The sequence below is a fragment of the Canis aureus genome, chromosome 19, assembly GCF_053574225.1.
Source record: "Canis aureus isolate CA01 chromosome 19, VMU_Caureus_v.1.0, whole genome shotgun sequence".
Lineage (NCBI taxonomy): Eukaryota > Metazoa > Chordata > Mammalia > Carnivora > Canidae > Canis > Canis aureus.
The window spans coordinates 58351008-58485985 of record NC_135629.1 but is presented as its reverse complement, the minus strand read 5'-3'; the positions used below and the strand labels follow the sequence as shown (position 1 = coordinate 58485985).

Genomic DNA, 134978 nt, shown 5'->3' with positions numbered 1-134978 from the left:
AATCGTCACAAAATCTTGCAGAAAGAGGTTCTTGAGGGGACGCCTGGGTGGCTCAGTGGTTGAGCATCGGCCATCGACTCAGGGCGTGACCCCAGGGTCCCGGGATCGAGTCCTGCATTGGGGTCCCTGCATGGAGCCTGCTTCTCCCTCTGCCTGGGTCTCTGCCTCTCTCGCTGTCTCTCAGGAATAAATAAATAAAATCTTTATAAAAAGGGGGTTCTTGATAATCTCTTCTGCTTTCCCACTGGTGACTTGTAAGCGCCCTGAACAGGGACGCAGTGGCCATGTGGGAGCTGAGAGTGGGACATGAGGTCCACATGGGACCCTGCCCCAAGTGACTGTCCCAACTCTCTGAAGTGCAGGCCTGTGGACGGTGAGTGTCGAATGGGGGCCCTCTGGTGGGGTCAGCCCCCTTCTATGTGTTTTCCAGGAAGCCTTCTGGTCGATGCCTGTTACCGGAAGGGAGTTGGCAACTTCACCAGCGTGTTTTCACGCCCACTGGAGGTGCCAGCCCACGTGATAAGAGAGGATAATGAAATAGTCTGGGTTAATGATGGAGCAGGTGAGCGGATCTCCTGTGGGGGCTGTGAAGTCCGTGGAGGGCACCAGTCCCCCACCCCTCATTGTTTCCAATCATCATTGTTTCCCCTCATTGTTTCCGTCATCCTATCACGGAAACACCAAGAGGGCTCACGAAGAAGAACCAGCAGGCAGCTTATTCGAGGCGGTTACGACGTAAATATACAGCCTCCCCCAGTCTGGCAGCCTCCAGTGAGAACATATGTTGCAAAAAATAATAAAAACAATTCATCCATGACAACAAGGATGAGAACAAAAACTCAAAAAACTCTTCAGAAAAAAAAGAAAAATGGGCACCCCCAGTGGCGCAGCGGTTTAGCGCCACCTTCAGCCTGGGGTGTGATCCTGGGGTCCTGGGATCGAGTCCCACATCGGGCTTCCTGCATGGAGCCTGCTTCTCCCTCTGCCTGTGTCTCTGCCTCTCTCTCTCTCTCTCTGTCTCTGTGATTAAATAAATAAAATCGTTAAAGAAAAAAACCCCACTTAAGGCACATGCAGGCTGTTGAAAAAATATCAGCTCCTGAAGGACACACACAAAAACAGCACGGAATAAACAGAGATGCCCCAGTCGCTGAGCGGAAAGACCCAATAATGCAAAAATGTCGATTTCCTCTAGATTAATCCATACATTTTTATTTCGATACCAATCAAAATCCCAATCAGTTTTCTCCCTCGCCCCCTGCCACGGGGTGAAGGAGAACTGAACAAAATGATTCTAGAGTTCACGTGGCGGAAAACACACTTGGGAGTTGCCAGGATTTTAGGAGCCGTGTAGTGTCGGGGGGACTTGTTTCCGCGGAAAAGAAAAAGCAAGGGGGAAAGGATTGTGAAATTAGAATAATCAAGGAGTTACAATAATCACGAAGCTCCCCTGTCAGTGGCCTGAGAAGCACATGTCTCGCTAGTGTCACGAGGATCGAGGTGTCTTCACTTGCAGTCGGGGGCTGCTGTTGGCCCAGCAGGTAGAGTGAGGGGGCTGCTTCCTTCGTGACTCGTGACTCGGAAGAAAACCCGCTCCCGAGGGCCTGGAATCTCTCCCAACCGCAGAGATCGTTGTAGGATGATCTTTGCAGCATATTCTTTGACTCATTTTTTTTTTCTTTTATTGGAAAGAATATAAATGTCTGCATCAATCAGGGTCTCCACCACAGCAGATTGATCGCAAAACAGGCTCAATCTTCAGACTTTCTTTCGAGAACTCTGCCTCGGCGGGGAGGGCCAGCCCCCCCCCTCCCCCCATGCCAGCTGCGCCGGGAGGGAGGTCGTGAGCCCAGCGGCTGCATCAGCCTTAGCGTCGCGGGGGGACGGTGTCGTCACTGTGCTTGGGTGTGCGAGGAGGCCACCCCCACGCAACGGAGGACAGCGGCATGAGGGCCCCGGACGACCCCCACCGGGGACCTCGCAGTTTCCTGGGTGGGATTCTGGGCCCCGCCAGAGCTGCAGTGGCCTGGTCACCCGGCCGCGCTCCTTCTGCAGCCCAGAGGCTTCCTCCAGGCCCCTGCTTGTTGGCAGGCGCCAGATCCTCACGGCGGGGGCTGCGGGGGCCGTGGGCTTCCTCAAACCAGCAACCGGGACAGGGACAGTCCCAGCCGCAGGACTGGCCATAAGGAACACCCGGCCCCCTTTGCATGAGGGCCCCGGATTAGGTGAGGCCCACCCCGGGTCACCTCCTGGTCACAGGTAACGGGCCAGGTGAGTGTTCAATGGGAGGGGTCTAGACGAGGCTGTGACTCCTGGGGGGGTCACCGCTGGTCTCCGGAGGGCGCTGCACACCCCGAGTCACCCCGGCCATCCCGTCAGCCTCGGCAGCGCAGACAAGACCGGCAAACCCACCGTCCTGACCGAGTCAGCGGCGCGCCGGCCCGTGTGTCGGTGTAAGTGCAGGTGTCGTGCAGCATCTCTGAGACGCCTGGGGACTGATGGACCCGCCGAGGAGCCTGTGCCGGGGAGAGACGGCGCATGCACACGAGGAAACTGAGGCACGTCGCTACCCACCACCGTGGTTCAGTTTTCATGTCTGCTTTTACGGAGGCTGGACGACTTGGGAAGCCACGGGGACGGTGTCTCCCTGCGCGTCTCCTCGCCCCTCCCATCGCCCGCGAGAGCTCCTTGGTGGCCGAGCCCAGATGGGAACCAGGCAGCACAAAGCCCCGGGGGCCGGCCTCCCAGGGCGCCGAGCAGGCTGGCGAAGGGTCCCCGAGCGGGGAGACAGGTTTGTCCAGTGTGACGTCCGTCATACAGCAGTGGCTGCGTCCCCGACAAGGCCTGCACACGCACACGCAGGCATGCGGGACGGTATGGGGCCGCGGAGCCAGATGGCGCTGCCTCCCTACCTACACAGGACGGACGCACCTGCCCAGCATCTCCCGCGAAGGGACGAAGCTGGGGACGTGAGGCGGGCGGTGTGTGTGTGAGGCTCCTGCTTGTGTGAAGTCACACACACCCACATCCTCTCCTTATCTGGGGGGTAGGAGTGAACGTGTACGGACGGACAGCCGGCCTGGGGTCAAAGCCGGGCCCACCGCGGGCCAGCTGTGTGACCTTCAGCAGGTGGCTTGAGCTCTCTGTGCCTCGGCTTCCCGACCGGGATGCTGGCTAGTGAGCCCAGGCCACGGGTTCCTGTGAGGATTGCGCGTCCCTCTGAGTGAGCACTCAGGGCAGCCGCGGCACCGAAGCGAGCACTGCGGGAGCACGGGTCTCCCTCCTACTGAGGGCACTTCTGCGCTGTTTGGGCTCCTTTGTGAGGAGCATGCAAGACCATGAAAGGGGATAGATCCCCATAACTAAGGACAGTACGTCCAGCCACACTGAAGGAGGCGTGGCGATCTGGGGATAATTGAATGTCCATACCTCGGGGGTGGAGGGAGACTTTTACAGCGAGAGACCCCAAGGCAGATGGTATAAGGCAGAAAATGGTAAGTCCTGTGACAGAACATTTAGGCAAAAATGGCAGCAAATGATAAACCTACGAAAGTGTTTAAGAGTGAACGTCAGGGGCGCCTGGCAGGCTCCGTCGGTGAGGCATCTGCCTGCGGGTCAAGTCATGATCTCGGGGTCCTGGGATTGAGTCCCGTGTCAGGATCCCCACTTGGCAGCGAGTCTGCTCCTTCCTGTCCTGCCCCCCCTGCTTGTGCTCTCTCTGTCAAATTAATTTTAAAAAATCTTAAAACTGAATGGCAAAGTTAATGTCCTCAATTTACAAAGAGATTCTCTACATTGTTAAGAAAAAAATGTAGGCTCCCCGAATGAAAAATGGGCAAAACATCAGAACAAGCAACTCACAAAGGCAGTGACAATGGCCAGAACCGGACGAGACGATGAAGATAAGATCAGCAGAACTGAACAGAGTGACAATCCCTACTGTCCCGGTGGAGGTGGGTGTCACCGGCGCTCTGGTGAGAGCGTGGGGCGCACAGCCCTTCACAGGCCCATGTAGCGATCGTGCTCAGAAGACCTCCTCTCACTCGGCGGCACTTCAGTTTGCGAGGCCATCAGAGAAGATGCAGCACAAGGATGCTCATCACGGTATCACAGCGCTGCTCTTAATGAGAGAAAACTGTAGAGGCTCAAATGATAGGTGGCTGAGGAAGTGAACCATAGGGTCACCGTCTGACCCTCCAAGCCCACGCAGAGGTGTAGACCCCAAGAAATTGAAAACAGGTGCCCAAGCATGTATGCGTACACACGGGCCCACAGGAGCAGGACTCACAAGTCGAAAAGTGGAAATGAGCCAAGTTCCCATGCACACCTGGATGGATACACACGATGTGGTCCATGTGCCCACAGGGGTGTCCCTGGGCCACCAACCGGAGTAAGGCCCCCACGTGCCACCCCTGGGGATGGACCCCAAGCCCACGATGGTCGGGGAGGGAACCAGACACAGGAGGCCCCGCAGGGTGTGAGTCCACGTGTGTGACACGTCCAGGACGGGCTCGTCCACACGTAAGGAGGGGGCTGGGGGCCTGGGGGAAGGGAAGGGTGGGAGGTGATTATTGATGGGGATGGGGCTTCTTTCTGGAGTTTGATAGCAGACGTGATTGCATGGCTGTCACTATGATAGAAACCATTTAATCGTACACTTTAAGATGTTTAATTTTATGATATGTGAATTTCACCTCAATCTTTAGAAGAAGGAAAAGGGAGATAAATAAACTCGGTTATATTGGCAGACACGATACAGCTACCGAAAGCTGTGAAAAAGATGTTTATCTACTGGCCGAAAAATGTTCACAATATTACACTAATTGGGAAAAAAAAAAAAAAAAAGAAGTCGCAAAGCAGCGTTTCGATTGCCTATTTATAAGACAGGTGTATTCACATCCCTGAGTATATCTGCGTGAGAAAAGCCCTAATGAACATGGATCAAAACGCGATGTGGAATCCTACACGGGATTCTGAAAAACCTGGCAAAATCCGAGTCAAGTCCGAAAGCTGTAACACGGAGCTCGCTTCTCACTCGTAACACACACACGGTGGGAGTGTAAGATGCTCCCGCGGGGGGAAGCTGGGGCCGCGGGGGCTGTCTTATCTTTGCAACTTCTCTGTGCATCTAAAATTATTGCAAAATATAAATAAAGTTCATTAAAAAAACAGAAAAAAAATCAGAAAAAAATAAAAAAATAAAAAAACAGAACAAACTGAATTTAAATTTTTAAAATGTAAAACTAAAGAAAGAAAAAAGGGAAAAAATAACATAAATTTTAAAAAACAGAAACAGCAGTTCTCAGAAATGAAATTATCAATGATCACGTTTCCTCCATGAAATTTATAGCATTTGCCAATCGTTTGTGACCCTGGTGACATGTTTTTTTTTTTTTTATCAGGAAGAACGGCTAACCTCTTGGTCGCGACGTTTGAAGCCATATTTGTAAACTTCTTTAATATTCAAGTACGATTATTTTTACACAAACACGTATAGGGTTGCGTCTGAGAAGTCTCAAGGTTTCTCCCCGGAATGGCAGCACAGCTCTTTTTTCACGGTGGTGGATGCTTCTCGTCATTTTACTACAATTGTGCCACCGTACACAGGCGGTGTTTATGTAATAAAAACTAATAACGAGATTTATTTTTTTTCTACCCCTGAAACTTCCCCCATGGCCTCGTGGGAATTTGCCCAATGACCTTTCCCGATACCCGCAATAATTGATCCTTAATCAAATATTCAAATGGGTGCTTCGGGGAAAGACACAGTGATTCGGCAACTTTGATGATAAATACTATTTCCCTGCCTTGCTCCCCGCCCCGCCCCCGCCACTCGCTCCCCCAGCCCCCACCCCGAAGTCTGGCCCCAATGTTGCCCCCCGCCCCACTGGAGTCCTGCAAATATCTTTTGGTTTTAAGAGTTCCCCGGGGAAGCCTTGTTCTAAATGAGGTGTAAAAATCTAAGCGGCACAAAAAAAATAGCGCGAGGTTGGAATCAATATTCTCTTCACAGCTCCATCGATTAACAACCATATTCTTCATTTATTAATTATGAAGGGGGTTTCAGAGCCGCTGCCTCCTTCTTTCGCTGTGACATGGCAGCTTTCCCCATCCCTGCTCCCTGCGGCTGCCTCCCCGGCTCCGGGCCGCGGTGCTGGGGGTTCAGCCTCCCCAGGGCCCGGAGGGGCAGGCAGGCACCCGTCCCCAGGGCCCGGCCAGCCACGAGCGGAGGGCTTTGGAATCAGCCTCGCAGCAAATGATTCTGCTTCTTTGCTGGTTTTTGTTCCGTTTTGTTTTGTTTTTTTTTTACTCTGTCTCCCCAAGTAAAACATAAGCTCCATGTGGGGCCTCACCTGCTTCCCCCACCTCCTGTTGTGTTTCAGTAAAGATTTCGGGGCGGGGGGTGCAGGCGGAGAGAGAAGAGGGACAGCAGCTCCGGGTGAGGGCAGCCAGGAGGAGCAGAGTCAGAGAGCGAGCTTCAGCCATGGTCAATTCTTGTGGGGTGGCCACAGAAGTCCCGCTCTGACCGCCACAAAGGCGACAGCTGGCCGCCCCTCTCCCCAACTGTGCAGGTTTCAATTTGCTCTTCTGTACAACAGCACCTCCTTCACATGAGGGGATACCTCACGTCAGCCCTTGTCTGGGCTGGACCTAGTTCTTCGTGCGTGGGTGCCATGTCCTTGGTCTTGGACTCATGGCATAGAACCCGGGCGGACTCACCCTTATCCCCAGACTGCAGCATCAGGATGGCCCAGAAATGACCACAGAAAATGCATGTGGTAGACATGAGGGGACAAGTCGATTGGTAAATCAATGAGTGGGTAGGTGGGTAGATGGGCGAGTGGATAGGCAAGTGGATGGACAGGTGGACAAGAGGGTGCATGAATCATTGGATGTATAAGACGGTGGTTGAATGGGTGGTTGAGTGGAAGGGATGATAAGTAAGTGCGTGTGTAGGTGAGTGGGTACATAGGTAGGTACGTGAATGTGTAGAAGGGTGGATGGATGGGAGAAAGGATGGTGGACGAATGAGTGAATGGTGGATGAATTGGCGAATGCATGGCTCAGTGGGTGAGTGGTTTGGTGGATGGATGGATGCAGGGATGAGCCATTGGGTGTGTTGATGAACATATGGCTTGTTGACTGTGTGGGTAGACGGCTAGAAGGATCACTATACGGATGCATGAATGGACGGATGAGTTGGTGAACGCAAGGGTAGCTAGATGAGTGGTTTGGTGGTGGGTGGGTGGATGGTTGGCTAGACGGCTGAGTGGATCGGCGGATGAATGAACAGGTGCGTGAAGTGTGGAAGACTGGACGTACAAATTGGTGAGCGTGTGGGTGGGTGGACGGATGGATGGCTAAAAGGATAGATAAATGAATGGATGATGGGCAGGAGGATGGATGGGCGAATCGGTGAGTGGGTGAGTGATGGACGGAAGGGCGAGCCGCCGGTACAGTGGTGAGTGTGCGCTTTGTTGGCTTGCGTGGGCGGATGGTGGCTGGTTAAATAGATGCACCTTGGTGAAAAGGCAGGTGCACAGGTGGGCTGGTGAGTGAATCAGTGGGCAGGTGGATGCTCGAACACATGCGTGGGCATGCTGGGAAGGGGGTGGACGAGTGGGCATATAGATGGATGAACAAAGCCGCTTTAGTGGGATTGTTTTGCGCAGGTTACCTGTGCAGCCTCTGTGCTTTGTGGGAATCCCTTGCTAAGTATTAGGTGCCGTGGGAGCAAATCTCATGCTGGCTCAGGAGCGACCAGCGTGGTCTGTGGAGCACGACACCCGGGCCCCGGGGGAAGGGGGGATCTGTAGGGAGCAGCCCAAGAAGCAGACATAGCCACTGAGTTAGGAGCTGGGATCCGGCCTAGGCCCAGGGACAGGCAGCAGGAGATGGCTGGAGTGGAGGAGCCTAGAGCCCCAGCCTCTGCCCTCCCCCCCGCCCGGCCTCCTTCCCGGGGGAGCTTCTAACACCCCGCGGCCACTCCCCCCGCCCCCGCCTTCCAGGGCTCCGGTGGCCTCTCCCCCTGCAGGCTGACACCTCCTCCCCGTGGCCTGTCTGTGCCCCCCACCCCCAGTCCTTCATCCGGGCAGGGTGCTGGGGCGCAGAGCCAGGCAGCAGGAGCTGTCAGCGCCGGATCGTGGGGAGGGGCGCCTCCGCCCGAGGTCGATGGGAGCGGGGGCCCAGGCTGCGGTTTACACTGAATCCACGAAAATCACCGAAGCTTGAAAAGTGCTCAATACGCCATCGATCGCTCTCTGCTGATCGGCGCCGCAGCGAGCTGGGAGGGAGGGCGGGCGGCCCCTGGCAGCCCCACGCGGGACCGCGGCCACGCACCTGCCCCGCACAGCCTGGGCTCCGGCCCCACTGTGCGCCCGCAGAACCCGGCTGGCTCCAGCTCCCGGGGTGGCTGCAGGTGTGCGGACCAGGCCCAGCGCCCCCTCCCGCTGCCCTCAGACCGCTCCCACCCGCGCCCTGGCCGGCCCAGGGAGCTGTGGCCTCGTCACCAAACGCTTCTCTAGGGGTTTTGGGTGACATGGAAGTGACACAGAAAGCCTGACTCCTCCACTGCCTGGCTGTGTGACTTCCAGGGCGTTTCTCGACCTCTCTGGGCCTCAGTGGCGTTCTCTGTAAAATGGGTATTGCGGCACATGCCCCGTGGGGAATTCGGGCTTCCCCAGGGTTGACGGTTCTGCATCTCCCTCATCTTTCCGGGGCGAGCGTCCCCTTTCCCTCCCGTCCCTCTGAGCCGCGGGAAAGGTTTTCAGGCAGAGGCAAAGGGCAGAGGCTGGCAGGCTGGACACGATCTGGGGCCCTCGGGAGACCCAGAGGCCACGGGGCCTGACCTGTCCTGGGAAGGAGGGTGAGTGGGAGCAAGGTTGGTGCAGTGTTGGGTGCAGCTCCGGTTTTCGGTCCCCAGGGTGGGGGTGGGGGTGGGGGGACAGCGAGCCTCGGGATTCTGAGGGACAGGAGCAGGTCAGCATCTTTCCCTCCCAGCTCTGCCCGGTCCAGGCCCGACCTGGCCTCCTCTGCCCCAGCGACAGCGCCCACTGGCCCTTCCTCCTCAGGACTCCCTCCCCGGCTGATGCCACCCTGGCTCCCCAGGGACCTTTCTTTCTCTTTCCCCCCCCGGGACCTTTCGAGTCCAATCTGGACCACCTCTCCGCTGCTGAGTCCTCCCATATCTCCCCATGTCCCACGGCCCATCGAGCTGCACATCTAGCCACCGCCAGCCGCCCGGCTGAGCTCTGCCCATGCTCTAGCACAGCCCAGCTGTTCTCACTGGTGCAGTCACCCCAGCTGGACTTTGTCCTCCTGCCTGATTTCTGTCCCCACCCAACACACCGGAACCCCTCCCAGCCCCCAAGCTTCTGCCCCCCAGGGCCCTCCAGGGCACAGTCTCCCGGAGACTCCAGCGCTGGGGCTCCTTCAGGCTGTGTGGGTGTGTGTCCCCCAGGCCAGGACTGGGGGCTCCCAGGGGCCTGGGCACGTCAGCTGCGGCTGGTGAAGGAGAAGGTAGGAGGTGGAAGAGTGAGACATTGTGGCAGAGACTTGGGGGGGGCACATTCTAGGGGACACAGAGCCAGAGCCTGCCTCCCACGGGTGGGAGATTAAAGCCCAACTTGGGGGTCCTGGCCCCCAGCCCCTCATACCTTGGTGCCCAGCCCTCATCCAGCCTGACCCTGCACCCCCAGCGGCCCCCGAGAGGGAGGGAGAAAAGGGAAATAGGCCAGTGGCTTCCCTCTCCAACTGGCTTCGTCAGGCCCCCTCTCCAGACTCCCAACTCCTGGGACTCCTCCCTCACCCGCCCTGGTGTCTCAGCCCTCGCCCCAGAACCCCCACGGGGCCTCTGCTGGTGCAGGGGCCGCCCCTCCCCACCCCCGTGTCCTTCTCCCCAAAGGTCAGGGAGCTAATTTCATTCCTCTGTATCTCTCACACCTCGATGATTAATAATTGAAGAAAATGTATTTCTTCGGGGGCCCGGGATAAATCAGAAATAACTACAGCATTCGTATGCCGCTGGCAGGCTGGGGATGCCCGGGAGGGGGGAGAGCCGGGAGAGGGGCTGGCGGCTTCTGAGGGGCTGGCAGTCGGAATACCACAGGAGAATCATTTCAAAACCATCATAATAGCCGCAGCAAGAATCATTCGCTGAGGACTTGCTCTGAGTGGCCGAGGCACTGTGCTGAGGCTTTTGTGGTAAAGGATCTCACTGCTTCCATTTTACGGATGAGGAAACTGAGGCCCAGATCAAGGGAACTGATCTGCCCAAGGCCATGGGGCTGGGATTCAGACTCGGGGGGTCCCGCCCCACACCTAGGACTCTGCCCAGGACCCCTCTTGGCATCTTCCCTGTAGTTGGGACCTCCAGGCTCAGTCTTGTGTGGGGTGGGGTGGTGGCCCCGCATGGGACCTGTTCACTGCCCCAGGTCCTGATAAGATCACAAGTCACTGAGGCACATCCATGTTCACAGCGGCAGGCTCCACATGGCTAAGTGGTGAAAACACCCCAAGCGTCCATCAGTGCTTGAAGGATACACACAGGGTGGTCCGTCCACACCCAGATATGACCCAGCCCCAGGAAGGAAGGGACCCTGGCACCTGTCCCCACGTGGACGGACCCCAAGGACACCGGGCTCAGGGAGGGGACCCAGACCCAGAAGGACACCTCCTATAGGTCCCCACTCCCAGGAGGTCCCCAGAGGAGGCCCGTCCACAGAGACAGAGAGGAGGTGGTGGGAGCCGGGGGTGGGGCAGGGAGCGGGGTGTGGGGATATGGAAGGTTCTAGAAACGGTGGTGGGGGTGGGGGTGCTTCATGCCGCTGAGCTGTGTACCTAGAGACAGTCACAATGGTGAATTTTATATATATCTTACCACAATTAAAAAATAAATTCTTTTTTAAAAGATTTTATTTTTAAGTAATCTCCACATTCAGTGTGGGGCTCGAACCCGCAACCCTGAGATCCATCGACTGAGCCAGCCAGGTGCTCCCAAAGGGATGCATTTCTGACACGTGCCACGACGTGGACGAACCATGAAAACACGGACGTTCGGGGAAGGAACCAGGCACACGAGGCCACGTAGCGTGTGATTCCCTGTGTGTGAAATGTCCAGAACCGGCTCCTCCTGGCAGAAAGTGGGGCAGTGATGCCAGAGGCCGGGGCCCAGTGGTGGGGAGCGGCTCGTGCGGGGACAGTGTTCCGTTCTGGGGAGATGGAAACGTTGGGAAGTGGGTAATGAGGGACAGTGGCGCCCTGTGAACGTCCTAAGCCCCTCTGAATGGTACCTTTTAAAATGTCAAATTTTATGTGCTATGTTTTTGCCTGAACTAAAAAAAATAGACAAGGCTGAAGCAGCACATCCTCCTCACGGGGAGCCTGCCTGGTTTGGGGGTGCTGGCTCCCGATGGGGCAACACGCTTCAATTACTTTGGCTCCAGTTCGAGGTGCACAGATGCGGGCTCTCTAGTCCCCACAAGCTCATCCCTAAGTGATGCCATCCTGCTCCACTCCCCAGACACCATTTTGCCGTTTCCCAGAATGAAGCGCTGGGACCAGCCCTGCTGCCCCAGTGGGGGGGTGGGGAGTGACAGGCAGCCACACCTCTTCCGTGGGTGGGATGCTGGGTGCCTATTAAAGGTGATGGGGGAGGAGAAATTTCAAAGACATGAGAATATGCTCACACGATAAAGTGAAAGACCCAGACCACGTGACAGCTGGAGGTCACACGAACCATCTTGTCAAAGCCTCAGGCCTCTGTCCACATCTTCTCAGGGTCCAAGCCCAGAGCCAGTTGTACCCGACAATTCCTGGGACCCTGGAGAAGACCTCTGTGCCCACCTGTAGCGAATTGAATAGTGTCCCCACCCCCCCGAATCACATCCACCCAGAACCTCGGAATATGGATTTCTTTGGAAACATAGTCTGCACGTGTAATCCAGTTAGGATGAGGTCACCCTGCATCACGGTGACCCCTAAGTCCCATGACTGGTGTCATTATAAGAAGAGGAGAGACCTACAAAGACACAGAGACAGTCACGGGATGATAAAGGGATCTGGGCGATGCATCTACAAGCCAAGGGATGCTAAGAGCTGCTAAGGGCCCCCAGAAGCCGGAAGAGGCTGGAAGGACCCTTTCCTGGAGCCTCTGGGGGGAGCACAGCCCCGGGACCCCTTGGTCTCGGAGTTCAGGCTCCAGAACAAGAGACTGTAAATCTGTTGGTTAAGCCACTCCGTTTGCGATACCGCATCGCAGCTGCCCCCCAGAAAACACCACCAGCCTTGGGCAGGGCGGAGGAGGGCAGGGAGGTGCAGGCGGACACCGTGGCCTGCTGGCTGCTGGGTGCGCGGGGCTCTGTTCCCCACGTTCGTGCCTCCCGCGACTCTTCATTCCCACACACCCACTGGCTCTGCTTATAAAGAGGGAGGACAAACGGTGGTTTGGAAGGGACAGGCCAGCAGCTGGAAGCCACACAGCAGGGCTGTGGGCCAGGTTGGAGGGCCCCTGTCATGGGAGGGGACGGCGAGGGGTGGCTCCAGGCGCCCCAGCTGACCCTGTGCTCCTCCCCGGCCGCGGCCCTCACCCGTGTGGGGCTAAGCAGAGGCTGGCCCGGGACTCAAAGACCTTTCTCACGTCAGCACCCAGAGAACCTCTGGGCTTTAAAATCAAAGACCTCAGAGGATGAGGAGGTGAAGGGGTGGGGGGGAGGGGTGCAGTGAGGAGGGAAAGGCGGAGAAGAGGAGACAGTGGAGGAGGACGTGAAAGGAAGGGGACCACAGGGGCCTCGTGTAGGGACGCTCTGGCTTTGCTTTTCCTGTTTCCTCATCTGCTAAGCGGAGACACCTTGTCCAGCGCCCGGGATCTGCCGGTACCGATGCCTTCCACCCGCGAAGCACTTAGCACAGTGCCCGGCTCCCTGCGACGCTCAGTGACTATTATGCAGGAGACGAATCCCAGGCCCCCAGGCCGAGGGGAGGCAGGAGGCTGGGGAGAGGCTGTGCTGTGGCCTCGCCGTGCCTGAGCCGGGGTCTTCCCTCCCCGGGCCTCGGCCTCCCACCTGATGCCCACCGAGAAACAAAAGAAAGCGCTGCAAGTCACAGCTCCCTGAGTCCCCACGCCCCCTCCTCCGCAGGCACCGTCTTTACCCCCAGGTTACAGGTGTGACCCGCTGGAGGGGTGGGGAGCGGGGGCGGGGAACAGGATGCGAGCTCGGGCGGTCCGGCCCAACGCACACCTCCCACCTCCGGGACGAAGCCGGGCGCCGAGCGACCCCTTGACGGGATGCGGGGGGACGCCGGGCGCGGTGGTCCAGCAGGCGGGAGGCGCTGGAGGAGGGCGGGCCGCCCTTGCTGTTGTTGTTATTATTACCGACGGGAGCGGGAGGGCAGGCGGCGGCGGGGGCGGGGGGGGGCTCCCGGGCCCCTCCCTGAAGCCCTTCTCCGAGCTTATTAAGCGCCTCGGGCCGCGGCGATCGATGGCCACTGGGCGCCGGCTGCAGCATCCCTCCCGGCCGCGGGCGGCGCATGCGCGCGGGCGCCCGATTGATCGCGGCCGCCTCGGCTCCCCGGCCGCGCCGGCCCCGCCCCTCCTCCCGCCGCGTTGCCCGGCAACCGCGGCTCGGCGCGCTCCCATTGGCCGGCGGCGCGCGGGGCTCGGGGCCGCGTGGTCAGTCGGTCAGCGCGGCGGGCGCGTGGCCGGGGGCCGGGCTGCGGGCGCGGGTCGATGCCGCCTCCCGTCTGACCTTTCCCGGCGCGCGGAGGGGGCTGCGGGCGGGAAGGGGCCGGGAGGATGCAGCGGCCCGGGCCGCCTCGGAAAAAAGTTTATTGACCCGTTTCTTATCTCGGGGCCGCACGGCTTCCCGCGGTGGGGGCGGCGGCGAGGACCCCGGCCCGGCCCTCCCCGCGCCCCCAGCCCGCCCGGGGCCCGGTCCCCGCCCGCTGCCCGGAGCTGCGAAGAGCCAGACGACCCAGGGGCTCGCCCCGGGTCACCCCGGGTCACGGGGACGAGGGGCCGGAGGTGGCCCAGGGGCTTGGGGGGGCCCCCCGCTCCTCCCCCTCCCCCAGCAAGGAGGCCAACACTGCATCCACTGCTCCCACTGCTCGGGGCTCTGGCCCCCACACCCTCACCGCCCCTCGCCCACCGCCCTGCAAGGAGGCACCGCGGACCTAAAGTGAAATGTGATGTTGCACAGGGCCGGGATGCTGTGTGACCTGGGGCCTGAGCAGCAGCCCCTCTCTCTCACGGAGGGCCAGGGAGGGCCAGGCCCTGGCTCAAGGCTGCAGACCTCACAACAGACACTGGTTATTGGGGGTGGGGGTGGGGGTGGGGGTGTGTGTGCCCTAAACCTTCCAGCGCAGTGAGAAAACAAAATCCCAAAGTCGCCGACAAATAAATAAAATTTAAAAAAATATAAAAGTTTAAAAAAAATGAACAAGTGGATTTGGTCAAAGGAAACTTTATTGTAAAGATAAAGATGCTGTTTATAACATGCTAGGGTTCCCTGGATGGGGGCAAAAAAAAAAATTTCTTCCTTCTTCAGGGGTGAAAAACAAGACTGGATCGCGAGCTGTGAATGGGTGGGTTTTTTCTTAATAATAATAATAAATAAATAATAAAATAATAATAATAAATAAATAAAATTTAAAAAAATATAAAAGTTTAAAAAAATGAACAAGTGGATTTGGTCAAAGGAAACTTTATTGTAAAGATAAAGATGCTGTTTATAACATGCTAGGGTTCCCTGGATGGGGGCAAAAAAAAAAAAATTTCTTCCTTCTTCAGGGGTGAAAAACAAGACTGGATCGCGAGCTGTGAATGGGTGGGTTTTTTCTTAATAATAATAATAAATAAATAATAAAATAATAATAATAAATAAATAAAATTTAAAAAAATATAAAAGTTTAAAAAAATGAACAAGTGGATTTGGTCAAAGGAAACTTTATTGTAAAGATAAAGATGCTGTTTATAACATGCTAGGGTTCCCTGGATGGGGGCAAAAAAAAAAAAAAACATTTCTTCCTTCTTCAGGGGGTGAAAAACAAGACTGGATCGCTAGCTGTGAATGGGTGGGTTTTTTCTTAATTTAGTGTACACAACGGTTTTGATATGCATGGCGTGCCAGGTCCGGTGCTGAGAGGTTTGTTTAAATGATCCCAGTTAACTCCCACCCCCACACCGGCTGTATCAGTGTGGTTTTACCAACGGGGAAACTCTGAATGCATTGCTAGTACCGCTTTGGAGGAAGTGGAAGAGGACAGATCTGTTGGCCACTACCTCGCCCACCTAAAATCAGCTGCGGTCACTTTGCGGGGTGGGGGGCCTGGCTGGTGCCGCTCACAGACATACCGTACAGGGCTGCTGGCTTGATGTTGCCCCCACCTACAGTTTGCATTTATGTTATTTTATTTTTCACATAATGCTGCACCTGAGGAGTGTCCAGCCCCTTCCGCGGCCTTTGCATTTCTAATTCTTAACAGCTGAGGAAGGCTGCATTGACCGGTGGATTGTGTGGGGGTTATTTTTGAAAGCAGATGCTGGAATTCAATTTTTATTTTAACCTGGTTATTGAGTGGGGAGGGGGAGGGAGGCGGCGGTTAGCCAATTCGTGTGCAAGATGAAAAAGCTGGATTTTATCAAAGGATGAGCTGTTTTGAAAATGGCTGCTTGGGTCTATAACACGTGAATGGCTCAACAGCAGCTCTGAACGAGTGTGTGTGAGTGTGTCCGAGTGGGAGTGCGAGTGTGACTCCATGTGCCTTTTAGTGTAGGATCGTGCAAGCAGATGTGCAAGAGTGGGGTTGTGTGTGTGTGCATGCATGAGTGTGAGCAGGTGCCTGTGCATGCCTGTGTCAAGGGGCACGAGTGGGTGTGTGTGCACTGCATGAGGGAGGGCAGGAAGGAAGGGAAGTGAAGCTGTATGCAAACATGTGTGTGCCTGTGTGTGTGTAAGTGTGCACATTCATAAGTGTAAGGGGTGAGTGGGTGCGTGTGTGTGGTGTGGGTGCATGAGTGCATTTGAGTGTATGGGTGCCTACATATGAGTGCATGCCAGTGTATAACTGTGTGAGCGTGTATGCATGTGAGGTGTGGGGGGTTGATTGTAGGTTACTTGTGAGTGTGCATACGCACGTGCCTGTGTACATGCATGTGCATGTGAGGGTGTGTGCAATATGGGAGAACCTGTGTGTGTGTCTGCATGTGTCGGGGGCGTGTGGGAGCACGTAGGTGGTGTGCACGTTGGTGTGTGTGTGTAGGCGTGTGTGAGTGTGCCTTGGCCCTCCCCCCCGCTTTCTGCAGCTGCTCGCCCCTGCCTGGCTCTGCCTTCTCTCCTGCTGTCCCCACCTCAGGGTCTCTGGTCTGTCCCCGCCCTCTGCTCACCTGCTCATCCTCCCTCCTGGGTCCGCCAGCCCCAGGTGCCTTGCCCGGGGAACCTTCCACGGTTCTACTTACGGGCTCATTTGGTAAATGCTGGCGCTCTCTGAGGGCGGGGGCCTGCACTGGAGCCCAGGACGGGCCGGCTGGACAGTCATCGCTGGGCCACGACACTGCCGGCCCCGGCTGTGCGCGCCCAGCACCCGGCACCACCGCCAGGGTGGGGGCCCCCTTGATAGTGGAGAAGCTGAGGCCCAGACAGCAGGTCTCCCACCCCAGGGGGTGCCTCCTGGCCCACCCACATGCCAGGCCTGACGGGTGTCGGCTCCTAGAATGCTGTCCCCGTTGGACATGCCCGGGCGCATGGATTTCCGAAGTCATCTCCCCATCTGGCTGCTTTATTAACCCAATTCGACTGATCGAATGATTGACATGTTTGCTGATTGGCTTCTCCCGCCCCTCCAGGGACCTGGGCCAGGTGCCCCCTACCTCCATCTCCACGAGTCCAGGAGGAGAGGGGAGGGAACCAGGACCCCCTCCCAGCCCTGTGTCACACACACACTCACAATTACGATGATACACGTCTGGTGATTGGGTCAATGTATGTGATCTTTCTGGAAGGCAATGCGCCAACATCTAACAAAATTAAAGGGGCAAATTCAAGGTGCAAGGGTGGTGAGGACAAGAACGTTTATCCATCATGTTCCCTGCTGGGTCCTGTAGGTGCTCCCTAACAGGTAACTGAATTTCCCCGGCCCGCGTGTTCCACTAGAAATTCGTCCCATGGTACAGGCACAGACGTGTGCCAGGATTGACGGAAGGGTATGCCCCCCGCGGCCCTCCCCGTGCCAGCGCCAGTGTGGAGCCGGCAGCAGGTGGCTGGTGGGGAGCAGCACAGGGCGCTCCTCGGCTGCACCCAAAGGACGGTGCTGACTTGGCGAAAGGCCGCCCCGCCCCGGAGGGGTTGGCAGCTCACGTCCACGCAAAAACCTGCACGCGGACGCTCACAGCGGCTTGGTAGTCGCCCAGGCTCGGGCGGACAGGACGCTGCCACGAGGGTGGACACGCAGACCGTGCTCCACACAGATGTGGGAACATCGTTCAGCCCTGAAAGAAGCGAGCCGTGGAGCCAGGCGGAGCGCAGACCAGAAGCCCCACACGCGTGGCTCCAGGTCTACGACCTTCTGGAAACAGCGACGGGATCCGCGGCGGCCGGGGTGGGGGCGCAGGGGGATGAATGCAGCCCGGGGTCCCGAGGGCGGTGAAACCCTCCCTGCGAGGCCCTAACGGCGGGCGCGGTGTCACGTGCAATGAAAACCGTGGGAAAAAAGAAAAGAAAACCGTGGAAAGTACGAGGAGGGGTGGGGACCCTAATGTTCCACGTTAGTTCACGTGCGAGCGTCCTGTGGCGGCCCTAACACAGCCGTGACTTAGGCAACAGACATTTTTTTTTTAATTTTTTAAAAATTTTTATTTATTTATGATAGTCACACAGAGGGAGCGAGAGGCAGAGACACAGGCAGAGGGAGAAGCAGGCTCCATGCACCGGGAGCCCGATGTGGGACTCGATCCCGGGTCTCCAGGATCGCGCCCTGGGCCAAAGGCAGGCGCTAAACTGCTGCGCCAGCCAGGGATCCCCAGACATTTTTTAAAAAGATTTTATTTATTTATTTGACAGAGAGAAGGAGAGGGGGCGAAGCAGACTCTCCACTGAGCAGGGAGCCCGACGCGGGGCTCGATCCCAGGACCCCGGGATCACAACCCTCCCACCGCCGCAACCCCGGGCGCCCCTAAGCAACAGGAAGGTATTGTCCCTGAGCCCCGGAGGCCAGAAGCGCAAGGGGGGCTCCGGCGGTTGGGGGGGATCTGGTGCTTGGAGTCCCTCGGCCTGTGGAAGCCTCGCCCCACCTCCGCCCTCACGTCCACCTGGCTTCTCCCTGTGTCCAAACGTCCCCTTCTGAAACGGACACCCGTCCTGCCGATGAGGACCCACTGCGGGCCCCCTCTCCACCTGCCCGCAGAGCGAGCCCCCGTGGCTTAGTGAGGCCACGTGCACAGGCCCTGGCGGTTAGGACGTCCCCACCTTCTGCGGGGGCCACAATTCAAGCCACGGCCATTCCTAATGATGTGGAATATCGCTTCGTTAATTATGACACGCGCGGCCCGCGGTTGACAGCGGAGGAAAGGGGGTGGGGTGTGAGGCCCCGCACGCGCTGCTCAGCTCTTCTGCAAATCTTTTTTTTTTTTTTTTTCTCTTCTGCAAATCTAAAGCTATTCTGGGGGCGCCTGGGCCGCTCGGTCGGTGAAGCGCCTCGGGCTCAGGTCACGATCCCGGGGTCCTGCGTGGGGCTCCCCGCTCAGCGGGAGCTCTGCTTCTCCATCCGCCCCCCTCCTCAAATGAATAAATAAAATCTTTCTTTAAAAACATTTTTTAAGGGGCGGCCCGGGTGGCACAGCGGTTTAGCACCGCCTTCAGCCCAGGGCGCCATCCTGGAGACCCGGGATCGAGTCCCACGTCGGGCTCCCTGCACGGAGCCTGCTTCTCCCTCTGCCTGGGTCTCTGCTTCTCCCTCTCTCTGTGTCGCTCATGAATAAATAATAAATAAAATCTTAAAATAAAATAAAAACATTTTTTAAGAAAGAAAGAAAGAAAGAAAGAAAGAAAGAAAGAAAGAAAGAAAGAAAGAAGAAAGAAAGAAAGAAAATGTAGCAAAAAAACGTGAAGATCCCTCAGGCCCCTCTGCTCTTCAGGCGACTCTATGGGAGGCTGTCTTGTGCCCTGAGACCCCTGAGACCCCCGAGACCGCCCCTCTGTCCTCCTAGCTCAAGAGCTTTGAGTGGGAAGGGGGCGCAGCGCGTATCTATGACTCCGTTCCTCTTCTATACACGAAGATAACGTCGCCAGCCTAACTGAAAACAGCGCTTATTGTCACTAAGAAAATAATAGTAACTGAACCCCATCCCACCCCGTCTTCAGCCCCTGTCCCGGCAGCCCCTCATTCTCAGGGCAGGGATGCACCCCTCATAACCCCAAGCTCCTCCGACTGCTGGGCCTTAGCATACGCTGTTCCCACCGCCGGGAAGGCTGTTCCCGTTTGTCTTCTGAATTAATGCCCGCTCGGCCTACGGCTCTCAGGGCAAACAGTTCCCTTCTCAAGAAGCCTCCGGGGCCCCTGCCCGGCCCCCTGTCCGGCCCCCAGCCCCTGCCCTCAGCCCCTGTTGTGCTGTAAGATCTGCACGCCCCCCCCCCCCAGGAGCTCCCCAGCTCCCTGCGCGCACAGTAGGTGCAGGAAAGATGCTTCCAGCAATCACAGGCCAGATGAAGCGAAGCAGAGAACCCGTGGCTGCAGGCAGGGCCCTTCACAGCCGTCTGGAGCCCCCTCCCTGAGCCCCCAAGCCCAGGGGAGGGGGAGCAGAGGCCCCTTTAAGGGCCCAGCGCCACCTTCTTTTCTCAGCCCCAGGCACCCACCCACCTGAGCGAGCCTCAAGCAGCCCATTAAGCGATTTTTTTCCTCCACTTACAGCTACCGGCATCGACAGGGATACTCAATATCTGAGGGGCCGCTGGCCTTGGAAGAGAGATCGCAGCCGCCTCGATAAAATATTCTCTCTTGTCAGTGGCTCCCCCACCCCCGCGACGCCGCGTGCCTCATCCCCTCCTCTAATGAGCTCCGCTCTCCCCTCTCTCCCTCCCCGGCCCCTCCTCAGCCCTCCAAGCTCAGCTCCACGCTTGGGGGGTGGCGGTGCGGTGGAAGGAGAATCATTCCCACTTCCTACCTGTCCAGGTCCTGGTGGGACCACTTTCCCCAGGAAGTCCTCCGGGATCGCTGCAGCCCAGGCTCCAATGCCCGCAGCCCTGATGATCTCAGGCTGTGAGGTTGCGGGGGCGGCGGGTACACAGAGTGACTGGGGTCCACGTCGGGTCGCACAGAGGGTCCAGGTGCTGAGATCCTCCCCTGTCCATTGGCCCAAGAGGGAGAGGCAGAGGTGGGCTCCGGGGATTCCCAGCCCTGGGGGGCCAGGGCTGAGCCCAGGCAGAGCCAGGCAGGAGAGGGTGAGGGCGGGGGGGGGGGGGGGGGGGGTGGCGGCCGAGACTGCATGCAGGGGGCAGCAGTGATGACCTGGGGGGGCAGACAGGCCCAGTAATAGGGGTGAGCCATCCACCTGCCAGGGATGGGGAGGGGACCGTGGGGCCTGAGCCCCGGGGCAGTGGGGGACTCAGACGGCAGCCCCTCCCAGGTCCCCCTCCCCAGGCCCGAGCCACCCGTTCAGCTTCAGCACCAAGAACAGCTCCTATACCCCGCCCCACCCCCTGCCCGGAGGGCCCCTCACCGCACGACCCCTAGATGGACCCCACTGCCTCCTGGCCGGTCTGCGGGGCCTCCAGGGACCCCCTTGGGCCTCAGTGTCCTCATTAAAGTCAAAACAGTGCCTCGTCCTCAGGAAGCAGGGAGGATGGGGGCAGCAGGGGTCAGCATTGTTCGCAAACTAGGGTTCCTGGTTGCGGGCCGTGGTTTTCCTCAGCACCTAGAGCACCCAAAAGTCTTCACAGGGAAGGGACTCAGCGCACATGAATGTCTCCAGGATTTCTTTTCTTTTTTTAAGATTTTATTTATTTATTCATGAGACACACAGAGAGGGGCAGAGACCCAGGCAGAGGGAGAACCAGGCTCCATGCAGGGAGCCCAATGCGGGACTCGATCCTGGGTCTCCAGGATCACGCCCTGGGCCGAAGGCAGCGCTAAACCGCTGAGCCACCCGGGCTGCCGGTCTCCAGGATTTCAAATCGGATCCCGACCCCTTGTTTATAAAAGGGGAAACTGAGAGTGCTGAAGGATGGGGCTCAGCCCCTCCTTCCCGGCCAGATCCCAGAATCTTCTCTCCAGGCCTACAGGCCTACTGCGCAGGGGGAGATGGGGAGGGACAGAGGCCTCTGGGGGGTGGGTGGGAGCACCGTCCCCCAAGTACTGATCCAACATGTGGGGCGATGCCAAGGTTCCCGAGGGCCAGCTCCAGCCCTGCTCTCAGGAAGCACGCAGGCCTGGCGGGAGCCAGAGGGAAAGCTCCAGGGTGGGGGGGCTCGGGGGGGGCATGAACCCCGCTGGGGCTGGGGTTCTACCTGGGAAGGGAGCGGAAGGTGGAGAGAGGAGGAGACATTGGAGCTGGGCTCTGCAGGTAGAGTAGGAGTTTCCTAGGGCAAGCAGAGGGACAAGGGAAGAGCACGAGGCTGGGCAGGAAGGTGGGAGGACACGGCCCACTGGGGAGGAGTCGGGGGGAGCTTCCCGCTCCTGGGGAGGACGGAGGTGGACTGAGGGCCGGGCTTGCAGCTGAAGCCTGCAGGGGCTCAGCCTAGAGGAGGAGGAGCTGGGGGGTGGCGGGGGGCGGGGGGCTGGGGTCGAGCTGCACGGAGGGACCCAGGCACCCACGGGGGCTGGGGGTGGGGGGAGACGGGACCAAAGCCTCACTCTCCCGCCATTCACCAGACATCAAACCCAGCGTCTCCCCCTTCCAGGATATTAATTTTTCAGAGAAGAAAATGCTTTTTATATTTTTTTCGAGGCAAAATATTGATAATGGGCTTAATGTGCCTTTCCTGCTTTTGTGTGTTGAGAGGGCTTTTCCGTCCTGGTTGCTACAGAGGCTGCACACCGCGCCCCCCCGCCCCGCCCCAGCCCCCATCCGCAGCCCCTCACTTGGCCGCCCGTGTCGGGGAGGGGGTGTCGATCGCTGCTGAAGGCTGGCGCAGCCGCCTCCCGCCCCGAGCCCCCCACCTCCGCCTCCACAAAGCCAGACACTCGCCGCCCCACGGTGGGTCGATGCGCCCCGCCAGGGGAGCTGGTGTTTCTGGCGGCTCCAGGCTGAGATACATTTCAGGTTGTTTGAAATCGGCCTTCCTTTCTCTCGTGGCCACGGGGAAGCAGGAAGGTGGGGAGGTCCATTCATCCACGCACCCCCTCGGCCATCACCCCTCACCGTGCACCTACTGTGTACCGGCCGGGTGTGGGGCCACAGCCAGCACTTGGGCAGACCCCAGCCCCTGGCTCCCTGGAGGTGGAGTCTGGGAGGGACAGGAGGGCGCTAAGCAAAACATTCCAGGAAAAAAAAAGAAAAAAAAACACTAAATCATAACAAGACCCTTGTAAGAGAGACATGAAGTGTGAGATCATGAAACGGCAAGGGGCTGATTTGAGTTTGGGGCCCGGAGGCCTTTCCTAAGGGGGGGTGACACTAAGTGGGACCTTGAAGAGCAGGAAGAGTGGCCCCTGCTAAGCAGGACGGTGAGGAGCTCAGCCTTCCTCTGCAGGGAGCAGCCTGTGCCAAGGTCCTGAGGCGTGAGATAGCAGAATCTGCTCCCTCAGTGGTTCTCAAGCGTAACCATGCACCAGGATCCCCCGGGAGGCCCCCCGAAGCCCAGCCAGCCAGCCCCCCACACCTGGGGATACCCTACAAGTAATTCAGCAGGTGGGATCCTCAGCCGCTGCACCAGTGGAAGAGCACCAGTAGCTTATGAGACGCAGGCCTCAGCCAAACCCCGGGGTGGGCCAAGGGGGCCCTGGAGCCAAACGACCTCTGTGTGTGTGTGTGCTCTGGGGGGTGCTCACGGAAGCCTCCCGGCCTCCACCTCTCCATCCCCAAAATGAACACCATGAGTACCCCAGTTCCCTGCAACCGGAGGAAGGACGGACCAAGAAGCTTGGTGCAGAGCCCGGCACACAGCATGTGCTCAATTAACGTAAGTGCCAGCAACGAATGTCTGTGTGATTTTTTTTTTTAAGATTTTATTTATTTATTCATGAGAGACACAGAGAGAGAGAGATACAGGCAGAGGGAGAAGCAGGCTCCCTGCGGGGGGCCCGATGCGGGACTTGATCCCGGGACCCCAGGGTCACGCCCCGGGCCGAAGGCGGCACCAAACCGCTGAGCCACTGAGGCTTCCCTGTCTGTGATTGATGACGGAGCAGGAGGCCTTTGCTGAGCCAGGTGCCCGCTCAGGATGCAGGAAGCAAGAGCACGTCACCCACGTACTCGGTAGCCATTGCTGCGTAATAAAGACGCAGGACAAAAAAAAAAAAAAAAAGACGCAGGACCCCCAGCGCCAAGCGAGGCGCATCTATTACGTCTCGGGTTGCAGGCATCACCAGGCTGTGCGTGGCTTAACTGGGCCCACAGGCAACACTCAGAATTCAAGTCCTTGTGGCTGTAGGACTGGCGTCCGTGGTTGCTTCCGGGCTGTTGTCTGGGAGCCGGGCTGCTCTGAGTGACCAGAGTCCGTCTCCCGACACGTGGCTCCCTCTGCGGACCCCAAATAACATGGCAGCTCGTTTCTTCGAGGCCAGCAGGAGAGTGTCTGCTAGCACGGGGTCCTGTATCACATGACACGGTCACGGGAGAGAGATCCATCACCTCTGCCCTATTTCACTGGCTCTAAGCACATCAAGGTAAGGGGTGGGGGCTCTGCAGGAGGCCACACCAGTGGGTGGAGGTGACAGGGACCGAGCCAGCTTGCTGCTCACCGCCCAGGGCCCCGGCCATGCCTCCCGGTGGCCACAAAACTATGAATGGCCATAGATACGGGCCTCCGTGCAAGTGCTTCTCTTTTTGCGTCGCCTGCTGGGGAGCTCAGAGCCAACCCTGAGGCCCGCCAGGGGCAAGAGAACCCCCTGACGCAGGTTTAGTGAATGAATTTGTCTTCCAGCTACAGCTTCTCTCAATGACATGTCTGATCCCCCTACCCCCGGCTGCCTTGGCCGACTGCCACCCCTCCACCTCAACTTTCTGGACCCCGAGCGGACCCCTAAGGACGGCATTTGGGCCCTGATGTCTCAGCTCAGTCATGCAGCCCCCCTCCCTGGTGCAATGCTGCACAGGGCAGTGTGAGAAGCGGCCCGAGAGCCCAGCAAGGAAGTGGGTTAGGGAATTGGGACAGAAGCGGGGTCGGTTCTGGGGCGTCAGGTCTGAGAGCTGGGGCTTCGGGCACCACACGCCTTCAGTCAGAACGTGCACAGAGACGAAGGGACCTCCGGCAGGTTGGAACAACCAGGAGGGTGACGGCTTGGCAGCGACCTCCTGCCCGGGTCCTGCACCCAGGCCTGGGATGGGGGGCGGGGGCTGCCCTCGGCATAATCACGTACCCGCGTGCCTGCACCCACACGTCATGCATCTGCCGGCAGGAGAGTCAGGCCGCCTCAGGGACACATGGCGGCTGGGGACCCACACCAGGCCTGCCCAGGACCCCTCTAGCCACCGAGCCCCCCAGATGGGGGGGGAGGGCCCAGCACCGTGGCGTGTGCTTCCTCACGCTGAGTGTTCAGCTGCCCTCGTGAACTGGACAAGCCCTGACCCCACACTCCGGGTGCAGTAGGGCCGACCCCCCACCCCATGCACATGCTCCTAGTGTGTGCCACATGGCCTGAGCAGGGCCCGGGACACCAGGGCACCCCGGGCTCTCTGCGTGCCTTCCCAGGACTCCCAGGCTGGGGAAAGAGACAACAGGCAACGGGCAGGGGGCCCGGCGGTGCGGGGAGCAGAGGAGATCCCACAGGACAGGGTGGGATCAGCTTAGGGCCCCTGTGAGGTGCTGTCTTCGGAAATCCTTCCCCTCCCCAGCCATCCTCTTCCTTGAGCCACCTGCCTCTTTTCTGCCTGGCCTGGCCCGCCCCCCCCCACCCGAACCCAGGGCCAAGTCTGCATGAGGACCACGGCTAATGCGGGTGAGCGCTTCCCACGCACCAGGGCCTGCTCCGACGCGTACCTAACTTGTATCAACTCACTACAATTCAATGTGATCCCGTTTTCCAGATGCGGAAACCGAGGCACAACACATTGGGCGCCTCACTCAGAGTTCGTGAGCAGGGCCCTGAGTCCGCACCGCAGTTCTGGAACTGTCAGGTAGCCAGAGAGCCGAGGCGTGAAACGGGACCCATCGCCCTGGCCTTGCCCACCTGCCGGGGGCGGGGGGGCACCTAAACTGAGGCTGACGGACTCTCCAATGGTGCCCAGGGATGCTGAATCCAGGACCGCCGCCCCACTCTGAGCGACCCCCAGGACACCCGACTCTGGCCTCTGGCCTGCTTGCCCCACTCTCAGCCCCCTCATCTGCGCCCCAGCGAGAGGAGTCGGACGACGAGGGGGGTTTGTGCACAGAACACACCCGTGAGGCGAAGGCGGGTCAGCCTGAGGCCGCCTGCCCCACTTGCTGCGGCCCTGCTGCTGCCCAGGGGGGTCCCCTGCTGTCCCGTGGGGGTCCCCACGGGCTGTGGCTCGGCCGCACAGACTGGAGGGACAAGGAGCAGCCCCCCTGCCTGCCCAGCCCCTCCCCACCCCCCACCCTCTTCTCCTCCCTCCTCCCAGGCCCAGCTGGAAGCCCAGGCTCGGGCCCTGGTCCTCTGGGTCCCTCTGGCCTCACTGCCCACCTGTTTTCGCTCCCTGAGCCTGGGGCAAGGACACAGCTGGGTGGCCGCACCTGCCACGCGCGGTTTCTGAGCCTCTGCCAGGTGCACTCGAGTTTGCCCTGCGTGTGTGGTTTGTGTCCATTCCACGGCTAAGCCAGCGATGGGGGTGAGGGGGTGCTGGGCTGGCCCCGGATCGTGCGTGGGCACCAGAAGGCCCTCAGTCATGTTCCCCATCATCGCTGGGCACCACGGCACCCACGGGACGATGGCACCCCACACGCTAGGGCTCAGTTGCCCCACAAAGCAGCCAGGGTGGGACTCAGTCTCTCCACGCAGGAAATGGGTGAGTGCAGGAAGCCGCCCCTGGGGGGCTGAATCAGCCACAGCCCCACGTAGCGAGGTGGGGGGCTAGGGGCTGGGCCTACACACACCTGCCTGCACCCCATCTTCCTTTCTGCATCTGGGGTCCTCAGGTCTTTGATCTTCCCAGGCAGCTGAGAGGTACCTGCTCTGGGAGGTGGTCTCACCTGGGACACAAGCAGGGGTGGACCAGGTGACCCTCCATCCTTCTGACCCCTCCCGACAGGGGGCCCTCCCCACCAGCCTGTGCCCTATGGACGCCCCCACTGTCTGTGTCTCCCCAGCTCCAGGCAGGGGTGAGGGGAGGCAGGGGCTCGAGGAAGCTCTGTCCTCCACCAAGTCGCCCAGCCAAGTCCCAGGAGAGGCCCCGAGAGGGGCCGGCCCCAGCCTCCCAGGCGCAGGGACTTCAATAATAGAAATGTGTTGTTTGTTTTTTAAAAAATGAGGGAGGAAGAGAGGGAAGCCCAGCGATTCCTCTCGCAGTCGCAGAAGTGCAGGGATTTATTACGGAGGCAATGACAGAGGGAACGTGGGGATGTGGGGGCTGCTCCAAGGGGCTGGGTGGGGTGCTCGGGAGGGAGGTGGGCTAACCCGCAGTTACAGCGTTAGCGGCGGGTGGGGGGGAGGGGGGAGGACAGAGGAGGGAGGAGGCCTGAGAGGAAGAGAGTGGGGGAGGGGAGGGGCAAGAGCGGGGTGAGAGGAGCCGCAGGACTCCCCTTCCTTACGCGGCGGGGAAACCAAGGTGGCCCTCAGCGCCCCAGGTCCCAGGGCTCTGCTTCTCCGCCGCCTAGGCTTCCCCAAGGGTCAGCTCCTGCGGTCCAGGTGGGGCGGCCGTGTCCTTCTGGGGGGAGCCCGTTGACCCTTCCCCTCTGGGTCCCTCTCATGTTTAACCGGCTGCTGGGCTGCGTGGGAGGGTCCAGGAGCACCCCCACCCTCGTCCAGGCTGTGAGCAGCCCAGCACCCGGCTGCTGGTTCCCAGGCCCCAGATGTGGGCGGTGGGCGGGCTGTCTCTCCCCGTCCCTCCCACGGCCTCCCACAAACCTGCGGTGGGGAGGGGGCATGGGTCCCTGGGATTGTCACATGACTGGTCAGAGGAACGTTCTGTGCACCTGAAACCCCTGCCTCCCAAGGTCACCGGGACACGGCGCTGCCAGCTGGACACACCCACGTGTCCACGCAACACGTGCAGACTGCAAGCCCCTGAGGGCGCGGAGCCAGGCCACCCAGCCCTGCAGGCCCGGAGGTCGCAGGCCGCCAACCTACCTCCCGGTGCCTGTTTCCTCATCTAGAAGGGGGTATAACCAGAGCGGCTGCCCCGCGGTCCCACCTCCAGCAGCTCGCAGGAGGCACGCGGGGGAGGGGCAGGCAGTAGAAGGGGGGCTCTGCTGGGCGTCTGACTCCCCGGGGGAATCTGGGACCCCTCACCCCTGGGCAGGGCGGAGTGACGCAGGGGAACAGCGCCCACCCCCCAGCAGGGACTCACCTGCCAGGCTCAGCTAAAATCTCTGCCCCCCACATGCGTGCCATGGGCTCGGTCCGTCCCCACCACATCCGTCCTGAGCCCCACTCGTGCACACCGAGTCTGGGAACAGTTGTTCTAGAGGCTGCCTGGCCCTCTCCCTCTTGGCATCGGGACTGGCACTCAAGGCTTGGCCCTGACACCGCCCCCACTCGGTCCGCTTTATCTCATTGACTCATTCAACACGTATTTCCTTAATGAAGGCCTGTGAGGAGCCCAGGGACCTGAACGACAATCTCTGGGGCCCTGGCCCTCCCCTGCCCCTGCCCCCGCCCCCCTTCCCCGATCCTAAGGGGTCTTTCATCCCTTGCACCCACCCCATGCAACTCCTACACATCCCACAGGACTCAGCCTCAAGGTCCTCTGCAGGGAAGGCCCCTGCCCTGCCCCTGGTCCTTACCAGGAGGAAGAAGGACCAGAAGGACGGTGTCCATCCCTCCTCCCCCTCATCCCTCCTCCCCCAGCCCAGGAGCCCCGGGGAGGGGCAGAGAGGCCTCAGCTCTGGGGAGGGGCTGCACGGGGAGCTTTGCTCAAATCCAGGGAGCGGCCCAGTCTGGCCCCCCCCACCTGTAGGGCCTGCACCCGGACCCCAGCGCCCCTCCGAGAGGGCCCCCCACACCCAGGGAGGCAGCGAGGGGGTGGGGGCCGTCTGCCCTGCGGGATGGACGCGGAGTCTCTGCCTCCCCCTACTTCCTGGCCGGGCGGAAAGGGTGCCATGTGTTCAGATAAATGGCGCGTTAATGGGGCGCCAGGTCGGGGCGAGGCTGCGCAGCCGGATGCGCCCGGTTACCTGGCGCGGGGCGCCCGACCCTCCCCGAGCAGGAGCGCGGCGTCCTCCGCCCGGCTGGGGCCTCGGGCTCCCGGGCCTGTGCCCCCCGCCTCGGCGCGGCGCCCCAGGGTCCTTGGCCCTGCGCTCGGGGTGTCCCAGCCGGGGGGCCGGGCTCCGCAGGCCAGCGCCGCGCCCCGGGAGAGGCGCCCCGACAGCGCCCAGGGCCGCCGGCCTCCGCAAGGCCCCGCCGCGCCCCCGCGCCCGCTCCGGGGGTGCGCGCCCCTTTCCGCCCGGCGCGGAGCTCCCCGGATTAGATGGAGACGTTTACGTGTTTAATTGTTGCAGGAACCTGCCTTCCGGGAAGGGCGGGGGCGCTCGGGCTGCGCGGGGGCGGGGGTCTCGCTGGGCCGCGGGGGCCGCAGCTCCGCGGGGGGCGGCGGGGGCGCGGGGGCGGCGGGGGCCCCTCCGGAGCCGCGCGCCTGACGCGGGTTTCGCTGCGCCCGGGAACCTCCGCCCTCCGCGCCCGGCCCCCAGCGGCGAGCGGAGCTGGGCAGTGGGGCGGCTCCAGCGGCTCCCGCCCCCTCCCTCAACCCCAGGAGCCCGCGACCCGCGTCCGGCCGACCTGGCCTCAGTTTCCCCGACTGCTCGCCGCTGGGCAGACTCGTAGTGTCCTCTCCAGCTCGCGAAGGAGGAGGGGTGCTCTCGACCAAGCCCAGACGAGACGGTCGGGGCCTGGCGAGGGGGGGACGATCGTGCCCCCGGGCCGCTGGCTGCGCCTCCCCCACCCCACCGGGCCTCACCTTTCACTACCTGGGCGTCGCAGGCTCGCCCCGCCCGGCTCCGGACCGCGCCGCGCTGGCCTGGCGCAGAGGAAGGGGAAGCAGGTGGAGGAGGAGGGAGGAGAGGGAGCCGACCTCGGGCGCCCCGGGGGGTCACTCTCCTGATGGGGAGACTGAGGCAGGGACGGGGGCGGGGGTGTCCGGGCGCCCTCCCCTCCCTCCGGCCTCCACCGCCCTCCCCGGAGGACAGAGGGGCGCGGCGGGGGAGGGATCCCCTCTAACTGCGTCCCTGCCACTCCCGGCCTGCGGGGCCGCGTCGCCAGGAAGGGGACAGCACCCGGGGCCCCAGGGTCACACACAACCCCGCGCCCGCAGACGCCCGGCCCCGGTGCCCCCGCGCAAACAAGAGCCGTGTTTGCCGAGAGCGCGGCGGGCGGCGCGGCCCGGGAGCGATGAGGATTCGATGGAGCCACGCGGCGGGGGCAACGGAGCCCGGGCGGGCGCGGGGATCGATCGGGCGCAGCTGTCGCCGACCCGCCCGCGGGAGCATCCGCCCCAGGCCCAGCGCCCCCGGGCACGGCGGACAGCGGGCGGGCAGCTTCGGTCTCCAGCCCGCCAGGGGCGAAGCCCCAACGTCGTGGCGCCCCAGGTCCGGCCCTCGGGCGGTCCCCCGCCCAGCCTCCGAGGTGGAACCTCTGCGCGCCCAGCCCAGCCCGGCCCGACCAGGATCCCCACGGGGCCTGAAAAGCCTCGCACCCTCCCCCCAAATCTGAATCAAGTCCTCCGACCCCGCCTGAACGAAGGCGCAGAAGTCTGGCGGGAGGCTGAGGGCCTACCGAGCCCCGGCCAGGATTTGGGGGCGTGGGCAGGTTCCGGGGACTGGAAGTGGGCCGGTGCGAGGCCAGGCTGCGGGGCAGCTGGAGGGGGACACCCACCCGCACTATTTATTAAAACCTTCCTCTAATAAAGACCGGGGTGCACAGAGGCTGGTGACTTTCATTTCAGTGGGGAAGAATCGAATCACAAAATCAGCCACGGGGGCGGAGGGACCTGGGGGAGGCCCCAAAGGGAAAACCTGGGGTCTGTCCCCCTACTCTGCTCAGCTGCGCCACCGCAGGGGCCAGAAGCAGACGGGAGGGGCTGGACCGCAGTTGGTTACGGAGAGTTTCCAGCTTGGGAGGGAGACGAGCTTGAAGCCCCGGAGGCGGCTGGGCTCCCGGGGTGGGGAGGAGGCCGGAGCCGGGCACAGAGAGGGTGGGCGGCAGCCCGAGGCAGCCCAGCGCGCACTGACACGGGCCCGGAGTTAAACTCGTTTTCCTGTGGGGGATACTGAGGCTGGAGAGCTTCGGCGAGGTGGCCAAGGTCCCCCTAGGAGGGAGGATGGGGGTTTCCCTGCCCCCATCCAGCCCACCCCCCACTCCCACCCCCCCCACCGCAATTTGCCTAATGACCTAAGATCGATCAGGGCCCGAGCCTCCCGCCTGCCCCGGAGCCGGCTCAATTCTATTTTACTAATTACTAAAAGGCCGCTGGTGGGGGAAGCCGGTTCAGGGGTTCCAGGGGCCTCCTTCCTCGCTGGATGCTGGCAAATTTTTGTTCAACCTCCCAGTGGGAGCGCAGACCCTCTGGGGAGCGAGATCCCTGTTCCCCGAGGGAGTCCCAGGCCAGGCCGGCGGCGGGGTGGGGGCCTGCTTGCGGGGGGCCAGCCGCCCTGCGCTGCGGGTCTAGGCCCGGGTGGGGGGGGCCTGAGGCCGGGGGCTCCGCCTCCAAGCCACTGGCTGGCATCTTTTTTTTTCTCAAAATGGACGCTTTCTTCTTGAGAAGAGCCCTACACGCTTGTGATATAAATGAAGTGATAATGGAGCTGGGGGAAATACATAAAGAAGGAAGCAAAAGCCTGCATGATGTGGGCCCCCGTGGGGCACCCTGAGTCCGCACTTGGGGGTACTTTCTTCCGCCTTGGTTTTCCCGCCCCGGCTCCTCCACCCTGCCTGAGCTGCACTTCCTGGGCCTGGGATGTGATCATTTTATGGAGCCTGATTGATTTTTAGATCCCACGATTATTTTTAATTATCTGTGATTGTTGGAGGGTAGAAATGGGGGGCTCAGGCTGGGGCTCAGCACTATCGAACCCGCCTCCCAGACCCAGTCTGCATGGGGAGGGGGATAGTCAGTGATCTGGACTCCCGCTCTCCATCTCTGTCTTCCCACCTGGAAGATGGGTGTAAGAGTGGAAAATGTGGAATCACATACAATCCCCAGAATGGAAAAGCCCGGGGGCCGGACCTGGGCAGTGTGAACACTTGGACAGAACCCAGGGACCAAGGGGAAGGCCAGCCCTGGCACCACCAGGACTGAGGCGGCGAATGGTGGCTTGACCCCTTCTTGGGACTACGTGAGGAGAGGGTGCGTGGCTGGAAAACAGGAGGCAGCTACTAAAAGCTGAGTCGTGAGCACGAGGCACCGACCCACTGACCGGTCTGCTTTAGCCCTATCCTCCCCAGGACTTGGACCAGGCCGTTCTCCTGTGTGATCCCTCCAAGCAGGAGTCCTGCTCATCCAGGCCCCCCAACTCCCTTGTGCTTAGAGACAGCACCCCTCCCCCAGCTGGCTCAAAGGTAGCGGGCAGGAAAGCAGCCCCCCCATCATGGAGGGGAAGGCAGACTCAGAACTGGCCCTGGCACAGGGGCCAAGCTCAGCCCTGTTCCACATCCACAGGGGAGGGGAGAGGTGGTGAAGGGGGGTGGAGGGGGGTGAGGGGTTTGCATGGAGTGGGGGCTGGCTCCCTGCCAGGGTCTTCCATCCCCCCACATTCCCCCCCCCCCCAGCAGCAGCTTACAGCCCAGGTCGTCCCTGCTGAGATGGGCCTGCCTGGGGGGGGGGGTGGGGGCTCCAGCAGAGGCCTCACTGGCTTTCCCCCCAAAGGTTAAAGGGTGGGGTTGATTTGGGGATGCCCTCCCCACTCTGGCCTTGAGACAGAGGCAGTCTTTGGTGGCAGGCCTGGTCACGGGGGTTTCCCCTCTGTGATCCGCCTCTTACCCCACTGGAGGGATCCCGGAAGGGGTCGTCTTTCTGAGGGCAGGAGCCTCCCTGTGTCTCCCAGTTCTCAGGTGTCCCTGGGCCTCAACTGTCTCCAGGTGGGGAAAGGAGCACCTTCACTCCCCCACCCAAAAGAGCAACCTTGGCCTTGGACACGGAGGCTTCTTAGGAAGGAGAGAAGACATGTTCTCTGCCCCACTGCGCTGGAAAAGGACAGGGGCCTTTAAGGGTCACCCCGAGCTGCTCCCACGCTGGAGATGGAGGAAACTAGGAGAGCTTGTACGTGGGAGGTGCCTTCGGCACCCTGGAGGTCCGGTGCTGCAGTGTACAGCTAGGGAGACTGAGGCCCAGGAGCAGCTCCAGACACTTGGGGCAGAGAGCCCCTGAGGACCCGGCTTTTCAGCAGCACCCCCTGGAGAGGTGGGAGGGGCAGTGACTCCCTGTCGAGTGCCGGTTAGGAGGACCCTGCCTCCCCGGCCTGTGTGCGCCCCTGGAAGCGGGGGACGGCTGGATGGCGGCCCCCACCCAGCCACATTGCTGCGCACTCCCTGGAGGCGGACCTGGGGGGCGTCGGGCGGGACGTAGCCCCCTGACCCTCTGCGAAGAGGCGCAGACAAGAGCGCCGCAGCCGCACCTGGGGCACAGTGCGCCCTGGGAACCCCTCCCCAGGTGCGCGGTCCGGCCGCCCCCGGGGCGCGGCGGGCGCAGGCCGGGGACCCCGGAGCCCGAGCCTGGCCCGGTCGGCGCGCCCGGCGCTCGAGGGGGCCGGGGCGGGCGGAGAGCGAGGCGGGAGGCGGCGGCCGGGGGAGCGGTGGGCGGGGGTGCTGACGTCAGACCCGGGCCCGGGCGCCGGCGGCCGCTCCCCCGCCACATCCTGGTGGCCGCGCTCGCAGCCGGGCCGGGCGGTGCGCCGCGCAGCCGGGCAGCCTCGCGCAGCCACCGGGGAGCGGGCGGGGGCCATGCGGCGGCCTTGAGCGCGCCGGCCGGCGCCGAGGAGCGCGCGGCGGGCGGCGGCCGAGCATGGAGCTGAGCCTGGAGAGCCTGGGGGGCCTGCACGGCGTGGCCCACGCGCAGGCGGGCGAGCTGCTGAGCCCGGGCCACGCGCGCTCGGCGGCGGCGCAGCACCGCGGCCTGGTGGCGCCCGGGCGCCCGGGCCTGGTGGCCGGCATGGCGAGCCTGCTGGACGGCGGGGGCGGCGGCGGGGGCGCCGGGGGCGCGGGCGGCGCGGGCGGCGCGAGCGGCGGCGCCGACTTCCGCGGGGAGCTGGCGGGCCCGCTGCACCCCGCCATGGGCATGGCCTGCGAGGCGCCCGGCCTGGGCGGCACCTACACGACGCTCACGCCCCTGCAGCACCTGCCGCCGCTCGCGGCCGTGGCCGACAAGTTCCACCAGCACGCGGCGGCCGCGGCGGTGGCCGGGGCGCACGGCGGCCACCCGCACGCACACCCGCACCCCGCGGCCGCGCCGCCCCCGCCGCCCCCGCCGCAGCGCCTGGCGGCCAGCGTGAGCGGCAGCTTCACCCTCATGCGCGACGAGCGCGCGGCGCTGGCCTCCGTGGGCCACCTCTACGGGCCCTACGGCAAGGAGCTGCCCGCCATGGGGTCGCCGCTGTCGCCCCTGCCCAACGCGCTGCCGCCCGCGCTGCACGGCGCCCCGCAGCCCCCGCCGCCGCCGCCGCCGCCGCCCCTGGCCGCCTACGGCGCGCCGGGCCACCTGGCCGGGGACAAGCTGCTGCCGCCCGCCGCCTTCGAGCCGCACGCCGCGCTGCTGGGGCGCGCCGAGGACGCGCTGGCTCGCGGGCTGCCCGGAGGCGGCGGCGGCGGCGGCGGCGGCGCGGGCGGCGGGGGCACCGCGGGGCTGCTGGCGCCGCTGGGCGGGCTGGCGGCCGCCGGGGCGCACGGGTCCCACGCGGGCGGCGGCGGCCCGGGCGCGGGCGGCGGCGGCCCCGGGGCGGGCGCGGCGGCCGAGGAGATCAACACCAAGGAGGTGGCGCAGCGCATCACCGCGGAGCTGAAGCGCTACAGCATCCCGCAGGCCATCTTCGCGCAGCGCATCCTGTGCCGCTCGCAGGGCACGCTCTCCGACCTGCTGCGCAACCCCAAGCCCTGGAGCAAGCTCAAGTCGGGCCGGGAGACCTTCCGCAGGATGTGGAAGTGGCTGCAGGAGCCCGAGTTCCAGCGCATGTCGGCGCTGCGCCTGGCAGGTAGGAGCGCGGCGCGCCCCGGCGGGGCTGGCTCGGCCTCCCCAGCACCGAGCAGGGTGGCCCGGGGCACCCCAGCCCCTTCTCCCGCGGGCCCAGGACTCCCCGGCAGGAGGCCGGAGTGCGATCTGTCCCCTGCCCGTCCGTACTGTCGCCGCCGAAAGGGAGAAAGGGCTTGCGCCGCCTCGCCCCGCGGCAGCCCGCCGGCCCTCCCGGCTGGGGAGGGGTCCCCGGCTCCCTCCACGCTGTGGGGAGGGTCCCCGAGGCCGCCTGCAGGGTGGCCCATTGTGTGTGTGCTGTGTGCAGGGGGCGGCTGGAGGCGCCGCCGCAGCCCCGCGGCCACTCCCCTCCTCCCGCAAGGCCCGGCTGCGCTTCCCGCTCGGGGAGAGCCGGACCCCACCGGCCGCGGCGCCAGGAGGCCAGGCCCGCCCGCGCTCAGCCCTCGGCCCAGAGCGCGCTTCTTTGTAGCTCGGCCTGGGCGATCGATAGCCCCCTCCCCCTCTCCGGCCGCTGGCAAAGGTCACCGGAGCGGCGGGGGAGGGGCAGCCCCGGGGACCCTCGCCCCGCGGCCCGGAGGCCTTCACACCCCGGCCGCCTGCCCCCCGAGCGCGGGTGCCAGGGCTGGGGTGCGCGCCCCCGCGGCCGGCTTTCCCCTTGTTTCCCTCATCTCCACCTCTGTCGGGGCAAACCGGCGTCTATTTATTTTTCACTTGCTCTGGCTGTGCTCCCGCTCCTCGTCCGTCTCCCACTCTCCGTCCCCTCTCGGTCCCTCTCTCTGGCTGACTCTCAGCCCCCGGCCCTTGGGGACCAAGCTCCCTCCCCCCTCCCAGCTGGCAGCAGCTGTGTCCACACCTGCCCCTGGCGAGGCGGCCTGGCCCGGCTCCCTTCTCCTGGGTGCCTGTGGGGTGCAGGAGAGCCCCTGCCACTGTCACCAGGATGGGCCTGCCCCGGAGGGGGTGTCTATCCTTGGCGGCAGGGGGAGGGGGCTGCGGCCGCCCCTGCCTTGGGGACAATAGCCGGCTCGGGCTCTGGATCGATCGCTTCTCTGCACACAGGGGCAAGTGGCGCTGGAGTGGCTGCCTCTCAAACTAGGCGCCCCTGGAGCAGGGAGGGGGGAAGGATTTGTGTCGCAAGTCCACCCGGCGAGGGAGGGGGCTTGGAGGGGGGCGTAGGTTGAGGGATGGAGAGGGGTCTGTGTTCGTTCCCCCCCTCCCCCGGCATACTGGGCAACCCCGGGGAGCCTGCACTCACACCCGGCCTCAGTTTCCCCTTCTGCGGAGTGAGGTGACAAGCTGAGCCTCCCATAGGCTTCTTAGATTCTCCACTTGAGGGAACGGGAAAATAAATTCTCCTTCCTCTGTGGCAGGTGACCCAGCGTGCAGGGAGGTCGCTGTGACATGTTAGAAATGGCGTTAGGAACCTAGGCGGGTTTTGTGGAAGGGCAAAGCCTGCTCCCCGTCACCCGTGCAAGGACGTGGGTGTGCTCACGGAGCACACTAGTCACACCAACACACAGCCACAGCCTGCTGTGCCACGGAGGTGACAGTGGTAGCCTAAAGGACACCCGCATGCCCCACAGGGCTCTAAGGTGTTAGACACTAAGTGACATCCTCCAGACCTGGCCGACCGGGGCATTGGATGTGTGGCCATGGCAGCCACCTTCTACCTCCCCCCCTCCCAGCGCATGTATTTTGGGGGACATGGTGTCTGGCTTGGGTGCACCCCCAAAGAATGGAGGTCACTTTCCATTTTTCTCACAGACACGTATGGGGCCACACAATTCAGGGCTCCCCAGAAGGTGCGCCAGGGTCCCCCAAGCCACAGACTCACAGATCGCGGGTCGGGCGACCCCGCAGAGGCCCATGTGCACTTGGGGCATCCTTTCCGGCTGCTGTTAGCACTGCAAGAGGGGAAACTGAGTCCTTGTTGGCGTCCTGGCCGGGTCTCCTGGGCTCTTGTGGCTGTGGCAGCAGGCTCACCTCCGCGCCTCAGTTTCCCCTTCTAAAGAAGGAAAATCGAATCCGTGGTGGGGTCAGGAGCGCCTGAGGGGTGAGGGGGAGCGCAGGGGTCGCGCCCGGGGCGGGGTGCTCGGCCTGGGACTCTGCTCCTCCCGCCACTGCCCACGTGGTGACCGCACCCACCCGCGGGCTCGCAACCCGCACGCTCCGACCCGTCTACACTGCCGGGCTCGGCCTGCCTGCGAGTTAGAGGTGGCGGCGGCCCAGGGCGAGGGGTAATTAGGCGCCGGCGGCTCAGAGGCCTTTAGTTCCGGTCGCTGCGCAAATGAAAAGCGGTTAAGTGGCGGCAAATCGCCCCGGTTAGGGGGAGGCAGCGGGGCGTCCCCTCCCCGGCCCGCGCCCGGCTCCCGGCCTGGAGGGCTCTTGCCCGCGCCTCCCCCTGCACTCTCCCCGCCCCCGCCCCCTGCACACTCCTGGGCCCCCCTCACCCCCGGCACACTCCTGGGCCCCCCTCACCCCCCTGCACACTCCCTGCCCCCACCACCACCCTGCACACTCCCAGGCCCCCCACCACCCTGAACACTCCCGGGCCCCCCTCACCCCCCTGCACACTCCGCCCCTCCAACACTCCCGGCCCCCCCACCCCCCTGCACACTCCTCCCCCCCACCCCCCTGCACACTCCCGCCCCCCACCCCCAGGACTCGCAGCCCCACGGCCCAGCCCGGTGCTCAGCTCTCCTGCCTCCGGCGGGGCCACTCGGTGGCCGTGGGCACAGGCACAGGGGCCACGAGACAGACAGGGCCCACGAGGGAGGAGGACACCTGCGGAGAGATGGACTCGCGGAGGCAGAGACGGGTCGGGAGAGACAGAGACAAGACAGAGAGAGAGAGAAGATAAAACTGGAGAGACGGAGAGACGGAGAAGCAGAAACAAAGATGGGGACGGAAGAGAAACCGACGCAGAAAGAGAAAGACAAAGAGAAAGGGAGAGAGACAGAGGCAGAGACGGGAAAGCTCCGAGGAGGGGGGGCCGCAAGGGCGGTCGCGCGGGCCCCCCCAGCCCCGTGGGTCCCCACCGCCCCCCAGCTTCCCACCTCCCTCCGTCCCAGATCTGGGCCCCGGGCAAAGGGCTGGTGGCTTTGCTTCTGTGAGGCACCTGAGGAATCCGGCCAGGGGGCCTCAGGGCCCCCCTGCTCTGTGTGCCTCAGTCTACCCATCTGTAAAATGTGTGTGCGGGGGCGGGGGCGGGGGAGCCAGGTTCTGGGTCCGAGATTCTGGGACGGGACCGCGAGTCCGGAAGGCCCATCCTGCAGCCCCCTAACCGCTGGGGACCTCATCTGCCCACCCCACCCCAGGGTCCTCACGGAAGCCTCCCTGGCTCCAGCTCAAGCAGTGATTCTGGGGGGGCCTGGGGGAGGGGGCTCTCGGCTCTCGGGGCGGGGTGGTCGATGAATTCGAATTACCGTCTCTAATTCATCACCGCCGCGGGTCGATAGCTTTGGCCGTCTTCAAATATTGTTTAAATTGCAACTCTGGAGGAAAAGTATGTTTTGTAACTGATCAGAAAAAATATATATAAAATAAATATCGGATGGAGGCGATTGGCCTCCTTCTTGCCTCGCTGGTGAGTCAGGTGCCCACAGCCCTGAGGGGTGGTGGAGACCAGCAAGGGGAAACTGAGGCAGGGAGGGGACCATGTCTGGAACCAAGTTCCTGAGGGGGGGTGGCGGCGTGGGGCCGGGCTGCGGGTCTGGGGGGGAGGGTAATGGACAGGAAAAGGCAAAGGGGCTCCTCCACCAGGGTAAGGCCGCAGTGCCCCCCAGCCTCCCCCTGCACCCACCCAGCTTCCACTCTGCAGCTCTACCCAGACTGAGGGGCGGGGGTGTCTTGAACAAGAAGGGACCCAGCCCACAAAGTCCAACAGCGTCCCCCTGGGGGGGCTGGCTGTGCAGCCTCCGTGAGCACCCCCAGGACCCTGTACCTCTGTAAAAACCTCCGCGTGAGCAGCACGGGGCCCACGCCTCTTACACATCCCGCCAGACCTCCCAGCGGGGGCCTTGAAAACCTGGGACCCCTGGGCTCCCTCACTGACAGGTGGGGTGAGGGTCCGAGGCTCAGTTTCCTCATCTGAGAAGTGGATGGAATAAGATGCCACCTCGTGGGCGCTTGTTGAGGTTTTTCTCCCTGTGACGGCCCTGGGGGTGCCCCCACAGGCTCTGCACCCTGAGGTCACCTTGCTTAACTGCTCCCCACACGCACAGGTCTCCTTATCTTCAGGGGGGCCCAGGGCAGCCCGGGATCTGGAGATGCAGAGAGTGGACAGGGAGACGGGTCTGCAGGGGACCCCTCGAGCCCCCACAGGGGTGCATGGGGTTATGGGGACTGCGTCTCGGATTGTGTGAGCTCTGCAACATGCCCAGGGTGACCCTGGGTCCCCACCACACACACCAGGCCCTCCTCCAAACCACAGGACCCCGTCTGGGACTCGGTAGGACCCTGCCCCCATTCAGTGCTTCTGTGTCCCTGCCACACAGACAGGGGTGCAGAGGGGAGGGCAGGCTCTCAGATGGGGAGGGGGCTGGCTGGGGGGCCTGAGGCCCTCCCCCTCTCCTTGGCTCAGCCACCAGGGATGAGAGATGGAATCATCTGGAATGACCACTTAAGCTGGATGTGATTGTCGTGCCCACTCTGCAGACCAGCAGGCCGAGGCGGAGGCGGCGAGAAAGGAAGGCAGTTGCCCAACCCCCCCCCCTCCCCGCACACCCTGTGAGAGGGAGTCCGTTTCCCGTGGGGGCTGAGTCCGGAGGGGCTACCTCAGGGCTTGAGAGGCCCGGGCTCCCACCTCCTGCATATGGGGGGACGCTCCAGGTGGGTGGTCCAGCGGGGACATAGGCTAGCAGAGGCCTCAGTGCCCTGACGCCAAGGACAGTGGGCATCTGCCAAGGTCACGGCAAGTTCTGGTCTGTAAGCGGCTCCGAGGACCGCAGGTGGGCGGTGGGGTGGCTGCTCCAGCCTGAGGCTTCACCTCGGGGTCCCTCCGCCGCGGGTGACGGGACCCACGTGGGCCCCCACGGACCAGGTGTGGGGCCCAGGCCCCAGCTCCCTCGCATCCGCCCACAGCCACCCCTGGATCCCTGCCTCTGCTTCTCCCTGAAGCCTGGGCCCACCCTCGGCTTTACAGCCCTGCTGGAGCCCGATGCCCCTCCCCGCCTGCAGGACAGGGGTGGTCACCCCCACACCAACACCCCCCCACACCACACTTAAGCACATTGACAAGCCTGCAGCATGCAGGGGGTGAAGCTGGTTTCTTACTCCTTTACTCTGAAATCCCCTTCGCCTAAAATCCCCGAACAGGCACTCTCCTCCCTAACTTCTCTCCCTTTCCTATGCTGCTTCCCCATCAGCCATCACCACTCTAGTCTGAGCGACCCACCCAGCTCCGGGCGGCCCACGGTGCCGCTCCTTCAAAGGCGGAGGGGGCTCCTTACGGTCACTTTGGGGCTCATCACATGCCTGCTCAGCGTCCTGCCACGCGGCCCCTTGCGGCCGCCGGGATGTAGGGGAAGCTCCCTGCCCGCGGCCCCGGGGTGCCCTAACTCCGGCTGCTGGACCCTTGAGGACAAAGGACGCGGCGGGGAGGCCGGGCAGCTGCGCGGCCTGGGCTGCTGGCCCTGCGGCTGCCCTGCCTGCGCCTTTGTATGGAGCAGCAAGCCCAGCTACCCGGGCAGCTCAGGCTGGTCTGAATCAAGTTTTTAATTAAATGCGGCCCCTGATCAATAAGGACGGCAGCGCTGTGGGGGAGGGGACAGGCGAGCCGGGAGCCAGGGGCTGCCTGGAGGCCCCCCGTGACCTCGGGCGGCGCAGGGCACCTGCGGCCTCAGTTTCCCCTCTGCCCAGCGGGTGTAGGTGTGGGTGCGCTTGAGAAGCGAAACCCTCCTGCCCGTGGACTCTTGCCTTGTGCGCAGACGTGGAGAGGGGTCCCCTTAGACCCAACAAGTCACAGATTCCCAGCACATGGACACAGGGCCAAGGAGAGGCGCTGGTGACCAGCACAGACTGCGGAAGGGAGGTGCGGGCCGCAGATGGAGGTGCGGCGGAGGCTGGTGTAGACCTGCCCACGTTCACAGCGGGACAACCGGGTGCAGACTCAGGCTCAGGAACCCGACCCTCTCCGTGCTCGGATCCGGATCTGGCCTGTTCGAGGAGGCCTGCGGCGCTGGACTGCGGGAAGGGTCCCCGTCTCTCCTGGGACCTGTGTCGCCACCGGGAGCCGTCCATGCGCGCCAGCTGGGCTCGCTGGAGCACCTGTCTCTCCCGCATCTATGCAGTCGCTGGACTCACTCCGCAGTGCGTGGGGGTTGAGAGGGGGTCGCGTCCACCTACAGTGACAGGGAGGGTGAAAACGGGGCAGCAGGGGCCCCGGCTCCGTGTTGGGGGAGGTGTCAGCGCCTCAATGTCCCCCGCGAGGCGACCGCCACCGGGAGCTGTGCCGCCTTCTGCACGACTGTCCTCTGCTGGGTGGGGGGGTCCCCTAAAGCGGAGAGGAGCCTGGAGGGCCCTTGCCTTCCGCAGCCTGGCGGGGTGCGCGCAGCCCCACAGAGGCCCAGAGCCCTGCAGGGCACACACTCCAGGGCGGCAGGGAGCGCAGGGCACGGGACCGGGCCTGCGACGCTGGTGACGCCAGTGGCCGTGGACAGTCGCTTCCCCCTGTGCACTTCCCAGATGAAGACTGGAGTCCCCAGGCCCAGCAGTGGCACCTCCACAAAGCCTGCCGCCACCCCCCCCCTCCCCTGTTTTATTATTTCCAACCCTGGACACATTCGTCTGGCTCCAAATTTATAGAGCAGGACGGCTCCTCCGTCACCCTCCTTCCTGCGAGCCAGTGTCCGCTTCTCCCGGAGGCTGCCCTTACTCCCGCCGCTCCTAGGGCGCCTTCCTCCGGTTTTCCTTTTCCTCTTTTTGGACAGAAAGCCCGGTTCTGTTTTGCTTCTGTCTCCTCGACACCCAGAACTTTCCACAGCAGGAGAGAGAGCCTCCAGGGTCATTTGTGCTGGCTACTCTTCTCGTGGGCCATCCCCCTGTCCCCCCGACCACCCCGGCCACCCCCTTTCCGGAGGACAGTCAGGCCGGTCCAGAGGGTTCTCCCCACCCGCGCAGGTGAACGCAAGGGCGCAGGGAACCCGGTTCTGGGAGTTGATCTGTTGACTAGTGTCCTAATCACTGACGTGCCGGGTCACGCCCCCCTTTCTGGGTTGGCCTCTCTGTTCTTTTCTTTCTTATCACTGCTTCCTTTCCGGTCATCTTTTTCAAATCTATTTTCAACCGCTGGCCTCGGTGACTTCTTAATAGGTTTTTAAAAATCCAAGCCGTGTGCAAGCTGGGTACGGGTGTGTCCGTGCACCAGCGGGTCTGCCCCTGAGCGAGGGTGTCTGAATGGGGGGGGGGACTCTCCGTGGCCGACCGTCTAAGTGTGAGCTGCCCCTAGACACCCCAGGCCCCCACCCCGGTGGGGGGGGGCGGCCCAAAGTCCTTCATTTGCCTGATTAGTCTTTGAAAGGCTCAGAACTCCCCTGCAAAGGTGGCCGTTAAAGCCCCGTCTGGCGGAGCAGTGGGGAGGCCTCCCCTAGGCTGGGCGCTGGCCCAGGTGCGCTCAGGAGGCCTGGGAGGGGGAGGGAGGGGGAGGGAGGGAGGGGCAGAGTGGGCGCCGGGGAAGGCAGATGAGGACGGGCTGCCGAGGTCTCTGAGGGTCCTGGCCTGAGGGCAGGGCCCGCTGTGCACCTGTCTCCTTGGAGATGACTCCGCCCCCAGCAGGCGCCCCTTTCTGGCTCCCTCCGGGGTACAGTGTAGATAATCAGGGTCAGTGTCCCTACTCCAGGCCTCTCCTGGGACTCACTGTGTGACCTTGGGCAAGTCATCCACCGTCTCTGGGCTGGGGAGGCCTTGGCGGATGCCCAGGGCAGCTCAGCCCAGTGGGGACAAGCCGTCAGGGTGGGGGCATCCGTGCTCCCCACATCTGGGGCCGGGGCAGCTGGCGGCTGGGGCGGGACGCGTCGCCAAGGAAACCGGTCATCATCCCAGCCGGAGACCAGGCTCCGTATTGAATTGTCTGCTCTGCGAAGCCTAAGCTGAGCACAGGAGGTGGCCAGAGGGGAGGGGACAGCCCTCGGCTCCTGCTCCACACCCCTGCACACCCGAGCCTGTGCCCAGGTGGACTGCGGTGGGGGAGGGACAGGCCCTCGGTGCAGGCGGGGGCACACGGGAGCGCCCGCTGCACACGGTGTCCCAGCTGAATTCTGGTGCCCTGGTCTAGCTGCTGTCCTTCCCTGGCAAGCCCAGCCCTCCCGGTGGCCCTCTGGCTCTTCCCTGTCGTCCCTGTCGTCGTGGGGCTTCACGAGACGCCCTCCCCCCAACCCGAGACCCGGGCTGGGTCCCCAGGCCTGCAGTGCTGCATCCCCAGCTCCACCCCGCCTGGAGGCCTCCTAGAACCCCGGGCTCAAACCTTCCCCCTCCCCCGAGCCCTGGTGCCACCCCACCCTCACCGCTCCGAGGGGGAGCCTGCACCCTGTCTGGGAACAAAGTCAGCCCTGGCTTTCCACGTCTCCGTGTCTGTGGGATTACTAGCGTGACCCCTCTTACCCATGAGACCGTGGCTGCGCGAGGGGAGGGGGCGTCCTGCCCCAGCTGTCCCCAGCAGCACCTGGCACACAGTAGGCGCTTGATAAATGCATGAAGCAGGCAAGGAGGGAAGGAATGGGCCGGTCCAGCTCGGGGGCACATTGAGAGTGTGCCTGAGCCTCACGACGGCCGCAGGGTGGGACTGACCCGCAAGGACGGCAGGATCACGGGGTCGCTGCCTTCATTGGCCTGGTGAACCAGGAGACCCACGTCCGCAGAACGTGTGTGCAAGACCGGGTGTCCCCACCTACCGGGCTGGTGAAGGGGGTGGGCGGGGCCGGGCAGGTGGACGGAGCGTCCTGAGGGCCTAGGCGCTTCCCCTGGGGCACCATCCGCCTTGGCTGTCACCCGCCGCGTCACCTCACCACACCATGTCCCCTACACCCCCGTGGCCAGCTGCAGGCAAGCGTCAGGCTGCTGTCCGCTGGTCCCGGGCCTCCCTCACTGCCCAGCGACCCAGCCACGCCCTGGGGCCTCTCCCCACCCAGCACCCTCCAGATCCCACACCCCTGCCTGTCACGTGCAGACTTGCTGGGTCACAGGAGGACCCGGGGCTCACGCCCCTGTGGTTTGTTTACCTGTGGACACCCGCAATGGTAGTGAGGTGCACTGCACACACCTCAATGACACGTAGCCCCTCACCCGGCCGGGCACTCGTGGCGGCTCCACGTGGACACCCCAACACGATGGGGCGACAGACAGATGCCCGAATGGTCAGCCCAGGGATGGCCCAGGACAGGCACAGCAGCAGCACTACCCTGCCCCCAGGCACGGACCACCCCACCGAGCACCTCTGGGGGAGGGGATGGGAGGAGGGGGAGGAGAGGAGCAGTGAGAGGAGGAGGGAGAGGGAGGAAGGGGAGGAGGATTGGATGGGAGGAGGGAGAGGGGGAGGAGAGGAGGGGGAGCAGGGAGAGAAGGAATAGCGCATCTGCGAGAAGAAGATGGGGGTGACCAACCAGCGACCCCGCTCCCTGCCCTGCAGACCCCATTGCCAATTGTCCCCCACCCGCCGCCACGGGCAGGGGCGGGGGAGGCTCCGCCTCAGCCGCCCCAGCTGCTCCCTCCCTGACTGCGGATGGGTGCCCACTGCGGAGGGTGCCCAGGGGTCGCCCTGGGGGGTCCCACAGGGGGCCATGAGGGGTATAAGTCGTCTCCCATCGGGGAGGGAACTCAAGCTCAGGACTGGGGACCCGGGCTCTTCTGGGATCCAGAGAAGGGTTTCCTGGGGGAAGGTCACCACTGCAGGGCCTCCTCCGGGTGGCCGAATCCCTACTCCCTACCTCAGTTTCTCCATCTGAGCTCTCTCCCAGAAGATTTGGGAGACGCAGAAGTCTGAGGCTGAGCCTGAGGTGGGGGGGACCTTATGGCCATTCTCCTCCCAAGACCCCCTAGATGGACCCCGTCCAGGGTCCAGGACGTTTCTGGCTAAATCCCTTCCCCTCGCTGGGTGCTGGGCGAGGCAGGGACCAGGATTAAGAGCGTTCAGTTGAGGAAACGGAGGCACAGAGGGCGGACGCAGCGCGGTACTGCAGGGGGGCAGGGCCTGACCGCCCTCCTGGCCTTGGGGGGACTTGCCCATCTTGCAGACAAGATGGTCTGCAAGCCCCAGCACTTTCCAGGAAGGCAAAACAGAGAGGCTATGGGGGAATGGTCCAGGGGGTCTGAGGTGGCACTTGAGGGTCCCCCCATTCACCCACCCTGGCTCCCACCTGGATGAGGACCAGGGAGCCCACCCCTCCTCCCTGGAGCCCCGCCCTGGGCCAGGCCAGGCCCTCCTTGGCTCGGGGGCTGGGTACCCCGTGAGCAGCTCAGACTTGGGAGTAGGCCCGTGGTCCCTCCTGAGCCACCTGTAGTCTCTTCCCAGGGCCTTGGGGACCCCCCAGGACCCAGCCGCAGCCCAGCATCATCCCTGGATCATCCCTGAACTCCAAAAAGACAGAGGGAGGTGGGATGGGGGAGACACCAGTCGCTCTAAGATCAGAGCATCTCCGAATTGGTGTTCTTATTATCAGTTTCTGAGTCCCTGGAGGCATGGAGAGGGGCCCCAAACCCACATTTGAGGGGGGCCCTGGATAGAGTGGAGGCATCACTGTAATGCTATGAAGAAAATAAAGGAAAAAAAAAAGAAGAAAATAAAGGAAAGGAAAAGGGGGCTGTGGAGATGAGAGCAGAGAGGCGGCGGGGTGGGGGTGGTGGGAGGAGGAGGAGCGGTGACGGTGCTGAGGGTGCGCTGAGGGATGTGTGACGTGTGTGTGACTTAGGCGGAGGGTCCTGGTTTTGCAAATGAGGAGCCTGAGGCCCTGTTGGGGGACCGGCTGGCCCAGGGTCCCTGAGCAGGTCTGGTGGCCAGCTGGTTCCTCCCCCAGCTGCCATGGCAACCGTGGTTGGTGGTGAGGGTCTGTGCCTGGGGCCACTCCCTGTCCCCTAAGCACAGGCCCCGGGGTTGAGTCCTCCTGTGATGGGCTCTGCCTTGAGGAGAAGGGCGTCGGAGGAGGTGCTGGTGCAGGTGGGGTAACAGGAGGTGGGATGGAGGGAGAACTCTAAAGAGAAAGGTGGTGTGGGAGCGACTGCAGGGGAGGCCATGAGGATGGGACAAGTAGAGGAGGTGAGAGGTCAGAGGTGCCATAGGTGTGGTGATGGAAGTCCAGGTGACAGAGGTGATGGTGTTGGAAGATGTGGTGGTGCTGGTGACGGTGGAGGTGGAGGTGACAGGGGTGCAGGTGGAGGTGGCACTGATGGTGGAGGAGGCGATGATGATAGGATTGGCACAGGTGGTGGAGGAGGCCATGGAAGTGGAAGTGACAGTAGAGGAAGCAATGCAGGTGGAGGTGATGGTGGTAAAGGTGATGCGGAGGAGGAGGTGATGGGGGAGGTGACGGGAGGTTATGGGGGAGGCGATGGGGAGCAGGTGATGGGGGAGGCGATGGGGAGGATGGGGGAAGCAATGTTGGTGAAAGGGATGCAGGTGGAGACAATGGTGGAGGAGGGGATGATGGTAGGATTGGTGCATGTGGCAGCGGCGGAGGTGATGCAGGAGGAGGTGATGGAGGTGGAAGGGACGCAGGTGGAGGTGGTGACGGTGGCGAAGGTGGTGATGGCAGAAGGGCTGCAGGTGGTGGAGGAGGTGATGGGGAAGGTGATGGTGGCGGAGGTGATGGAGGTGGAAGCCACAGTGGCGGTTCCCGGTGGAGCCCATCACGGAAGAGGTGGCCATAGCGGTGGCATCGCTGTAGGAAGCCGGTGGTTGGCGCTGTGGGTAAGTCCGGGTCCCCCAGGCGCCCTCCCCGCCCCACCGTGGGCACGCGCGCGCGTCCGCCAAGGGGCTCCCGCCACAGCCTGTCCTCCGCTTGGGGCGCCGGTGGGGGCATCTGGGTGCCGGGCGGGTGCCGCCCAGGGGAGGGTGGTGATGGCGACAGTGCCCCCCCACCTCCGGGCTGGCCTCGGGCTGGGCTCCGGGCCTGTGGGGGATGGACGCAGGACAAAAGCGGCTCCCGGTAAACAGCTCTGACTGGAGCCCAGATCGATCGGGCTGTGAGGAGCTGTAATTAGATTGAACACTGGGAAGGGGGAGAGGGGAGCCTCTTTTTGCTGCGATCGACAAAACACGAAGTTTTTTTCATGACTCTGCTTGGCCCAGCCCCTCCCCCTGCCCTGGCCTCTGGGGCCCCCATTAGGACTTGATTGGAGAAGGGGAGAGCGCTGGGTGGGGAAGAGGGGAACCCCGAACCCGAGTCTTACCTCCCTCCCCTTCTGGGCTCCGGTCCTGCCCCTGCTGGGACCTTGAGCACGTGGCTCCCCTTCTCTGAGTAAATCAGGAGAAGGATCCCTGCCTCCTGGAATTATCATAAGAGTAAAAGATAAGAGACGTGCAGGGTTCTTGACGTGTAAAGCTCTTTTTTTAAAAGACGTTATTTATTTATTCATGAGAGACACACACGGAGAGAGGCAGACACACAGGCAGAGGGAGACGCAGGCTCCTCACTAACCAATGTGGGACTCGATCCGACCCCTGGATCGCGCCCTGAGCCAAAGGCAGATGCTCAACCAATGAGCCCCCCAGGTGCCCCCTGGGGTTTCTTTATGCAGACAAAATAGGAGCATATGTTCCTGCTCCCCAAGGGCTGCCTGGTGCACTCTTCACCTGCCACGGTTCGCCTCCGTCTTTGCACATCCGTACCACACCCCTTCCCTCTGCCAGCTTCACACTACACGTACAGTCTTTTGCCTAAATCGATATTCAGAATTGCATCGTTATGCTTTCGGTGAATATTGTCCACAGCTGAGCCACACAGAGCACTAGGATTGCATTTTTCAATTCTTATCTGACTGTTTGTTTTTCCAGGAGTTAGTAGTTGCCGATCACAAGTTCTTCCCACAGTCCCCACACAAAATGCAAACCAACTCAGGATTTTTCCATACATCTTAGGTCATGTCCCCTTTCCACTTGCCTTGGTGCTAGATGGGGCTGCACCCCATGACCTGGGTGCCTCTGTTCCACAGTCTTCTAGGCTCTGCCCTCCTTGTCATCTAGAGGACTCTTCCCTTTTCCTGAAGGTTGAGTCTCACCTCCTGGATCCCACTTTTTTTTTTTGGATTCCACTTTTTTAAAATAAAGATTTTATTTATTTATTCATGAGAGACGCAGAGGTACAGGCAGAGGGAGAAGCAGGCTCCATGCCAGGATCCCAGGATCACATCCTGAGCTGAAGGCAGATGCTCAACCACTGAGCCACCCAGGTGCCCCTGCACACTTTTGTTTTTTAATTTCCCTCCTCATTTTGGTGAAACACATCCTCCAGGAGCTTCCTGAGAAAGGGTACACAGAAGTCGATTTTTGGAGGCCTTGATTTGGCTGAATAGGTCTTCACTCTACCCTTCTGCTTGATGTTTGGCTGCGTATCCAATTCTAGAATTTCTGTCAGAATTTTGAAGGCATTGCCTCACCATCTCCTAGTTTTTGAGAAGCCCAAAGCCACTTGACTCTCATCCCTCCCAGAACATCCGGCTTTCCTCTCCCAGGAGCTTTTACGCCTTCTCCTCTCTCTGGGTCTCAGAGAAGTCACAGGGATGAGCCTCAGGTCATATCTTTATTCACCCATTGAGTTGAGCACTTCCTGGGCTCACTTATTTATCTATTTATTTATTTTTAAGTATTTTATTGTGCACTTGTTTGAGCAAGAGAGAGAGAGGGAGAGTGCATGAGTGGGGGAGGGGCAGAGGCAGAGGGAGAAGCAGACCCCCCCTCTGAGTAGGGAGCCTAGGGGACTCCATCCCAAGACCCCGGGACCAGGACCCCAGCCAAAGGTAGATGCTTAACCAATCAAGCCACCCAGGTGTTCGTGGGCTCTCTTACACGGGGACTCTTGTGTCCTCCAAACATGGATCTTTTTCATTATTTACTTGGCAGTCTTTTTTTTTTCTTTCTTTCTTTCTCTTTCTTTCTTTCTTTCTTTCTTTCTTTCTTTCTTTCTTTCTTTCTTTCTTCTTTCTTTCTTTCTTTCTTTCTTTCATTTTTTTTTTTTTTTTTACTTGGCAGTCTTTTCATCCAGTTTTCGGTTGCCTCTGAATCAGACGGCCGGCCTGCTCCATCCACCCTGTATTATGCCCTTTCTCCCATTTCCCATCTCCATGTAGGCCCTGTACTATTTCTGGTGGGGGGTGGGGGGGTTTCCTGGCACTGGCTTCCAGTCCTGATGTTGATTCCTTCCAGCTCTTACAGGTTTTTTCCTAAGAGCACAGTCTTCCCTCTTCGTTGCCCTTTGTGTTGAACAGCAGCCTGTTCTTGTTTCGTGGATACAGTACTTTTACCCTCCGAGCTTTGCCTCTTCTGACAGCGTCCTCCCCTCTCCTCCTACCATTTTTTTCTCATTTGTCTACTCTGTTTCTCCTCCCTCTTCCCTCCCCTTTCTCTCTCCCTCCCTCCTCTCCCTCCTCCCCCTCCCCTCCCGCTTCCTGTCCCCTCTCCTCTTCCCCTCCTATCTCTCTTCTCTCTCCTCCTCCCTCTCCCCCTTAGAGGCTTTTCTAAACTGCCCAGTAATCTCCAAACACAACCTTTATTCAACCATAAAACCTGAAGGAGCTGTTGGGAGCTTGTGTTTCAGGTCAGAGGGAGGTGGAGTGAAGGGGGTGTCAGATCTCAGGGGAGAACCCGTTGTCTCTGAGAAATGAGCCACCACTACAGGGACGATTTATCTACTTTTGCAGACGTGTGTGGACATTGATCTGGCCCGCCATCTGGTTCTGACTCTTCCAGAACCAAAATAAGCCAGTGTGGTGTGTGGTCCCTGTGGTCATGGGGGCTGGTGGCGGGCATCTCCTAGGGTGGCCTGCACCACCAGCATGTGTGGGGGTGAGAGCGGCTGGGTGAGAGTTGTGGGGAGGCTTAATGGGGCAGGCTCTGTGCCTTGTGCAGCCCCTGGTCATGCACGGCAGGGAACCAGAGCCTCTGACAGTTTGGTGCCTGAGCCTCCCCCCCACCCCTGCCCTGGAGGGAGGTGGCCACCCCAGCGCTGGCTGGCCCCGCCGCATTGAGGGGAGGGCTCCACTGTGGAGCTGGGGCCCAGAGGAGCCTGGGATCCTGCTTGGGGCCCTGAGGGGGGTGCCACCTCCTATAGGCAAACATCCATCAGCCGGCAGAATTCTCTGTGCCACAGAGGGGGAGCTGGGTCCTACGTGCCCCCCACCCCTCCTTAGATCCCCCACCTCCAGGGGATCCCTTGGGCACTTGAGGGAGGCCAAGCCCGGGCCTCAGCCTCCAGGGGTGGGGGCAGGGGTGGGGCCTCAGCTGTGCCAAGCAGGGCTGCGGCACTGTGGGCCTGATGACCGGCCCCTGCGCGCATCATGCCGGGGAACACAGCCGGGGAAGGAGGCACAGACTGGTCCCCGGGTCACCGGGCGGGCGCGCCCCCTGGACCCAGTAAGGCGCGCTTCTCCGGCGGGGTCTACACCGAGCCTCCCCGCAGGGAGGAAGCAGGGGAAGCGGGGCCTGAGCGCCGGCGGCGGTGGGGCTGCGCTGACGCTGTCCCGTCTCTGTGTCCCCCGCCCCCCCCCCCCCCCGCAGCCTGCAAGCGCAAGGAGCAGGAGCAGCAGAAGGAGCGCGCGCTGCAGCCCAAGAAGCAGCGCCTGGTGTTCACCGACCTGCAGCGGCGCACGCTCATCGCCATCTTCAAGGAGAACAAGCGGCCGTCCAAGGAGATGCAGGTCACCATCTCGCAGCAGCTCGGCCTGGAGCTCAACACCGTCAGCAACTTCTTCATGAACGCGCGGCGCCGCTGCATGAACCGCTGGGCCGAGGAGCCGGGCGCCGCGCCCCCGGGCCCCGCGGGCAGCGCCGCCTTCTCCAAGGCCTGAGCCCCGCCGCGCCGCCCAGTGCACAAGAAGGGCCCCCTCCCCTCCAGGCCAAAGGGAGCCCTGCGCCCCCCGGAGGGGAGGGGCGGCAGGAGGGGCTCCCCAGCCCCCTCCTTCAGGACGCAGAGGGCCTGCGAAAGCCAGGGCTCCCCCGTGTCCCCGAAAGCGGGTCAAGAAGCACATACTAGAAATATAAACCGGGTATTTAACAGAAGGAATTTTGAGAATCACCCCCCTCCTCGGCCGGGCCCCCCCCCCCCCCCCTCAGGCCGGAGGAGCCCTCCTCCCCAGCGGCCCTCCCCTGCCGAAGTCGCCAAACCCCGGGGGCTGGGTCCCTCCAGCGCCCCGCCCCCCGCCCCAAGACCAGCCCCTCCGCCGGCAGCACCGCCCACAGCCGAGACCCCACCCCACCCGCCCCCACCCCCGCCCCGGCGGCCAGGGTTCCTCGTGCCAAGAATCGCCTGCCTTAACGTCTGGGGAGGGGGCGCCGCGGAGCCGAGGGCGCACGGCGGGCCCCCCCCGGAGCGGACGGCCAGCGCACACATGCGGGTACAGTCCAGACGCCTCCCCCGCGCCCCCGGACCCGTCAGGTCACTTTACCTTCAGGCACCTTGATGACACAGGGAGACATGGATCGGGAAACAGAAACAGAAAACCCACCCGCCCGCCCGCGCCGCCCCAGCCAGACTCCACGGGGGACGAGGCGCACGGACGGAGCGCGGGGGCCCACCCGGAATCCGCGCGCGCGCCCCGCGTGGAACCTTCCAGAAGCCCGGCGCTGGGGGGGGGTACCGCGCTGGGCCCGAAGAGGGGGCAGGGGCGAGCCGCCCTGAGACTCTCTCTCCCAGGGGACAGGACGGAAGACGCTGGAGACGGTGGAATCCGCTTGCCCTTTTCTTTTTTTTTTTTTTTTTGCCAAAAAAATTGAGGAGGGGGAAGCAAGGGTGAGAAGGGACGCCGGGCGGCACCCCGAGCCCGGCGCCTCCCCTCCGGGTGACCCAGGGCTGGCCGGCAGCCGGATCCCGAGAGCCCCGCCCCCCACCGTTCAACATCTGGAGGCGAGAAGGAACCTCACCCCCGAGCCCCCGCGCGCCCGCTGCCTCCCAGGGAGGTAGTCAGCCCCTCCCCCCCGAGAATGCAAAAGACATTTCTAGAGAAATGCCCTCCCCCTCCCCCAGGTAAAGGCTACCTCACTCTAACGTTCTTGTCTGTGATTGGATAAATCACGCCTGATACCAAAGATTCCCCCCAAGGACCTGTGCTGGATGCTGGAATTCCCGCGCCTGGGACCAGGGGCGCCCCGCAGGTGCGCCCCGCTCCCCCGCCTCGACGGGGGGAGAGAGAGACAGAGAGAGAGAGAGAGAGAGAGAGAGAGAGGACGGAGAGAAGGAGGGGAGGGGAGAGAGAGAGGGAGAGAGGATACTGAGGTCGATGAGTGCCTTTTTCTGGAACCAAAGATGTGTGTGACATGTTCTCTTGTCCTTATCGACTCGCTATTCTCCCAGCTTTTTAAGCAACCGATCTGAGTGATGCTTCTAGAACCTCTGGGTGTTGGGGAAGAATCCTAAGCGTCCCTGTCCCCGCTCAGCAACCACACACGCACACACGCACACGCGCCGCTGCCCTGCAGTCTGGCCGCCGGGACCCCTCCTTGCACCTCCGCTGTCCCCGGGGCTCCGGGTCGGCGCACCTGCTGGTGGGGGACAGGGCTGGGTAAGGCGCTGCTCCCCCAGCATTTAAGATCCGAGGCTCACACGCCACAGGTGTCTGTTGTGGCCTCTGTTGGAAAGTTAGGAATTGGGGGGGCCCTGCTGCTGGTGGAACTCTTGAGCTCTGGTGACCTGTGGTCAGGGCGGTCACGCCCCACCAGCTCCGGGCACAGAGGCATCCCTGGACTCCCGGGTCCCCATCAACCCCCCAAACGCTCACACGCATACACACACACACACACACACACACACACACACACGCACACACACTCCTTCCCCCACCCACTCCCGAGCCCCCTTGGGCCCCACCCCGCTGTCCCCAACACCCAGCTGGTTGTCACAATACCAAAGACCATTCTCCACGCAGGGAATGACACCTCCAGCACAGCTCCTTAGAGCCTTTGACAATTTTCTCTGAAATACCTCAAAATATTTAATGTATAGTTTATGTGATAAAAAAAAATCCTTAGCTAGTTTTTGGAATACGTGACTTGAAGCTTTATACCGTTAAATTATAATTTTGCAGACGATGGTATGTCATTTCTTTGAAGAGTTCCGTGGGAGACACATTGAATGTCAGGGCAGCGAGCCGGGTGGTGAGAGGCCGCGGGCGAGGCGGCGACAGCAGAGGCCGCGGGCGCGGGGACCGGCGTTTACAGATTTCTTACTCAAAACGAGTCCTTTTAGGAAAGACAGGAAGAGAGAGAGAGTGTACCTTTCTGTTCTCCGGCGTGTTCTGTTTCTCGTTTTTTGGAGTCGTGTCTGATAAGAGTATTTATTATTCTATGTGTTCTGTGTTCAAATGTAATTTAAGAAAAAAAAAAGTAAGAAAAACCCCAAAAAAAGACAATGGAATTTGATTTGCTGCATGACTAATGTACTCTTTCTTGACGCTGATGTGCTGGGGGGGCGGGGGGCGGGGCGGGGCCCCGGGGTCCGTGTCGCATGGTTGTGTTTCACGCTCCAGTTGGGTCGTGCTCCTTTGCGCTGCTCTGTGTTCGTGTCCCCCTGTCTGAGGGTCTGTGTCCAGCGGCGGGAGGGGGGCGAGGCCTCGGGTGGGAGGCCGGGGAGTCGCAGGGCCTCGGCCCCGAGCCCCGTCTCCACCTCCCGGTACCCACGTGCCACCTGCCTGTGCCAACCAGGCGGGAGATCCTGGGTCTCCTGTTCCTGGTTCTTGGGGGGCCAGTGGGTGTGGCCGCCACCCCGGACCCCCTACCCCAACCCAGCTGGTTTCACGTGAGCATGAATTCCCAAGTGTCTTGTTCAGAGGAGAGAGACAATCAGCCAATTCGAGTCTTGTTGCCCAGGGTGGTGGGGGCCGGGGCGCACCCCGACTTCCCGAGATGCCGAGGGCCCTCCTGAGACAGCCCCCCACCCCCACCCCCGCCCCGGGCAGGCACCCAGGCTCCAGGCCCTGGGCTGGACCTGAGTTCACCTCTCTGTCTGGCCTGGGATGGGGGGAGGCCCGGCCCCGGAGCCCCCCTCCAGGCTCCTCCCAGAAAGATTCCCGAGAGGGGGCTCTGGGGCAGTGGCCCCGCCTCTGCTGAGCTCCCACGGGGAGGCCCCCTCGGCCAGGCCCCAGGAAGGGGGCTGGGGAAGGCGGGATCTCACTCTGAAGGTCAGGAGGCCCCCCTGGAGGCTGGGGTGGGGGGCAGGCTGCAGGGCCCCTCCCGTCCAGCCCAGCACCGCCTGGGATTTGGGCCATTCCACTCTGGAACCAGAGCAGCGTGAGCCCCCCCAGCACCCCCTCCTGGGCTTCCCCGCTGGGGCCCCGGCACCCCAAGGGCTGGTCTTTGGGGGGTTCTCTCCGGCAGGAGGGAGGGAGCGCCAGGAGCCCATGTGGCCCTGAGTGTTTAATCAACACTGGACACTAGGGCTGCTCCCAGGGGGCACCGGCTGGGTCACCCGAGTCCCCCCCCTGGGCTGGAGGGATCAGAAGCCCTCCCCCTCCCTCCCTCAGGTGACAGGCTGAAAAGTTAAAATCATCGTCATTGTTAACCATTGCTGTGCTGGATTTGTTGTTTTTCTCCAATAAATTATTTTCTACTCACTCCGCTGATTTGCGTGTTGGGGGACGGGGAGTGGTGGGGGGCGCGGGAGCCTGTGTCTCCCCGGGGGTGTCTGCCTCCCGCTTGGGGCCCAACGCGGTTGCTCTGAGGGGGCGCCTTGGGGCAGCCTGGTTGGGGACGACCTAGTCCCAGGAGAGTCTGCAGGGCGGAGCCGCGCTGGTGGGGAAGCTGCTCCCCTCCCCGCTCCCCTCTCCCCTCCCCGCTCCCCTCCCGGCTCCCCTCCCGGCTCCCCTCCCCGCTCCCCTCCCCTCCCCTCCCCGCTCCTCTCCCCTCCCTTCCCCGCTCCTCTCCCGGCTCCCCTCCCGGCTCCCCTCCCCGCTCCCCTCTCCGCTCCCCTCCCTTCCGCGCTCCCCTCCCCTCCCCGCTCCCCTCCCGCCCTCCTCCGCGGTGCACCCCCAGGACTCTTCCTGCAAATCGCCCCTCGGGCCAGCAGAGGGCGGTGTTGGGGGCGCCCGCGCGGGACGGAGCGAGCCGGAGGAGCCGGGAAAGGTGCATTATTGGTTTATTAGCAAAGGAAACGGGCGCGGAGCGAGCGCGCCGTCACTGCTCCCCGCGGGCCGGGCGCTCGGGGTCGGGCGGCCCCCGCCGGGCCGGCTGCGGCAGCCTCCGCCAGCTGGAGGGCCAGGTCCCCCGGGGCGGCGGCGGGACCCCCCACCGCGACGCCTTCCCCGGGGCCTCGGGCGGGGGCTGCGGCGAGCTCCCCGCGTCCTGGGCCGCGCCGGGCTGCCGGGCGGGCCGCTGGTCCACGGTGGCGCAGGAGCTCGCCGTGCGCGGCTCGTCCTCCGAGGACAGCCTGCCCTGCCGCCGCCTCCCCAGGACCGACAGCGTCCGCGGCAGCCGGGGGGCCTCCGAGACGCCGGGCGGCGGCTCCCGCGGCGGGGGGGCCTCGTGCGCCAGCAGGACGCTGTCGGGGCCCGGCGCCCTCCGCAGCATCGTGCCCCGCGTGATCAGGTCCGCGTAGCCCTCGCGGTGGGAGAAGGCGTAGCTGGAGCGCCGGCCGCGCGACTCCCGGCGGAGCTGGGGCCCCTCCGCCGCCGCCCCCGCCGCCGCCGCCGCCTCGCTCGGGGCCGCCTCCGCCTCCGCCTCCTGCGCGGCACAGCCCGGTCACCGACCTCCTCCCGGGCCCCGCCCCCGGGCCGCCCCCGCCCTGGGGGACCCGACCCTGGACCGACCCCCGGGTGCCGTGGGTGCCCCCTGGTGGCGATGCCCGGACAGGTGGGCGCGGGAGGCCGAGTGTGCAGCCTGAGGGCAGAAGGGGGCAGGTTCGGGGTCCCCTATTCCGCTCAGCCCTGGGGCCCCTCTAGGCGTCGGTCATGGGAGCCCCTAAGCTCCCACACACACTTCTTTTCTTTTTAGCAGAATACGTGTAACACAGAATCTACCACCGTAACCCCCTGTAGGTGCACAGCTCGGGGCTCGGAGCACACTCACCCCGCCGCACACCCACCCCCACCACCGTCTCCAGAACCTTCCATCTCCCCGCATGGAGACCCCGTCCCCAGGAAGCACTGGCCCCGCCCCACCCACCCCTGGCTCCCACCACCTCCTCTCTGTCTCTGTGGACGGGCCTCCTCTGGGGACCTCCTGGGAGTGGGGTCCTGCGGGAGGCGTCCTTCTGGGTCTGGGTCCCCTCCCTGAGCCCGGTGTCCTCGGGGTCCCTCCACGTGGGGGCAGGTGTTGGGGTCCCTTCCTTCCCGGGGCCGGGTCGTATCCCAGGTATGGATGGGCCACACAGTGGGTACCCGTTCCCATAGGGTGTCAACAGACCCCAAGTTGCTCTGTCCTGTGGATCCCCAAGCCTGACCATCTGGGGGTGACCCCAGGGCCTGTTACTTGGTGTCCCCCGCTCCAAGGGCACCAGATGTGTGCCCGGCTCTCCACTCCTCCCACCGCCCCCTGTGTCTTGGAGCTTCTGTCTTCCCGCACAGGCTGTGGCTGAGGGGTCCCAAGAGGGTGCAACAGGGACCCCAGGCTCTCACCTTGGGGCGAGGCTTCTTGAGGGCTTGGTAAATGACACGCAGGGCCAGTGTGGGCAAGGTGTTTAGTGACACATTCAGCAGGATGACCAGCAGGATGGAGGGGTGGGACAGCACGTTTTGGTCAGCATCTAGTGACAGGGCAGGGTCACAGGGCAACCCCGGCTGGAGCCTCCACAGAGCCTCCTGACACCCCATGCCTTCCCCTCCTCCCATCCCCCTGCATGTATCCCTGGGGCAGCTGAGAAGACAGAGGCTCCGAGAGGGGCAAAGCGGGTCCCCCTCTCCAGGGCCCACCACCCCACCCCCTGCTGGGGGCTCACACAGAAACGGGAAGGTCTTGGGTGAGATTTGGAAGAGCCAGAAACTCTGGGTGACCCAAGTTACAACCACATAGAAGAAGAGGCTGAGGACGATGGCCAGCACGGACAGGACCGTCCAGTACTTGATGATGAGTATGACCTGAGTGGGGAGACAGGACGAAGCCAGGGTGGCACCAAGGGCTCCAGTGGGGGCCAGATCCCCGGGGCCCATGAGTGGCACCTGCTAGGGCCCCTGGCAGGGTCACTGCACCAGGAGACGGCGGTGCCTCATGTCCCAGGGCCCCGGGTGGGACCAGCTGGTGGCCCGCCTACCTCCATGGTGATGGATAGCAGGCCCGACAGGGCCACGACCACCGCGAAAGACTGGTAGTCGCTGAAGCTGATGGGCCCAGCCGAGTCGTGGGTGACCCACAGGGTCATGAAGAAGTTGACCAGGGAGGTGACCATGCCGTGGGCAAGGGCCTGGACAAAGACCCAGTAGTTAAAGAGCTCGTCCTTCTGGCCAGCGACGTACAGCTCGGGCAGCTCCAGGCTCCGCTCGGCACTCACGTCCTGGGGGTGGGGCGGGGGCGAGTGGCAGGCTCTTGGGACCGGTGGGGAGTGGAGTCGGCCCCACGCCCTCGCCCTCGCCAGGGAGGGTGGACACCGGAGCGTCTCCAGGGGAGGGGGAGGCGGCGGCGGGGCCGGGGGCTGCTCACCTGCTCGAACAGGCCGATGTAGAGGATGGGGAGTGTGCTGTAGAGCAGGTTGAAGAGCGCCAGGAACCAGCCTTCATACAGAGGCTGAAAAGTCAAGTTACAGACCTGCTGAGACCAGGGGCGGCCTACAGGAGGCTTGATGAAGGCTGGGAGAGGAAAGGCAGGGAGGAGAGGCGGGCGTCTAATTACTGCCCAACTGCCCCCTTTCTGTCCTGTTTTTTTTTTTTTAGATTTTATTTATTTATTCATGAGAGACACAGAGAGAGGCAGAGACACAGGCTGAGGGAAAGCAGGCTCCCTGTGGGGAGCCCGATGTGGGACTCGATCCGGGACCTCGGGGTCACACCCTGAGCCGAAGGCAGACGCTCAACCGCAGACGCTCAACCGCGGAGCCCCCCAGGCGTCCCTCCGTCCTTTTAATTTTTAAGGCGGGTGGCTTCAACGCAGAACCACAGGAGAAAAAATGACCTGAGGATATGGGGTATTTTGTCCTTTTAGGTTGCGGGAGATGACCATGCGGAGGAGCCCTTGGGGCGAGTAGCGCTCCTGAGGACGAATGCAACCCCGCTAGCGGAATATGGGCTTCGGCTCTAAAAACCCCGTACGTGGCTCTGGTATCGAGCAAACAAGGGACAATAAAAAATCTTACAAGAATCAGGTTTCTCACTGTTGAGAGAAGAGAATCACAAATGAGAACGTGGCAAAGGCTACGCGGAGCCTCGTCCCGCGGGACTGGAATCACGCGGATCGCTGTGAGCTCATAGTTCTTAATATTCAATAAAGATGGACGGACGGATGGATGGATGGATGGATGGATAGACAGACACCGAGGGGACACAGGTGTAGACGTTCACCTCCACGGGGTTAATAGGACGCGGTTACACGGCAGGGCCGGCGAGCGCACAGCGCTGAGATCCCGGTGTCTCAGCACCGAGGGCCAGGGCTCCCCGTGGGCAGGGCTGACAGCAGCGCTGGGGCAGGAACGTACAAAATGAACATGGGGAGTCCTGCAGCCCCGGGAAGTGGGGAGAACGGCAGGCACGTGTCCGAAGGACAAATCAGGGACAATCTGAGCACAAAATACACAGTGAGTAATACCCCCGAGTGCACCCTGCTAGGAACGCACGCTGAATGGACAAGTAGAGGAGAAGCCGCGGCTCTTGCAGCTGACACGCGCGCACAGGAACCGCCGCTGTCCCGCCCGGGCCCGAGCACGCGCGACGCCTGCCTTCAACGCTGCGCTACGTCGCGCTGCGAGTCCTCGCCTGAGCCATCAGATAAGGAAAGGAAATAAGTGCTATTCAGGTAGAAAAGGAAGAAGCAAAGAGATCCCTGTTTGCAGAGGGCATCATCCTATACGCGGAAACTCCCAAAGGATCCACCAGGAAGCTGCTAGAGCCGATTAACAGACTCAGCAAAGTTGTGGGGCACAGACCAAAACTCAAAAAACCACTCATGCTTCTATACACCGGCAGCGAACAGTCCCAAATCAAAGCAAATCAAGCAAACAATTCCATTTATAGAAACATCTGAAAAACGGGGCAGCTGGGTGGCCCAGCGGTCGAGCATCCGCCTTCGGCCCAGGGTGTGACCTCGGGGTCCCCGGATCGAGTCCCACATCGGGCTCCCTGCAGGGAGCCTGCTGCTCCCTCTGCCGACGTCTCTGCCTCTGTGCGTGTGTGCGCATGTGTGCACGTGTGTGTGGGTGTGTCTCATGAATAAATAAATATTTTTTCAAAAAAGGAACACCTGAGGAATACCTATAAACAAGGAAGGAAAACAAACCCACACCACACGCTCGTGTCAGGGCCCTCTGGGCCACGGTTTCGGTGACGGGAGCTCATTCCCGCTGGCGCGGGCTCGGTGGCTCCGCCGCTGCCACCCCTTCCCAAGCTCGCGAAGGCGCGTGTCCCCTCTGCCGCGCCGCGGCCCAGAGCCCAGCGGTCAGGGACGCAGCCCCCGGCCCCCGGGGCCAGCGCACCTGCGCGGTGAAGCCGCTGTAGAAGGCGAACCAGATCTGCACCATCATGCTGGCCAGCGACTTGTAGACGAAGTAGCGCAGGAACTTGCAGACGCGCATGTAGGACCAGCGCCCGTGCACCAGCAGCAGGCGCCTCAGGAAGCTGAACTGCGCCAGCGCGTAGTCGCTGCTCTGCACCGCCTGCATGCCCTCCTGCCCCGCCAGCCCCACGCCGATGTCCGCAGCTGCGGGGACACGGCCGTCAGCCCCGCCGCGCCCGCCGCGCCCGCCGCGCCCGCCGCCCGCTACCCACTCTTGATCATGTTGACGTCGTTGGCGCCGTCCCCGATGGCCAGGGTCACCACGCGCTGGTATTTCTTGACCAGCCCCACGATCAAAGCCTTCTGCTTGGGCGTCACCCGGCAGCAGATGACCGCTTGGCACTGCGAGGCCAGCTCCACGAAGGCGCGCTCCCGCTGCACGCACAGCATGTCGCTGCTGCTGGAGTCCGCGGCCTGCGGCGCCAGGCCGGTGCCCCGCAGGGGGATCCCCAGGGCGCGCCACATCAGGGACATGCGCCGGGCCCGCAGGAAGTCCGTCTTCTGCTCGTCCAGCTCCTGCCAGGGCTCGTCCACCTCCACGTTCCCGCTGTGGACCAGCGCCCGTGGCTCCCTGCGCAGAGACAACAGCACCTGGTCCTGGGGGGGGGCGGGGGGGCGGGGGCGTCACTGGCTGCAGCCTCGGCTCCGGGGCGCCCCCACCGGCCCCTCCTCCCGGGCCAGGCGATTAGAGGCCGCGCCCCGGTACCCGGGCCCTGCCGCGGCCCTGAGGGGACACTGACCAGGAACTCCCCGGTAATGACCATGGCCACCTTGACGTGTGGCAGGAACTGGTTCTTCCAATGGCCCTTGCCCTTGCCGTGCGGCTCGTTGTTGTTGCTCTCCCAGTAGGCCTCCAGGATCTGCCTGCGGACGGACGGACGGACGGGGGGTCACCAGGCTTGCCGGGGCCCAGGCCCCCCCACCGCCCCCCCACCTCTTACAGTATCTCCCTCTCCTCCAGGATGAGCATGCTCTCCGACAGCAGCTGGCAGGCAAAGCCGATGTTCACCGCCGTCTCTGCAAAGGAGCCGGCTCAGCGCCTGCAGCCCCTGGCTTGGGGCCACGCCCACCCCGGCCCCCCTCCCCGCCAATGACGGGCGGCCCTAAGAGGTCGGCGCGGGTCCCCACCGCGGTCCGCTGGCCCAGGCTAGGCCCCCGAGGAGGGGGGTCTGGGGGCCGTGGCCAAGGAAGGGCTCATTAGACGTAGCACAGCCACCCATGGGCGCTTCTTGGCACCCACGAAAATGACTTAATTTCTTTTAAAATCAGAAGAAAAAAAAGAACATAACCCACTTGGGTATCTGTGTTTATACTATCGCAGCCGCAGGACGTCAGTGCAGGTACCTTGCGGGTCGGCGCCCGCGGCCTAGGTCCTGATGCGGCCCTGCTGGCCCCCGAAGAGCCCGCGGCGGGGAGAGTCGGGGCGCCCGGGGCCTGAGGCTCCTTGCTGCTGTGGCCCCGAGTCCCTGGGCTGGCCCGCGTCACACAGGGGTGACGGGCCCACACTCTGTGCCAGCCCACCCGAAGGAGATGCCCCCCTGCGCTGGGCGTCGCCGCCCTGGGACCCACCTTGCTTATCACCTGTGAGGACCCACACCTTAATGTTCCCCTGCTTGAGACACTTGATGGTGTCGCACACGCCGTCCTGCAGTCTGTCCTCAATGGCTGTGGCTCCCAGCAGCTGGGGGCGGGGGGCGGGGACTCAGCTCCGGGGCAGGCGTGGGGGCTGCGGGCACCCCCTGCACACGCGGCCCACCTGCAGGTTCTGCTCCATCTCCTCATACACCTGGTGGAGGGCCTGCGCCCGGTTCTGCAGCAGGATGCTGGCCTCCTGGTGCCGCTGGCGCCAGCCCTCGAACACGGCCTCGTCCACCTCCTTGTAGGCCAGGCACAGGGTCCGCAGGGTCTGCTCTGCGAAGGACTGCGGGCCGGGCCGGTGGGCCTGGCACCACCCTCTCGCTGCCCCCCGGCCCCCTGCCCCGTGGACCCCCGCTCCCCGGCCCCCCAGGCCCCTGCCTCCCCAGCCAGGAATGAGGCCATTCGTAACAGACCCTAAGACCCTCCCTCCTGCCGGGGCTGTGGGGTTAGGGATGTCTCTGCCCCACTCAGCCTCCCTCTTCAAGGGCCCTCTCGGGGTGGGGGGGCAGGAGAGAGGGATCCTGCCTCGGGGACATCCTTGCACATCAGAAGAAACAGATAGGCCTTTGCTGCTCTCGTGCCTCAGTTTACCTCTTTGTTCCCCAAGGCAGTTGAGCCGAGCCATGTTGCCGAGCTCCTGGGCTCTGTGTCATTACTCTGTGTGCGTGTCCCCAGCTCAGAGTCGGAGACCAGAGGCCGCCCCCAACCCCCCACAGAGCAGGGCACGGGGGGACCCCCGGGGGACGGACACAGGACAAGCTCTCCCCAAACACGCCCACGGCCCCTGCGCTAAGTGATGCTGGACACCCAGCAAAGCCCTGGGGGCCTCACAAGGTCCGGGCTGGGCCAGGGAGGACACCCGGCAGGACCCGACAGCCTGTGTCAGGGCTGAGGCAGGAAAACCTCCCTGGAGGTGGGGGCCTCGCATCTGAGGCTTGAGGACCAGGAGATCCTGAGTGACAGACAGGAAGGGGCACGCCAAGCGGAGGGACCAGGGTGTGCGAAGGCCCTGAGGCACCACCTGAGGTGGAGGCAAACTGCCACCTGGAAACTGGGGTCCCAGGAAACCCTCTGGGGACAAGAAGCCACAAAGCTAGAGAGGCCAGCAGGAGACAGGCAGACGGAGTCTCAACAGCCGGGCAGAGGACTTCGGGCGTCACCCACGGACCAGAAGACTGGAGGCCAGGAGGCCGAGCCTGTGTTCCAGGCTGGGAAGAGGCGGACGGTGTCCAGGGCCAACGTCCAACCACAGGGTGTCCTTGTGAGACTTAGAAGAGGTGCCCTCTGGACACACACAGCTTAGAGTTCAGCTCCTTCCCAGCCTGGGGCGGGGCTTGTGCAGTGCACAACCTGGACACCTGGACATGGCCAGCCGGGTGCCTGCCATTCCTTGGCACGCTCTCCTCCTCGGCCTCCTCTCCCGGTCCCTGTGCCCTCACCCCCTGCCCCCTGCCCCCCACAGCCTCTCCTCCCACAAGGACTCACAGCCAAGGCCTCCTCGGTAGTCCACTCTTGCGTGCCTTTGTTGCGCAAGCGCTGAAAGATGACCGTGTCAGCGCCTTTGGTGTAGAGGTAGATGGAGCCCTCGGGGTTGCGGACTGCAGAGCGGAGGAGGCCTGGCTGCCCACACTGTCCCCTGCCCCCGCCTCCCCCCTCCGGGGCCCGGGCGCTCACCCAGCACCGACATGCGCTTGCGTATGCTGTTGAAGTCCATCATGGCCAGCACCTGGTACACCCGTTCCTCCCCCAGCTCCATCACCGTGATGCTGTCCTGCGTGCGGGCCACGAACACGTAGCCAAAATTCCGGGCCGCGGTGACCAGCGCCTCCTCGTCGGGGGACGCTGCCTGGTACACCAGCTGGTCTGGGGGAGGGAGGCACAGGGTGGGGCGGGCGCCCTCCCAATCCCTAGCGGTCCCGTCACAGCTGGGGGGCGGGCAGACCCGGGGGGGACATGGGGTGCCGGTGTCGGGCTGCTGGGGCCTCCGAGCCCAGCGGAGGGGGCGGGCGCTGGGCCTCCGGCCTGGTCGCCCCCAGGGCCAGGGAACGTCTGAGGGCCCGCGCCCCCGGGCGGGGAGGGGTCGGCGCACGCACTGTCCCTCTCCTGCGCCATCACGGTGTGGCAGATGGCCAGGAGGCGCCAGAACTCCCGCACCAGCCTGTCCTCTCCCGCCCGGACGGTGCGCAGCAGCCTCGAGTTCCGGTAGAGCAACTTCCCGTCGGCAAACTCGTTCCAGAGGTAGGGGTCCTCCTGCGGGCGCGGTGAGGCAGGCGGGGGCTCGGGCCTCTGCCGCCCGGGCCCCCAGCACCCCGGGGCAGGGCGGCCGGGGCTCACCTTAGCTGGGGTGTCCTCGTCCTCATCCGGGCCTGGGGAAAGACCCCGCGTCAGGCCTCGGCAACCCGGGACCCCCGTCGGGTGCGGCCGACCAGCTGGGCCCGGGGCTCTGCGCTGAGGAGGGCCAGGTGCAGCCACAGCTCCCGGGGTCCCCACCGCCTGTGGGGCCCTCCTGGGATCGGCTCACAACTGGACTTGGCTGCCTACTTTGAGAAACTGGGCGACTCCGCATAAAAACCTGGGTCCCCAGCCCTTCTAGACACATCCGAAGACCTGGCCTGGGGTCCACGCCGCTCGCCACAGGCCCCGCCGCCCCGTATCGCCCCCCGACCCTGGCTGAGGGTGGGTGGAGTTCACAGGAGGGCACGGGCCACCGGGTCCTACCCAGCGGGCCCTCTCTCGACCCGCGCCAGTCTACAAGGCCCGGGGCCCGCCCACCACAGCCCTGCGCCGAGAGCCAAGGAGGCCAACCAGGGGGAAAGCCGAAAGGAGAACGCGGTCTCGTGACACAGGGAAAGGTTTCCGTGTAAAAACTCAGAACCCCCCCCACGTGTGGGCAGATGCCTTCACGGTGGACACCCAGTGGCCCGGGGAGGCCGACACCCAGCACCCCGGAGGCCGACACCTAGAGCCCCGGAGGCCGACACCCGGCGCCCCAGAGGTGCACAGCCCGGCTCCGCGGCCCTCGACGGGACCCGAGACCACGCCGGCAGCTCGGGCAGGTCAGGCTGAGGGAGGCTGTGGGGGGCTGCCGGGGGTCCCCACCATAGATGACGCCCCCGATGCAGCACTTCTTGAAGGTCATGATGTTCTGGGTGAGCGTGCCCGTCTTGTCGGAGAACACGTACTCCACCTGGCCCAGCTGGTCGTTGAGGCTGGTGCTGTGGGCCTTGGCGGGCTTGTCCTGCGGCTCGTAGTACATCTGCACGTCCCAGTTGATGAAGATGCTGTTCCCCAGGTAGATGAATTCCACCCTGAAAGGCAGCCGCGGGGTCAGGCCCGGGCCCAGGAGTGGGGGAGGGTGGGGGGCGGGGACTCACATGATGAACATGGCCATGGGCACCATGACGCTGAGCAGGATGAGGAAGCCCCAGAAGATGACGAAAGTCTCGGAGGCCACACTGTGCATGTAACTGGACGACACGTAGTGGTGCTTGGCCTTGAACTCGCTCACCTTGAACCAGAAGCCGAAGCTCAGCCCCATGGAGATTAGCACCAGCGACAGGAAGATCTGCGGGGACAGAGGGGCCGCTGGAGCGTGGGGAGTCCTGGAGTGAGGACACCCGGGGATGCACCCGTGGCGGCGGGGGGGTGGGGGGCAGCACGGGGGGGGGCTGTGGGGGGAGGGGGCTGCAGGGGGGGCTGCGGGGGCTCCTGGGGCCAGGCAGGGGGGCTTCAGGGAGAGGGGCCCTGCAGTGGGGACCTGGGGGGGCTGTGGGGGTGCCGCAGGGGGGCGGGCAGGGGCCAGGCAGTGGGGCAGGCAAGGGGCAGGCAAGGGAGCAGGCAGGGGCCAGGCAGTGGGGCAGGCAGGGGACAGGCAGGGAGACAGGTGGGGGGGCAGGCAGGGGGCAGGCAGTGGGGCAGGTAGGGGGGCAGGCAGGGGGGCAGGCATGGGGACACTCCTTCAGCGACAAGATTTCAAAAGAGATAAAACTAACGGGGCAAAAAATTAACTGCCAGTCAGGGGAGGCCGGCGGCTCACACCCTGCCCCTGCCCCTGCCCCTGCCCCTGCCCCCTGCCCCCTGCCCCTGCCCCCTCTGGGGCCTGGGAACCAGCAGCGTCAGAGTTCACCGTGGAAGGAGGAGACGTGACTGCCAGACGGCTGTCCTCCGGGATCCGTCCCAGGAGGCGGCCGCGCCATCCGCACGCAGGGACACTGAGGCCTGGAGGCGGCCGCGGGGACCTGGGGGACCCCTCCCGCCGCGGGCGCCAGGCCAGGCCCTCACCAGCACCACCAGCCGGTTCATCAGACGATCTATCTTGGTTCTCTTCAGGTGGACCTTGCCGCAGTTCTTCATGATCTTGGTGTCGAAACCTGAGGGGTTTGCACCTGCTCAGGCCCCCGCCCGCCGCGGGACAGGCGCCGGCTCCCCGCAGACCCCCGCCCCGGGCACCGGGCGGCCCTACCCGCGTAGATGACCATCCCGTAGCACGTGTCCGTGTTGCGGACCTTGCAGCCGCGCAGCAGCAGGTTGCCGCTGTCCAGGGGGTGCTTCCTGCCCTTCCACTCCAAGCACCCCACGAAGTGGTGCAGCCGGCTGTTGGGCTCTTCACACACCACCTTGCCTGGGGGCAAGTGAGGTCGGGGCGCTGAGGGCCGGCCGCCTCCCCCGGGCACGCCCAGGCCGGCCCCTCAGCGCAGAAGCCCTCCCCCAGCCCCCTTGCTCGTGGATTCGGCCCTGGGGTGTCCCTAGGCATTGTTCGGGTGCTGGCGTCCCTGACGTCCGCCTTGGCCTTGCCAGCACCTGGCATCCAGCAGGTGCTCAAGAAACGTTTGAGGAGGAGAGGAAGGGAAGCACACCGGCATCGGGCACCCTGAGACCACGGGGACAAATGCGGGGGGCACTGCGGGCTGTTCCAGCAGGTGGCGGGAGAGGCCCTTCCCCCACCGCGTGGCAGGCATGTCCAGCCCGCCTCTGTCTGAGAAAATCGGGGGTCACGGGCTGGCCCGGGGCAGGGTGAGGATGACGACGAGGTGGGGGCTGGGGCCCGGGGGGACCGAGAGCCAGCGTTCCTCCTGGAAGTGGACACGGGGGCTGCCCACGGCTGGACCGGCCAGAGAGCCAGGGGCCGGCCTGCGTCTCCTGTCGCCTCTGTGACCCGCTCCCCCCTCTGGAACCCGGGGCCTTGCCCTGCGGGACCTGGGGCGGCCGGGGCAGGTCGGGCCCAGAGGGAGGCGGCCGCCCCCCACACCAGGGAGGCTTTCCCCCGGGGTAGCGTGACAGACGGGCACCCGTCCGTGGGTGTCGGGAGGGGGGCCGTGGCTCAGGGCAAACTCTGCTCTGGAACCCTCTAGACTGACTGCCCCTCGCAGTGGGCCAGGAGAACGTCGGGCCTCCCCCTGCGGACAGAGGGACACTAGGGCGCCCACGGGTGCCCCACACGGCTCTCCCGCCCGCGGCGCAGGCGCCTTTTCAATCAAACTTCCAGCATCTTATACGTGGAACGTGTGCCTGATAATACGCAGCCCTGGGAGGGTGACCGCGGGCGACGGAGGGCCGTGGAACAGGCCGGGGCCAGCCGCCTCCCCCAGCAGGTGGGAGCTGGCACCTTGGAACGATGCCATCTTCCGGGGGCTGGTCAGCTCGTGGTGCGTGATGGGTGGCGCCTGCCTGAACTTCAGGTTGGTCTCCCTGGTGGCGGAGGGGGAGCGCGGGAGCCTGTGAGCGGCCGGGGGTGGGGGGGCCTCCGGGCTCTGGCCCAACCTCCCGCCCGCCGGCTGGCAGGGGCAGGGGGACGCTCCAGGACGCGCTCACCCGTCGATGTCCGCGGTCTCCACGTAGCACAGGCTGCTGGGCTCGGTGCTGGCGAGCAGGAGCAGGTCGGCCTGGGGGGGGAAACGGCGTTGGGGGCGGGGAGCGGGGGGCCGCCCCCCAGCCAGCCGCCAGCTCACCGGGACCACGCTGTCTCTGTGCAGGCACACCAGGTCTCCCGCGCGCAGGTTCGCCCATTTCTTCCACAGGAAGCTGGGGGGGACGGGCCGAGAGGGTCCTTTGTGCAGGGGGCCGGCCCTCGCTGACCCCCCCCTCCAGCCCCCCCGCCCCGCCGGCGCCTCACCTCTTCCCCACCAGGATCTGGCAGGGCCTGTTGTTGACGATCCTGTCGCTCCTGTGTCGCCCCTGGGCCGACAGGGGGCGGGTCAGAGGGACGGCCCCGCCCCGCCCTGCCCGGGCCCCCAGGTAAGGGCCAGGCCCCGTCCGCGCCCGCCCCCCACTTACGATGTCATCCACCAGGTCCCGGGCCGCCCGGATGATGAGGAGGCACAGCAGCGGCGCAAACAGAGTGAACCAGGGCAGCGTGGAGATCTCGGGGAAGCCCTGGGGGGCCGCGGGGCTCAGGGGCCGCCGGACGGCCCCGCCCCCACCTGGCCCCGCCCCTCGCCCCGCCCCTGACCTCGCCCCGCCCCGGCCCCGGCCCCGGCCCCGCGCCCAGGCTGAAAGGTCCACGTGCTGCCCACCTCGACGCGGGCCCAGCCCCCTCTCCGCCAGACCTGGGGACAACCACCCCTGTCCCTCTGGTCCCTCTGGTCCCCTCTATCCCTGTCCCCTCTAGTCCCTTTGTCCCTCTATCCCTCTGGTCCCTCTGTCCTTCTGTCCCTCTGGTTCCCCTCACTGCCCAAAACTTCTCCCCAGCACACTCTTCCCTTCCCCGCCCAGCTCCATGTCACCTCCTCCAGGAAGCCCTCCCAGCCCAAGTCCATTCCCTCCTCGGGCTGTCCCTTGTCCCTCTCACAGAGCACCCCCCCCCAGCCCCACTCCTTCCAGTCATCCCTCAGGTCTGAGCACCACCACCTAGCACGGGACCTGCACACAGTAGGTGCTCAGTAAGCATTCAGTGGATCTTTACTCAGAACAGAGGGCGACGCTGGGTGAGGGTCGGGGTGCTCTGGAAACCGCCCAGGGCTGGACCTCGGCACCGCTGCCCCGCCCACCCCACCCAGGCCACCCAGGCAGTTCGGAGACCACCCTTGACCCCCGCTCCCTCCTCGCCCTGGGGTCAGCACCGCGAGGGCTGGGGCCACGGGTCCTGTGTCCCAAACTGTCTCCCCCGGGGGTGGGGGGACCGTGCCCTGCTGGCGCATAAAGGAGCCACGCTTGCACCTTCGTCATTCAACAAACACTGAGCCCCTCCTGTGTGCCAGGCCCTGGGCCGAGCCGTCGGGCCCCAGCCACGGACCCGCTGACCGTGCACACCGCAGCCCAGGGAAACTGCCCTGGGTCTACACGGCATTGGGGCAGGGATGGTCAGGGCGGGCTCCCTGGAGGAGGCGCTGCCCCCAGCCCGCCACACCTGGAGAACGATGATGAAGAGGAAGTAGAGATTGGACGTGCGGTGGAACTGCTCGTACAGGTTCAAGGGCAGGAAGGAAAAGACGTTGTACTTGGCCGTGCAGATGACGTTGCTCTGGAACGGAAGCCAGCACGAGATCGCCCGCGGGCCCGGGCCCACCGCCACCCGGCCCCGCCCTCCGGCTGCCACCTGCACTGACTGAGCGCCCACTGAGTGCAAGGTCTGGAGCCAGAGTCCACCGAGTGCCCGCTGAAGGCCGAGCCGTAGCCAGCATTTCTGAGCCCCCTCGGGGTGTGAAGACTCAGGGGGCGGAGCCGTGACTCAGACCCCCCAGGATGACACACGCAAGGGGTTGGAGGTAGAGCCCCGAGGCCGCCCCGCGCTCTCCAGGGCCGGTACTAACTCATCCTAACGGAAACGGGTGCGGGGCGGGGTGGGGGGAGCTGAGCCCGAGGCCGCGGTCCTGGGGTGAAGGCGGGGAGCACGGCCGCGGGCCCGGGGCGCCCACCTGATGCTTCTTCTTCTGCCAGCACAGGAAGCTCTTCTTCTTGAACTGGCTGTTGTAGGACCTGCTGTTGGCCTGCACCTCCCAGGTGAACGCTGCAGCGGACACGGCGGGCATCGCGCACAGCCGCGGGCACACTCGGGCTAACGACGCCCCAGAGGACGGCAGGCGGCCCAGGGGACCCAGCGCTGGAGACGCTCGGCTCGCGGCCAGGCAGCCGGTAAACAAGAAGCACGGCCCCCCCCCCCCCCCCCGGCCTCCCCGCAGGGAGCCTGCCGGAATCTGTGGGGTGGCCCCTCGCCCGCCACCCCGGGCCCATCCCTGGGCTAAGAGAACAGGCTCTAGGAGATCCACTCTCACCTGTGCCCTCCACAGAGGCATAAACTGAGGCCCAGTGACGGGCTCCAAGGGGATGGGCTCCAGGCCCCGAATCCTGACCTAGCGTCCAGCCATCAGCTCCGGGGACACGTGTAACCCGACAGGAGCCCACACTGGGCCCGTTGCATGGGGTCCCCTTCGTCCCCCTGCCCGGACCCAGGACACACACCTGAGTTCTTCTCCTCCTCGAAGTCCTCTTGGTAGCGGAGACTGCCCATGCTGGTGGGGCTGGGGTGGGGGGGCAAGGTCACATGGGGGCCCAGCCCTTGCTGGTCCCCATCGTCCAATTCTCTGCCCTCCGGGAACTCACACCTGAGAGTAGACCCTCTAAAATGTCACCTCCCGTGTCTGTCAGCGGCCCCATCCCAGGGCTCAAGTTCCGACCACTGGCTGGGTCCTCTGGGTGTCCTCAGGCCCAGGGGGGCCCAGGCTGATCCCCGAGCCCACAAGGGGCTCACATCAGAGCCCCGGAGGTAGCAACTGAAGGTTGCCTTGTCTTCCCCATTAAAGCCCAACCCCTGGATGAAGGCTCTTCTCAGGCCACTACTCCCACCCCGCCCCCTCCCCTGGGATGCCCACGCCCACCTCCTCCGGGTGGTCCTCCGGGGTGGTCCTGCCACCATCTCCCGCCCCAATCCCCAATGCCAGGCCCACTTAGGGGCTTGATGCGTGTTTGCTGACTAAGGGGGGCCCCCAGGTTCTATGTGGGATCTGGAGGGTGTGTGGGAGGGCTGAGCATGGTCTTGGGGCAGCCAACCACGGCTGGGGGGCCAGGGGGCAGACACCACACCTTCTCTGGAGCCTGGAACCTCCCACCATCCAGCTCAGGCCGGACTCTGGCGGTGGGCGCAGGAACCTGAGCCTCCCGCAGCAGCTCCCCCGGGGCCGCGGCCCCCACCCCGAGCCCCTGACCCGCGGTGCCCTCCACCCGGAGTAGCCTCGCCGCAGCGGGTGGGCGCCTCCTCACCCTTCTGCTCTCAGCTCATACTTCTCAGACCGGGCACGCGGGTCCCCGTGCCTCCTCCGCGCTCCCCCTCCCCCTGCGGCGTCCCCCATCCCAGCTCGGATCCCCCCTCTCCGCTCTGCTTCTCTCCCTGTCTGAGCTGCGAGCTGGAGTCCGGAGCGCGCGGCGCGGAGATGGCAGGCGTCTCAGGGCACCGAGTCCCCAGGCCCCGAGGGGGCGGGCCTGGCTCAGCGCCCATTCGCCAGACGAGGACAGGCGAGGCTCGGGTGAGCCCCGCGGGGCAGATGGTCGGGGAACGCCCAGTGGCCAGGGTCCACCGCAAGTTCAGGTGGGGCAGGAGGACGTCCCCTTCCTCCCGCTCTCGGCTCACCACAAGTCTCGAGCATCCCGCGGCGGCGGCGGCCCAGACGGTTCCCCCGGGACCCCGGGACCCCGGGGCGGCGGCGCTCCGCGGACTGCGCCCCGCGCAAACCTCCGGCGACGCCCCACCGAGGCCGCCGCGACCTCACGCCCTCAGGCTGGGCGGAGTCCAGAGAGGGTGCGCGGGCGCCGGGGGACGCACAGCGGCGGGAGCGCCGCCGCTCACCTGCGCGGGCCGGGGCGGGGGTCCGCGGGCGGCGGGGCTGTGCGCGAGGCGCAGCTGTTGGCCCCGAGCCAACCGGCCTGAAACGGGCGGCGCGGGGCGGGGCCGGGGGCGGGGCCAGGAGGGTGGGGGCGGGGCCTCTTCGAGACGGGCGGGGCCTGTGTGGGGGCGGGGCTGCCTGTGGGCGGGGCCTGTGACGTGACGCGCCCGAGGGGCGGGGCCGGGGCCAGAAGGCGGGAAGTGGGTGGGGCCAGGGCAGCTCTGGGGGTGGGGTCTTGTGAATTGAAACAGGCGGGTCCGGGGTGGTCGGGGGGGCGGGACCCCCAGGGTGGGCAGGCCGGGGCTGCGCTAGGGGCAGGTTCTGTAAATAGTACCCAAGGGGCGGGGCCTTCCGGAGAAGGCCGGGGTGGGGGCGAGGCAGAGGTGGAGCCTGGGGAGGAGGTCTCTGCAGAGGTGTGCCCAGCCGAGGGTGGGCCCGATCTAGGGTGGGCGCTTCGCACGGAGCGGAGGGGTGTCGAGGTGGGGGCAGGCTGGGGCTGGGGACGGTCAGTGGGCGGGCCGGATGAGAGGGCCTCTGTCCGGGCCAGAGGACTAAGGGGACCATGATTTAGGAGCAGGGCCTCGGTAGGGCGGGTTGGACCTAGCCAGGGTTGCGGAGGGCCAGAGTGGGGCTGGGAACGCGGGAAGGACGCACAGGCATCACAAGTGCAAGCTGCGTGCCGTCCTGTACCTGCTTAGGGAGCACCTTCTATGCGCAGGTGTAGTGTTGGGCGCAGCGTGGAAGCCCAGGGGGTGCCGGCCGGGTGTGTGTCCACCCAGCGGGCGGCCAGGGCTCTGGGAGTCTCCCTGAAGGTGACAGGGGTGGGAGACAGCCGTGCAGCGGGGCCATGGCCGAGGCGGGAGCCGGGGCGGGGGTATGTGGGAGCGGCTGCTGAAGCTAGGGCCCCCGGAGTGGGGTTCAAGGGGAGGGGCAAACTTGGCCGACAGAAGTGGTGATTGAGCGCTGCCTTTCATATTTTCACTTTTAGACACGGTCTGAAGTGTGGAAATCAGGAAGGTGGTTGGTTCTGGGCTTCCCCACCCTCACCACCCTTCCCTCTGGGCCCTGGGACCCCTCCCTCTAGCCTGTTTCTAAGCCAGCGGACCTGGTACCTGCGCCTGATGCCAAGCCCCAGACGCCCGGCTGCCTGGCGACACCTGTGAGCAAATGCTGGGTGAATGAACGAATCAGTGAGTGCTGGTGTGGTGAGGGCGGCACACAGGATGTGACCCCCCCCATCAGGGCAGCCACCTCCCACTCCACACACCCTCCTGGGCCTGGGGAAGAGGGGGGCAGGTAGGCCTCTTATTCAATCACCGAGCACACATCCAGCGCCTATCCAGGGGTGTCCCGGATGACAGAGGAGGGCTTGCACAAATTGTTCTAATTTTGCCAGGACTGGCCCTGAGGAGGGGCCTGCAGACCCCATCCCGTCCCCAGGATGTGCAAAGGCCCTGCAGCCTCCAAGAGTCAGCATCTCTGGCCAGCTAGAAGCTGGCACCCATCCTCGGGGCCTCCCTGGGGGCTCGTTAAGCTCTGGGGAGGAAGGAGACACCACCAGGGTCACGGAAACCGGGGGCGCCTGGGTCAGTGAAGCACCCGACTCTTGATTTCAGCTCGGGACAGGATCTCAGGGGCATGGGATCAGTCCTGTGTCGCGCTCCACGCGGGTCATGGAGCCTGCTTGAGATTCTCTCCCTCTCGCTCTGGTCCCTCTCTCTAAAAAGAAACAGAAACCCCACAGAAACAGGCCTGCACCATTTATTTAGGAAACTACTACTTGTTTTCAGAAGAGGTGGGAGAAACTCCAATGGTCACAAGAGCACAACAGTGGTTGGTCGACACTTGCCCCCCGGGACCCCCAGGATCCAGAGGGCAACCAGTCCTCTGCAGTGCTGGCCCAGGACACCTCGGGGGTAGAGGCTGCTGTGTCCTCAGCTTGGGACCCTGCTCTCCAGGCCTTCGGCAGAAGCCTACAGGGGCCTCCTCCGGGCAGCCCTCCTGCCAGCACCTTTGCGTTCCTGCCTCCAGACCCAGGGACTCCAGCGCCAGCCCCTCCCTCCGCGAGGTTATTTCTGGCTTCACTTTGCATTTTAAATGAACCCAAGGTGGACAGATGAACAGCCCTGGCCCCTCCACCCCCGAGAGGCACATTCACAAGGCAGCCGATTCCGAGGCGCCCAGGCTGGGCGCGATGCACAGCAGCACCTCCTGGGAGCTGCAGGCCGGGGCACGGTGGGCGGGGGCCACCCTTCCCTTTCTGTGGTAGCTTCTCAGACGTGCATGGCACAGGTGTGGCTCTCCGGGCCTCCTCACCCCCACCCCGCCGGGCGCAAACCCCCTGCCTCACAGGACTTGGCTACTGCCCCCACCATCACTGCACCCCACGGGGGCCAGAGCGTGACACGCCCCACACCCAGACCGCCCAGAACTCTAGGGCCCAGAGCACCCCCGGGCCAGGGTGGCAGGTCCTGGCACTGCTCAGGCACCGACGGAGGTCAGGGCACGTCCTGACCACAGGGACAGTCTGCATGGGGCCTCGTCTGGCACAAGAACACCACCGGACGCCAGGGAGCTAAAATCCATACAAACATTTATTCCGTCCCTGCCTCGGGTTGGGGCTCGGGGCTCAGGGCCCTGGGGGGCTGCAGGCCTTTACAGACAGCCCCTGGGGGAGGGCGGGGCTCTGGCAGGAAGACAGGGTCCAGAGGCTGATGGGCCCTGGAGGGGTCCGGAAGGCGAGGCCCTGGGGTTGGGGGGGCAGGGGGGCTGGCTTGGTTCCCAGAGGTCACGGAGTCCAGGTGGGTTTGGGGAGGCCAGTTCCCACCCGTCCGGCCCAGGCCGGGCTGGACTCTCGGTCCTGGTGGCTGCCAAGGTGCCAGCTGTCGGCTCCCGGCCCCCCAACTCCTCCCCCTGCCCCGCCCCCCACAGGGAAGGCAGCACCAGGGCTTCTCCAGCTGGGGAAAGACAACTGTGCGAGTAGTCGTCAGATTTAAATTACAAATAATAAAAATAACAATACAAAATAAAAAAAAAGAAACCCCTGTCTCAAACACACCCACGAAAAGCCTGCCCGGCAGAGGGGCCGGAGCGGGAGGCCTGGCTGCCGGGGACTCAGCAGGGCCCACTGGGTGCCGGGTGGGGTCTGGCCCAGCCTCATGGGGCGTCAGCAGCAGTCTCCGGAGGACAGAAGTCGGGGGCAGAGAGGCGGGGTGGCGCAGGGGGCCGGGTGGGGTCAGGGCTCCAGGTGGTCTCGGCGTGGGCACTCGGCCGCCGGCTCCTCCCGCTCTCTCTGTTTCCATGTCTCGGCGACGTGGACAGGGTTAGCTCTCGAGATTTATTGCACTGTTTTGGAAGAGGCCTGGGGTAGAGGCCGGGCCGGGGCTGCGGGGAAGGCGGGCAGGCGGCAGCGGTCACCGCTTGGTCTTGGCGTCTTCTCGGATCTTCCAGATCACCAGGTGCATGCAGGCGCTGGCGTCCTCGCTGGAGCTGTGCCCGTCCACTGTGGGGCAGAGCGGGTGGGGGATGCGTTGGCGTGGGTGCGCCCCGCCCCGGGGCCCCGCTGCCCCTGCTCGCCACCGCCCCCTGCTCACCGTTGTCCTGGATGATCTGTCTGAGGTAGTCAGCCATGAGGTTCCGCAGGGAGCGCTTGTAGGGGAGGCCCAGGCGGTGCGGGAAGAGCACGGACGTGTCCACCACGGTGCTGTGGATGACCTGTGGGCGAGAGGCTGGGCAGAGACCACGGGAGCCAGGGCCCCAGGGGGCGGGGGTAGGAAGGTGCCCGGGGCTCAGCCCGCCCAGCTCCCAGCATCCTCCCTCCGAGGACCCCGGGCAAGCAGAGCCTGGGGACGGCAGTACCTTCAAGGCCAGCAGGTCACTCTCCAGGCTGTGTCCGATGAGGACGGTGTCGGCGCTGAACATGCTCAGCAGGACAGCCTGGACGTCCCGGAGCGAGATGCTCGTGTCGGCGAGGTCAGCCTCAGTCACCCCTGAAAACCTGGGGCGGGTAGAGCAGGGGCCCTGAGGGTAGCTAAGGAGGCAAATCTCGGGTTCCCACCCTGGGAGCTGGGGCAGGGAGTGGGGGGTCGGGGCCATACCTGGTGTTGTAGTCAACAATTTCATTGTCCGGCTTGACGAAGGTGTCGTAAACCACCTGCATGTCCGTGTCCACCACCGTGACACGCGTCAGCTCCAGGCCATACGTGGTGTAGGACTGCAGGCCAGGAGGGGTCACGTGACCACATGCCCCCCCGCCCCCCACCGGCCCCCAGGACCACGGGCCAGACACTCTGCACCCCGAGCCCCAGGGAGCTCCAGGCCTTCTGTGGGAGCGGGGGTGGGGACGAACCCGCAGTGCCCTCACAAAGCCCCAACAGCCCCCTGGTTTACAAGCCAGTCCCGAGGACCTTGGCTGTGTCGCACGGTGCGCCTGGTGTGCCAAGGGGTGAGACGAGAGCTTCTACTCGGCGGTGGGAGAAAAGCTCGCCTTCAGAAGACGCCGGCATGGCAGCCAGACACAACCTGAGGCACGAGGGAGGCCAGCACCCCGCCGTGGTCCGCGGCTCTTCCCCTCACCTGCTCTATCCTGAGACCCACGCCGGCTCCAAGCTGCAGGTGCAGGTGCCTGGCCGCCACTGAGTGCACACGGTGCTCAACTCACCATTTCACAGTCAAGGGCGTAAATCCCCGGGTGGGCGTCTTCTGAAAGTTCTTTATCGAAAGTCTTCACAAAGCCTTCGAGGTTTTCCTTCCGGCCGTCCTGCACGTGTTGCTGCGAGCAGAGCGGTGAAGGCCCGTGAGGCTGGCGGGCGGGGGGCGGGTGGTTTCTGGGGGACGCCCCACTGTTCCTAAGGCCACCGTCAGAGGCACACGGATCAAAGGACAGGAAAGGGGGATGTGGGCTCTGGCCCAGGCTGCACCTCGTTTCCAGCCAGGCCGGGGGTGCTCCCCAGGTGGGGGAGCAGGGCCCCAGAGACCTACCTTGGCGACCTGACAGCCAGTGGAGCCGATGGCAGCCGAGCAGCACGTGTACTGAGTCTCCCAGCCGCCAGCCACTGAAAGGGAGGAGGAGGTCAGGGCCCGGCCCCCAGCAGCCCAGTCCCACGCCTCCCGCGCACAATCGTGGCACCTGATGTGCTGGGGCAGGGGCTTCTCAGCAGAGGAGGGGTGGCCCCTGTGAGGCGGGCATCTACAGCCTCCTCTCCTCCTCTCCTGGGGGGCACCAGGGCCCCTGAGGGAATGAGGATTTGGGACCCCGGAGGAGGGGCCCTCCCCCGGTGTGGCAGCAAGGACACATGTGTCTTGGGGATGGGGGGGGACCCTGGCACACCCACCAGTGGGCAGCAGGCGGCCTGCAAGAGGGAGCACACCACGTGGGGTGCTGAGGGTGGGAGCCAGGGTGCGTGGGGGCTGGGGGTTGTGGGGGGCCTCGCCACCATCCACACTGGGACACGGCTCAGGAAGGGAGAGGACACGCAGAAAGAAAACTGACCAGTGTTGGTGCAAAGGGACAGCCTCAGCCTGACCAGGAGTCGGCGGGGAGGTTGTGGGGTGTGGTGTCTGCAGAGAGGGCTCACCTCGGTTCCGGCGGAGCCGCCCCCAGTGGTAGTAGCACTCCTCCTCGCGCACACAGCGGCCCGACGCGGACACGAGGTACTCACTGCCACACCGGCAGCAGATTCTGCAGGAGGCTGTGGGGCGGCGCGGGAGCATCAGGCCCTGAACCCCCACCCTGGGGTGCGCCCCGGCTCACGGCACACTCCCCCTGCCCAGACGGCCCTCCGCAAGCAGGGGGGCACAGTCCACTCACAGTCCTTGGGCTTCTTCTCCTCAGCCGTGAAGATGACGGCGCCCCCTGGCCGCTCGGGGTGTGGGAAGGGGTACCCGTTCTCCTTGAGCTGGTCCTCCGTGAGCAGGTACTCCTTGAGGCGGCCGTACAGGGCGGCCCCTGGGGACAACCGGGCACGTAGTAAGCCCGCAGCAAGGCCACGGACGGCTAAGCAGGGGGAGGGCCTGGCTGGACGGCTGCAGGGACCAGGCTCACCTTTCAGATCTTCCACCCGGGGGCTGCTCGGGCGGCTGAGCGAGAAGCTGGTTTTGGTGGCCAACTTGCCCCCCAGCACCATCTCATGGGACACGACCCTCCGGCCGCTGGTTTCTGGAAGTGGGGGGACGGTAAGCCATGCTCAGACTCCTTCGTCCCTCCCGAGTGCACTCCCACCCTCCGTGGTGACCTGTCCCCCGGCCAGCTCCTCACCACCCTGTCAGACAGGCGAGACTGCCCCCGCCTAAACTCTTTAGGGACTGGCTGCTGGTTGCCAGAAGCCCCAGGGCACGTAGATCAAGGGGCCTTCCAGGGGCACTGTGGAAGCCTCCCAGGAGGAGCTGTGGGGGCCGAGGCGGGAGCAGGAGAGCAGGGAAGTGTGCGCACTGGCGGCTTAATGTGCCTTCAAGAGGCAGTAATGACGCGTCCTCCCGGAGCTGAATGCACGCAGCAGGCCGGGCGAGCTTCGCCTTTGAAGAGGCCTCCCCATTAGCAGGCGGCCCCCGGCTCGGGAGAGCAAGCTCGCTAAGGAGGGCAGTGAAGAGCGAGAAGATGCAGGAGTGAGGGTGTGGGGCGGACGCCACCTTCCATGGAAGCCCGCCGACCAGGAGCCAGCACCCACCTTTTTGTCTGAGAGCCTCCCCGCGCTCCGAGCGGCAGAAAGCCGGCTGGCCAGGGCCCCACGGCCTGGGGGAGAGTGGTCCCCAGCCACCAGCGCAGCCCTGGGCCCCCTGCTAGAGGCACAAACCCGACTCTTCCAGACATTAACGCCCCGGCCACCCCTCCTAGCCTGACTTACTGTTGAGACCAGGCACGGAGCTGGGGACCAGGCCCCGCAGCTTCTTGAGGGTGTTCACAGCGACGTTCAAGTAGATGTTCTTGCTGGGACTGCGGTCATAGGCCACCTTCTCCTCGTTCAGCGCCTGAGGACGGCACACTGCTCAGCCTGGGGGCCCCGGGCCTGGCCACCCCCGAACTTGGGCCAGCCGTGGCCCCCTCAGCTGACCAGCAGCCACCCGCCAGGGTCACGCACCTTCTCTATGGCTTCCTGGTTTGAAGAGCTGAACTTGAGGCATTCCTCAATGAACAAGTTCAGATACCGCTGGCGGATGACCGTGGGGACTTTGCCCCCAAACTCTTTCGGAATAATGGGCTTCTTTAAACTCTAGGGATGACACAGAGCCATCGGAGGTGGCACAGCCCTGCCCGGTCCTCTGATGCATTTCTCAGAACACACAGGCTACGGCACACACAGGGCGGACCCCGCTGGAAACTCTGGGCTTCGGTGCCCGTGAGGGCTGCTACTGGCGCATCGGGGCCAACAGACCAGCACAGCGGTGTCGACCAGCGAGGAACCGAGGGCAGGCAGGGTGGCGTACGTGGCACCTGTGCCCTCTGCTCTCTCCGAACAGACACTGCCCCAGGGATGTATTCCTTAATGAACAGAAGAGTGGAGGGAGCGGGGAGGGTGCCAGCGAGCCGCAGGGAGGGGGATGCTCACCTGTAAAGATGGGCTGTGGGCAACGCGCTTGGGGGTGACGGTGGTGGTGGTCTTGGACGCCATGCCTGACAACGTGCGGGCCTTCAGGGGCTGGCTGCCTGGCTCGGGGCCATTGGGAGGCTGGCTGCTGCTGGCGGCGAGGGTCCTCTTGGCACCTGTGGGGGCTGGTGGGGCACAGGGCACGTGAGTGCAGGAGGAGAGCACGCCCATCACTGAGCTGCAGAGCACCAAGCAGCCGCGGTCATTGAGCGTCAGCAGGACGTGCATCTCGGAGCACAGGGGGAAGGGCTGGGCTGGGGGGCACGGGCTATGGAATGACATTAGGCTCTATCTGCTTTCGGGCAAGTCCATCGAGAAGGGGGAAACACAAATGGGGCTCCGGAGGCCGGCTCAGGCAACGTCGCCGCCGGGGTGGTCCGGCGAGTGGCAGGGCACATGTGGAGCCTTTGCCACATGTTCCGGCCCCCAACTCCGAGGCATTGACGCAGGAGGGAGGAAAAGGCCCTGGCTCCTGGGCTGAGGACCAGAGGGTATAGGATGCCCCCCGGCCCGGTCATTGTGACCAGCCGGCCTGCCTGCTGCTGCCTGTGTTCCCTTTGATGAGGTCACAAACCAAACAGTCTCCCGCCCCCCAGGGAGGAGGGTGCCCGCCTGTGGGGCCGTTTCCGAGGGCTCCGGGGCAGGCGAAGGGGACTAGGGGAGGCGGTGGGGGGGCACACGCCTGCTTGAGCTTGGGCCTTCTGGCCGGCCCCGCGCCTGGGCCCCACCCTGCCCAAAGAAGGCGAACAGATGGAGAGCAGAGGGCCCCGACCCCGGCCTCCCGGGAGGACGACGGCACGCAGGCTGGCGCGGCTCAGCCCACACTGGGGCAGCCTCTGCTGATGGGGCAGACACGTGAGCTTTTCAGTAAGGAGAAACACCTTTTAGATTCATTCAGACACTTTCCACACAGCACTCGGGGCACACGTGGAAAGGAAAGCCAGTATGAGCTTCGGACGGGACTGCCCAGACCTCAGGTGAGTCCCCCTCGCTTGGGGAGGCCGCCACAGTGCCTATGGATACTGGACCACCTGCGGCTGACGCCACCCGCCTTGGGCACAGCGAGCAGTGTGCCAGGGCTGTGCCAGGGTTGCCCCAGGCCATCGACGACCCGCGAGACCCGATTGCAGGCAGAAGCTGTGGGTTTGTGAGAGCCGTGTCCAAGGATCCACACGGTTCAGGGCCCTTTTCCCTTGGCCGCTGCTAAAGCCCCTCAGCCAACACCTCTCGCCATTGAGTTCTAAGGCAGGAGCTCCAGGGAGGGGAAGGTCAGAACGCAGACAGCTTATCCTGAAGAAGGTTCTTGGCACCAGGGAAAAGGGGGGTGGGGGAGTGGCTGCGGATGCCTGCATTTGTGGGACAGCCTTGTCGGGCCACCACGCAGGCCCCGGTTACTCAAGGGAGTGTTTAAACCAACAGCAAGGGAGGCCCCTGGGAGCCGATAAGGAGGCAGGGACCTCTCCAAGTGAGGCTGACTCTACATGTGAACAAGCCCCCCCCCCCCCAACATCTCCTCGCTTCCAGAGGCGGCTGCCTTAGAGACTCTCACCTGTCAGACAGCAGAGGCATGACCCGGCTTCCCTAGTGGGGGAAGGTGCCCCTCAGAGCAGTAGGGCATCATGATCTAGCCCAAGCCCCTCCCGATGAGCTGAAAGCCTCCCTGACACCAGCTTTGGGCAGGAGCCTGTCCGCACACACCACCCGGAGGCCAGCTCCCTGTTCCTGGCATCACTGTCTAGAGCCCGGTGCCCACACTCAGACCGGCCCCCACCAGGCCACCCGCCTCCAATACCCCAGGAGCCCGGGGGAGGCAAGGACACAAAGACCAGGGACAGAGAGAGTCACAGGGAGGCTTCTGGGTCAGGGCCTCTGAGGGAGGCTCTGGGTCTGCCAGACAGACAAGGGATGGGAGGAAGACAGGAAGACATCCCCAGACTCTCAGCCAGCCGCCCACTCCCAGCACCAAAGCCAGGAAAGGCCCAGAGCCGCTGGGCACTGCACCAGGCCCGACTTGGCCTCCTGCTAACTGTCGGAGAGACCTTTATCCCCATGTCACAGACAAGCACACTAAGGGCCCGGCCAGGCCACCATTGCTGGCAGAAGCGGAGCCCGGCCTGGGGTCCCTCCTGTCACTCCCGAGCCCCTGTGCCCTGGGACTCACCTGCAGCCAAGCGGGGGTTGGGGACATGGGCGATCCTCCTCTTCTCACCAGGAGCTGAGATGTGGATGGAGGATGGCTTCTCTGTTGGCTGCTGGGCAGCCTGGAGCCAGGTGGCTGAGTCCCTCTGGGCCTGCTGGGCCCGCCGATAGCACACCTCCTGGGCAGTGGGAGGCCGGGCAGGGGGGGCTGGGCCTTTCCTCACCGGGTCTGCCTGAGTGATGACAAATTCCAGGCTGGGGTCGTATGTGGGGGGCACCCAGAGCAGACCACGTAGGCCCGAAGGCTGACAGAGCAGGCAGGAGGGCAGGGGCGCCGGAGCCGCGGTGGAGTGGGCTGCCCTGGCGCCCTCCTCTGAGTTCCTGGATACCCTGGCAGGAACCGAGCTCGGCAGGTTAGACCTCAAACTCATGTTGCCTCGCTGTCCCAGGGCACCTCCGTGGTCCTGCTCTCTTGGCTGCTGCCTTCAGAATGCTCAGGCCGTGCCCTTGGCCCTGATATAGGCACAGCCACTAGGTGGGTGGGAATCCTTGGGCCCCCTGATTGGATTGGCACGTCAATCCAATCACGCTTGATTCAATCACATCCAGCCTCCAGCCTCACCAGGGGAGGGGTCTGGCGATTGGATCAAGCAGAGCTCCCAGGTGCTTGGCCAGGAGCCCGCCCTCTGCCCGTCTTCCCTATGCCTTCCCCTATGCTCGCTCGCCTCAGCCACCAACATCTGCTCCTGTCTTCAGGGTGGAAACCAGGGCTCAGAAAGGTTGGGCCTGTGCCTGCAACCACACAGCACACCTCACAGCCAGTGCTGGGCCCGTCCCTTAGGGGGCCCTCCCTGCTCTGTGCCCCGCTTCCCCCCAGCAGGGAGCACAGCCCGAAGACCGGAGGTGGGCTCCACACACTTCAGTGCCAGGACACAGGAGTGCTGGGTGTACGTGTGCTCATGGGCAGAGGGACACAGGGATCTGATTCTGCAGACGGGGGCCTTCCCTGCCCTGCCAGCCTCCCCTGGGGACCCAAAGGCAGACTGACCTCCTTGCCTTGCTTGGAGAGATGAGAAATTCTCCTCTTCTGCCCAGGGAACAGAGTGGTCAGAGCAGAATGCCCCTTGTCTTCGTTCTTGTCTTCCTTAGGGGGCTGAAAAACATCCAACCCTCAACGAGGCTCCCTCCCTCGGGCCTCTCCTCCCACACCCGTCTCGGGCTCCTCTGGGCTGCTCCAACCACCAACCACCGAGAGCCTAGATGCGGTGAGGTGGAAAGGCAGGAATGCACTCAAGGAAGGGGCTCCCAGGTCTTGAAAGAGATGATGTGGGACCCTCAACTCCAGCCAGGGGGCGCACCCCGCACGCTCGCAGGTGAGGAGACAGGACCCCCTGCATCTCCTGCAGACACACCCCAGCCCCGAGGGCAACATGGTCTCATGCCCAGACCACTGCCTCGGGCTCCTCTCCCTCACCCGCTCACATGGGGCAGCTCAGAAACGCAGAATGGGAGAACAGGGTGCAGAGATCTGACCGGCCACACCTCAAAGGTCTGTGAACGGAGCAGGGCAGTAAAGGACAGAGCACCCCAGGCAGGACCTTGCGACCCTCACATGAGATGTGGGTTTCAGAGCAGGGACCAGCACGGCGGGCTCTGTCGAACACAAGCTCCCTCTGGTGGCCGACATGGGGGCACTGGACAGTGGGTGTGGGGGGGTGGAGGAGGGAGGAGAGAGAGAAGGGGGAGAGGTGGGAGACGCGCCGCAGATCTCTGCAGAGCTCAGAACACCACTGCGGGACCCTGCTGGGTGGGCCTCAGGGTCCTGGCAGTGGACAAGGGTGGGAGGGGGGATGGCACACAGCATGCAGCCCCCAAGGGCTCCTGACCGCAGGAGGGGAGCACCCCCACAGAAGCCACAGGCCCTGGGCAGGGGGCTCACCTGCCGGGCTAGCCGGCCCCTGTCCTCTGTCTTGACGCTGGTGGACTCATTGAAGATGCGCAGACACTCCTCCATGGGGTCGGAGTCGAAGTCAACCTCCTTTTCCAGAGCCGAGTAGTCCACACTCTCACTGGCCTCAGAGGAGGAGGAGGAGGGTGAGGCGGGGGCGGGGGCGGGGGCGGGGGCGGGCTGGGCAGGCGGAGGGGCCTTGAGGCGCTTCCGGGGCCCCTGAGCCACTGAGCTGCCCAGGCTGCTGTCGGAGTCGGAGTCAGAGTCAGAGTCCGAGTCGGAGCTGAGGCGGGGCGGGGCGGGGGGTGCTGTGGGCCCGGGGCCCTCGTCTTCGCTCTCGTCCCCGAAGAGGTCTGCGTGGCTCAGGGCCCGCTTCTGCAGCTTAGGGGCATCCCGGGAGGCACCCTCGTCCAGCGAGCGGGCCTTCCGCTCGGCCAGCTTCCCAGATGGGGTCTTCCCACCCGTCCTGACTGGCAGCTGGTGGGCACCCCCGCGGTCGGGCCGGCTTTTCCCTGAGCTGGCCACTGGGGTGGCCGAAGATGGCTTTTTCTTGGTCCCTTCGGGCTGCTCAGCCCTATGCCGGGGGCTGCCGGCCTGCGGGCCCCTCCGGTCTGCCCCGGGCTTCCCGGCCGGCCTCCCGTGCTCTCCGTCTCTGCCCTTGTCCTTCTTCCGGGCGCTGTCCTTATGGGTGGTGACAGGCAGTGCCCCACTTTTCTTCTTCTTGGGTCTTCCCTGCTTGGGGCCGCCAGGCTCCCGGGTGGCCTTGGCGGGCGAGCTGGGCTTGGCCACAGGCGCCCCAGCAGGAGCCTTGGGGGGCTGCCCGAGGTCCTCCACGTCGTACTGCACTGCCATCTCCTTGGTCTCCCGCAGGCCACCTTCCTCAGTGTCCTGGCCCTCCCTGGAGCCGGGCTGCCCAGGGGCCTTGGTCTCGGTGCCCAACTGGGCCCTGGGGGGGCTGGTGGTGATGGGCCCGTCCACCGGAGCCGTGGCGGCATCATCATCTGAGTCTGAGAACCTGGCGTCGCAGCCGGCGAAGGGGTCGCAGGGCTTCTTGAGGGCAGGCGTGTAGGGTTCGCTGCCTCGGGAGCCCCTGGGCCTCTTGGGGGCCCTGTCATCCTTAGAACTGGCTCTGCTGAGCAGCCGGGCAGAAAAGTTGGACAGAGGGTCATACTCCAGGTCTGTGGACGGCTTGGAGTCATCCAACACGTACTTGCTGCTGGGGATGGGGCGGCCATATCGCTGGGGCTGGCTCACAGCCTTGGGGACGTACTCCAGGGCACTGCCACCCCCCCCACCATGGCCCTGTGCCCGATCCAGGGAGGCCAGCGAGTACTTGCTGCCTGCCTCGGCAGCAGTGGCCAGAGGGGTGGGCTGGTAGCTGGCATCAGGGCTCGACAGGCCGGGGCGGCCGCCAGGGTTGTAATCGAAGGACAGCGGGAAGGCGTCCTCATCCAGGCCAGCGGCGGAACAAGCGGTGGGGTCTCGGGGTGCCACGGCGGGGGCTTCGGCTGAGCTGTGCTCACGGGTCGTCTCCAGGAGCTCCTGGTACCGCCGCTGCTCAAGCTCCACCTCAGAGCGCACGGCCTCGATGGCCTGATTGACCAGCTCCAGCTCCAGGATGTCCGAGCGGGGCTCGTCCCCTCTGCCCAGGGCTCCATTCTCCCTCTGCACGGGGGGCTTGGGCAGCTCGGGGTTGTACGGATCATAACCGAGCCCTGAAACGGGAAGCAGGAGAGAAGAGTGGTGAGCGGGCCCCTAAACAGCGACAAGTTGGCCACCCCCGACCTGGGCGTCAGCCCCGAGGCCCGAAGCTCAGAACCCACAGAGAACCAGAATCAATGGGGGGCTGGGCCTCCAGCAAAGCCCCAGGGAGGCTGTGCCAGAAGGTGAAGTTTTCCACAGTGGGCTCCCCCTCTCTGCCCGCACAGGCCCCAGCCCACGCAGGCTGCCAGGCAGGCTGAGGAAGCACAACTGGGCCCCAGAGCCATGGCCGTTTGGCCTGCACACCTCCTGGCACAGCACAGCTCGCGGTGCAGGTCGTGGCACTGGCACGATGGAGGAGGGACATTTCACCGGCTGGACAAGTGAAATCCAGGAGCTGGGGCCAGAATGGGATTCCCCGTGGGCCCAGCCCTCAGGGAAGCCGTAGCACGCTACTTCCTGCAGACAGGAGCTGGGCGGGTGTGCAGAGAGGGCCTGCCAGCCTGGCAGGGCACAGACACAGTGGGGCCGGAGGTGGGGGGAGGGGGGTACATCCAAAGCTTTCCCTGGGTCAAGGCTTGGGTGGGAGGGGAGCAGAGGGCCGCCGCAGAGGTGTCACCTGTAGGGCTCTGTCCCACAAACACGCTCCCTGCCTCCCTGCAGTGAAGTCCATGGGGCTGTGCATATGCCAGGAGAAAGTGGAAGCCCACCACCGCTAGGGAGCCCGACAACACTTTTAAGGAAAAAGGTGAGGCAGGATGTTATCTGCTAAGGGTCTCACGGTGTAAAGAAGAAGAAAACATTGTACGTTCAAATTCCACTCTGAAAACACCAAGTGGGGTGGAGAGCAAAGCTGATGTCCTCATAACTTCTTAATTTTTTTTTTTTTTAAGTAATCTTTACTCCCACCGTGGAGCTCAAGCTCAGGATCTTGTCCTTTTATTTTTTTGTTTTTAAAGATTTATTTATTCACGAGAGACACGGAGACACAGAGACACAGAGAGAGAGACAGAAACACAGGCAGAAGGAGAAGCAGGCTCCTCACAGGGAGCCCGATGCAGGACTCGATCCTGGATCCCAGGATCACGACCTGGGCCAAAGGCAGGTGCCCAACCACTGAGCCACCCAGGCGTCCCAGGACCCCGTCCTTTTAATGTTCATATCAACCTGAAGGGTCCCCACCCCTAGCAGCGACGGTGGGATAGATGACTCCGGTTATGTACCATCTTCCAGGGCTTATGCCATGAGCCCAGCACCCATGTCACCAATGTCTGCACAAAACTCCCAGAAGACTCTCATTTATGGACAGACCTATGGACACTTTAAATAAAACATAAGCAAAAGAAGCCCAACATTCCAAGAAAAGGATAACATGCCATACTCAAAACACCATGTTCAAACATTCCAGAATTGAACGAGTTTATCATTAGAAATCCTATCTAGGGATCCCTGGGTGGCACAGCGGTTTGGCGCCTGCCTTTGGCCCAGGGCGCGATCCTGGAGACCCGGGATCGAATCCCACATCGGGCTCCTGGTGCATGGAGCCTGCTTCTCCCTCTGCCTATGTCTCTGCCTCTCTCTCTCTCTCTGTGACTATCATAAATAAATTTTAAAAATTTAAAAAAAAATAAAAAAATACATTAAAAAAAAATCCTATCTAAAATTTAACAACACAGGAGTCCAAGTCCCTGCTCCGCTGCGTCGGGTATACTTGGACCCAGTTTCGAGCTTGTAAATAAACCCTCGTGTGTTTGCACCAAAAAAAAAAAAAAAAATTTAACAACACATTTTATAAAGTGACATAATGACATTTTTGAAGCACTAAGTTGTACACCTGAAAGTAACATAACTTCGTGTATCAACTATATACTCAAATAACTTTTTAGGTCTCACTAGAGGTCACTCTGAAGCGTCTCAAGAGAAAACCTCCCTAGATCTCACGCCCTGCCCGCACCTGCAGGGAGCCCAGGGGGACCTATCCTGGACCTCCACCCTGCAGAACTGTCCGAGAAGGAGTCTTGATTTAAGGACCCCCGTCCAACGTGACGAGCTACGGCAGCCCCAGGAAACTCCAGCACCACGGAGCGGGAAAGCCGTGGAAAGAAACCGGCACGGCTGGGCGCCGGCCTTCACCACAGGGAGCTTTGTAGGGCACAGTGGCTGGGCCTGGGGCCCCAGGGAGGGAAGGGGATCATTGTGGGCATGTTGTTTGGCTTTTACCCTGGAACCCAGGTTTAGATTATACTTAGAAGAAAGAAGCACGTAGCTTCACTTCTGACCACCGAGGACGAGCCAGGACCATGGGTCAGAGAGAGGGAGGCCGGTCCATCACCCACCACCACCGAGTGGGGCACTGGGGAGTGGTCATTTCCCCTCACTTGGGGCAGGATGCGTGGCCACCGCTGCTCAGAGGTGGAGGGACCAGCCAGATGGAAGGCCATCGTCCCAGCTCACGCTGACCCATCACCAGTCCAAATGCACGGATGGGAGGCCCACTCTGGGCCAAGTCCGCCGGAGTGAACACAGAGGAGCCAATGCCTTCCCCTCGGAAGTCTGGGCTGCCAGCAAGGAGGAGGGGCCCACACCCAGCGAGGGGCTGGGTTGGCAGTTCTCAGGGGGCCTCCAATCCAGCCCAGCTCATTCCCTATCCTCCCTCCTGTGGCTAAGATTCCTGCCCCTGCTGTGGGGACGAGAGTGCAGCCTGCCTAGCGGGGATCCCCCTCCCCCAGGGGCTGTTTGGGATGAACGGAGGGTCCATCACTGGGCAGAAGGGCCACAAACAGTATGCACATCACCAGGAGCCCCTCAGCCGTTTCAGAGTGATGAGGTCCAAGTTCAGACCTCAGGCCACTTCACACTTTGAAAAGAAGGGTTCTCCCCCAAGTGCATCTGTGCTTAGGGGGGACCCCAAGGGAGGGAAGGAGGAGGGCCTACAAAAGAGGGGCCCTCAGGGGAGGGGACCTGAGGTAGGCCTGTCTTCCTACCCTGGAGCCTGTACTGACATTATAAAGGCAATCACACCTGCTCCACCTCCTCTAGCCTCCTGGCAGCCTGGCCTCTCAGATGGGAAGGGGCAACTGCACTCGGGGTCCCAGTGGCTCAGACCCTGAAGGGGGTGCAGCTCTTGGCTGAGCCCAGTCCAAGCACCCAGCCCCTGATAAGAGCATTCCCGAGCCTGCCAACATGGGGCATTTTCAGCCCCAGCTGGAGGCTGCCTCCCCCACCATAAGGCAAAAGAAACTGCCCTCGGTGTGCCTAAGAAGGTCAAGACCCTGGCCCACTGGGGCCTCAGGTCCTGTAAGACTTCATCAGCAGCCTAAGGGGCTCCAGACAGGTCAAGAAGCTTCGAGCATAGCTGCCAGGAGCTGCTACAAACCTGTGGCTTAAAGTGAGCACACGGAGCCCAGAGCTAGGTTACCTGAGGCTTCTGGGAGGGGGACCCTCGTGGCCTCTAGCCCCCTGCCTCACCCTGCTTCCAAGGGCCGGGACCGTGGGGAGCCTGTCAGGACTCAGTTGGTTTACGAGCTGCAGGTGCCCACGGGCCGTGCCCACCCACCTGACAGAGCCCACTGGAGGGCTCTGGGCGGGTGGCAGCCACAGAGGTTGGGAAGGGCCATGGGGCACCTTGGAAGGCATCTCCTAATTATCGCAGAATTAATCTGGATGGAAGCCAAGGGGCGGTTCCTTTGGGGGTTTGCACCTGGTAAGCATGCGTTTGGTAAACAAGATTAATTAGGCTGAGGAAGAAATCACGAACCCCTCTTCCCACACCCACTGCCCACCCCCAGCACACCTAGGCCCAGCCCTGCTTCCGTGCCCACAGAGGCCCCACACCCCCCAGGCCCTGCCCAAGGAGAGAGCTGCCCTTCCCTGGTTCCTGTGTCCCGACTCTCTGACCATTCGCTCCCGGGACAGGCTTCCAGCAAAGGGGGACACCAGCACCCCGACCCCACAAGGAAAGGCCAACCCCCGCTTTCCAAGGCTGCAGATCCCTGAGTGCAAAAACTCACACAAGGCTGGGGCAAGGGTCACAGTAGAGACCACACGGGGCTGAGTGAGCAACAGACGGGGCAGTGGTGTAGCCGCCTCAAATCCCTCCCAACCTTACCTCTGCCGGGAAACCCCCGGGCCTGGGCCTCATCCGTGGCTCTGTGCCCCTGCTCCAACCGCACCCCACCTCCAGACAACACTACACACCCTCCCGTAAAGGCACGTAACTAACGACGGCCAAGCACAGAGGCCCCACTGGGGCGGGTCTGTGAGCCCCACCGTGAACCTCAGGAGCCACTCAGACTTCCCCTCACATCGTCAGCCCCTCAGCCCATTCCATGGATAAGAAGGCCAAGTCTTGGCCAGCCAGGCCGCTCCCTAAGTTTCACCCAGCTGGTGAGAGGGCTGACCCCAGAGCCTAGGTCCTCTCCCACCTGGAAGGGAGACCTGGTGCTGCCAACGACCATCTCTGCCTTCCTAAGGGCTGGCTGTCGCCCCAGCCCTCCCACCACTCTGCCCAAGGTCCAAAACCGATAAGCACACACTGCACAGTGGTCCCACCCCGGCTTCGTGCTCTGATAAAACATTAGTGGGACGGTCTTCCAACCCCGGTGGCGGCGGCCGTAGCCTGCTGACCCTGCATGGGGGTGTCAGGGACACAGGGAGGAGTCAGTCCCTCCAGCACTCGAGATAAGCAGGACACAAGGGCTCATCAGTGGAGAGACTAAACCCACCCAGGCTCCGGGAGCTGCGTAGGAGGCAGAGGCCTTACAAGGTGGTGGTGGTGGGAGGACGTACCCATAAGACCACACTGGTAGGTAGGGCACTGGCTCACAGCCAGCCCTGGCTTGGCTGGAATGCAGGGTGGGTGGCCAACTGGGGCTCAGAGGGTCCAAGCACCCAAGCACCCACCCCTCACTTTGGGCTCTTCTGGCCACTCCCCAAGTCCTCAGAGGCACTAGGAGCGTCACTACTTCCCTCCAGGCCCAAAGGCTCTATTCCTGAGGACCTTCCTTCTGTCCAGGCCCAAAGTCTCCCCTGGGTAGGACGCCCTTACACCTGGACATCCAAGTGCCCCACTCGACAGGGCAGGAGCCTGAAGCCCAGGATGAAAGTACCTGGCCATTCACCCATTCTGGAGCAGAGGGGAGAGTCCTGGGGCACGCAGGACCCATAGGAAGAGAACGGCGACAGCCAATGGAAGTAGGTGCACACGGGGAGACACATGCTACTTGCCTGACAATGGGGCTGGGCTGTGCCTCGGGGAGCAGAGCCTGAGGTCCACCTTCACCTCCAGGACAGTCTGATGACACCGGACAACCTCCCCTCGCTGCCCTCAGCTCTAAAGCCCACCCCCCAAGCAAGGACAAGGCCAGGGTTCCCAGGGAAAGAAAGAGGGCCCCTGCCAGGCCTGAGACCATCCCCCAGCTCGGCTCCCTCTGGGCATCACTGGCCACCCCGCTATGGGGCTGCCCCTCCCGAGGCTTGATCCCGGGAGGACCAGGACAAGAGTGCCCTGGAAGCAGCTACCGCCCGGCACACAGCCTGCTTGCCATCGTAAACACACCGGGGGCTCAGCTATGCTGCAAACATGCAGGGAAGCATGCGGGGCAGGATAAAAACCAAAGGAAACCCAGGAAGACACAGAAGAGCATGAAACAAAGAAGAAAAAAAAAAAAAGAAAACGCAGAAGAATGCCAGAGGGACCGGCTGCGGCGGCCACATGGGCCTCCCGGGGGGGGCCTGCTCTCTGCTGCCCTCATAACTGGGCTGGTTATGCCCCATGGGCTGTGGGGGGCACAAAATTGCTTTCACGGTCCCCAAACAGAACATTTTACGGATTCTCTCACTCCGGTCCTGGGACGCTTCCAACTCCCCAAACACGGGTGGCCAGTGGCTATCCTGGGGGTCACCTTCCTCCACACCACAGGCTCCTGGGAGGTGCCCCGGCCAGCAGGAGGCCCAAGAACACTGCAGCATCCTCTTCCTGGAACATGGAGTCAAGACATGGGGGCAGCTAGCTGTGTCCCCCAGGAAAGAGCCCACACACCAAAGTCACACATGAGCATCAGTGCCTTTTATTATTTGACCACACAGGTAGGTGACGGGGAAGAGTGGTGAGGGTAGGCTTTCCAGGTGGGCCAGCCCCCTCCTCTCCTTCATACTTGGAACCAGCTTCCTGCCCAGAGCCTGATGGCCTCTACCTCAGCGACTCCTCCAGGCAGCCCTCCAAGATCCTCCCTGCAGAACTGGGAGGACTAAGCGGCTCAGGCAGGCCTGTGCTCTTCCCTAGGTACCCAGCACAATGCTGTAACAGTGGCGCCTGGGGAGGAGGCCCCAGGGCTTTCGGGTCCTGCCTCCTGGAATAGTACCCACATTCCTGCTCTTTGAGGGCTCTCTGGGCCACTCGGCTATAGAGAATCGGACACACGTCTCTCAGGACAAACAACTGTGATGTGTGACCAACTGGGTAGGGACGGATCTGGCCCCGAGGGACAAGCATGACCAGGATGTGCCTGGAGTGAATGCAGTCCCAGTGCTGCCCAGATGTGCCCTCCGTGTCCCCTGCTGTCCCGGAGCTCGACATGCTGACCACCTGGCTCCTGTCTACACCTCCGCCTCCGGTGAGCTGGCCGGCACAAATGTCTGCAAAGCTTTGTGGACGGAGGGAGGGAGTAAAAGAAATACTGGCCGAGGGTCACGGGCCCTCCATGCCTTGAGTGCATGCACTCCCGCGACACAGGCCCCTGTGGTGACTGGAGGACACGGTCCCACAGGACAGTTGGCCCCCAGCAGCCACACAGGAGATCCAGCGGCTCCGCGCACAGCCCCCTATTTCCGCGCACAGCCCCCTATTTCCGTCTTCCGGGGCTGAGTGGCCAGACAGCAGCAGCAGCAGCAGCAACAAGCTCCAGGACGACTGGGAGTCAGTGTGACAACAGTGACCCCTGCTGGACCCGCTGGGGGCGGCAGCAATGCTGGGGAGCAAGTGCCCTTCCACTCCATCCCTCCAAACCACGCAAGAGAACATTCGGGCCTTCCACTGAGCTGCATCCCTGCCCCAATCCTGGATTACCATCCCCCCACTACCACCTCTGCTTCCAGCCACGAGGCAAACTTCTACTCATCCTTCAAAGCCCAGCTCAGTAACCATTTATTTGGGGAAACCTACCTGATGTCCCCGCAACCCCTATGCCAACTGCTCTGCCCTGGACCCCAGCCCACAGGTAGGTACTGAATTCAGACGCATCCAGAAGAGCCCTAGGAGGGTCCCAGGGCTAGCTCCCAATTTTGCAGAAGACCCCGAAGCCCAGGTACCCCTGTGTGTAAGCACGTGTCGGGCCCAAGCCCCACCACAGAGCACCCAGGTTCTGGGCCCCCCAGCAGCCTCCCACCCTGTTTTCGTCCAGTAAACTAAAGCACAAGCGGGCGTGCAGTTTCCCCCGGAAGTGCTCCGGGCTTTCCCTCCTGCCTGCCCCCCACCCAGCCTGCTGTGGCCAGGTGCTCACGCGGCCGTTTCCAGAAAACTTCAGTACCTGGGGAAGCCGCCAGACCAAAGGCCCTCAAATGGCAAGCACACACCTGCTTCCTAAAAAGACACTGGCCAACCACGGCAGAAAGTCTGAGGAAGGCTGCGATCGGGGAGGGGGAGAGCAAGCAGGCAGACACCCCCCCCCACGCCCTGCAGGCCCCAGATGGCTCCCGGGTCACTGGGGCCCCAGGGACCCGAGCACCTCCTTCCCCGTCTTCGCTTCCCTCTTAGCATCCGACTCTCGGGTGTGAATGAGACCACACCAGCCGGCCGCCCCGCTGCACACGCAGGCAGAGAGCTGAGACAATCCCACACGTCCACCTCAGTGGCACCCAGTGTGACCCTGAAAGGGGGCCCTGAGTGCACAAGGGGTGGGTGGGGACGACGACGCAGGAGAGCATTCCCACGACACTGTCCCTGAAGAGCCCAGGTCATCACCCGTTTTACAGAAGGCTAAGTGAGGCACAGGAGCCACCACTGGCAGCTGGAGGCCAGGCCAACCCCTCCCCCAAGACAGGCTCTTTGCACAACGGAGAGGGAGCCGGAGCCGGATGCCTGCATTTGGGGCTGCCCTCCACCTGCGAGGGCTGAAAGGCAGCCATGGTGCTCGCACCTCTCCTCTGGAGAACTTGGGGGGCACAGGTCTCCCAAGCTCCTCTCAGCTGCCCCAGGAGCTGGGTGCTCATCAGGTTCCTCCATCTCAGTTCAGGGCTGGACAAACCTGCGTGTGTTGGGAAAGGGGCACTCTGGGCACTGCAGGGGGCTGAGCAGCATCCCTGCCTCCGCCCAACCCCAGGGGCACCACTGAACTGACAACCACACACTTCCCCAGGCGCCACTCCTGGGGGCAGGTTTGCAGGGAGAGACCCAAGGCTCTGCTAACACTAAGCAGATACACTTTCAAATGACAAAAGCAGGGCAGTCCGGGTGGCTCAGTGGTTTAGCGCCGCCTTCAGCCCAGAGTAAGATCCGGGAGACCCAGGATCGAGTCCCACGTCGGGCTCCCCACAGGGAGCCTGCTTCTCCCTCTGGCTCTGCCTCTCTCTCTATCTCACACGGATAAATAAATAAAAATCTTAAAATAATAATTAAAATAACAAAAGCAGCTTTCTGGGCAGACACAGCAACACGTGTGTGGCTCAAGCCTAGATCAGGGCAAGAAGGCTTTTAAGGCTCCCAGGCCATCCAGAGAGGCGGCCAGGTGTGGGAACCCGGGAGGTACAGTCCCAGGATGGCCTCTGGCCTCAGAAAACAGAATCCAACTTAATCAGTGCACAGGATCACGACTACAAAGGGCACAAAGCCTCTTCTATCGAAGGCGGGGAGGGAGCACAGCAAGCTGGCAGGGGCAGGACTCGGGGCGATTTACAAAACACGTTTCTTCTGACTTTTCAGTATTGTCCAACGTTTTAAAAATGAACGTTACTCTGAGCCCTGAAGAAAAGCGCTATGAAGAGAAGCAACGGGTGGGCCTCACCGGCTGGGACTCTGCCCAAAACCACAACTGTGACGCAGCCCGCGGTAAGCGGTGAATTCAGCGCTTTGAACGCCCCAGCACCTCGCCTCTAATCCCATCCTTACGAAAGCCAAGAGCTACAAGACAATGGAAGCACCGACGGTGCTGCAGGCTTCTCCTCTGGGAGCCTGCACAGCTGGGTCCCTGGGGACTGTGGCTTCCTGGGAAGCAGGGCGGGGGGGGGGGTAACGCTTGAAAAGAAAGTAAAGGGGCCTCAGCAAGAAACAGCCTGTGACCAAGAGACGCCAGGCGATGCCTAGGGACATCTGTCATCATCGCAACCAGGGTAGGGGGCGCCACAACTGGGGGTGCTCCTGGCATTGAGCAGGCGAGGGCCAGGGATGCTGCCCACCCAGAGCAGGCCTGGCCCCAATGTCCAGTTCCCACTGCTCCTCCGAGCAGCTTCAGAGTTCCCACCCCAGACTAAGCAGGAGGCCCCAGTGGGCCGAACTCAAGGCCACGCTGCCCACCGGCTAGCAAAGACACTCCAGGTTCCTTGCAACCCCCCGCCGGGCCTCCAGGCACAACAGGCAACGCTGCTGGCTGCTGAGGTCCTCTCAGGATCCGTTCTCTCTTGGTATCAGGGGAGAGAAATCTCCCCAGCATTCACTGGCGCTGAGAAAGTGCCGGATGCAGGAGAGCACACTTCCACTGCATCTCTGAAGAAATCATCACGTGACAGTGAGAAGTCGCCCCCACATGAAACCCGCTGGCACCCTGCCGGAGGAGGGAGCAGCTGAGGGGCAGCGTGGCCGGCGGATCTGCTCAGGCGCAGCCATGCCCCGGGGACTGCCTGTTACTGTGGCTGTACCCCTCCTGCTCCAAGCCAGCTCACAGAGGACAGAAATTCCACCCTCTGCTCGAAGCCTTAGTTCTCTGGCTCCATCCCCCTCTCTGCCTGACCTTCCGGGCTCGGAGCTTCCCTGAGAAACAAGGCTTGCTCTCCAGACCATAAGCTCCCCCCAACCATTGCCTAATAAGAGGCCCAGGGAGGGGGGGCTGCCCCCACCACGTAGTCATGACCACCCCTGTCCTCAAGTTTCAGCGCTCACGTCCTACTGCTCTCTTTCCCAGGTCTCACTGTTCCCAGCCAGCCCCAGGGCAGAGCATGGGCTGACACACACGGGGTGCTGGGGTGTGTGTGGGACTCATAGGTGCTCAGCAGCTGGCACTGGAAGGAAGAGGTGAGTGGGGCAAGGGCCTGACTGCCCAGACTCAATCCCATCCCCCACTTACCAGCCATGCACACACAGGAGAGTGACTCCCCATCTCTGGGCCTCAGTGTGCTCATCTGTAAAATGGGGACAATCATCCCTACCATTGAGAGTCCTAGAGCCTACCCAAGGGTGTCCTGCCAACTGGACAATACCACGCACGAGACTGGATAGCCTGAAGCCCACATGGAGTGGGCTGGGGGCAGGGCTGGAAGGGACAGGATCCCGGCCCAGCCCCCTCACTGGCCTCAGACTCCACTGCAAGGCTCAGGTGCCCACTGGCCCAAGACTGGAGGTGCTGGGCCTCACAGGGACCCCCACAGCCCACCTGCAGGCAGCTCCCACCCAGCACTTTAGCAACTTTGTTGCTTAAAAATGAGTTCAAGCAAACCGGGCCCAGCCCACCCTTGCCAGAGCACCTCTGCTTGGGCCTGCACATCTGGACTGCTGCAGCCTCTTCCAGCTGAGAGGAAACGGGGCCTGTCAAAATCTGGAGCAGGGGAATCAGAAAGGGAGGGAAAGGACGAGGCACACACGCTCCCCTGGCCTCCCAAGAGGGCAGTGACCCCGTGAGCATGCCACAGAGAAGGAAACAGAGAGGCTCCCCAGCAAGAAGCAGGCTGAGCTGGGAACTGACCCTGCCCCTCTGCAGGGGGACGCAGGGTTCTACCAGAAAGCAGACCCCCTTCCTTTCCTTTCCTGCAAAAGGAACACGCAGACCTGCTGCGGAAATGGGTAGGCGGCTGCATTTTTTCCCCCACGGCAAGCGGGGCAGACAGGACCACATCACTAAACAGGTTCCCCAAAATGATCCTTCGGCAAACAAACTGGCCATCTGTGAGGCAGGAAGAAATGTAAAATGTGACTTACCGTGGGAAGAACGCATGAGGCGAGAAATCAACACCCCAGAGTTTGGGAGGCTGGAAGGCAACATGTGAACTTGGGGCCGAGTCACCGTGTCAGAGGCCTAAGGGTGTGGTCCTGCCCTCTTTGGACTCACCGAGAGGACCCCAGAAATCAGGGGGCTCTCTGCAAAGCGCTACATACACCACCAGGCGGTAAATAAACTGCGCTTCAGCGGGACAGCTGGGCGCCGACTCCCCGCCCTCCCTGGCCCGCACCGGAGCCGGGAGTACCATGATCCGGCGTCCAGGCACCAGCGGGCACACGTGTCCTTTCTCCCCGACGCCAGGTTCCCCAGGGGCCTCACCCGTCGCTCACGCAGCTCTCAAGGCCCCGGCCCCCCGCACAGCTGCAGAGGCAGACAGGGAGGGACTGCTCCCATCGGGCTGGCTGCAGACAGCTGCAGGTGCCAGGGGGCCGAGCATATTCCCGTGAGATTAGAAAATCCTACTTTTCTTTTCCTGACCACACGGGGCAACAGGCCTCTGGGTTGAGGCTAGCCGTCGCACTCCCCTAAGGAAGAAGGTCCTGAGACGATGATCGCTTTTTTGGGGAGAAAATTCGAAGCTGAGACAGGATGAGGAGGTCTGGGTCCGAGGGAAAGGGGAAGTGGTCCTGGAGGGCAGAGGTCACCCGAGGGAGCACGAGCCTCCCCCAGAAGGGAGGGGCATGGCAGCACTTAATCCTCCCCGTCACACCTCCTCCAAGGAGCCCACCGCACCCCCGGCCTTCCGCAAAGTGCCATGACGGTGACAGCCGGCGCGAAGGGACGACGCGCAGTCCACCAACGTCCTCTGCGCAAACCCAGGGAGGCCTGGAAGCCCGCGCCCCGCCCGCCCAGCCGCTCGGCTGCGGCCGCCTCCCGGTCCAGCCGCGTCGACTCGCAGCAGGTGCTCCTACGCCCGCCGGACACGGCAGCGGCCGCCGCGGGGGGCGGGGGGCGCCGGAGTCCGGCCGCGCTCGCCGTTCGGCCTGCGTTAGTGCCTGCGCCCTCGCGACGGCCCAGGACGGCTCCCCGCCCGCCGTTCACGCCGTGCGCCCAGGGGCACCGAGGCTCCCGACACCCCGCGCCGGCCCCGGGCTCCCGGGGGGGGGGGGGGGCGGTCCCGGCCGCGGAGACGACGCCCGCCAGCGCGTGGGGAGGCGGCTGGGCCGAGGCGGCGGCGCCGGGAAGGCCGCGGCCGTGGAGTCCAGGCCGGGGCCGGGGAGCCGAGCCGGCTCGGGCGTTACCTGCTGCGGGGGGCGCCGCTCCGCCGCCGACCAGCGCGCCGGGGCCCCGGGCCCCGCGGTGCCGGAAGTGGCAGTAGGGCCGCCGGCAGGGCCCCCCGGGCGCCCCAGCCCAGTAGGGGCAGTCGATGGCCCGGAAGAAGCCGGTGGAGCGTAGCATGGTCCGTCCCGAAGCCGGACCCCGGCCCGGAGCCGCCCGGGCCCCCGGGCCGCTCACTGGCGCCGCGGTCGCCGCCGCCCGCGCCTCACGGACCCCGCCGCCGCCATCTTGCTCCGAGGCCCCCGCAGGCCCCCGGGACGCCGCCGCAAGGGACCTCGGGAGCGGCTGCCCGCGGCGCGCCTGCCCGGGAACGCGGGCCCGCGAGGGACCGAGGCGCGTCGCGCACCCCTGGGCCGGGACAGGCGGCCGCGGGAGCGGGGATGGGGGCCGCGCGCGGCCTCCGGGAGCTTCGCCGGCGCCGCCGCCCGGCCCTCCGAGGCGGCCGCACAGCCATCTTCGGCCCGAGGCCCCGACGGCGCCGGGGCTGTCCACCGCGCGCCTGACCAGAAAGAAAAAAAAAAAAACTCCCTCAGGACCCAGCTGTCATTCACTTGCTTCTAATTTGCGTTTTATTAGTGCTGCCCTGAAGTGCCCCCTGCTGGAGGAGGCGAGTCCTGCGGGCGCATCTCCCTGAGTTCCCCCCAAAACCCACCCCGGCCCTGCTGCACAGTTGGCTGTCAGGGAGGGCGTCGTGCCTCCCACCTGCACGCCCCCTGCACGCCCACCTGGGCTCCCACGTGCACGCCTACATTCACGCCCACCTGCACGCCCACCTGGGCTCCCACGTGCACGCCCACCTGCACGCCCACCTGGGCTCCCACGTGCACGCCTACATTCACGCCCACCTGGGCTCCCACGTGCACGCCTCCATTCACGCCCACCTGGGCTCCCACGTGCACGCCTCCATTCACGCCCACCTGGGCTCCCACGTGCACGCCTCCATTCATGCCCACCTGGGCTCCCACATGCACGCCTCCATTCACGTCCACCTGGGCTCCCACGTGCCACGCCTACATTCACGCCCACCTGCACGCCCACCTGGGCTCCCACGTGCATGCCTACATTTACATCCACCTGGGCTCCCACGTGCATGCCTCCATTCACATCCACCTGAGCTCCCACGTGTACGCCTCCATTCATGCCCACCTGGGCTCCCACGTGCACGCCTACATTCACATCCACCTGGGCTCCCACGTGCACGCCTACATTCACGTCCACCTAGGCTCCCACGTGCACGCCTACATTCACGCCCACCTGCACGCTCACCTGGGCTCCCACGTGCATGCCTCCATTCACGCCCACCTGGGCTCCCACGTGCACGCCTACATTCACGCCCACCTGCACGCCCACCTGGGCTCCCACGTGCACACCTCCATTCACGCCCACCTGGGCTCCCACGTGCATGCCTACATTCATGCCCACCTGCACGCCCACTTGGGCTCCCACGTGCATGCCTCCATTCACGCCCACCTGGGCTCCCACGTGCATGCCTCCATTCACGCTCACCTGGGCTCCCACGTGCACACCTCCATTCACACCCACCTGGGTTCCCACGTGCATGCTTCCATTCACGTCCACCTGGGCTCCCACGTGCACGCCTACATTCACGCCCACCGGCACGCCCACAGGAATCCTGCTCTCACTCATTTGCTCACAAGAAACCGAGTGCTTGCTGTATGTGAGCCTCTGCCCTAGATGCTCCCTTGAAACAGACAAACCAGGGACAAGGTGGGCCGAGGGCAGGCTCACAGCCTGGTGGGGAAGGCCAACATCCTAACGAAATATTGAGAATGGGGTGTCAGGTGGGCTCAGTCCACGGGCCCTGTGACTCTTGATCTCAGGATGGTGAGTTCGAGTCCCGGGTTAGCCATAGCATTTACTTAAAAATTTTTTGAGACTGACCCATTGCTTGGTGGTGGGATTACAAAATGCTGCAGCCAGTCTGCAACACAGGATGGAGGGTCCTCAAAAAGTCCAAAGCTAGAACTACCATATGACACAGCAATCCCATTTCTGGGTGCATATTGGAGAGCATGGAAAGCAGGGTCCCGAAGAGTTATGTGCGCACCCCTGTTCACAGCAGCAGGATTCACAGTAGCCAAGGAGGGGGAACAGCCGTATCTATCAACGGGTGACTGGATGCACAGAATGTAGATCCAGCTAATGGACTGTTACTATTCACCGAAGAAGAAAGGAAGGGGCCCGGACACCTGTCCCCACGTGGACGGACCCCAAGGACATCGGGCTCAGGGAGGGGACCCAGAACCAGAAGGACGCCTCCTGCAGGACCCCACTCCCAGGAGGTCCCCAGAAGAGGCCCGTCCACAGAGACAGAGAGGAGGTGGTGGGAGCTGGGGGGGGGGCGGGGGTGTCAGTGTTTCCTGGGAAGGGGCCTCCGTGTGGGGAGATGGAAGGTTCTGGAGATGGGGGTGGGTGGGGGGTGCACGGCGGGGTGAGTGCTCCGTGCCCTGAACTGCCCTCAGAGACGGTTACAATGAACATTTTATGTGACGTATTTTTACCACAATTACAAAATAACTAAGCGGTACAGTGATGGAGGGCAGGTGGGATGGAGAGGGTCAGAGATGACTGCTCCAGAGGACACAATCTAATTTTTTGTCCAAAATCTGTCTTCTGGGGACCCCTGGGAGGCTCAGCGGTTTAGCGCCGCCTTCAGCCCAGGGCGTGATCCTGGAGACCCTGGACCGAGTCCCACGTCGGGCTCCCTGCATGGAGCCTGCTTCTCCCTCTGCCTGGGTCTCTGCCTCTCCGTGTGTCTCTCATGAATAAATAAATGAAATCTTTAACAAAAACAAAACAAAACAAAACAAAAACAAAAAACAAAAATGTCTTCTGGCTAGCCAGTGAGCCCTGGGGCAGAGACCTCTTGCCTCGGCGGGCCTATCAGCAGGAGTCCCTGGTTTGCAATGCAGTGAGTGTTCACAGTGGAAGGCTGCGTGCAGTATTGCGGGGGGGGGGGGGGGGGGGGGGTGTGGGGGGGGGTTCTAGGTATGAGACTTTCTTTTGTTTAAAGATTTTATTTAGTTAGTAGAGAAAAAGCGCAAGACAGAGCCTGAGCTGAGGGGGAGCAGCAGAGGCAGACGGAGAAGCAGGCTCCCCCCTGAGCAGGGTGCCCGACGTGGGGCTCGACCCAGGACCCCGGGATTATGACCTGGGACTAAGGCTCAACCAAATGAGTCCCCCAGGCCCCCCTGCCTGGGACTCTCTTGCACAGGCACCCAGGCAGGAGAGCTTGGGGCTGTGACTGCATGAAGGTCCTTGTCCGAGGCAGGAGGGCGTGGGGAGCCACGCGGGTCACAGTGAAGGACGCAGGTGGATTTCTTCCCGCGACACTCCCCTGGCTCCCCGGGACGCGCACCGGCACCCCACAGCCCCGCAGGCCCCGCTCTCGACCACGTGGGGATTTCATTCTCACCTGCCAGCGGTGCACTCACCGACCCGGGACCTCAGGGTCGGCACCCAGCCGGACACGGGGGCTACGACGCGTCTCTGTAAAATGGGTCAATGACTGTGATGCAATGAGCATGGCCTCGACTCTAAGGGGGATGCAGAGGACTGCATGTGACACATGCCCCCTGGGCTTAGACTCTGGTGGGGACAACAAGAACCGCAGGCAGAGGCGGATGGAAGGCAGGGTCCCCCCGGGCTTTATTCCACTCAGTGGATTGTTCCTTTGTTTTATTTAGAGGAAGTTCACATTAACAAAATTAATTACTTTATTATTTTTTTAAATATTTTATTTATTTATTCATGATAGACCTAGAGAGGGAGAGAGAGAGAGAGAGAGAGAGGCAGAGACACAGGCAGAGGGAGAAGCAGGCTCCATGCTGGGAGCCCAATGCGGGATTCGATCCTGGGACTCCAGGATCACGCCCTGGACCAAAGGCAGGCACCAAACCACTGCGCCACCCGGGGATCCCCTAAAAGATTTTATTTTTAAGTAATCTCTACAGCCCCTGTGCGGCATGAACTCACGGCCCTGAGATCAGGCGTCACGTGCTCCGAGCCAGCCTTGCGCCTCCAAAGGTAACCATTCTAGAAGTGAAAATTCAGCGGCATTTGGTACATTCGCTATTCTGCGCAACTGTCACCTCTATGTCATTCCAGAATATTTTGAAACCAAAAAGAAACCCCGTCCCCATCAGTGGTCACCGCTCCATCACCCCCAGCCCCTTCCCCGTGCGTGGACGAGCCCGTCCTGGACGTGTCACACACGTGGACTCCCACCCCATGGGGCCTCCTGTGTCTGGTGCCCTCCCTGAGCATCGGGAACTTGGGGTCCGTCCCTGGGGCGTGTGGGGGCCTCGCTCCTGCTTGGAGGCTGGGGACGTGCCCATGGGAACATGGCCCACGTCCTGCGTGTCCGTTCATCTGTCGAAGGGCACATGAGCTGTCACACCTCCAGGCATTGTGCAGCTGCGGACGTGCGTGCGTGTGTTTTCAGTGTGTCTGGGCACCAGGAGTTTTTTTTTTTTGAGAACGAGTTTTTCAAACGACGCAGATTTGTCGGTCGCCCAGGTTTAAGACCCGGGGAGATGTCGCATAAACAAGGCAAGTCCCAGCCGTTCTGTGAACAGTTGGCCCCTGGGGCCACCGGCGGTTGATTGCCTTGGGCCCCCACGCAGGGGTCCCCCAACACCCATCAACACCGGCGGCAGGGAGGCGGGCCCCGGGGCGTGTGGGGCGAAGCCAGGTGCCCCTGCGAGCCCACCTAGTCTCCATCCATGCTCCCTGGCCGTGGCCATCCACGGGGCAAATACTCACTGAGTACCCACACGTGCCAGACCCGCTGCTGGAAACGTGGGCGAACCAGGGAAAGATCCCCACCCTGGTGGAGGTGGCTCTAGGCGGCGGAGGCAGACAGCTGGAAATGCCTGAGGTAGCGTGACCCCAGTGCTGGGGAGGAGAGTGTCCGGTACAGGGCATAGACTGAGAAGAGGCGGCCCACCTAGCAGTCTGGGGAGGGAGGGTGCGATATGAGCAGTTCTGAAGAAGGTCAAGAGGGGGAGGGCAGCCCAGGCAGCGGCACAGCCTGTGCAAAGGCCCTGGGGCAGCACCGAGGCTGCGTGGTGGAGGAACAGAGAGGAGATCCGCGTGGCTGGAGCAGAGAGAGCACGTGGGAGAGGAGGAGTGCAGGGCGGGGGATGGGGGCAGGCCGCACAGGGCCTCGGGGACCCTGGTGGGCCCCGGGCTTTCCCCCAGGCAGGCGGTAGGGGAGGGGGGCGGGACCTGAAGGGCGCCCCCCGGTGGCCGCCGCGGGGAGAGCGGACTGGGCGGGAACGGCGGGGACGCGCGCCCAGAGGGACCAGGGGGAGGACACTGCCCGGCCCGGGTGGGCAGAGCGGCGGTGCAGGACGGGGTGCAAGTGGGCCGATTGGGGAGACGTGCAGGAGGAATGGCTGTGGGGGGCCAGCCGGGGTCAAGGTCGGGTGACCCCAAGGATTTGGGCCTGCGCGCCTGGTAGGGCGGAGGTGCCAGTGGCAGCCTGGAGCCGACGGTGAGGCCTCGCGGGTGTCGTGGGCACCACCGGAGGTGTGCGCCTGCTAGGGGGGCCGGAGCCCGCGGTTGGGGGGACCCGGGAGAGTCAGGGGTCCCGAGGCCGCGTGACCGGGGAGCGCCCAGACGGTAGGAGGGGACCCCCTCGGGCTGTTCGGAGCCCGTGGGACCGTGTCCGAGAGGCGGGAGGGGGGGCTGCGTGCGTGCGCCCCGAATTCCAGGGACTCTCCCCAAGGGGCGGAAAAGGCAGCTGGAGAGGGAGGGGGCCAGTAGGACAGGGGCCCGAGGAGCAATGTCCGCGGGCCTGCGGGGCGCAAAGGGGGAGAAGTGAAGCACGGGTTAGGGGGGTGCGACTGGGCGGCCTCCGGAGCAGGGGCGAGGGCCCTGCCGGCCTGTGGGCCCCCTGCGGTCACCGCCCCCCCCACCCCCCGTGCAGCCCCCTCCAGGGACAGGCGGAGGGCGGGGTCCCAGGCCCTGGGGAGGCGCGGCTCCCCAGCTCGGGCGGGGGCGGGGTGCGGGAGGGGGCGGGCGCAGTGTCACCGCGGTTGCCGGGTAACGAGCGGGAGGGGGCGCAGCTGCGAGGGCGTGGGTGGCGCGGGGCGGCAGACCCCTCCCGGGGGGCCTTAGGGCCGCGGGGGCTACGCGCGTCCCCAGGAGGGGGCCGGTGACCCGGGCCACAGGGACTCCAGGCAGAGGAGGCAAAAACGACGCAGACACCAGAGTCGGGTTTAAAAAAGGGTTTAATTAAATACAAGGAAGAGGCCAGGCAGGGGGGGGGGTCACCTGAAAGCACGAGTCCCTGGGAGCCCCTCCCCCTCCCCCCTCGCGATGCCACAGCTCAGAGGCTGCAACCAGGTCCCAGTGGCCCCGAGCTCCTTGGGGGAGGAGGGGCACGGGTCTCTCCAGGCCCCTGGACGTGTCCTCAGCCTCCTGGGCCCCCGGACCCACGGTCCCCCTTCTGTGAGAGGCACCAGCCAGGGATGGGACGATCCAGAGGACGTCCATAAGACACAGGGGGAAAGGGGACCCCAGCCTGCCCCCGCAGACTAAGGCATCTCGCCGGGCGCTGGGAAGGAAGGTGTGGGCACAGACGGGCCCGCCGGGCAAGGATCCCCCCCCCCCAAGACTGGCCAACGAGACCCTTCCCAGCGCTGCTGCAAAACGAGGGCCTTCCCTGGCCCCCTCCCCAGGACCCCAGGCACCCATCCCTGGATCCTGCCAGGCCGGGTCCAGTCCACACCAATGCCACCAGCCCTCAAAGGGGAGACAGAAAGGTCCTGGAACCCGCGTCGGGACCACAAAGCTCCGGCAGCCAAGAGCAGGACACAGCCCAGGGACGGGGAGGGGTCCTCCCCCTTCTAGGGCGGGGGGTCCTCAGTCCCTGTCCAGAGTGAAATACAACCAGAGCCACAGCAGGAAGACCCCAGGAGAGGCCACGGGGCTCACCCCTGCACACCCCGTTCAGGTCCCGCAGACCTTCCCCCAACACCCACACCCCCTGAGGACAACGGACCACCCACGGGGCCCAGATCAAGAAAGGGATTGGGGCCTGAAAAAATATTTTACCCGGTCCAAAAAAACGAGCTATCCCACGGGGTTCAGGGGTCAGCCCTCGCGCTTCCTGCCCTGCAGGCAGGCCCTCGACCTCCGTCCAGGGGCACCCGCCAGGAAGAAGGGCTGGTGGCAGGATGGAGCCGGCCCCGGGCCTCCACCTGCCAGGAAGGGGCGCCTGATGCTCGATGGCTGTCCTGGTCCCAACGGAGGGACTGATTGTCACGCGATGCTGTGGAAGGCCAAAGTTGGGGACTGTGCCCTGCCAGGAGCGGGCCTCACTCACACTCACATCCACCCACCCACGGGGGCCGCTCGCTGACGCCCCCTCCTACCAACAGAGACAGAGGAAAATAAATAAGTAGGCATTTGCTGCAGCGCAGCCCGGTATCCACCTCCCCTCCGTGTGAGTCACATGCTCTTTGGAAGAACCCGTCTCTCCCCCTCCCTACCCCTGTCTTAGGAGCAAAACCTGGACCCTCCTGCCTCCCCCCCTCCCTGCCTCCCAGCTGCCCTCCCGCCCCCTGCCGGGGAGCTGGGTGGCAGGGGAGAACCTGTGGACACCTGAGATTGAGTACCCGGATGGGGGCGGCCGGAGCCACACCCCGGATCCCTGAACATCTCCAATGGCTTTCAGTGGGGTGGGGGTGGGGGGCCGCGGTGACCCCTGGTTCACCTATGGCTCTTTGAACACGTCGTCCCTACCTGGAGAGGGGGGCTAGGGGGCCAAGTCTGAGCACTGCTTAGGTGCACCCCTCCTGGGCCGCGCCCCCCCACACCCACCCTCTCCGAGGCTGGGCGGTGGCGGCGGGGGGAGGGGAGCGCCTGCTGGCCGCCCCGGGGTTCCTGGTTAACACAGAGGAAGAGTTATCCAACACGGCTATTTACAGACCGGCGCCCCCCTCCCGGGCCACCTGCGGTCCAGTGCGCCGTGGCCGGCCCCTGGCTGTGGCCAGCGGGCGTTTTGCTGGTGCTCGGGGCCCAGGCCCAGCAGGGGTGCGGCAGGGAGGGCTGGGCCAGGGCCCTACAGGCCGGAGGGCGCGGGGCTGGGCGCGGGGCTGGGCGCGGGGCTGCCGGCCAGGCTGCAGGGCAGCGAGTCGCTGGGCGAGGTGCTGCGGGCGCCGGGGCGGCGGAGCAGGTCGGGCCGGAAGCCGGGGTGGCGGCGCGCGTGCTTGGTCAGGTGGTCGCTGCGGGTGAAGCGCTTGGAGCAGAGCGGGCAGGGGAAGCGCTTCTCGCCGGTGTGGGTCCGGTGGTGGCGCGCCAGCTCGTCGGAGCGCGCGAACTTCTTGTCGCAGCCCGGCCAGTCGCAGGCAAAGGGCCGTTCGCCTGGGCAGAGAGAGGGGAGACAGACAGACAGACAGGAGCCGTCAGCGCACGGCGGTCTCGGCAGATCCCTGGGGTCCTGGGCATTGTCCCCCCCTACCCCCCACCCCCGTGCTGGGGGCTGCGCTCCGAAAACTGAACACGTGTCACTGTGCAAAGAAAAGCCCCTACGAGCGGCCCTGCCCCCTGCCGCCTCGGAACCTGCAGGAAGCCCACGGCGAGCGGGCGCCCCCCTCCCAGGGCACAGGTGCCGCTCAGCGGGGCTTCTCCCCATGCAAATGGGTCCTGCTGTCCCCACCCCCGCTGTCCCGCGGGGCATGCAGGAGGCTCTGGGGGTTCGCCACCCCAGCAACCCTCTCCTTGTGAAAATGACCACCTCGGTGCAAGGGCGGGTGGAGGGGGGTGTCTGGGCAGATTCCCACGCCGGATCCGCCCACGGACCCTTGGGCCCCTCTATAGCTGCAGGGACACGTGAAGGGCCCCGGGGCCACCTGCAGCCCCACAGACCGGCGCGGGGGTGGGGGAAAAGGACACAAGACCCCGGCAGAGGCTGTCCCCGGCATGTCACAGCGGGGCCAGGAAGGGGAGGGCCTGCACGGCGCCACCGGCCTCACCCCGCCCCCACGGAACAGACAGCGGGGAGGGGCGGGCGGGCGGGCGGGGCGGGCCTTCACCCGGCGACTTCCTCCGCAGACCCCTCCCACCTCCCAGGCCGGCCTCGCCCATCCTGCCCCGAGCTGCCTCCGCCAGCCCCGAGTGTCTGTCCCCCCACTGCTTCCCCCACTCCGCCCCCCCCCCGTCTGGGCCCCAAAGGGTTCAGCCCGACCCAGCGAGCGCTGTCAGCACCTTCCCGGCGGACCCGGGGGCCCCCAGGGCCCACCTTCAGGCTGGGTGCACCGAGGGCCCCCCCCAGGGCCCAGGACCAGAGGCCGCGAGGATCCCGCAGCTTGCACCCCTGGGACCCTGGACTCCCCAGCCGCCCTTCACCCAGGAGTTGGGAGGGGGTGTGGTGGGGGGGTGGGCAGAACGTGGCCCCGAGAGTCGCGGCGCCCACCGCCCCGTGCAACACCCTTGGTGGCACTGGACGGGGCCGGACAAAGGCAGCGGGCGGGCTCCGGGGCAGCCACGCGCTCAGGCTGGGCACCCGCGGGTTACACACTGGGCCGCGCTGGGCGCTGTGGGGACTCAGGGCGACCCTGGGAGCGTTCCCAGAGGGGTGCTCCGCCTGGGACCTGAGCAAGGCCCCCCCCCCACACACACACAGGCCCCAGGGGGGCCTAGAGGTAACCAGGCCTGGCAGGCAGGACAGCGCCGCGGGGGCGGGGCCTGGACCCCCAGGGTGACGCAGTGACACCCCTGCTCGAAAGCTAAGGGGCTGCCCCGCGGTGACGGGCGGGAGAGGCAGGGCGCTCCTGCCCCCCAGGGCCCAGGGAAGAGCTGCACCGAGCGCTCCCTGCCCCTCCCTGCTGCCGCCACCCCCAGCACCCCCAGCACCACGGCAGGAGCGGGGCTCCCGGCCGCCAGTGCCCCCCTGCGGGCGCCCTGCCAGGAGGCTGTGACCCGTGTGCCAGTGTCACCTGCGGGGGGAGGGGGCAGGGGCGCTCACACGACTGTGCCCCAGACCTCGGGAGCGCGCGCCTTCCCTGGAACAATCCTGGGGGCGGGGGACAGGTCCAGGGAAGGGCCCGGCTGGCGGCCCGGGTCGCGGCGGTGGCGGGCGCTGTCGCCATCTTGCAGGGCGCAGGGGACCGGCAGGGCCGCGGGCTCCCTCCCCCGCCGCCCCTCCTCCCCTCCGCCGCCAGCAGGTTGCAGGAGCTGCAGGAGCGGGCGCACGCGGCGCCGGAACACAGCTGCCGCACGTAGCCCGGGGACAGCGGCCGGCTGGCTCACGTGGCCCCTCCGCTGGGGGGGCGACTCCCGGCCCCGCCCCGCGCCCTCCCGGGAGCTCACGTGCGCACGTGGGTGGCCCCGGTGCAGGCCCAGCCCGCGGACACCCGCCTCCCCTCCCACGGTGGGGGGCGCCCAGGAGGCTCAGAGGCCACAGCCGAGGACGTGACCTTTTGACTCGGGCTGGGCTGGGGTGACCCGGGGGGCAGCTGGCGTCACCGCGGTGCCAAGCAGGCTCCGAGACATACAGGCCAAGAGGTCCTGGGGACCTGATGCGGGTAACACGAGGGAGCCACCTGGGCCAGGACCGCTTGGCCACCCCGGGGTGCGGGCCCTCCAGCCTGGCTGGACAGCCAGCCTTCCCCGCGACCTCCTGAGGTCATCCTGACGGGGACCGAGGAACATGTGACCGCAGCTGACCTCCACGAATGCCCCCTACCAGGTGGCCCGAGGAGCACGGGGAGGCTGCTGCGGAGGGCAGGGAGCGCCAGGGGCTCCAGGAAGAGGCCCGAGGAGTCCCGAGAGCGCCCAAGGAGCAGTTGAGGGGTGCAGCGGACAGGCTGGAAAGCTGCGGAGATCCGAAGAGCAGGGCACGGTCCACCCGCAGGTGCTCGGGTGCCCGAAGTCCTCCCCACGCCCACCGCGGGCCGGAACTCGTCACCCTGAGACCAGGAGTCTGATGCTGCAGCCCGGAGCCAGCCCCTGGCCCCGGCCTGCCCCCTCCCCCGCACACCTAGGGCTTTCCACCTCCCCCACCTTCTCCTTTCAATGCTGTGCTGTTGCCATGGCAACCTGAGGCGGGCACCTCCTGGCCCACCTGAAGCCCTGGTCTTGGCCTGCATGGTCCCTGGCAGCGAACCCCACCAGTAGCCCCTTCCCGCCACCGCCAGCCCCCACGGCAGCTTGGGACTCCGGCCCTCTCGCCCGGACTCACGCAGTGGCCGTCAGCTGTGGCTGAGCCACCCAGCGTGTGCTGTGCCCCAAAACCTCCCAGGGCGACTCCCTGAGCCGAGATCAAAGCCAAAAGGATTACCTGGGTCCCCTCACCGTCCCTGGGCTTCTCGGCAGCCCCACCACCATCCCTCTCCCCAGCACCTCCTCTCCCACCCCAGGTGCTGCACCCCACTGTCTCCTTTCTCAGCTTCTCTGACCTTGTGCGTGGCCTCTCCTAGGTACCCGCCCCCTCACCTGGCGGCACAGGCCGCACATGCCACGGGCACCCCCGGGGTCTCCGGGCAGAGTCCGGCCGCAGCAGCAGCTAACGGTCGTCCATCATCTTGCTCCCCCCACCCCATGAGCTGCTGTCCCCTCCGATTCTTCAGAAGCCCGGCCCCTGCAGCCCGTCCCCTCCAAGGCCCACACTGCCTCGGCCCGCCGCCCACCCAGACTGGCGTCTGGCACAGGGGCTCGCCGAGCCTGCGGTGAGGGGTGACGACTGCCACAGCCCCCTCCCCGCCCCCCAGCACGTGTGACAGGAGACCTGCTGCCCTGGAACAGCCTGGGGCCGCGGTTAAAGGCCGCCCCCCACCCCCCAGCCCCCTCACGCCCAGGGAAGCCAGCTCCTCGCACTGGTATCATCCGCCAGCTTCCAGGCCATCTGGGCCAGCTTTATCAGGGAGCCTGGGTGGGGGGTGGTTATCGCCCCCCACAATGTTGGGGGCCCTCCCCCACTCCCCAGTTCCAGCTGCACTCTGCCTGCTGGAGGTTAGGTGGAGCTCACAGGCCACTCCCACCCCCCAGGCCTGGCACTGCCCTTCCCTGCCCCCCCTCCAGGCCACCAGTGCCCTGGGCCCACCTGTCCCTAAAGGAGCTCCCTGCGCTGCCGGGGGCAGGAGGGGAGGGTCTGCTGCCCACTCAGCCCTCGGAGGGCTGTGGCTATCGCCCCGTTGGGCCTCAGTTTCCCCATCTGCCTCTCCCCTGGGGCTCTCTTCAGCCAAGAACACTGCCGCTGCCGCCTTGCCCCTCTCAGGCTGCTCAGAAACACTAGGGTTTGCCCAGGCCGCCTCCCACCCTCCGTGCCCTGGGGCTTCTTCCTTGCACCCAAGTCTGTGGGCTGGCCCACCCTCTCCCTCCCAGGCCGACAGCCTGCCCTCCTCAACTCCTCTCCAGGGACCCTAATCCCTGCTCCATAAACGGATTTTCCTCTGCAAAGCCGGGCCTGCCTTCCTGCCCACCCTCCACCCTGCCCTGGGATTAAATGGAACCCTTCACCTGCTCTGACCCTCCCCACCTCACACCTCATCCTCAAAACTCAGGCCCCAGGGCCCTTACCACCAGCCCCTGCAGCCAGGGTACATACAGTCCCCTGTCCCGGGACACACCCCTTCCGGCCCCACAGGACCCCTCGGCATCACCAGGAGAGGCCTCTTCTCCATCCCTGCTGTTGTCACCTCCTTCCGTAGGCCCAGCCCTGGGGCCCAAGGGCTGCCTTGTCCCCACAGTACCCTGCACACACTACGTGCTCACCTAATGGTCCTCAAACTTCAGAAGACAGGGTTTTAGAGGAAAACCGGGGGTCTCGCCTGGCAGTGAGCCTGCAACTCCCTCAGGGGGCACTTGTCACTGTCACAACTGGGGAGGTTTCTGCACCGAGTGGGTGTGGCCAGCGATGCTGCTGAAGCCCCCACGTGCCTGGACGCCCGCAGAGAAGGCTGGGCCCTGGGGATCAGACCTTGGCCTAGAAGCTCCACGTCCACATCCGAGCTCCCTCGGGCCTGGAAGGAGCCTGAGACCCCGGGAGGCACACGGCTTGCCGCCTGCTCGGCACCGGCACCGGCACCGGCGGGGGCTCCAGGGCAGGACAGGGATGTGGAGGTTGGGAGAGCAGGGAGTAGACAGGCAGCCTCTCCTCCGCCCCCGCCCCATCTCTCCTCTTTCCGTCTCCATAGCTACAGCGTCAACTTTTCCTGAAGCTTCTAAAGTCCCGCCCCACCCCGCACAGGAGAGCTCCACACTGGGGCTGCAGGCCAGACCTGGGGGACCACACGGCAGCCCTGCCCCTGCAGCTGGTGGCCCCGCCGAAGGGCCCATGGCCCACCCGGCCTCACCACCCCCCCGGTGCCACACGGAGCGGGGACACGGGGTGCCACACTCAGCTCTGGCCAGGCCCTGCTCCACGCCTCGGTCTGCTCCTCTGTAGAACGGGGCGAGGCTGGACAGGTTCCCTTCACAAAGAGGGGTCCTCAGGCAAGAAGGGAAGGCAGGGCGCTCTCCCCAGGGCCCTCTGCGGGTGACCCAGCTGACCTCAGGTCACCGTTCCTCATCAATCTGTTGCCAGGCCCGTCCCTGGCAGTGGGCTGCACCACGCTGGCCTTGGGACGTGGCGCCCAGCCGGGCAGAAGGGCAGCGTCCCCTCTACCAGGACCAAAAACGCCGAAAAGGGCCTTTAGGCCTCGTAGCCCTGGGGGTGGCGGAGACGCTGAGCGCACGGTCTCAAGAACACGGGTGCCTGGAACCCTCGGGAAAGAGCGCCCAGGGCGCCCACGTCAGGACTTCCAACCTCCCTGGCAGCAGCCGGCGGGGAGCTGCGCCCTCTGGGTTCCCCCGCCACAGCACAAAGGGGGCTCGCACACAGGACCCCAGAGCCACGGCTCCCCGGGGACTAGGGACCCGGCAGGGATGGCGCCCCCCCGGACACCCCCGGCCCGGCTGAAGAATCTCAATTCCTCATTTAAAACATGAGCGGCAACGTGGAGAGAGGCGCCCCCACTGCTGGACCCACAAGGGTCCGCAGGATTCAGGGATACCCCGCAGAAACGCCTCCCGGGATTCGAGCTGGGAGGTGGCCTGGCCGCCCCCTTCTGCCCACCAGGAACTTGACAGGACCCAGAAGAGGGAAAAACAGATCATGACACCGGGGGGGTGGGGGGTGGTGGTGGTGGGGGTCGGGGGGGTGGCTCACCATCCGACAACTAGCGAGGACTGGTGACAGGACAGATGCGGGACGACAGGAGGGTTGCGGTCCCTCTCCGGCCAGCCTCCCACCGCGGCACCCCTGCACTCAGACGGGCCAGCGGGGCCCTGCTCAGACCCCAGTGCCCCCTCTCCCAGGAAGGAATATCTCCCCCGAGCCCCAGAGAGAGCCCCCCCATCTCAGGGACTCCAGACATCCTTCCCACAGACACACACACCTCACTGCGGCTCAGGGAAGACGGGGGCTCCAGGAGGACACGGTGATGCCACCCCACGTCGGCCCTGGCTGTGCTGCCCTCTCGTGTGTCCACAAGTGGGGCAGAGCATCTAGGCCCCGTGGACAGGGATGAGGGTAGCCCAGGAGACAGGCGCGCAGCCCGAGGTTGCCTGCCTGGCATGGGAGGCCGTGCAAGGGGCCTGGGGCTGCCCAGGCTGCGTCCCCACCACACCCTAGGGCCAGCCTGCTTTCTTGAACCCTCTATACAACTGGAGCATCCACAGCACCAGGGCTGCTCACGACCCCCGCAGCCACCCTCGGAAGGCAGAGCCCACGCACCCTTTACACAGATGAAAACACTGAGGCCCGCAGTTGGTCACGGGCCTGGAAGCGGCAGAGCTGGAACCCGAGTGCATCCTCCCAGCCCGTGCCCAGACGCCCACCCCTGCTCCCCTGCCCTTCCCGGAGGGCAGGACCCCCCTCAATCCTCGCGCCCTGGCCAGGCACCGAGGCCCACCTTCCCCGAGCCCCCACCCAAACCCTCAGGGTGCACGATGGGGCACCCGCAGGAGGACAAGGAGGATGACAAGGGTCGCTGAATCCTCCCTGCCACCTACCGCGAGGACCTGACTCCCTGGAGGCCCCCCCCGCCCCCCCGCCCCGGCGCGCACTCCCAGCCCCGCCCCCCGCCTTATTAAAAACAAGAACCGCGGGGAGCGCCCCCAGCCCGGCCCCCGCTCCAGGCGCTCTGCTGCCTGCCGGGGCGGATCCTCGCTGCCACCCCGGAGGCGGCCTCGCGGCTCCTCCCCCGCTCCACGGACGGGGAAACCGAGGCAGGGGCCGGGAGACGGCGCAACCCGCGAGCTGCGCGCCCCCGCCGCGGTGTCCCCTCCGCAGACACGAACGCGCCAGGACAGAAGAGAGAAACGGGGCCGCGGGGGAGGGGACGGCCCGGCGCCCCGGGGCCGCCCACGGACCCCGCCGCGCCGCGCGCCCCGCGGCCCCACCGTCCCGCCCGCCAACCGCGCGCCGCCCGACCGCGTGGCCGCCACGCCCCCTGCGCGCGCCCCACCCACCGAGGCCCCGCCCTCCCGGCGGCGCGGCGGCGGCCCGGGCGCGCCCCCCTCCCCGCCCCCCACGCGCCACGCAGTTTGGGGGTCCCGGAGGGGGCGGGGCGCGGGGGGCCGCGCGCGCGGGCCGGGGCGCCGGGGCTCACCTGTGTGCGTCCGCAGGTGCGACTTGAGGTGCGAGGACTTGTAGTACGCCTTGGCGCAGCCCGGGAAGGGGCAGCGGTGGCTCTTGGCGGCGGCGGGCGCGGCGCCGGGGGCGCGGCCAGAGGACGGGGACGAGGCGGCCGAGGACGAGGAGGCGGGCGAGGCGCCCCCCGGGGCGGCGCCGGGCCCGCTGCGCAGGTCGGCCAGGATGCTGGCGGCCAGCAGGTGGGGCGCGGCGGCGGCGGCGGCGGCGGCGGCGGGGCCCGGGCCGGAGGCGGCGGGGGGCGGCGGCGGCGGGCCCGGGGGCCCGGGCGGGGCGGCCTCGCGGCGCGGCGCGCGCACCTCCAAGCCGGCGGCGGGGCCCGCGCCCTCGGGGCCCGGCCGCCCGCGGTGCACCACGGCGCCCGAGGAGATGGCCATGAGCACGTCGGCAGCGAAGTAATCCACGCACGCCACGGCCGCCGACATGCCGGGCAAGGGCGCGCGGCGCGGGCGAGCGGGCAGAGAGGAGGCGGCGGGAGCGGTGCCCGTCCGGCCGGCGGCGGCTGCTCGAGTGCGGGAGGCGGAGGAGGAGGAGGAGGAGGAGGAGGAGGAGGAGGCCGGCGCGCGCCGCCGCCGCCGCCGCCCGCGCTCGGCCCGCCCCGCCCCGCCTGACGCGCCCTGACGCACCGGAGCCCGCGGGGGCGGCCGCGGCCCGCCCCGCCCGGAGGACGCCCCCTCGGGGCGCACGGCCACGCCCCCCGCCCGGCGCGCCCTCCGCCGCCCTGCCCGCCGCGCGCGGCCGCCGGGGGCGGGGTCTGGGCCGCAGGAGCCGCCCCCGTCGCGCCCACTCCGCCCGGAGCGCGTCCCCGCCTGCTTCCCGGAGCGCGCCCTCCCCACGCGGGGCCCCCAGCCCGAGACCCCGCCTTTGGGGCCTGCGGCGCGCGCCCCCGTGGGCTCCTCGGAGCACCCCCTCCCCACGCCGGCAAGCTCCGCCCGTGCCCGGTGCGCCCCTCCCTCCCGGGCGCGCCCCGCCCCTCCCGGCACGCCCCTCCCGCCCTCCCGGCGCGGCCCTCCCTTCTCGGCGCCGCCCCGCCCCCTCGCGGGCGCGCCCACCCCACGCCAGGGCGCGCGGCCGGCGGGAGCCCGCCCCTTCCCCGGACGCTTCCACCCTGGCCCGGGGCGCGCCCCCGCTCTGGATGGGGGAGGGCTCCGCGCCCCACGTGGCCGGGTGGGGGTGCGGAAGCGGCCAGCCCCGCCCCCCGGCCACGTGCGCGACCCTTCCCCCTCTCCTCTCCCCGGCCCCGGGCCCTGCCTGGCCGCGCGCCCCTTGCCCCCTCGCCCCCTCGCCCCCGTCTGCGGGAGCCCCGTGCGCCTCCCCGGAGCCCGCGGCTGGGCCCGAGAGGACTGGGGCGCCCCGCCCAGCCGGCGCCGGAGAACCTGCGCTCGTTCCTCTTCCTGCGCCCCCTTGGGGGTCATTTGTGCGCACCCCCCGAGGAGTAGGGGGGGCCGGTGTCGGCCGGAGGCGGAGCGGGGCCCGGGGGTCGGGGCGAGGAGCGGGTGGGGTCGGGGCGCCTCGGCGAGGCGGAGCCTTCCGGCCCTGCCCAGGACCCGGCGCTGGGGACATCGCGCCCCGCCGCCTGGACTCGGGAGGCCCTGGGGACGTCCGGGCCGGGTGGTTCAGTGGCGAGGGCGCCGACGGCCGGGGCGGCCAAGCCCGCCGTGGGGGGCGGGGGTCACGCGGAAGTGGGACGACAGAGTGGCCCTCTCCGCGGCGACCGCGGCCCCGCCCCTTCCTAGGCCGCCGGTGGGGGCCGGGCGGTGGCGGGCGGCCTCCCGGGAGGGGAGCGGGAGCGGAGCTGCCTCTGCGTGCCTGCGGACGGCGCCGGGACCCTGGCCCCATCCCGGACTCCCGGCCGGCTCTGCCCCGCGCGCCCCCCCCCGCCCCCATCCCCGGCTTTCCCCCGCGTGCCCCCCCCCCCGCCCCGCACGTGGCTGCGCGGAGGAGACCCGCAGTGTCTAGAGGCTGCCCAGAGCAGGAACAGCCTCTTTGGCAGGCCGGTCCCTTTTTCCAGGCGGTGGGCTTCCTAGGTGGGCGCTGGTAGTCGTCCTTCCTGCCGGCCTGGGGTGGGGGGCACCCCCTGTGCCTTTGAAGGCCTAGGTGAGCCGCCGGGGCCAGTCCCCAGCACCCCAGCACCGCTGCCCAGTCCACGCAGCAAAGGCTCCCCCTGCCCACAGCCCGCACCAGGCACCAGGCGCGGGGCAAGCAGCGAGACAGGAAGGAGGCCAGGACCCATTCGTTCCCTTCCAGGGATGTTTACTGTGCACGCAGGGGCCAAGGCGTAGGGCAGGGCAGCGGGGAGTCAGGACAGGGCCCCGGTGGGCGCAGGAAGGGGCTGGGGGCAGCCCCACTGGGAGCTGAAGCGCAAGGAACCTCCAGCAAGCGGGCAGAGGGCTGCGGGAAGTGGGGTGATGGCTGAGGCGGTGCCTTCCCACCCGTGGGTGTGGAGACAGGTCAGGGCTGCGGGCCTGGGCGTCCCCGGCAGGCTGTGTGGCCTGGGACAAGGCTTCACTCCGGCGATAACCAGGATCTCAGACGTGTGGGCCATGCCGGCCCCTCTGCAGGCAGCAGTCCCCGTCGGGGGCCCATGCTCCAGCCAGGGCCCGTGCGCTCGCACCCTGGGCAGCACCCCGGGCAGCCAGCGTGTGTAACAGCCCTGGTGCCCCAAGATCCCCACCCACTCGGACTCCACGCTCTGCCCTGCTGTGTTACTCTGTTCCCGCCAAGACGCTTCAAGGGACCAGGGCTGGTAGAAGCCAGAGCTGAGGCAGTGGAGGGTCTGAGGAAAGTACGCAGGGGGCCCCCCCACCGAAGCCAATCCCTTCTTCCCGCCCCTAACCTGCCCTGGTGGCACCGGCGGGGTCAGGGGGCACTCACCCAGCTGCAAGGCCAGGGCAGAGCAGGGGCAGTGGCTGGCTACGGAGGGAACGCACAGGTGAGTGGAGGTACCGGTGCCCCAGGGATGCCCCAGCCTCTGTGCCCACAGGGAAGGTGCCCCACACGGGGCAGGGTCAGAAGCCAGGCTGCAGCGTGTGTATATGTATGTGAACGTATGTGAACATGCGTGTGCCTGTAAACTCGCCGGGCTAGCCCTGTCTTAAGACAGTAAAGACTTTTACTTTTTGTTTTAGTACTTTTAATAATATTTTCTTTGCCGTTCAACTCTTTTTTGAATCCATGCGTATTTTATTCCTTTTTTAAAATTTTTTTTAAAAGATTTTATTTATTGGGGGATCCCTGGGTGGCTCAGCGGTTTAGCACCTGCCTTTGGCCCAGGGCGTGATCCTGGGGTCCCGGGATCAAGTCCTACTTCTGGCCAGGACACTCTGTGTGTGTGTCTCTAATGAGTAAATAAATAAAATCTTTTAAAAAAATAAAAAAAATAAAAGATTTTATTTATTTATGAGAAACACAGAGAGAGAGAGAGAGGCAGAGACACAGACAGAGGGAGAAGCAGGCTCCATGCAGGGAGCCCGATGTGGGACTCAATCCCAGGACCCCAGGATCACGCCCTGAGCCAACAGCAGGCGCTAAACCACTGAGCCACCCGGGCTGCCCTCTTTTTTTTAATTTTTAAAAGTAGGCTCCATACCCAGCACGAAGCCCAACGCAGGGTTTGAACTCAGGACCCTGAGATCGAGAGCTGAGTGGAGATGCAGTAGGAGGCTTAATGGACTAAGCCACCCAGGCAACGCTCTCCACACCTTTTGTTCTTTTTAAATACCAGCAGATTCAAAGCAGTGTAATTACAGGCCATGTGTCCTTTTCTAGGCTTTTCTATATGAAAAATTATTTTCTAAATAAATCTCCCCCCCCTTAAATGTAAGTTGGACTCAGGGACTCGCTTCCAAAGAACAGAGCAGTAGGGGCACCTGGGGAGCTCAGGGGTTGGGCATCTGCCTTTGGCTCAGGGTGTGATCCCGGGTCAAGGAGATTGGGTCCCGCATCGGGCTCCCTGCAGGGAGCCTGCTTCTCCCTCTGCCTGTGTGTCTCTGCCTTTCTGTGTCTTTTGGGAATAAACAAATAAAATATTAAACAAAAACAAACAACAGAGCAGCCAGGGGGAGGCCCAGCTGACCCCACCTTAGCCCAGTGGTCAAGACCAAGGTCAACCTTAGGGTGACACGGGGGAGCATCAGGGACCCTTGATGGCAGGTGACAACGAGACTCAGCTCAACTCCACGTTCTTCCCCAACACCCATAACCCCTGTCTAGCTCCGCCGGGGTAGGGGACATCTTACAGGATATCTGACCACTCCCCAAAACCGTCAAGGTCATGAAAAACACGGAATAACTGAACAAGTGTCCTAGATTTTGAGAGACTAAGGAGATAAAATGGTGACATGTGCGCGGGCTCTTGGGACAGAGAAGGACATTCGTGGAAGAGCCCAGGTGATTGGATGAGGGGCTGGGGTGCACTTAACCTGGATGCACACGAGGAACCTGGCGTTTCTTGCTTCTGACACGAAGTTGACCAGAAGGGCAGTGAGTGAACGTGGCTGGACTCTGGACTCTTTCCTGTAAACCCCAAAGTACTGCAAGATGAAAATGTTAATTTTAAATAATCCCTGTGCCCAATGCGGAACTCGCACTCACAACCCTGAGATCAAGAGTCACACGCTCCCTGGACTGAGCCGACTGGGCACCCGCAAGATAAAAATTTTAAAGCAAACATGAAGGCGGCTGCCTGGGTGGCTCAGTGGGAGGAGTGTCTGATCCTTGATCTCAGCTCAGGACTTGATCTGATCCCAGGGTCGTGAGATCGAGCCCCACGTCGGGCTCCGTGCTGGGTGTGGAGCCTACTTAAAAAATAAATAAATAAATGTTTAAAACAAACCTGAAGAGTGGTTTGTCTCTCTGAGGACCACAGGGGTTGGTCCTATTTAGTGGTAAGAGCTGCGCTGAGGTGTTAGCTCGCTTTGGAGGCACCTCGGAGGTTTTTTTTTTAACCCCCCTGTCCTGTCGAACTGTCAGTGTTGTGCCTTGTGACCCACCGATTCCACTCCTAAGAAGGAACCCCAAAAATACTCCAAGAGGATCAAGCGTGTCTGTATATTGTTGCAGGGTTTTGTTTTTTTATTTTATTTATTTGACAAGGAAAGCCCGGGGGGGTGGGGTGTGCACACAAGCAGGGGGAAAGCCAGGCAGAGGCAGCAGCTGATTGCCTGCCGAGCAGGGAGCCCGACACTTGGGGTTCCATCTGAGGACCCTGTGGGGTCACGACCTGGCCGAAGGCCAGCGCCTCATGGACCCACCCACTCGGGCGCCCCTTGTGGCAACTGTTTCTAATGGGAAGAAGGAAGACACCCGAGGACAGTTACTAGGGTGGGAGGTCGGGGCTGTGGGAGAACCGGGGTGCAGAGCGTCTGGCAGGCCTGCTCCCCTGGTGGCCACCTGACCTGCGGAGGGAGAGCAAGACCTTCCTTCCACCCATCTCCTCTCACGGGGTGGGGAGGTGCGGGCCGGGGGTGGCCCCAGGCACAGCCCCTCTGAGCCGAGTGACGGCAGCCAGGCCCCGAGCCCCCAGGCCTCACCAGCACTGCTGCGCGCACTCACGTGGCTCGGTCTGCGTTCGGCCTGGTGCCAGGCACGGGGGTCTGGCAGCACAGAGCTCGCGGTCCCGCAGGGCACAGCCGTGTCCAGAGGTGGTGTGAGCACCATGGGAGCCCAGGACCCCTCTTGTTAAGTGGGGACCATGGGGACAGCAAGCCCTGGGGCCCCGTGTCATCATGGAGATTGTGCTTGAGACGGGAGCTCGGAGATGTAAGGGGAGGGGATCCTGATGCTGGGCTGGCACCCCTACCTGCCAAGCCCCACAGCCCCCAGGTCGGTTCCGCACCCCGTTACCCGGCCCTGGGGGAGCACCCGGGCCTTGGATCAGGGTGCCCAGGGCCTCTCAGGGGAGGCTCCCACCAGAGGCCCCGTCTCACGTCTGGCCCCTCCGGAACATCGGGGCCCTGCAGTTCAGGTGGACACGGGCACAGACCGTGGAGTGGGTCCCACCAGCCCAGGGGGCCGGGGCGATGGGGGAAGCGGGGTCGTCAGGGGCAGGGAGAGGCGCGTGGACGGCCTGGCTCTGGGGGGCTGGGGAGCCTGGGGACGTCCAGTGTGGGCTCCCGGGCCCCGGGGGCCAGCGTCCACATGGTCCAGACCTGACCCTCGGAGGGGCCAGGCGGGGCTGAGGCAGGTGCACGTGTCTCCCCCACGCAGGCTGTGTCCCCCCAGGTCTCCGGGTGCTTCGGGGCCTTGGGGGCCTGGTCTCCGCTGAGCCGGATCAGGCGTCCGGGAGCCGGGGGCGCCCTGCCCGGTGCGTGTGCTCAGGCGCCTGCTGGGCAGCAGGACAATGCTGCTGCCGGGTGTGAACACATGTGTTGTGGAAAATCCACAAAATGGAGAACCGAAAGTTGGCCCTTCTCCCAGGCAGCCTGGCCCATGGGCCATACCAAGCAGAGAGGAAGGGGGGCGCATCCTGGAACGTACCACTGGCTTCCCCCATCACGGCTCCCGTGTGGCCCGACCCCCACCCCAGAGGCTGAGGGTGAGCCCCAGACCCGGGCCCCACGGGCCGCAGCTGCTGGCCTTAGTTTATCCCTTACGTGCAATGGGTGGGCACTATGGACACGGCAGCCCCAGCCCGGGTGACCCCCAGGGGCAGGGGAGGGACAAGTACTGGAGCTTTCAGAATCCTCTGTCACGCAGTGTCGTGTGAAACTAGGATGACATGCGACCCGTCAGCTGTGGGTTCTGAGGGGACAACATTCCTGACTTTAACGAGGGGAGATGGGGTCTGAGCAGGGTCAGGAAAGAAGGCAGTGGACTTCCGGCGGGCCGGGACAACACGGAGTCACACGCACTCGCACTCGGGAGCCCAGCAGGTGCTAAAGACAGCGCGTCAGCAAAGGGAAAGGGAAATGGGGTCGTCGGGGGGCAACCGATTTGGGAAGAAAAGCAGCTTGGGTTCCCTCCGCACTGCTTCCCAGAAGCACTTTCCAGATTTAGACCAAACCTTTAAATATATATTTTAAAAAGAAACCATTACGTTCCCAGAAAAATACATCAAATGTTTTTATAGTCTTGAAATAGAGAAAATATTTCTGAGCGTGACACAAAATGCAGAAAGCCGTAAGTGAAAAAAAAAAAAAGAAAAGAAAAAACTAATAGTGACTAATAATGATCTTAAACGCTTAGCAGAAATAATATGACTTTCTTAGAGACCAAAGGCAAAAAAACACAGTCCAAGTCAAAAACCAAATTATAGATCCAGGGGTAGGAGGGAAAACGCCTTTAACGGGAATTGGGCTAATTTCCTTAATATGTCAAGCGCTCCTAGAAAACAATAACTCCCAACAACTCAATGGAAAAACGGCTGAAGAATACGAATGGCAAATGGCTTTTAAACCTGTGCGTGTTTACAGCAAATACAGACTTGCCCCGTCTCGAAAGGGTTATATGAGTGGCAAAAATAACCGATGTAGAGATAAATCCGACAAAACTACTGATGTGTTCGATTTCACTTGTAGGAAACTCGAGCAAAGCTACAATGAAATATTATTTCACGCCTGCCGGGTCTGCAAAATCAAGCGTCGGGGCTGGGGGACATGGGCCCCTCCTCGTCGGGCGGGCTCGAGGCTAGGACCTGTGCTAGGGACCTGGGGAAAGGGCCCTTTGACCTAGCAGCCCTGCACTGAAGAATTCGGTGTCCGGGAATATTCCTCCTTGTGTGTCCTTGGGCGTCGAGGGGACAAGGCTGTCCCTGTGCGAGGATCGGCCGCGGGGCATCGCGTGCTACAAACACGCTGGAAAGAACCTGACTTCCCACCGACAGGAGACGGCCCGGCAATCAGGACCCGGGCCCGCACCTGCGCGGCGAGAAGGCGCCACTGCCACGCCGCGTGCACACTCCGGAGGTCCCCGCGCACACGGGACAGGTGAGGACTGCCCGGGCCGGGCGCCCTGGGGTCGGGCTGGCGGGGATGCCAGGTGTTCACCCGACGCGCCAGGTCTTGCTCTGTGCGTCTGAAAACATGTTTGTTCCGATTCTAAACCAGGTGTTTTCAACGTCGTGCGCCTGCGGAGCGCTTGATCTCGGGGGCTTGGGGTCTGGTGGGGCCAAGACGACACGCTCTGCGGCAAGGGGCGGGGCTGGAGGCAGAGCAGCCGAGAGACACCAGCACAGGGCCCCGTCGGCGCGTCGGCCGCCAAGCCAAGCTGTGCAAAGGCCCTGTGGCGGAGGGCAGAGGAGCGCGGGGCCCACGGCCCCCTCTCCGGCGAGTTCACTTCCCGGCCCCACTCGGGCCCGCGGCGCCGCCCATTGCCGGGACCGGCCCGTGGGGCTCGGAGGGGGCGGGCGAGGCCCCGTCGAGCAGGCGGCGCCCCGGGCCCGAGAGCGGCCGCACGCCCCGGCCACGCCGCCCCACGGGAGGCCGAGGCGCGCAGGGGCACGCGGGCCGGGCTGCGGGGTCCGAGCCGCCGCCACTTACCGCCGCGGCCGCCACCTCCTCCCGGGTCGGGTCGGTCGCCTCAGCCGCCGCGGCGCGCGGAGCCCGCCACTTCCGCTTCCGCCCTGGCCGCGCCCCCTCGGCGGCGACCCCGCCCCCAGAGCGAAGCCCCGCCCCCTCTTAAGGGGGCCGCGGCCCCCAGGAAGCCTGGGGCGGGGCGGGTGGAAGCGGCCCCTCTGGGTGTCCGCCTGGCCACCGCCTGCTGCCGCAACACACGCAGAGTCGCCTCGGAGGACAGGCCACTTCTCACCCTGGAGCGGCGCAGAGGGCTCCCCGGGGGCTGGGGGAAGTCCAGGGAGACCCCGGCTCAGCCCTGTCTTCAACGGCATCCCCGGAGGACACGCTGTCGGGTGACTCCCTCGGCGCTCCCCGAATCCCAGCCCCAGCCCCCTTTCCTGGGGAGGCCCCGCTGGGCCCCTGAACCTGTCTGGTCCAGGGTGGGCTCTCTTGGCTCCTGTGCCGGGAGGCGGGGGGTCAGGAGGGGCAGCTAGGGCAGCCTGGCAACCACACGGCACGCACTGCGCCACCCAGACCTCAGCATCCTTGCCTACCACGCGGGAGGGGAAGGGGCCCTGGCCACCCCAGAGCAGAGGGAGCCCACCCCCCACCCCACCCCCATCCCCCCGCCAGGACGCACATGGCACCAGGCAGGCGAGGGTCCTGGGTCTGAATGCTGCCTACCGCTCCATCACCACCCACACTACCAGTAGTCTCCAGGTGTACTCCGAATGGGGCCCTGACCCCATCTCCTCTGCCACAGGGACAGTGACTTGACCTCTTCATTTCTGCCAAAGGGTCCTGGGAGTTTGAGAGTGAAGCCCAGCCTCTTCATCCAACTCGCTGTGCCCTGGGAGAGTGTGCATGAGCCACAAAAGGGAGAGGAACCCTAAAATTTTAAATCTTTAATTCGTTTTCACGTTTTTCCTTCTTTTTGCTTCCAAAAGGAAAGGAGAGCATAGCTCCGCGCCTGTACATCGTCCACGGCCCCTGGGCTGGGGCAGGTCCCGACCCCCTACCCTCCAGCTGCCTCGGAGGACTGGGGTGCCCGGGGGTTCACATGCAGCCCCGGGGCGGGGCGGGGGCGAGGTCCAGGCGCCGCCTTATTGCTGAAGTCCCGGCACGGCTCAGGGCTAGGCTAGGCGCGCTGGCTGGGCAGCTCCTGGGAGATGAAGCGGCGCAGGCGCTCCAAGTACTGGCTGTAGAGCTCGATGTCGTTGTGCCCGGCGCCCTCCACCCACAGCGGCTCCACGGCCTTGGGGCAGCGCTCATAGAGCGCCAGCCCGTGGGAGAAGTCGATGACTTCGTCCTCCGTGCCGTGGATGATGAGCACCGGTGACGTGATCTTGGACACCTTCTCGATGCTGTAGGGCAGGGCACGGCAAGGCTCAGAGCAGCGCCCCGCCCTGCTGAAGCCCCGCCCCTGACCTCCCGCCCCCGCCCCCATGCACCCCTCTCTCACTTGGGGAACGCATCGAAGCAGTAGGTCTTCTTGGTGTCAGGGAAGGCAACGCGCATGCCTGAGGTGAGCGGAGAGTGCAGCACCACGGCAGCGCACTCATAGCGAGAGGCCAGGTCCACGGTGGGCACCGTGCCGATGCTCTGCCCATACAGGACGATGCTGTCCGGGCTGATGCCATACCTGGCAGTGAAGCAGGATCAGCCACAGCCAGCAGCAGCCATGGCAAGCTGCGCACACACCCCTCCTACCCCCTGCCCTCCTAGGGCAGTCCCCCACCATCCCTGCACTGCCTCCAGGCAGCAGGGTGGAGTCCAGAGACAATCCTCCCTACTCCCCACCCCTGTCCCCCAACAACTCACAAGTCGGCTCAGTAGGGAGGCAGGGCCTGGGCAGATGTGCAGACAGCTGCACCAGCTGCAGCCCCACCTGGCCCTAACCCTGTTTCACCAACAGTACCAACGTGGATCACACATGCAATGGCCCTGCTGAGGGCCCCAAGACCATGGTCAGGCTTCTGGGGGGCAGGGCAGGCCCTGAGGCCTCCCCTCCCCCCCTCCCCGTCCCCCTACACACACTTGACCAGGGACACACCCAGCTCCTGGTACCACACACAGGGGGCTTGTCTTCCTCCAGTTGTCCCTCACCGATCCCCTTGGCCATGGGAAACCACGGTAGCTGTGTCCCCGATCTGATCAGCCAGTTTGCAGCCCCTCGGTGTCTGGCATGCCCAGGTAAGCGCTTAGTACAACACAGGTGAGCAGGAATGCGGGCTCCTGCAGGGTGGACGCCACCTCCTCCTTGGGCACCTTCTCTACATGGTGGCCATGTCCTGAACTGCCTCCTCGACACCAACTCCCACATCCAGGCCCTAGCCCTTTCCCTCACCATCTACGTCCCCCCACACCTCCCCTAGCACCCCACCCTACCCCCAGCACAGTTGATCCAGCCCCAAGCCAGCTTCACAGCCTCCAACCGCCCAATCCCATCTGCATGGGGACCCTCTAGCCACCTTCCCCCGGAAGAGGCCTCCATGATTCTCCTCCCACAAACCTGGACCCTGATACACCAAGAGGACACCCTCCTGCATCTCACCTGTACAGCCTACCCAGGCGGCAAGATTCCACCTCCCTGTCTACCGAGGGGCCACCCACACCTGTCTCTGTCCTGGCAGCACTCCAGGTTAACAACTGCCTGGCCTGGGGCTTCAGGGACACCACCTGGCCTTGGTCTACCACCCTGGCCACTCCTCAGCCTGCTCCCTGGACCAGGGCAGCCACCATGGCACCGAGCACCAGTCCAGCCCTAACACCTGGACATCTCCGACTGGAAAAACACAATAGGTACCACATGGCAATCCTTCCCCAGACCTCCCCAGCCCCTGGTCACCACTTGGGCCCAAGCCTCCTGCCTCCTGCCCTCCCACTGATCTTCCCTAAGGGATCAGGTCTCTGGAACACAGCGTGGGCAGCAGGACAGATGGTTGGATGGACAGAGCTCAGACCCCTTACCCTAGAGTGGGGTGCCAGTCTGCCAGCCACCCCCAGCCAGCAGGAACAGCAGGAAGGGCTAGGGATGCCCGGGGCGGGGGCTCAGGCTCAGCAGTTTAGCGCTGCCTTCAGCCCAGGGCGGGATCCTGGAGTCCCGGGATAGGGATCGAGTCCCCCATTGGGCTCCCTGCATGGAGCCTGCTTCTCCCTCTGCTTGTGTCTCTGCCTTTCTGTCTCTCTGCTTCTCATGAATAAATAAATAAAATCTTTTAAAAAATAAAAAGGAAGGGCTGAGGAAGCCAAGAGCAGCACGTACCTGCACCGTGCCGCCCAGGATGGGTCCCCAGTGCCAGGGTGGTGCCAGGGGACCCCACTCCTGGGGCCTGCAGCAGGGACTGCCTGGTGCATCACTTCGGCAACCAGGGTCCCCACATCCCCAGGGGAAGCTGACTTTGGTCCCTATAGGCACGGGTGGGGCAGGTCAGCCAGGCAGGGCTGAGATGGGGCAGCCCCAAGGAGGCAGTGGGCAGGGCCCCACTACCTCCAGGAGGGTCAGAGTCAGGGTGGCCTCCTTCCAAAGGATTCTCTGGGCTCAGATGCCAAGTTAGTGCGCTTCAGTGAATAAGCAATAAGGTGGGGAGGGGGCTGCCCAGGAACTGGATGAGGAGCATGATGGGGGCTCCAGGGAGGGAGGTGGGCCCAGACCCTGGTGGCCCTAAGGCAAGCACACAGGTATGTCCTGGGGACCCTAACCCAAAGAGGACCTAGCCTCTGCTCCTAGCCTCCCACTGGCCCCAAGGCTGTGCTAGACACCAAGCTTCCTGACAGAGCCCTCTAGAACCTTCCAGAATCCTCCAGGGCCCAAAGGAGCCCTACCTCAAGAGGAGACCACAGTGAGTGGCTACTCATGCCTCGCAGGCCAGCTCTGAGACTATGACAAAGTAGCCCCACTCTACCGTGCACACCAAATGCTCCCTCGCTGCCGAGACTCTCAGAGTCTTTTTACACAGTCCACATCCTCCAACCACCCACCTCCAGACAGAACCTCTACTCCCCTAGGGACAGCCCCGGCCCATCCACAGCCCTGCCAGGCAAGGGGTTCCCAGGAGGGGAGAGGTGCCTGCCCCACCCAGACGTAGCCTGGGCTTCCCCCTTGCCCCCTTGCCTTCACCCCCACCCCAACATAAAGCCCACCTGGTACGCAGCGCCTGCCAGGCAGCATCGATGTCAGCATAGAGGTTCTTCTCAGAGGGCTTGCCAGAGCTGACGCCGTAGCCAGAGTAGTCGTAGGAGAAGATGTTGCAGTTGATGCGCGTGCCCAGGCCAATGTAGAAGCTGCTCATCTGGCCCAGGTCCACCGCGTTGCCGTGGGAGAAGAGAACCGTGTACCTGGGGCAGGGACGGAGGGAGGACAGGTCAGAAAGCATGGGGATAGGACACCCCCTGGGCCCTCAACCACCACAGACATGAATATTAATGAGGGAGACTCCCTCCTGGCTGTGAGGTCTTGGGCAGGGGACAGCAGCAGAACCTTAGATGTCCCCTCTGTGAGAGGAAGGGAACCCTGGGACCACTGGGCAGGGTCTCAGCGCAGGGTGGACCCACAGTGTGAGCTCAGCAAGCACAGTGACTGCCACGTTCGTTCCCTCTGGGCCATGGCTGTCCTCTGGAATCACTCCTTTTAGAGGGACTCTGAGAGCTCAAGGATGGCACACACGTATGCCTGCTGCTTGGAACCTTCCAGAGAATGAGACAGCGGCTTCTCCTCTTGATAGCCAGCACCCACCCTTACCCCACAATAAGACCAATCCCTGTTCGCAGCGTCTCTTCCCACTCCTACAGACCCCAACCCTGGCACTCGTTTCTGCCCTGCAAGGCTGCTGGCAGATCAGGACCCGCCCCAGGTCACACCGACAGGCTGGATCCTGGCCAATGGACTCCAAGTGGCTTCTTCCTCCAGCACCCCTGGGCCCCAGCCTGGCTAAAAGGCAAAAACTTGCCCTTTGAACTCAGATGTGGAGTCAGAACCCTGTCTGGTCTAAAGGCAGAAACACCTAGAAGGCCCCACCTCTTTCCTGCTCTGGTGCTTGAGGGAGAGCCCCAAGGACACCCTGTTAATGAGGAGTCAGACTTGGCCCGAGCCACCTGCCAGGCCTCGGGTGCCCTGGTCCCAAAGTGAATGGCGAGGCCTCACTGAGCACCCAGCACCCAGAAGCCCTTCCCAGGGCAGGTGAGTGCGGAGACCCTGAAGTGGGCCGCACCTCAGCAGGCAGGGGTGACGGCCACTGCGATCGGCCTCCCTGAGCCTTGGCACTCATCCGTGTGACGGGGCTGCGTCTGGAAGGGCACCGGCATGAGGGGCCTGGGGCGGTCCCACGGGGCCATGGGTGGAGTGGGGCCTGCTCTTGGAGAATCTCATCAGCCACCCTCTTTGGCAAGAACCCCCAGGGTGCCTGCGCCGCCAGATGGGCCTTCACCCGGGCCCTGGCCATCTGGGAGCTGCCTCTGGCAGGAAACGAAAGGCCCGAGCATGGAGCATGTCCCGTACCGGGCACCCCCCACCCTGACTAGGTCCATCTACCCCTCCACGCGCGTCTGGGTCCTGCCCCGGTTCCGTGGGCTCACCTGGCGCCGGGCACACAGCGCACGTACATGCAGGAGATGCGGTTGCCCCGGCTGCTCTTGGTCAGGAAGACCTCGATGGTGTCCAGCTCACGCTGGCTGTACTGGAAATCAGCACGCTCCATCAGGTGCAGCTTCCAGCGCCCGGGGGTGCCAGCAGAGGCCCGCAGGGTCCCCGAAGGGGCGGCCCCAGCTCCACCAGGCCCCGGCTCGGGCTCCGGCACCAGCGAGTAGGTAGGCTCCGGCGGCAGGAAGGCGAGCTTGGCAGCAATGCGGCCGGGGCAGGGTGGGCAGCAGAAAAGGCAGCAGAGCTCGCTCACTGACAGGCCGTTCATGGCGGGCGCCAGGCCCCAGGGTGGGCCTCGCTTGGCAGGGGAGGGGTGGGGGTGCTCTGAGACGCGGGCAGGGGGGAGGGCAACCCCCAGCCACCGCCCCAGACAGGAGCCCCCTTAGGAGGCCGCAGCCCAGCCCCATCGTGGTCCAAGCCGAGCCCTCGGGAGCCTCGCAGCCTTGCATCTCCACGTCGTGCAGAGGGAAACCCTGCAGGGGAAGAGCGAGAGGTGGGGTTCCCTCGGGTTCCACGGGGAGGTCTCTTGGCCCTCCTCACGGCCCAGTCCACTCTTGCCCGAACTGCTCCCCCTCCACCCCATGGACCTGTGGGCCCAGTTCGTCATCCACAGGATGGGTCCCTCTGTGGGTGGACCCAAAGCTACCAGACCAGCACCTGCTGCACCCTCCCTCGGCGTGCGGTCACCAACTCTTGCCACGTCTGCCACCTGTCAGCCCAGCCTCGGCCTGCAGGCTGTGCTGGGCGATGAGACCCCTGGCTCACCCCAGCAATCCCCCACACAGCCCCCTGCTCTGTGCCCACACATACCCTGTCACCCTCCCCAGGCCCCTGTCCACACGGCTGGCCCAGACTCTCCCCCCAGCCCATCTCCATGCCATCTGTCTAGGATTCATCTGCCACCCCCAGGGGCCACAGAGCAGCCAAGGCCAGGACAGACTGCTGCCTGGAGGGACCTGAGCGCGCGCTCCCGGGGGCCAGCGCTGCAGCGTCCAGAGGCAGGGGACATACAACAAACAAAGGCTCTGGTAACAAAAGCAGGATACATCTAGAGGCTTGGAAGGCAGGCTGTGCTGCGCGGGACAATGGCTCTCCCCTGTGCTTGGGGCCAGGCTGGGGGAGGGGACCTGGCGCCTGAGGAGCTCCTGCGCCCACTCCCCCGACTCGGGCTCTGTGCCCTCCGGCTCCTCACCTACCCGGCTCCTCACCTACCTGGGAGTAAGTCCACCTACCTGGGAGTAAGTCGGGCCAGGTAGTGGACGGGGGCGTGGCTCCGAGACGCGCCCAGGAAGTCAGGCTACAGCTAAAGCGCTAGGGCAGCTACCATCCCCCACGGAGCTGCCAACGCAGGCTCTGAACGAAACCCCAGGTTTGGGAAAGACCTAAGCACTTAACTTAGGAGGCTCTTCCTTACAGGCTGGGACGGGGGAGACACACTCGCAGCTCAGTTTCAGCCGCGGAGCACCTTGGCGCAGGCAGCTCTGGGCCACGGCCACACAGTCCGCGCACACAGCAGGCTGAGGCCCGGGGACACACCTGCTCCGGTGGACCCGCCCTGTGCCACTGAGGGCTGGAGAGGGGCCACAGCCAGCATCTGCCCAGATTCAGGGCATCCGGGGGGAGTAGGAGGGAGTGTGAAAGCCAAGGCATCCCTGAACCCCAGGCGGGCTGCGCACCGTACCCGCAGGTAGTTTCCAGAGGACGGGGTCTATCGGCCCCGTTCTCAGAGGCAGGAGAGTTTGTCCCCCAGGACACTTGCCGACATGCGGGGACATTTTCAGTTGTGACAAATGGGGAGGGATGCTCCTGGCACTGAATGGGCGGTGCTGATGGGACACTCTACAGGGCACAGGATGCCCTCCCTTTGCCCAAAACATAATTATCGGACCCCAAGCGTCAGTCAACCAAGCCCAGGCTGCTTCAACATACTCTCGGAGACCCAGACCCAAACAGGAACCCTGCGCTGGTGCCAGGGAGGCTTAGAGGGGCTGGAGTTTGCACAGCTCGGTGAAGACTGGTTTCCGGACGAAGGCCGGGCTGAGAGCGAAGGGGGCAGGTAGGAGCCCCCCAGCCCCAGGGAAGTGAAGGGGCACACCCAGGTGGACAAGCCCTACTGCCCAAGCCGGAAACACGGATGTCATCCAGGACTCCTCCCTCCATGGGGGTCTGATGCGTCTTCCCCCACCAGCACCTGATCCATACCACTTCTCGCCTAGCTCTGTGCTGCCCACCCCCACCCCCACTCTCCCCTGCAGCCACACTCGTCTCAGCACAAACCCTAGCAGACTACCTTTCTTCTGGATGCCCCTAGCCTCCCACTACTGTCAGGCTAGAAACTGGACCCTTGCCACAGCCTGCCAAAGGTCAACCCCTGCAGCCTCACTCACCACGTACCCCACCCCCTTGCTCTCCCCGGACAAGCCAGAGCCCTGCCAGGGACCCCCTCCCCCAATCTCACCAGATGGCCCTTGCCCCGTCCTGTCCACCCTTTGGATCTCCCTTCCAGCGCCCCGGAAAGGCCTCCCAAACCAGGTCGAAACACCCCATGCTGACACTTCCATGTCCGTCTCCACAGCACTCACCACAGCTTGCCTTTACCTGTTTAACCACCTCCTACCCCCACGGCAACCAAAGAGAAACTCCATGAGGGCAGGACAGCTCTGTCTGCTCTTGCTCAATAAACGCGGGCGGAACAACGGAGCAAATGACAGGAAGTAAAGAGAAAAGAGGGAAGCTAGAGTTCGCCACGTTGACAGGGAAGGACAGCCTTTCCTCGGGCCACACACACCTGGGACCTCCTGCGTGTCATCTGGGAGCGTCACTGAGGGAGCCTTGAGAGCGGGGCCTCGGACGGGGCCGTGCACACCCCACTGCTTCACTCGCTGGACACAAACCCCTGGCACCCGGAGCCCCCGTAGTGGCGTCCACACCCGCACCCTGGACACTCCCGCCGCCACCACCACCCCCACCCCGGTCAGGCCCCATGAAGGCTGCTGGTGTTCTCAGGACCAAGGAGAAAGCAAGCAACTGCAATACTCTAGGATGACCTAAATACGAAGGACTGTGACAGCACCTCACCCAGCCAGTCCAGGTGGGAAAGCCGCCTGAAGAAGTTGCAGTCTGAAACGTGCAAAGTGTCCGGGGGACAGAGGTCAGGGGTCAGGGCAGAGCAAAACCGCAGGGGTGACGGCGGGTTCCAGGAACTACAGGTCTCCCGTTTGGGCGGACACAGGGGTCCCAGAGGGCGCCAGGGGTGGGTCAGGCGGCGCCCCAGCGCCCTGCTGCGGAGTCTGGACTCCATGCTGGAGGAGTCCTGGGCCGAGCATGCACACCACGGGTCAGGGGCTGCGGCACGTCCCCCGCTGTAACCTGGAGATGCAGCGGGCGCGGACATGGGGGACCCCCCCCCCGGGCGTCCCTGGGTCCCAGGCGGCCGCAGGGCGCCCGCGAAGGGGCAGAGGCGTCCGGGAGACGTTCAGGAAGCAGGGCTCGGCCAGGGGACGCTGCGGCGGGTCCGGGTGTCGCGCTGGGGCGGGGAGGCGGGTGCTCCGGGGGTGGGCAGAGTCCGGGCGCCGCGTCCCCAGCAGGGTGGGCGCCCGCCCCACGCCGGGGAGCCCAGAGGAGCGGGGACGGGCCTCTGCGGGGTCGGCACGCTGCCCCGCGGGGCCCTACAGCCCGGACGCGGCCTCCCGGGGGTGCGGGGTCTCGGGGGCGTCCCGGCCTCGCGGGCGGGCCCAGCTCCCCAAACGGCCGCGGGCGGCAGCGAGGGCGCCCCGCGCCGCCGCGCTCGCCCCTGCTCGGCACTCACCGCCGCGGCCCGCGCCCCCCGGCCCCGGGGCCGCGCTCCATGGCTCCCGGCCGCCCGCCCGTGCGTCCGTCGGTCCCTCGGCGCCCCGGCCCGGCCTCCTGCGCCGCCGCCGCCGCCGCCGCACCCCCACGGGCGGAAACGAGCCTCGATCCCGCCGCCGCCCCGGAAGTGACGCGAGACGCGCGCGGGGGCCGAGGGCTGCGGACAGGCGCTGGCGCGGCGTGCGTCCGGGGCCCCGGGGCGGGGTTATGGGCGGGGCCTGGGGCACGGTGGGCGGGGCCTGGCTGTGGTTGGCGGAGCCGGGCTTGGGGGAGGAGCCGAATCTCTGGCGGGGCGGGGCGTAGCGGGGGTGGGCGGGGCCTGTTGCCGTGGTGGGCGTGGCGAGGTGAGCGGGCCCGAGCTCCGGGTCTCAGCCCTGGTTTTCCGCACAGACACGGCCATTCATTCGTTCTTCCGCTCATTCCGGGGCCAGAGCTTGGGGGAGGCGAGTGGGGCACTCGCTTCGGAAGCGGAATTTACAGAGGCGCCGCAAAACTCAGTCATCCGGATAAAAATGTTAATGCACCATCAAAAAAACAAAATTTTACTGGAACGGGGAGGGGGGGTGCTGACAGGGTGATGAGAGTGAGGCAAGGTCATAGCAGAGCAGGGTCGGATCCTACCTTTTTCAAAATCTTGTTATGCTGTTCATCGTGGATGATTTTGCATTCATCTCAGCTTTTTAAATGTTGCATTAAATTTCTATGAATCTTTGCAGCTGAGCTTTTCGGTGTCCCTTACTTACGTTTTGTGCCTTTGGGGAGTGCCCCACACTGCTCACCCTTCTCCTCTGTCTCTCTCTCTCTCTCTCAGCTCCCACTGCAGGGAGGGAGCCGATCACACAAGGAAGGAACAGGAGACAGATAAGGATGAGGGTTGGCAGCCCAATGGGACTTGAGCAGAAATTTGCCGATGATCCTCTGTTGGGACGGTGGTCAGGACAGGCCTTCAGAAGAGGTGACGGGCAGAGAGTCTGCAGAGGACACAGGGCCCAGCCTGGAAATAGTTGGACAGCCTTGTCCTTCCAGGCCTCCACCCAGCAAGGCTTTTCCAGTTCAGAACTGCTCCCACCCCTTGCCAGCGGCCCCTGCCCCCTCTCCTGCCCTGGGGACTCTGATCTTCAGTTTTATTTACAGAGATAAGCCTGAAGCTCTGGGTTTCCCAGACAGCCCTGCCCCAGGGCCCCAGTCCCTCCAATGGCAGGGGCCAGGAGAGGTCCTGGGCTCAGGAGTGGAGGCTGCCCAGGGGTGGTTTCCCAGTGGTTTCCTCCTACTCCCTCCCCCAGCTTCCTTCCCCAGGGGCTGCCCAGGGGGGTGCTCCAGAGCCCCTCTGCCCAGCTGAGTCCCTCAAAGCTCCCAGTGTTAGCTGAAGTGCTTCTGAGCTCCAAAGGTCACAACCATGGCAGGCTCCTGCCAGTGTCCTTGATTTCCTGGTGACTTTTTTGATTTTGAGCAGGAAGAGGCCTGTCCACAAGCTCCTTTCCCAGCCCTCCTTCCCCTCCAGCTGTCACCCTTGGGGCGGTACCCGCTCTGCCCCCAGGGGAACACTGGCAGATACCAGTGAAACGGGGGGGGGGGGGGGGGGGGGGGTAGGCCCAGGAGGTTGGGGATGAGGCTCGCTCCCCACCCAGGTGCCGTCCGCCCTGCCCACACTGAGCTCCCTGCACTGACCAGAGCGAACTCTACCAAGATAAAAGCACTACTGTGAAACTCCCAATGTTTCAGGACAATCACTTGCATTTTCCTCCCTTTCCAAAGGTCCTGGGGGGGTCCAGCCACTGGCCCATGTTTCCTACTCCTTCTCCCCTTGCTTTCTCCGCCCCATCCATGGTGGCCTCCCAACTAGGGCCTTTGCACCCGCCACACCTCCAGTTTGCATTGCCCTGTCTCCAGATAGCCCCAACGGCCAGCGCCTTCTCTTGTCAGGCCCCTGCTCAAACATCACCTCCTCAGAGAGCCCCACCTCACGACCATCCCCAGCCAGAGTCCCTGCCACATGCACCCCCATCCCATCACCCTATTTATTGCCATCATAGGACTCTCCATCTCTAATCATTGTATGGGGTTGTTTCCTTGTTTATCATCTGTCTTCCCCATGTCCCATGAGCTCCTTAGGGCTGGGACCCAGGCTTTCATCCACCATGTTCACAAACAGCCCCCATGACGTCTGACAAATGGCTGTATGCATGACACATGGGATGAGGATGATTCCCCAAACCACAGGACAGCTTTTGTGATGGTGGATGGTGGCTCCATGATCCCAGGTGGTCCTGACCCTATTCTTCTCCCTCCCCTGACTTGAGACACTCAGCCTCAGTGCAAGATAACATGCCTGGGGAGTCAACAGTCTTAAAGATGCTCCCACCTTGGAGCAGTGAATTTTAGCCATGTGTTGTCCATTATAGAAACCATAAGGCCCGCATGGCTACTTAAATTTAAATGAATTGATTAAGAGCAAATAAAATTTAAAATTCAGTTTTTTAGGGGCATCTGGGTGGCTCAGTTGGTTAAGTGTCTGCCTTCAACTTAGGTCATGATCCTGGGATCCTGGGATGGAGCCTTAGGATCCTCAGGCTCCCTGTTCAGCGGGGAGCTTTCTCCCTCTGCCCCTCCCCCCTTTGTGTTCTCCCTCACTCTGCCCTCTCTCTCAGATAAATATATATATATATATATTTTTTTTTTTTTTAATTCACTTCTTTAGGGACGCCTGGGTGGCTCAGCGGTTGAATGTCTGCCTTCGATTCGGTGCATGATCCTCAACAGGAGACCAAATAAAGAGACTCTTGACAAAAAACAAAACACAGCCCGGTGGTAGGAGACCAGTACAAGGCCCTTTGGGTTTTGGTTCCTGTTTGTTTGCTTATCTTTTTTTTTTTTTTTTAAAGACCTTGGGTTTTGTTTTCTTTTGTTTTAAGTTATCTCTATACTCAATGTGGGGCTCGAACTCATGACCCCAAGATCAAGAGTCACACATTCTACAGACTGAGCTGGCCAGGCGCCCCTGTTTGTTTGTTACTTTTATTTCTGTTTTTATAGGAAATATACTTGCGTGGCTCAAAATTCAAAGGGTCTGAAAGAGTGCATAACCTGCTTCCAGTCCTGTTCCCCAGGAAATGGAAGAGCCCATCCCAAGGCAGCCATGATTCCCAGTTGCTCCTGTTTCTATGCTGAGAAATCCATGCATCTGTGTGCACCTGTGAACAGGTGCAAAGAAGTCCCCCCACCTTTTAAAGATGTTTAAACACACAGCAGCTTTTAACAAACACTGCACAGGTGCTCACTTCTGCATGGGCCCAGTGGTAATCCTCTCACGGAACCCCCAGGCTGGCCCATCACTTATAGACTCCATTCCCTCTTGATGGACACTTCGGTTGGTTCTGGCTACAGCCAGCATCTGGGGCATTTCATGCTCATGGTCAGGGACCTGCAGGGAAGGTTCCTGGAAGCAGAGGATTCTTTTTTTCTTTTTTTAAGATTTTATTTATTTATTCATTAGAGACACACACAGAGAGAGAGGCAGAGACCCAGGCAGAGGGAGAAGCAGGCTCCGTGCAGGGAGCCCGACGTGGGACTCCATCCCGGGACTCCAGGATCACACCCTGGGTGGAAGGCGGCGCTAAACCGCTGAGCCACCCAGGGATCCCGAAGCAGAGGATTCTAATGAAAGGGTCTACACTGCTGCGTCCAGGAAATGAAGGACCCGGGGGTCCCCCTGTGAGCAAAACACGCCACGGTGAGAATGGGCAGCAGCGCAGGGCGGGTGAGATTGTCGGCGACTGTTTTCTTCCTTTACCCTTTGATGTGTCTTCTGAGTTCGTCTGGGGCTTGTTTGGCAGAGGATGTGCTTCTGTCAGGATCATGCAGAGGCTGAAATAAAACCAAGTGGCTTCAGGAAGACCTAAAAATTAATGTTTAATTAACAGGTGCACCTGCTACAAAAGGGGCCCGACACCTGCCCCCACGTGGACAGACCCTGAGAACGCCGGGCTCAGGGAGGGGACCCAGACCCAGAAGGACACCTCCTGCAGGACCCCACTCCCAGGACGTCCCCAGAGGAGGCCCGTCCACAGAGACAGAGAGGAGATGGTGGGAGCCGGGGAGGGGGGAGGGGGTGTCAGTGTTTCCTGGGAAGGGGCCTCCGTGTGGGGAGATGGAAGGTTCTGGAGACGGTGGGGGGGATGCACGGCGGGGTGAGTGTGCTTCGTGCTCTGAGCTGTGCGCTTAGAAACAACTAAGTGGTAAATTTTATGTGATGTGTACTTTACCGCAATAAAATAGATAAATGCAAGTTTATGAAGCCATAAGGGTTGGGGACAGCACGGGCTTCGGGGATGAGACCTGTGCAGTCACCCAGAGCCTCAGGCTCCAAAGAGCCCCTCCCATGGTTTATTGCTGGGGGGGGGGGCAGTCGTCCTGAATTCCTAATAATTTTTGAACAAGGGGCGCCGTATTTGCGTATTTTCCATTTAAACTGGGATCTGTAAATTGCATGGCCACTCGTGGTTCACGGAATGGACAGGGAAACGCCAAGTTCAGGGTCCAGGGCACTGGGGTTGCTGAGAACTTGCCAGTCTGTCTGGACCCCACCCTGAGCGGAGAGAGTGAGACGCAGTCAGGAAGTGGGCTCCTGAGAGCCTGAGGAAGGAAGTGGGGGGCACTTGACATGAAAATAGCACCACTGGCCCAGCTGATGGGGTAGGGGGGCAGGGAGGACCTGGGGAGGGAGCCTGGAGCCCCAGCTCTCTGCTTGCCCCTAGCCCACCCGCCCCTCCTGCCCCTCCTGCCCCTCCGCCACCCCACCCCCCGCCCTCCTCCCTCCTGCCCCACCGCAGCAGTGGGG

General features: G+C 63.8%; 5 protein-coding genes and 4 long non-coding RNA genes across 22 annotated transcripts; 5 read left to right on the top strand and 4 right to left on the bottom strand.

The window, feature by feature from the left end:
- Positions 1-33253: 33253 nt before the first annotated feature.
- Positions 33254-50620, top strand: ONECUT3 (one cut homeobox 3). The gene is made up of 2 exons (XM_077857519.1): positions 33254-34436; positions 50130-50620. The coding sequence occupies exons 1-2, from the start codon at positions 33254-33256 to the stop codon at positions 50417-50419; spliced, it is 1473 nt and encodes a 490-aa protein (XP_077713645.1). The 3' UTR covers positions 50420-50620.
- A 4099-nt stretch (positions 50621-54719) lies between these two features.
- On the bottom strand, positions 54720-70741 carry ATP8B3 (ATPase phospholipid transporting 8B3). 4 transcript variants are annotated; one of them, XM_077860668.1, is made up of 28 exons: positions 70669-70741; positions 69288-69346; positions 68744-68835; positions 68236-68349; positions 67164-67262; positions 67003-67064; positions 66839-66911; positions 66702-66772; positions 66496-66578; positions 65353-65511; positions 65172-65260; positions 64265-64455; positions 63990-64198; positions 63225-63256; positions 62984-63140; positions 62565-62753; positions 62376-62488; positions 61009-61173; positions 60822-60933; positions 60194-60269; positions 59993-60116; positions 59465-59849; positions 59173-59396; positions 57192-57275; positions 56806-57045; positions 56494-56632; positions 56174-56301; positions 54720-55280 (listed from the first exon to the last, which is right to left on the bottom strand). In XM_077860668.1, the coding sequence occupies exons 2-28, from the start codon at positions 69334-69336 to the stop codon at positions 54735-54737; spliced, it is 4005 nt and encodes a 1334-aa protein (XP_077716794.1). In that variant the 5' UTR covers positions 69337-69346; positions 70669-70741; the 3' UTR covers positions 54720-54734. The 4 variants fall into 4 exon arrangements, with proteins under 4 accessions (XP_077716794.1, XP_077716793.1, XP_077716795.1 ...); XM_077860667.1 differs by lacking the exon at positions 70669-70741 and adding an exon at positions 70453-70603; XM_077860669.1 differs by lacking the exon at positions 70669-70741 and adding an exon at positions 70453-70588 and having other exon boundaries at positions 69288-69430.
- Positions 70742-71159: 418 nt separating this feature from the next.
- LOC144290961 (uncharacterized) lies at positions 71160-73809 on the top strand. The gene is made up of 2 exons (XR_013358440.1): positions 71160-71423; positions 71694-73809. It is a non-coding gene; the product is annotated as an uncharacterized LOC144290961 (long non-coding RNA).
- REXO1 (RNA exonuclease 1 homolog) lies at positions 73282-96690 on the bottom strand. Of its 3 annotated transcripts, XM_077860671.1 has the most exons (18): positions 95199-95912; positions 94748-94818; positions 94351-94405; positions 82367-84090; positions 81476-81580; positions 80450-80660; positions 78250-78413; positions 77782-77913; positions 77548-77671; positions 76749-76862; positions 76515-76652; positions 76282-76395; positions 75686-75759; positions 75366-75476; positions 74803-74918; positions 74564-74702; positions 74299-74419; positions 73282-74207 (listed from the first exon to the last, which is right to left on the bottom strand). In XM_077860671.1, exons 1-18 carry the CDS (start codon positions 95260-95262, stop codon positions 74119-74121), a joined length of 3666 nt encoding a protein of 1221 aa, XP_077716797.1. In that variant the 5' UTR covers positions 95263-95912; the 3' UTR covers positions 73282-74118. The 3 variants fall into 3 exon arrangements, with proteins under 3 accessions (XP_077716797.1, XP_077716798.1, XP_077716799.1); XM_077860672.1 differs by lacking the exons at positions 94351-94405; positions 94748-94818; positions 95199-95912 and adding an exon at positions 96462-96690; XM_077860673.1 differs by lacking the exons at positions 94351-94405; positions 94748-94818 and having other exon boundaries at positions 95199-95910.
- LOC144290960 (uncharacterized) lies at positions 78875-93252 on the top strand. Of its 9 annotated transcripts, none has more exons than XR_013358431.1 (6): positions 78875-79265; positions 81577-81800; positions 84304-84824; positions 85963-90690; positions 90844-91293; positions 92994-93252. It is a non-coding gene; the product is annotated as an uncharacterized LOC144290960 (long non-coding RNA). The 9 variants fall into 9 exon arrangements; XR_013358438.1 differs by lacking the exon at positions 92994-93252 and having other exon boundaries at positions 84304-84459; positions 84740-84824; positions 90844-92733; XR_013358436.1 differs by lacking the exon at positions 92994-93252 and having other exon boundaries at positions 84304-84556; positions 84740-84824; positions 90844-92731.
- A 6047-nt stretch (positions 96691-102737) lies between the features above and the next one.
- Positions 102738-112755, bottom strand: KLF16 (KLF transcription factor 16). Its single transcript, XM_077860666.1, has 2 exons — positions 112122-112755; positions 102738-104892 (listed from the first exon to the last, which is right to left on the bottom strand). The coding sequence occupies exons 1-2, from the start codon at positions 112585-112587 to the stop codon at positions 104591-104593; spliced, it is 768 nt and encodes a 255-aa protein (XP_077716792.1). The 5' UTR covers positions 112588-112755; the 3' UTR covers positions 102738-104590.
- A 7970-nt stretch (positions 112756-120725) lies between these two features.
- Positions 120726-121814, top strand: LOC144290956 (uncharacterized). Its single transcript, XR_013358428.1, has 2 exons — positions 120726-121007; positions 121418-121814. It is a non-coding gene; the product is annotated as an uncharacterized LOC144290956 (long non-coding RNA).
- ABHD17A (abhydrolase domain containing 17A, depalmitoylase) lies at positions 121545-130243 on the bottom strand. The gene is made up of 5 exons (XM_077860665.1): positions 130101-130243; positions 126229-126765; positions 124798-124992; positions 122117-122296; positions 121545-122018 (listed from the first exon to the last, which is right to left on the bottom strand). The coding sequence occupies exons 2-5, from the start codon at positions 126558-126560 to the stop codon at positions 121793-121795; spliced, it is 933 nt and encodes a 310-aa protein (XP_077716791.1). The 5' UTR covers positions 126561-126765; positions 130101-130243; the 3' UTR covers positions 121545-121792.
- Positions 130244-130468: 225 nt separating this feature from the next.
- LOC144289393 (uncharacterized) lies at positions 130469-134230 on the top strand. Its single transcript, XR_013357286.1, has 3 exons — positions 130469-132949; positions 133635-133871; positions 134062-134230. It is a non-coding gene; the product is annotated as an uncharacterized LOC144289393 (long non-coding RNA).
- Positions 134231-134978: the final 748 nt, after the last annotated feature.

What these genes read in the sequence shown, in the direction of transcription:
- ONECUT3 (XM_077857519.1), top strand. Translation starts at nt 33,254, where the DNA reads ATGGAGCTGAGCCTGGAGAGCCTGGGGGGCCTGCACGGCGTGGCCCAC. An exon ending in GTCGGCGCTGCGCCTGGCAG is followed by an intron (nt 34,437 to 50,129) that starts GTAGGAGCGCGG and finishes CCCCCCCCGCAG; the next exon opens with CCTGCAAGCGCAAGGAGCAG.
- ATP8B3 (XM_077860668.1), bottom strand. Translation starts at nt 69,336, where the DNA reads ATGGGCAGTCTCCGCTACCAAGAGGACTTCGAGGAGGAGAAGAACTCA. An exon ending in GGCAGAAGAAGAAGCATCAG is followed by an intron (nt 68,350 to 68,743) that starts GTGGGCGCCCCG and finishes CTTCCGTTCCAG; the next exon opens with AGCAACGTCATCTGCACGGC. An exon ending in CCTCACAGGTGATAAGCAAG is followed by an intron (nt 60,270 to 60,821) that starts GTGGGTCCCAGG and finishes GCTCCTTTGCAG; the next exon opens with AGACGGCGGTGAACATCGGC.
- REXO1 (XM_077860671.1), bottom strand. Translation starts at nt 95,262, where the DNA reads ATGTTGCCTTCCAGCCTCCCAAACTCTGGGGTGTTGATTTCTCGCCTC. An exon ending in GGGGCCGGCTAGCCCGGCAG is followed by an intron (nt 81,581 to 82,366) that starts GTGAGCCCCCTG and finishes GATGTTTTTCAG; the next exon opens with CCCCCTAAGGAAGACAAGAA. An exon ending in CCCACAGCCCATCTTTACAG is followed by an intron (nt 77,914 to 78,249) that starts GTGAGCATCCCC and finishes TGTCATCCCTAG; the next exon opens with AGTTTAAAGAAGCCCATTAT.
- KLF16 (XM_077860666.1), bottom strand. Translation starts at nt 112,587, where the DNA reads ATGTCGGCGGCCGTGGCGTGCGTGGATTACTTCGCTGCCGACGTGCTC. An exon ending in GCACCTGCGGACGCACACAG is followed by an intron (nt 104,893 to 112,121) that starts GTGAGCCCCGGC and finishes CTCTCTGCCCAG; the next exon opens with GCGAACGGCCCTTTGCCTGC.
- ABHD17A (XM_077860665.1), bottom strand. Translation starts at nt 126,560, where the DNA reads ATGAACGGCCTGTCAGTGAGCGAGCTCTGCTGCCTTTTCTGCTGCCCA. An exon ending in CGCTGTGTGCCCGGCGCCAG is followed by an intron (nt 124,993 to 126,228) that starts GTGAGCCCACGG and finishes TCCCTGCCCCAG; the next exon opens with GTACACGGTTCTCTTCTCCC. An exon ending in TGGCAGGCGCTGCGTACCAG is followed by an intron (nt 122,297 to 124,797) that starts GTGGGCTTTATG and finishes CTTCACTGCCAG; the next exon opens with GTATGGCATCAGCCCGGACA.